Source organism: Equus quagga, unplaced genomic scaffold, assembly GCF_021613505.1.
Source record: "Equus quagga isolate Etosha38 unplaced genomic scaffold, UCLA_HA_Equagga_1.0 220_RagTag, whole genome shotgun sequence".
Lineage (NCBI taxonomy): Eukaryota > Metazoa > Chordata > Mammalia > Perissodactyla > Equidae > Equus > Equus quagga.
The window spans coordinates 1,138,280-1,262,791 of NW_025799647.1; the positions used below are offsets into that span (position 1 = coordinate 1,138,280).

Consider the following 124,512-nt stretch of genomic DNA (forward strand, 5'->3'; position numbering starts at 1 on the left):
TTAAAAAAGGAATTAAAAATCAATTACAGAAGGAAATTTAGGAAATTCACAAATATGTGGAAATTAAACAATACACATTTAAATAACCAATTGGTCATGAAAGAAATCACAAGGGAAATTAGAAAAAAGCTTGAGATGAATGAAAACATACAACATACAAAAACGTATAGGAAGCACCTAAAACAGTGTTGAGAGAGAAATTAATAGCTGTAAACATCTATAACAAAAAGAAAGAAAGACCTCAAATCAGTAACCTAACCTTCCAGTTTAAGAAATTAGAAAAAATTCTTGGCAGGGAACATGATGTAGTCTATAAAGAAGGAGAAATATAATGATGTATACCTGAAATTTATATAACGTTATAAATCAGTTAACTTAGTTAAAAAAAAAAAAAAAGAAATTAGAAGAAGAGTAAACCCAAAGCAAACGGAAGGAAGTAATAAAGACTAGAGCAGAAATAAATGAAATAGAGAAGCAAAAAACAATAGAGAAAATAAACAAAACCAGAAGTTGGTTCTTTGAATATATCAACAATATCGACAAATCTTTAGCTAGACTGACCAAAAAAAGAGAAGACTCAAATTACTAAAATCAGGAATGAAAGAGGTGATATTACAGAAATACAAAGAATTATAAGGAAATACTATCAACAGGCTGATGAATTAGATAGCCTAGATGAATTCCTAGAAATACACAAACTACCAAAACTGAATCAAGAAGAAATAGAAAATCTGAATAGAATTATAACAAGAGATGGAATCAGTAATCAAAACCCTCCCACAAAGAAAAGTCCAGGCCAGATGACTTCTCTAGTGAATTCTACCAAATGTTTTAAAAAGAATTTACACTAATCCTTCACAAACTCTTCCAAAAAATACAGGATGGACTTCTCAACTCATTTTATGAGGCCAATGTTACCCTGATATCAAAATCAGACAAAGATATCACAAGAAAAGAAAACTAAAGACCAACATCTCTATGAATATAGTTACAGAAATCCTCAACAAAACACCAGCAAAGTGACTCCAGCAACATTTAAAAAGGATTAAACACCGTGACCAAGTAGGATTTATCTCAGGAATGTAAGATTGATTTAACATATGAAAATCAATCAACATAGTACAGCATTTTAATAGAATTAAGGACAAAAACTCTATTATCATTTCAATAGATAAAGAAAATCATCTGACAAAATCCAACACTCTTTCTAATAAAAACATTCTACAACCAGAAATCAAAAGGGACTTCTGCACCTGATAAGGGAATCACAAAAAACCCACAGCTAACATAATATTTAATGGCGACTAAAAGACTAAAAATTTTCCCTCTAATATCAGGAACAAGACAAGATGTTTGCTCCTACAAGTTCTATTTGACATTGTACTAGAGGTTCTAGCTAAGGCAATTAGGTAAGAAAAAGAAATAGAAAGCATCCAGATTGCAAAAGAAGAAGTAAAACTATTTCTATTAGGCTCTGAGAGGATCTTCTGTTAAAGATTGGCACCTGAGCTAACAACTGTTGCCAATCTTCTGTTTTTTTTCTGCTTTTTCTCCCCAAATCCCCCCATCACATAGTTGTATATTTTAGTTGTGGGTCCTTCTAGCTGTGGCACGTGGGGCACCGCCTCAACATGGCCTGATGAGCTGTGCCATGTCCATGCCCAGGATCTGAACCTGCAAAACCCTGGGCCAGCGAAGCGGAGCATGCGAACTTAACCAATCAGCCATGAGGCCGGCCTGAGAGGATCTTGTATATAGAAAACTTAAGAAACTCACAAAAAACTATTAGAGCTAATAAATAGATTAAGCAGGTTTGTAGGATTCAAGGCCAATATTAAAAAATCTGTTGTATTTCTATATGCTAGCAATTCAATGGAGGAAAGAAGGGTCTTTTAAAAAAATGGTGCTGGGAAAATCAATAAAAAAAATGGCGCAGGGATGACTGGATGTACATATGCAAAAGAATAAAAAGCTGCACCCCTACACCTCACACTATGTACAAAAATTAACTCAAAATGGATCACGGACCTAAATGTAAGAGCTAAAATATAAAACTCTTAGAAGAATTAAAGGAGTAAATCTTTGTAACCTTGTTTCTCTGATATGACACCAAAAGCACAAATAACAAAAGAAAAAAAATGATAATTGGACCTTAACAGAATTTAAAGCTTTTGTGCTTCAAAGGATACAACCAAGAAATGAAAAGACCCACAGAATGGGAAAAAATATTTGCAAATCATATATTTGATAAGGGACTTGTGTTAGAATATGTAAAGAATTCCTACAACTCAGCAATAAAAACACAAATAATTAAAAAATGGGCAAAGGATCTGAATACGCATTTCTCCAAAGAAGATATACAAATGGCCAATAAGCACATGAAAAGATGCTCAACATCAACAGCCATCAGGGAATTGCAAATCCAAACCATAATGAGAAACCACTTCACCCACTTGTATGGCTATAATAAAAAAGACAGACAATAACAGAGACTGGCAAGGAAACGGAAAAATTAGAACCCTCATACATTGCTGGTGGGAATGTAAAATGGTCAGCTGCTTTGGAAAACAATTTGGAAGTTCCTCACAAAGTACAACAGAGAGTTATCATATAATCTAACAATTCCACTACTAGGTGTATGTACAGTTCCCAAGAGAAATGAGAACATGTCCACACAAAAACTTGTACACAAATGTTAACAACAGCATTATAAATAATAGCCAAAAAATGGAAACAGCCCAAATGCCCATTAACTGATGAATAGATAAACAAAATGTTGTATATCCATACAAGGGAATATAATTTGGTCTAAAAAAAAGAATGGAGTTCTGATATAGGACACAACAAAGATGAACTTTGAAAACATTATGCTAAATGAAAGAAGACAGACACAAAGACCACATATTGTATGATTCCACTCATATGAAATATCCAGAATAGGCAAATCCATAGAGACAGTATATAGATTAGTGGTTGCCAGGGGCTAAGGGTAGCGAGGAATGGGGAGTGACTGCTAATGTGAATGGGGTTTCTCTTTGGGGTGATAAAATCTTCTGGAATTAGATAGCGATGATGGTTGTACCACTTTGAGAATATACTACAAGCCACTAAATTGTCAACTTTAAAAGCATGAATTTTATGGTATGTCAACTATGTCTGATAAAATTATTATTAAAAAAATGAAATGACGTGTCCTATAGATCTTGGCAGAAGAGTTTCTATTTAAATAGACGTTTCCTTTTTTTCCCCCAAAATTAAAATTGCCGTCATTTGAAATGGCCAATAAATAACTTATCCCTTAAAAGACATTACAGTTTAATTATACGTATATAATATGTATTATTTTTCTGAATTAATATCTCTTATCTATGAGTAACAGTTTATTTTAAAGTTGAAAATATTTTTAAGTGAAAGATTTCTGAGCATGTTAGTATTTGTATGTAGCTCTTAATATGCTAAAATTTAACGTAATTAGTAAATGTTTGAGAAGGGGCTTAGTAGTACCTTAGTTTTCTTTTTAAACAAACAATTCTAAATTTGAACATTTCGTTAGCATCTAGTCAGTTTTTAAAGAGTCCTTACTCTTTCTCCAACGATACTGGGGTCAAAGAGTAAATGAATTTCTGGGAACTCTACATTTGATCAGTATTCAACCCACAGTGGAGCAATTATGTAAGGGTACCCATAGTAGTTCAAGGGTTCCTAAATGAACGGTAATATACAGAAGTTTCTGGGCCTAGGAAAAAAAGGAATTTTTTTTACCCTTCTCCCTCTTCCTCTACACATTCTATGCAGAGGAAAGATTACTCAGGAGTCCAATTTTATTCACTATTTTTAAGCTAAGTACACTGGCCTTTTCACGATAAATACCTATTATTGGAAAGGCCATGGTCACTGAAGTTGATTAAAGATTTGTATTACATAGTTATGTACAATATTATTAGTTTGCAATAAAAGACACAAGGGACTATGTTAAATTCTTAACAAAAGCAAATAGATACCATAAAGCTTGATCTTCTGAAGTTGGGTTATACTACAGGTAGGGTCACCAGATTTAGCAAATAATAATACAGAATGCCCAATTCAATTTGAATTTCAGATAAACGAATAATTATTTTAGTATAAGTAAACCCAAAATATTACATGGGACATACTTATGCTAAAAAATTATTCATTGTTTATCTGATTCATATTGAACTGGGTGTCCTGCATTTTATCTGGCAACCCTAATGATGGAAATAAGAAGAGAGAGATTGTATCCACTGTCCTTACAAAGAGTAGCAGTAGGATATAAACAGTCTGAGTGGTCCTACATTTCTGTCCTGGCTGGTTACTGAACAGTTACAGAAGTTTCCAACAAAGTCCTAGAGTTGAGCTGGCTTGTGACCAGATCCTGGTCTATTTTTAGGTTGAGGTAAATGGGACAGTCATTCCAGGGATTGGGGAAAAGCCAGTCACATTTAAAGTTGTGGAGAAGAGGTATGTGCTTAAGACGGAGAAGAGGGTGTGTCTCTCCAGTCCCTAAATTCATTCAAGTATTCAACAAATGTTCCAGTGGCCACTAAGTGCCAGCATGTGCTGGCTCTGGACATATACCCATGAGCAGAAGAGACGTGGTCCTTCCTCTCAGAAAGCTTATAGCAGAGTGGGGGACTCTGATATAATCACAAAAATATGTTTAATTACACATTGTGATATTGCTATGAAGAAGAGATGTTGGGTGCTAAAAATCGTTAATCAAGCTGGTATACTACTACTGATCTTTACGGAGCTATTATAATGAATAAACACTATGAAGCATCCTGAGAATGAAACTTTTTAAAAGAAAGCACTACACATTTTCCTGTTTAGGGAAATATCCCATTGAAACCATAATTTCTGGAATTTGGGGGATTTCTGTTAAGTTCAGCAATATTTGCTATAATGTTGATTTTTAAATTAAACATTTACTTGCATATTTGTTATTAGTATGATTAATCTTGTCATTGTACAAAAAGTAGAAGTAGGTGATTGGGCTTGATGGATGTTCTCCACCTCCAGCCCACCTTTCATGGGGCTCTCCTCGACTGCCCACGTGCTATCTCTGATACAGAGGATGTAATTCCTGGTAAACTGAAAGGGCAAAAGTGACACCTGCCTATTGTAGCAGCTTATTACCATTTAATGACAGAGAATAGCTTCTAGGGAAAGCACTACAATACACTGACAAGGGGACTTTTTCCTGTATGTATCTGGTAGCATTCCAAAGCACTTAACATCCAGTCTCCTCGCTGGGGTCAACGCGGAGGCTCCCAGCCCACCGCAGGGCGGCTACTTCTGGCCTGGAACACAGCTGCTGGTTAACAGCTGTACGGCCTCAGAGCTCCACACTCAAGACCTTGAAGAGGAGCTCACCGCACCCGATTAAATCACACGTATTGCTATTTTCGCACAACGCTTCTTGTGTCTTGCAAATGTGCCTGGAACTAATGGACAGAACTCAAGTCGGTTTTGGCAATTTTCTTCTCACTTCTTAACAATTCCTTTCTCCCTTTTTCCCCACATACCACTCTACTATCCACCAAGCGGAACAATTTAGACGTTTTTACGGAATGGCTGGAGGAAGGGCGAATTAGCTGAATGTGGGGGGAAGGGGAGTGTCAACAATTTATTTTGTGGGGAAGGACGGGTGCGCTAACACAATCCCCAAGCGACCTTACCCCACGTGTCCAGTCCTAACTCCCGGTTCCCTTCTCTTGGACAGGGCTCGGCGGCCCCAGGGTGAGGCGGACAGAGGGAGACCGGAGCCTCGGCCTCAGTCCTCCTTCCACCTCTCTGCCACCTCGGGCTGCATTTTCCCGGCCGACAGAAAGAGCGCGGAGCCGCCTTCGTCCGGGCGCCGGGCCTCCAAGCGGCGATGGGCCGCGGTCGCTCGGACTGTTACGCGCCCTCAACTTCACAGAGGGCGGCGCTCAGGGCGGGCAGCGCGGCCTCCGCCGGCGCCACCCGGGGCCTCGCGCGGGGAGGAGCTGCGGTGGGCACGCCGAGCCGCCGCCCGCGGTCTCCAGGCCAGCCGCCCGCGTTCTTCCGGCCCGCGTCCGCGGGGGAGGGGCCGCCGGCGCCCGCGTTCTCCCGGCGCCCGCGGCCGGCGGAAGGGCCGCGCAGCGCGGAAGCGCGGCCGCAGCTGAGGATCAGCTGCTGGAGGCGGCGGCGAGGGCGAGGGAGGAGCCTTGGGGGAGGGGGGCCACCAGGAAGCCGCGGACGCCGCCGCGCGTCTGCACACCTCGCTCCGTCTGCCATGGCTGGTTAAAGAACCAGCCGGCTCGCAGCGCGGGGGGAGGGCCGGGGAGTGCGGCGGCCGCGCGGGAGGCCGAGGGAGGGGCGGCGGCGCGAGCGGCGGCGGCGGCGGTTCCAGCATGAAGAGGAGAGCTGGCCTGGGGGGCAGCATGAGGTCAGTGGTGGGCTTCTTGTCCCAGCGGGGCTTGCATGGGGACCCCCTGCTCACTCAGGACTTTCAGAGGAGACGCCTGCGGGGCTGCAGAAACCTCTACAAGAAGGACCTCCTCGGCCACTTCGGCTGTGTCAATGCCATTGAATTCTCCAACAATGGAGGCCAGTGGCTGGTCTCAGGTAAATCAACCCCCGTCCCCTCCCCGCGCCTCCCGGCCCCCTTCCCACCTCCCCTGTCGCCCTCCTCGCCCCCTCCTCCCGCCCTCAGTCCCCACCCCCTCCCTCCTCCACCCCCCCCTGCTGCGGGGGGAAGGTTTGGTGTCAAATTAAAACCATTGCAGGGGGAGGGAGGGGAGGGAGAGGATGTCTTCTATAAAAAAGACCTAAAATGGTTGACAGGTCCTTAATTCGCTTCATCCCAAGAGGAGAGTGACCTCTCCGGAGGACCGCCCTGGAAGTATGGGTTGGGGAGGGGGGCGAGGTTACCACTTGACAAAGTTTGATGGGAAACTCTTGCTCTGAGTACTTGAAAAGGTGCGGGGGGCATTTGGGGATTTTGAGAGGGAGGAGGCCGAGGCGCGCCGGGGGCAGGGGGGAGCCCGAGCCCCTGTCGCCGGCATCCTGGCGGAGGGGCCTGGGCGCCGGGCGGTGACAGGGCGGCCGCCGCAGGGCTCGGGGCTGCGACTCGGGGCCCGGCTGGGTCCGCCGAGGGGAGGTGACGGGCGGGCGGTCGAGGTTGGGCCTCCTGGGCGCGCTGGGGGCCCAGCTCCATCTCCTCCGTCCTGCGGGGGCCTCTTCCGCGTCTTGTTTTTCTCCTGGTTTCCAGAGTGCCCAGGGCCCGGGAGGCCAGGGGGCACCGGCCTGAACTTGAATGCGCAACTTGTGAGGCCGGGGGCGGCGGATGGGCGACCCCGGAGACTTGTTGGCCGGAGCCCCGCGCCCGCACGCCCTTTCCCCGCGGCTGCCGTTGCAGGTGGTCCCCGCTCCTCTTCCCCCCCGCCCAGCTGGGCTTGGTTGCCCCCGGCTCCCCCTCCGGTGTGGGGAAAGTGGCGAAATCGAGGCCGGGGCTCCGGCCGGGCGGTGTAGGCCTCGCTCTCCCGGGGCTCCTAGCGACAGGCAGCTGAATCGATAGCCTATTGCTCCCGGGGAGGCCCGGGCCCGGCGCGCCGCGGCGACAGCTGCCCGGGGGGGGGGGGGGGCGGCCGCGGGGGGCGCTCGCCGCCGCCGCCCTCCTCTCGGGGTCGCAGGCCCGAGGCAGGCGAGCGGGGATTGGGGTACGCTGGGGGCGGCTCCCCGAAACCCGGCCAAGGGGAGGAGGGCGACGACGGTGATCTGGCGTTCCCGCTCGCCTTCTGCCCTACCCGGTCCCTTTTCCTACATTGAGAGGAAGGGGGAGCCCAGCGCTGGACGTGGCGCCTCGCTTCACCCAGGCCGGTCCCCGAATGGGTTTCTAATTTACGTCAGTGGGCAGTTCTCCAGAAACTTCTGGGATCATGGCAAAGCATCCGTCTTCTTCGCGAGTAACAGTCGGAAGTGACACGGGGCGTGCAGTCCAATTTGGGGGTAGCAGAGATAAGACCTGTGTGATCATTCCGCGATAAACCTTCTGGGGTTTCTCCAGAACTGACTTGACTTTTCCACCCCAGATCGTTTTCTCTTTGACGAGGTAGATTTGGGCCCTAGATCATCCCCTGAAGAAACCTGATATTCCACTTCAAAGGCATACCCCAAACAAAAGCTTCCTTCCCCCACGATGCCCAAAATTCCTGAGGGCAAAAATGGGGGAAGATCTCTTTAAAGAACTCCCACCTTTTTCCCCTACTGCTGCTTCTGTTTTCGCAATACTTCTCCTTCCCAGAGTGATGTATTCCAACAGAGATGTTCCCAGACAAAAGTAAACCCACCCTACTGGGTGAGGGGATTTGGAGAGGACTCTTGTAGACTGAACTAATCATGTTAATTAAATCATAAGGGCAGTCATACATTGCTCAGTTTAACACACTTTTTTAAAATAACAGATTTATTAAGATATAATTCACATGCCATACAGTTCACCCATTTAAAGCTAGCACTTCTTTTAAAAGGTGCCTCCATTCTGTACCTATTATCCTTGTGCAGGGCCTTCCCCTGTGTCTTAAGTGAACCCTATTTTCTCTAGCCTTGGCCAGTTCGTTTCCCTTGGCTTAATTTTAGTCTCTAGAAGAGGGAGGCCTTTTCCACAGGGGAGGTTCTGGCAGGCTTCTGGTTCCCAGGCGTTCATTGCCTTCCTTTTCCAGGCCAGAGTCGCCCATCTCCATCAGTGCTTTCAGGGTTCCCACCTTAGTCCTTCTCCTTCTCCTCCTACTTCCTCTAGCTCAGTTCTTCCTGTTTCCCTTTTTATCTACTCTTGCCCTTGTTCCTCGTCCTTCCTGCAAGCTTTTCCACCCGCCTCTCCAGTTTAGCTCAGATAGACTTACCTTTGCTTATTTGTTCCCTAAACATCAAGTTTTGGTTAACAGCCTTTTTAGTTATTCACCTTCCACTGTGAGTACAATTTATGCTAACAGAAGTCCCCCCCCCCCCCCCCGCCCCCTTAGCCTCAGATACGGAAGCCCCTTCTGGGAGTCATAAATACATCTTAACTTGTTAAAGCTAATTAAATTTTGTTCTAGGAGGTCCTTCAATAATCTTCCCAAGTTTAAAACTATTTAAGGTGTCAGTGTTTACATTTTCGCTTATCTGTCGTTGTTCTTTAGCAGTTAACACCAGAGGGGAGAGGCACACAGTATTTTGAGGCTAATGTTATCTATCCCTCATGTTTCACAATAATGTGGTGGGAGGCCAGACTCTGGCTTGGTAATGAGATTACTTTTAAGGGTTTTGTTGTTCTTGTATCTTGTCTGGATTGGTTAAAGCCCTCAGAAAGTGGTGATTAAAATGATAGATTGTTCAGAGTTTGTTCACTGTTTTCATTTCCTAATTGTTTGGGCAGGCTCACATTTCTTGGACCTGACACATACTGTTTGAGAGAATTAACTTAGACCTAGGGCAAAATTATATTTGCATGATTCCTATGGCCTTTTAAATGCTATTTGTTAAGGATACATCATTGCTTTCTTTTTTTTTTTGGAGGAAGATTAGCCATGAGCTGACATCGGCAGCCAATCCTCCCTTTTTTGCTGAGGAAGATTGGCCCTGAGCTAACATCTGTGCCCATCTTCCTCTACTTTATATGTAGGATGCCTGTCACAGCATAGCTTGATGAGCCATGTCTTATGTCCCTGCCCAGGATCCAAACCTGTGAACCCCAGGCAGCCAGAGCAGAGTGCAGGAACTTAACCACTGTGCCACTGGACTGGCCCATATCATCATTGCTTTTTTGTTCTAACAGCTAGCCCCGAGGCCAGCCCGGTGGCGCAGCGGTTGAGTTTCCTCATTCCACTTAGGCAGCCCTGGGTTCGCGGGCCGGATCCTGGGCGCAGACCTACCCATTGCTTATCAAGCCATGCAGTGGCAGGCATCCCACATATAAAGTGGAGGAAGATGGGCACAGATGTTAGCTCAGGCACAGTCTTCCTCAGCAAAAAGAGGAGGATTGGCGGCAGATGTTAGCTCAGGACTAGTTTTCCTCAAAGAAGAAAAATAACAGCTAGCCCCTTTTCCAGGGCACAGTGAGGCCAGCAGGTATTGAGTAAACCAGAAAAAATCAGGAAGGAGAAAGGTGTTCTCTTGGTAACTGAGATCGTGACAGCAATGAGTGGGGGGGATGGTTTTTTGACATTTTAAAATATTAAGTATTTTAATCTAGAAAGTATTTTTCTTTGTTGTTGATCAGGGCATTACTGTGATATCATGTAAGGTGGTGTGATATAGCATACATTTTACCAAATCACTGCTGTGTGTGTGACCTTAGTCAAGTTGCTAAGCCTCTCTGAGTCTGTTTACTGATGTATTCACTGGGAGGACCAGCACCTATCTGAAGAGCTGTTGTGAGAACTACATTTGGCAAAGTTTAGGTTGGGAGCCAGAGTGCCAGGCCTCTCAAAGGAAGTACTGAGTTTGTTTTCTTTCCTCTTTGTACTTCTAACTCAACGTGTCATTATTAGCCGGTGTTTGTTCTTACAGTATAGGTAATAGACCTGTGCAAAGGGGACGGACAGGATAGTTTTGTGACATTTTGATGTGGTATGAGGAGGTATGAGGTGGTGTGGAAAGAGCCTGGGATAGGAGTTGGAGGCTCTACCAGTCACAAATTGTATAAATTTAGGTAAGTCTCTACATTCCTCATATGTAAAGTGGGGATAACAAATTGCCTTTACTAACTACCTAACAGGAGTGTAGTATTCAATAATAGGTTATGTGTGAAGGTACTTTGTAAACTGTGTGGGTTTGAATGAACATTACTTTTTCTATTTTATTCTATGTGAGGAAGATTGACCCTGTGCTAACATCTGTTGCCAATCTTCCTCTTTTTGCTTGAGGAGGATTGTTGCTGAGCTAACATCTGTGCCAGTCTTCCTCTATTTTGTGTGGGATGCCACCACAGTGTGGCTTGATGAGTGGCACTAGGTCCATGGCTGGGATCTGAACCTGTGAACCCCAGGCTACCGAAGCAGAGTGCACGAACTTAACTACCAGGCCACTGGACCAGCCCCAAACATTATATTTATAAAGAACTCCTTATGCTTGATGCTTGCAGTCTCTTAGAATCTTCCTGTGTGTTAGTTCTTAGAGGGGTTAGGAACAACACTGTATGTTGAAGTGCTACTTACAAGAGATCCTAACAACAGCAAGGAGGTTATGCTGGTACATGTATTTAGGGGATATCCTGGATTTACCTTTTAAATCTTTGGTGGCACCTAGTGTTTTAAATTGCCTCCATTGCCTCCTTTTGTGCTCCTTTCCCATGGAATGGAGTCCTTTATATGTTTGCTTGAAAGTCTTTTTCTTTTTGTCTTTGGGATGTTCATCTTCTGGGGCTCTGATTGGGAGACCATTCAGAATGTAGGTCTGTGTATATCTAACTTGGATTGTAACTCTGCCTTCTTATAGTTTGTAAACTGTTTGTGTAAACACAATCTTAGCAGTAAACAGAAATATCCAGATCTTGAGGGGTGAGAGTTGATAAAAATATTATTTCCCCTGAATTGATATTTAAGGCATTGGAACCTGTAGAACTAGCAGATTAATAGCCCATAAGTATGAAGGTTTGAGTTGCAGGGAGAGATTATGATCTCTTTTTAATGCTTATGACTAAATGTAGGAAAAGCACCTTCAGAAGCTTTTCAAATAGCATCAGCAACTATACTGTTTCAGAGCGTTAATAAAGTAGGAGTTGTGAATAGGGAGAGGCCTTAATTACTTGGTCATAATGTTTATAACTGGGATAACTATTTAGTCCTATTTCTATTTCACATGGATCTCTGACTTTACTGATCATTATAAGTATCCACAGTTACATAAGAGGGATTAAGAGCATGAACCCTGGAGTCAGGCTGCCTGGGGTGAATATCAACTCAACTACTTGCTAATTGGATTACCTTTGACAAGTCACTTACCTCTGTTTCCTTGTCCATATAATAAGGACAGTAATACCTCACAGGGTTGTGGTGAGGATTAAATGAAATAACACTTGAAAGTCCTTAGCACCAGGGCCTAGCCCATGCTGTTGCTCTGGTTGCTACTGCTGCTGCAACTGTTATTGTTTAACTTGAGCCTCAAAAAAGCTTTTAGGGGATTGACACCTTCAACATCTAATATTGTTGTACATGGCACAGTACAAAGTGAAAAATTGAGAAATCGCTCAGTGAGGTGAACTGTTAAAAATGCTTTGTGAATACACTTGACCCCAGTTTTGTCATCAAAGCATATTTTTAAGCATCAACCAAAAGGCTATGATAATAACCATATGCTTAATTTGAACCCATTAATTAATGATCATCTCCTGTTGTCCAGTCACTGGTTATCTCACATTTTATGGAATCAGGTTTTTTGTAAATAAATTCATCTGAGAGCATATTATCTGCATGTGAAGTGTTTGGCTTTAGCCAGTTAAATAAAGTCTGACTTTATTAAAGCTTCTCATGTGTTGAATTAGGGTGAACTTCTTGGTCCAGTGTATCAGGAGTGTATCAGGTGAAGTATGGCCAGTGGTGGGGCAGATTTCTGTCTTTAAAATCTTTCATAGTGCATACATTTTGACAAGGTGATTAGGGAATTAGATTTTCCTGTGAGCTTTTCTATTCACTGATAATCCATTGCTGTGATGATAGGAAATTTTATCCTTAGATCTATTTATTAGTTCAACAAATAGTTTTTGAATGCATAGTATTCATAAGACAGGAGCTATGAGAATAACAGAGGTGATGAATCAGGTATAAATCATACTCTTGAGAAGCTTGCATTTTAGGAGCATTTACTTCTCATTTGTAACAGTGCATGACCCTTAATTTTTCCCCTCTGCTTTATGATATTTTAATAGATATTTGATTTTTCTCTCGTTTGCAGTACTTAATATAGCAAAAATCGTCTTGCCTATGAGCTTTAGTGGGAAAAAAAGAAGGCTCATAGAGATGGCCTTGGAGTACATTGCTATGATAAATTATAGAGGTCAGGTCATGAGGATAAGGTAACGTGGATATTTATAGATGCATGTTATTTTTCCCACTTCTTGGTCAGTTAGCTAATTGATATCTATCAAAGACGGGCAAAATTAGAATTACGCCAGCGTTTGTCACTTCTTTAAAATAACCTAAGGAGGTTCAACTGATGACCACTAGTCTCATTAGATATTATTAGCACATCAGAAAGTTGTCTTTGTGTTCAGTGTTGTTCAAAGAATCATCACTGGCTTGACTTAGCCAATGTGTGTTTTTTTTCTCCCCAAATCCCCCCCGGTAGATAGTTGTATACTTTTAGTTGTGGATCCTTCTAGTTGTGGCATGTGGGACACCACCTCAACATGGCCTGATGAGTGGTGCCATGTCCGCGCCCAGGATCCGAACTGGCGACACCCTGGGCCACTGAAGCGGAGTGCGCGAACTTGACCACTTGGCCACAGGGCTGGCCCCCTAAGCCAATATGTTTTTGATTACTAAGAGTTCTTAGAAGAGCCGTAGCCCTCAGTTATGTATCTTGGCTACCACACTGTAAGGTGTCAGCCCAGGTCCAAGTGTGTGCTCATTAGCTGATTATTGATAGATTTGCCTGTAAAGTACAGTTGAAATCATTTAGATCAAGGAAACTCTACTGACGAGTAAAACTTGAAACACAAATGGATATGCTTTCTGAATCCCGAGTTAAGAAATGGATGTATTTATTTTCTCATGCATTGAGTGTGGAGAAGAGCACTTCCATTGCTAATATACGGCCCTTAATTTTAATCTTTTTTTCTTTTTCATGGTTTCAGGAAAAAAGTAATTGCTTTTCCTGTTTTAGTCTGAATTTAGATACTCAAGGGTGGTACTAAAGCCTTTTAAGTTTAAAGGAACTAAAATCCTAATTCAAATCAAGATTATATAGGCTAAGAAGGAAACAATTCTATTTTCAATTTTTGGTGCCCTACATTATATTAAAAATATTTTCTCTTGGGGCCGGCCCCGTGGCCGAGTAGTTAAATTCCCACCCTCCGCTTCAGCCAGGGTTTCGCTGGTTGGGATCCTGGGCGCAGACATGACACCACCCGTCAGGCCATGCTGAGGCAGCATCCCACATGCCACAGCTAGAAGGACCCACAACCAAAATATACAGCTATGTACTGGGGGGATTTGAGGAGAAAAAAAAAGATTGGCAACAGTTGTTAGCTCAGGTGCCAATCTTTAAATTAAAAAAATATTCTCTTACAGTTAAAGAACTGAATACTAATCTGTTAGGAGTAACCCTTAGATTATCGTGAGAATGTGAAATTACATTTCTTTTCTACTTAATTCTCTGTCCTTTAAAGTTTTTGATTTTTGGTGATGAGGGTTAGGTAACCATTTGCCAAAGTGTGGGTATGTAAGCTAATTTTAGGTGATCTTTGAATGAATTTTTAAATTTTAATGGTTTGTACATTTATTTTTTTACATGTTAGAAAAGTCAAGCAGCATATATAAAATATTGTTTTTAAGGGATTTATTGCTTAAGGTGCAATAAATTTTAAAGAGTCAGTTTAAAGAAAAATAATGGCGAATGTGTTATGTGGATACGGAAAAAATCAAGAGGTGATCAAGATTGACTGAAGTTTGGGCAATATTGCATTAGGTAACCTTGTTTATATCTTCCTTCTCCCTCATCGAGTCAGAGAGTTGGAAAGATCTTTATTTTATGGAAAAGGAAGTGGAGAAGTAAAAAGGTGACTTCCAGAGCTGCCCCGTTAGTCTTTGGCAGTCGGGACTCTAAGGAGGGCTCATTGCTCCCCGGCAGGTGCTGTTTCTATGTAGCCTTTTTATATTTTTCTTTCCCTTTTCTTCTTATAGGATAGGCCACCTTTTCTGGCTCTCTTCTAAAGAATTGAAAGGTGATGTTAGCAATTTCTGAGCAAATGTACAACTCTAATTGCTCCTTTTAGATGATAAATTGTTATTCTGTGTTTTGTTGTAAATAAAGTTAACTTCTTCCACACAGGTATCTTATGTTTGTTTATTCGTTAAAAATATGTAATGAGAACACAGTATGTGTGCCTCTTTAATCTTAATAATAACTATAAGAATTATTTTTTAAACATTTATTTAGCATGTAATGTGTGTCAAGCCCTCTGCTAAGCACTTAGTCTTATTTGTCAACTCGGAAAATAGCCAGTGTTACCTATAGTCTAGAAACACAAGGGGATTTAAAGGTTTTGTATTAATTGTCAAAACTGAGTGCTAAAGAATCAAGGAAGGACATTGATAAATGACTGCTGTGGGTTCTGTAATGCAGAGAACAGTTAGGGCATTAGTGGAAGAATAAATGTTAGAATTCATTGTTTCTGGTTAAAATCAAGTGAAATATAATTCTAAGGACGAAAAAAGATTTTTATTACCTTGGTCTTTGTAGAAAATTTCGTTCCAGTAGCTGCTTCCCAAGTTTTTGTTCTTTCAGCTTTAATATATATTTCTTACCACTGCCAACGTGTGTCCTAAAACTTAACTCTCATGATCTCACATCTCCTGCTGACCCTTCAGAAATCTACAGTGCTCCCCAGTGTCTACCAAATTAAGTAGGAATGCCTCACCTGACTTTCAACTGAGACACTGCTGTTTATAAAAACAAATATTTGACAGTAAAAATAGCTAATATTTGAGCATGTCATTCATTTATCAAATATTATTCGGGGGGGCATTTCATTGTGTGTCATATATGATCACATCTGATACTTAAAAGAATCGTTCCTAAGGTGTGGATGGTACTATTATCCTTATTTTATTTTTTTAAGATTTTATTTTTCCTTTTTCTCCCAAAGCCCCCCGATACATAGTTGTGTATTTTTAGTTGTGGGTCCTTCTAGTTGTGGCATGTGGGATGTCACCTCAGCATGGCCTCATGAGTGGTGCCATGTCTGCAACCAGGATCCGAACTGGTGAAACCCTGGGCTGCCGAAGCGGAGCGTGCGAACTTAACCACTTGGCCACAGGGCCGGCCCCTATTATCCTTATTTTAGATGTGAGGAAAGCGAGGCTTAGAGAAATTAAGTAACTTGTGAAAGCTCCCATAGTTTGTGGTGGAGCTGGATTTCCAGCCTGGGTCTGCATGAGACATGCTGCCAACTGCTCTGAAGTTTTTAGACTGTTACGTACGTTTTAAGAGGTTCTGACCTTTTTCCTACGTTCTCATTTCTTTTTTGTTTTTTTTTTAAAGATTTTATTTTTTTTCCTTTTTCTCCCCAAAGCCCCCCAGTACATAGTTGTATGTTCCTTGTTGTGGGTCCTTCTAGTTGTGGCATGTGGGATGCTGCCTCAGCGTGGTGTGATGAGCAGTGCCATGTCCGCGCCCAGGATTCGAACCAACGAAACACCGGGCCGCCTGCAGCAGAGCGCGCGAACTTAACCACTCGGCCACGGGGCCAGCCCCCCTACGTTCTCATTTCTTGATGCTATCACTCTGATAACTTTGCTAACTGCTTTTTTCCCCTTTGTGTATAAACAGAAGAAGTGGGGCTGAAGGGATGGGTCGTTGGGCTTGGAACCTCAAAGCACAGTTCTGGTCACAGCTATGGTACTCACCCCTCAAGCAGATTTAGCACCTTGGTGCTAGAAATCACTTCACTTGGGTTTTGGTCTTGGCAGTCATCTAAAGTCTTCTTCCCTACACTTTGGATGTGGATGTTCCTCGCTTGCTTACATAAACCGTGTGACTAACTTCACACTGGGCTAAACTCACCTACTTTAGTCTAATTAGGAGTAGGCATACTCTGGTTACAAAGTTGGTTCCGCTTCTCCATTAGCCCAAGTAAAAGTCAAGCAATATATACATATGTATTTACTGAGCCTGCAATTTGAGTTTGATATCTACCAAAAGCACGCTGATTGAGTACATTTGGCTGAATTTCAGACAACAGATATTCATAATAACACATGGGGAGAAAATATCTATGCCTGGAGCATAGACAAATAATGTGCTTCAGAATAAAGTGCTTTTTGGACAAAGGTTTAAACAATCTAAATGGGATTATTTGCCTGGAGAGCACTGGTAAGTCATTTGGAAGCACTTTTCCACAGATGCAGTATCATATAGGGAGGTATGCCTCCTAGGCCAGATGATAAGCCTGTTTAATCCTTAATGAATCTGAAGTATAGTGTTCTTGCAAATAAAATTTACATCTGTCACCAGCAGCTTCGCTCTGCTTCTGTGAAAAGGAAGGCATTTCATTTCCAAGGTTATTCACTGATTGGGTGAACAAGGAGGGCTGCTCTGTAGGTTCTGGTCTTGGATTCCACTGGTACTTCACATCAATTTTCCTAAGGGATTTGGGGAAAGACTTGACAACCATCATTTGTCACTTTAGTTGTCTGCTCTTCCCGTGCCTTCATGTTCACACTTTCTGGCCACCTTACTCACTCCTTGCACTTTGCAGTGTTGAATACCCGAAACTGTATCATGTACCTCTCAGGATATAGAGTTGATATGCATTTGAGATCAAGTCCATGTGCTCTGAGTACTATTTTCTTATTAGGGCCAATTTTAAAATGGAAGTTATATTCCAGAGAGCTGGGACATGTAGGAATCAAAGAGAAAGTGACATCTGAGGAAATTGACAGGTTTATAACAGATCCACATAGCGGAGAAGATGTTGGCAGAAAGGCTGATTCCCATCTTCCCTTTTGCCCCTCTTGGGGCTTTTGCCGGTTGATAAGGTAAGATAAGATTACCTTATATGGTTGATAAGGTAACTCTGTAGGTCCCTTGCCTGCCTTGCTTTCTGCTGGGGTCCTTTGTAACCAAGGTGAGTATATATCCTGGGTTTACTTAGGATTGTCTCAGTTTCCACATTGTCCCAGTACAATTATTAGCGATCCTTTCTTTCTTATAAAGGCCCTAGTTTGGATGATAAGTTATATGGCCATCTAGTCATAATCATCTGAGCTGTCTGGTTCTCAGGTAAAACCAAAGCCCCAGTCTCTTAACTCCTCCCCTTCGCCACTGAATGCCTTTGGTGGAAAAGCCTCCAAGCCCCATTCTCTCCATGTTGGGTCTCAGCTGCTGCTTTTAGGGTACTGGATTGAGCATGAGGGGCAGGGTGGTTGCTTAGTCATTTGTCCCCTCATCTTATTAGAAAGCAAAAAACAGGCCAAAACCATTAAGAAAGTGCTAGGGCCAGAGGTTAGTAAGTTACTCTTTCCTTTCTGTATACCTCTTCTTATAATTCTTGTTCTACTATTCACTTGTACATTCTTTTTTGTTTTTTTTTTTTTAAAGTCTTCTTACAGGTGGTTGTTTTTTGCCAAGTTGATTTTGGGGAGAGGCATTTTGGGGAGTGATTCTCCACTGAGTTGGGATCGTTTTCCTGAGGTATTTTAAACTAAAAGTGGATATGATATTGGTATTAAAACCATGCTATAGGCTTCGTTTTGTGGGATATCTGTCCAGCACCAGAGGACATCTGGAGTAAAAGTTGATCCCCTCAAGTGTGTAAATTGGCTCTGAGAAGGGTTTTCAGGAATTGTAGTTTTTCTGGTCGATAGCCAGTTGGCTCTAGATTGTCTTTCATGTTGTGGCATGTCATGAATAAAGAAGTTTAAGAGATCTGGGTTAGAGTCCTGATTTCATCCTTCTTACCTGTGATCTTATGCTACTGATGTTCTGTCTCTATAGAATCATAGAATTTTACTGCTGGAAAGGACTAATGATCATCTAATTGAAGCCTTTAATTTTATATATAAGGACACAAAGGAGCGAAGAGGTAAAGTGATTTGCCCAGTGGCTCACAAGTAGTAAGTGGTACAATCAGGATTAAAATCTGAGTCTTCTGACCTGGTCCCTCAGTAGGGAAAGTCAGGAAGTTCTGCATTTATAAAGGACTTACTCAAAGTGTTAAACTCTTTTAAGTGACTTACTCTGCCAGTACATTGTGACAGTTTCTTTGTCCCTGAACATGATTGTTCTGATTAAGTTGGTGGTCCCCTATTATTTTACAGATAAGTAAATAGAGATTTTCCAGGTTGGAGGCAGTGTCACTTGGGCTGTCTCCAGTTTTAATTCTTAGCCTACCTATCCTTCCTTACTTTGGAAAGTGTGTTTCCTTCTAAGAACATTACTCAGGAGGAGAAATTTTTTGCAATCCAGATGCCTGTTAAAATCTTGTTACACAACTTCCCTCATTCAGAATTTCCGTTCAAGTCTTGTATCTAAATTCCAGTTGTATCTCGTGTGTTACAGCTTAAGGCCAAGTAACTAATTGGAGCCTCTGAGGGTTGTTATGTTTCTTTTCTTAATAGATGTCTTAACTGTGTTTGATGGCCTGGTGCAGATGTCTTATCTTATCACTTGCTGCCATAGATGGCTGAAGCATGTGTTTTGCCTGAGACATACTGGCAAGAAGCAAGTGAAATTTGCATGGTTGGCACCCAGCTTCAAGCAGCCCTTGATTTAGCCTCAGAGTTGATATCTCTGTTTGTATCTGCTCATGGGTGGGTGTTGTATGCCTTCCTAGAAGAACTGAAAAAGCGTTGGGGCCTGCATTGGTTTAATCTTTTTAGAATTGCCCAAGAAGAGAAAAGAAAGCTTAATTATATTGTTAATGTTGCTTATGCAGGGAATTTTGCGAAAAAACTAAAAAAATAAGAAACTGCTCAGAGTGACTGAAGATCATCTGTAATATAAGCAGGAGAGCATGTTGTCCAGGTTAGTTCTCTATGGTAGAAGAAGTAGGACTGGGGCCGGCCTGCTGGCTGAGTGGTTAACTTTGTGTGTTCCGCTTTGGCAGCCCAGGGTTTCACTGGTTTGGATCCTGGGTGCAGACGTGGCACTGCTGATCAGGCCATGCTGAGGTGGCATCCCACACAGCATAACCAGAGGCACTCACAACTAAAATATACAACTGTGTACTGGGGGCTTTGAGGGGGTGGAGGGGGAAAGAAGATTGGCAAGATTGGCAACAGATGTTAGCTCAGGTGTCAATCTTAAAAGAAAAAGAAGAAGAAGTGGGACTGGACATGAAGACAATGTGTGGTCTAGGAGTACCTCACGATGCATCATCTACTATCTTAATAACTTCCCTGTAAATCCTTACTGTTGTTGATGCCCCGAGAATCTGTTTTTAGTGTTCCCCTAGTTCTGTTTTAGGAGCTTTTGTTCTTTCACGTTTCACTCATTCCACACTTTACTGTTGAGAATTTCCTATTGAATCATATAAGTCATCAGAATATGGCACTAAGACAGGCTTCCTACTTATTCATAAGTTTAAAAAATATCATGTGTTAATTATAGGAAATTTGGCAAGAAAGAAGTATCCTACCTACTCAGGATAACCATTTTTGACACATGGTGTCATAGTTTAGCCTTTTTTGTATGCATATGTACATTTTTAAAAATAAAATTGGAATTAGGCCATCTCTGCTGTTTTGTAACCTTTTTTCTTTATGTTAACATTTTTTCATATGTCATTGAATATTCTTCAAAGCAGGGTTTCTCAACCTCAACAGTTATTGACATTTTGGGATGGATATTTCTGTTATGGGCGCCTGTCCTATGCACTGAGCAGCATCCCTGGCCTCTAACCAGTTTATGTCAGTAGCATCTCCCCAATTGTGACAACCGAAAATATCTCCAGACATTGCCAGATGCTCCCTGGGGGGCAAAATCACCCTGGTTGAGAACCACTGTTCTGATGCAAAAATTCTCAAACTCTTCGGTCTCAAGACCTCTTTACATTCTTAAATATCATTGAAAATCTTACAGACCTTCAGTTTATGTGGGTCATATTCATTGATTATTTTTTGTATTAGAATTTAAAACAGAGAGAGTTTAAAAATTCATTTATTTAAGAATAGCAATAATAAACTTTATATTAACATAATATTTTAATGAAAAATAACCATATTTTCCAAAATAAAAAAAATAGAAGAGTAGCATTGTTAAAAATTTTTCCAAATCTCTTTAATGTCATAATAGATATTATGAACATATTTACATTTAATCTGTTGTGGAATATTGCTTTAGCTGACATATATGAAGAAAATTCAGAATTACACAGATATGTAATTAGAAAAGGAAAAGAGTATTTTAATGCCTTATCAGATAATTGTGTATATTCTTCTTTGATACTATATCAAAACTTGACAAGTGGAAGTTTCTTAAAGATTAGTTGCAATGTAGAATCCGAAAAAATATCAGAATTTTTCATAGTCTGTTACATTAAAATCCATTAGTCTCTGTTTAAAGCCTCCCCCGCCACGTTGCTGGTTTCTCTTGAAAAACTGGAATCAGGCAACTTGAGCCTGCATTCCCCAATGGCAGTAACTGGCTGGAGCTGAGTATACAATGGCTTGTCCTTTCAAAAGGGTTGTATATTCTCCAGTCTGCCATTTAATCTGGCAGGTTTTACTCTTTTGCTTTGCTGCCTGGCCCCGGTTGTATTTGAGGAGCTAGATTGTATTGTGGTAAGGAGCATAGTTTCTGGAGACAGATTACCTGGGTTCAGATCCCAACTCCTACTCTTGGTCACTGTGTACCTTCAGGTTACTTAGCTTTTCTGTAGTTTCATCTGGATAATAAGGATAGCAACAATATCTACTTCGTAGGATTATTAAAAGGATTAGAAGAGCCCCAAGCATTGTCTCATAACATCATACATTGATCATTTGGAAGATATTTGTTCACTGAGTTAGACATATTTTCTAAGTCTTGACACATTTCATTATGTAATATATTTCAAGAAATCATTTTTGTTAGTACCACCTCCAATCTCATCAGTAAAGTCTTTATTGGGAAGTGGTGGAGTTCACTGTGGTGAATGGTACAAGTTTTACAAAATTCTTGTTTTCTCTTGAGAGCTTAAATTTTATCATTGAGTACAAATAATGCCAGTTGTTTTCCTTGAAGTGACAGGCTCATCTTGTTCATTTTGGAGAAAATATCTGCCAAATACCCAACTCTGAATAACCATAGTTTGTCAATCATTTCAAGTAAAAATAAAATTCCATAAAAAAAGCAGCCACTTCAGCTCACAAAACAAACCATCGCACATGTGCTTTTCCAGAAAATAACCATTGTTCTTTGGTGTGCAGTGAAAGTGTTCTTCCCATTTCATCATACAGAAGATTACAGTGTGTTCTCTGGTTGAAATTTGATAGAATTATTTTTACTGCTTCATCAAGGACATTCCTAAGTGAAACTGACATTTGTTTTTTATTGTTAGTGGGTGACAGTTAAGGATATACTGATGACCTAGTAATAGTGTGGTATACTGCCTTGGTGAGTGCTGAGACACCAGTAGTCTTACAAACCACCATTGCTTTTACACCATCACTACAATGCCAACACAGTGAAAAAGCAAATAACACTGTAGTGTTGTTGTGAAAATAATTTTGACTTTGCAGACCTCCTGGGGTTCAGGGAACACACTTTGAGAACAACTTTTTTTTTTTTTTTGAGGAAGATTAGTCCCGAGCTAACATCTGCTGGCAATCCTCCTCTTTTTGCTGAGGAAGACTGGCCCTGAGCTAACATCCATGCCCATCATCCTCTACTTTATATGTGAGACGCCTACCACAGCATGGCTTGTCAAACAGTGCCGTATCTGTACTCAGGATGGAACCAGCAAACCCTGGGCCGCCAAAGCGGAACATGCAAACTTAACTGCTGCCCCACTGGGCCAGCCCCGAGAACAACTGTTCTAAAGCACGATATTATGGCAGTATTGTATCCTGTCAAGCACCTATGTCAGAAATTTTTTTTTTTTTTTAATATTGGCAACTGAGCTAACATCTGTTGCCAATCTTCTTTTTTCTTCTTCTTCTTCTTCCCAAAGCCCCCCAGTACATAGTTGTATATTCTGGTTGTAGGTCCTTCTGGTTGTGCTATGTGGGATGCTGCCTCAGCATGGCCTGATGAGTGGTGCCATGTCTGTGCCCATGATCTGAACCAGCGAAAACCTGGGCCACCGCAGGTGCGCAAACCCACTCGGCCATAGGGCTGGCCCTGTATATCAGAATTTAAACCAGTTCCCTCCTTCTGTTTATTTTCTTCTTTTATGACAATTCTTGTAGCTAAACCTTTGTGAAAATTTATTTTTTTCCCCTAGAATGAAATCTTAGAAATGGGGCTCTGGGTCAAAGGGTATGAATTTTTTTTATATTTACAAAATACATTTGATATATATTTGCCCTCCAGCATGGGGCGGTTGAAGTGATTTATGCTTGTGCCAGTTCATTATGAGACTGCATCTTAGCTACTGTTCTCTATCCTGTCGTCTTTGCCAGTCAGTGTGTGAAAAATGGTATCATTTAAAAAACTTATTACTTCAATTCTCACATAATTGACTTTGATTATTAGGGAGGTTGAATATTTTATCTTAAGTTTTGGCCATTTTGTAGTCTTCCTTTAGGCCACTTACAATGCAACTGATTAGTTTGCAGCTTTCTTTGTTAAAATAGTCACATTCTCCTAATACCTTTCAAGATTAATCCCTAGGTGCTCTGCATTTGAGTATCAAACCTCAGTGTCAAATTTAGAGGTCCTCTGTTAAGGAGGCAGGTAGTAAAAGTGCTTGGTAAACTACTCTACATTTCAGAAGTTTGAGCCCCACCTTTTTGACTTTTGTCATATTGAAGGTTATCATCTGTGCTATTACTTAATATTTTTTCCTAAATTGACTCCTCGTAAAACAATACTTGAAAGGAAACTATATTACTGTCATGTCTGTCATGGGTTTTATGTCCTAGTTTTTTTTCCTAATACACATTAAAATACGTCATTGTTAAAATTATTACTCTTTGAAGTCACCCAGTGACCTCTGCTTACCACACTGTAGGAAGAGCCGTCTTGGATTTGAGTGCCGCTCTGCCACTAGCTGGTAGTGTCGGTGCTCTGGGATAGGTGAGTTTACCTCTCTGTGCCTCAGGTTCTTCACTGGCAAAGTAGGGGTGTTGGAGTGTCTTCCAGCTCTGTTCTGTGATTCTGGTATAAGATGTTTGTGGATTCCTGTCTCTATTTCTGCTCAGGAATTAGAGACATTGCCTAGGGATTGGTGTACTGGTTTAGGATTTAAAAACGCTGGCTCTGTTCAGCTGCACTGCTGCTAGTCATCTGATTTTAGAGGAACCATTTTATTTCCTGGGGTTCTAGCTGTCTGGTTCAGGGGTTGCTGCTACTTTACTTCCTCCTTCAAGTTAGGAGTCAAGGCTTCTATCATTGAGGCTAGCAACTGCCTCACTTTTCACATCTTCAAAATGGGGATAATGTTTCTGCCCTACCTACATAATTGGAGATGTGGAAAAATGAGTTAATAGGCAGATAAGTGGACTTAACTTTCAGAACAAGAGTGTGGGGTAAGGGCAGGGTATTAGCAGGAGTTAATGCCTGTCGATGTTATCCCTCCTGTGGCTACTTCTGTAGTGAAGAGTAAAATTCATAGGACACCACTTCTCCTTCTCTCTCCATACCTGCTTGCACTTGCCGTTTGATTTTTTTCTCTCTGATTTAGAAAGTGCCATTGGACTCCAGTTTTGTGACCTTGGGCAAATCATCCAACCTTAACTTATCCATGGGCCAAATGCAGCCTCCACCGAGGCCTGCATTCAGCATGCAAAAATCAAGTTGCTGACTTCTCTTGAAAAATTGGAAGGTCTAGCAACCTTGAGCCTGCATTCCTCTATGGCAGTAACTGGCTGGAGCTGAGTAGTGGCTTGTCTTTTAAAAAGGGTTGTATATTCTCCAGTCTGCCATATAATCTGGCAGGTTTCACTCATTTGCTTTGCTGCCTGGCCCCTGCTGTAATTGAGAGGCTGGACTGTATTGTGGTAAGGAACACAGTTTCTAGAGCCAGATTACCTGGATTCAGATCCCAACTCCCACTCTTGGTCACTGTGTACCTTCAGGTTATTTAGCTTTTCTGTAGTTTCTTCTGGATAATAAAGATAACAATACCTACTTCATAGGATTATTAAGAGGATTAGAAGAGCCACTACACATAAAACCCTTAGGCTGGTCCCTGGCCCAGAATAAATTTAGCTGATGTTAGCTATTGTTGTTGGAGTTCAAATACCATAATAATTAGCTAACGTTTATCTGGCTCGTGCTATGCATCAGGCATTGGGCCAAGTCCTTCACACAGATCTGTCTCATTAATCCAAACATAACACTATTAAATAGGTAGAATTATTTTCTCAATTTTGCAGATGAGGATACAATTTGAGAGATTAAGTAACCTGCCTAAGGCACACAGCTAGTAAGTGGTAGCGACGTGGAGAGTTGAACCCTGTGCACCTGTATCCTAAGCCTGTGGTTTTAATGCTGTGCTGTGCTGCCTTATGTTACATCCACCTCTGAAATAAGTGTCATTGCAGAAGTGGCAGGCTTAAGTAAATAGAGATTAGTGCTCTTAATTATTTTTGTAAGTGATTTGAAGAAAGAATACATATAAATATCCCAAATTTATATAGGACATTAGTTCCTTCAGGTAATGAAATGCCAAACCCATGGGGATAAACTGCAAGCAACTCTTTTTGTGTGGGTGAAGTGAGCAGAAAAGTGGTAACTGAATTTCATAGTAGGTAAGCATAAAATAATACATAAAGAAAAATCATACACTATTTGTAGAGTCATGTGCTTCAAGATATTCAATAAGGACTTGAGAGTCATTTTGGACTATTATTTGAAAGTTAAAAAGGCTGGCAAACATTTCACACCTACTAGGATAACTTTTTTTTTTTGGTGAGGAAGATTGGCCCTGAGCGAACATCTGTTGCCAGTCTTCCTCTTTTTCCTTGAGGAAGATTGTCGCTGAGCTAACATCTGTGCCAGTCTTCCTCTGTGTTGCATGTGGGATGCTGCGACAGCATGGCTTGATGAGTGGTGTGCAAGTCCGTGCCCAGGATCTGAACCCATGACCCCTGGGCCGCTGAAGTGGAGTGCACAAACCCAACCACTATGCCACCAGGCCAGCCCCTAGGATAGCTTTTATTAAAAAAACCCAAACAAACAGAAAATAACAAGTGTTGGTAAGAATGTAGAGATATTGGAACCCTTGTGCCTTGTTGGTGAGAAATGTAGAATGGTACAGCCCCTGTGGAAAACAGTATGGCAGTTCCTCAGAAAATTAAACATAGAATTACCATAAGGTCCAGGAATTTTATTTCTGGGTGTATACCCAAAAGAATTGAAAGCAGAGATTCGAACAGATATTTGTATACCATATTCATAACAGCATTATTCACAATAGCCAAAAAAGTGAGAGAAACCGAAGTGTCCATCAACAGATGAATGGATAAACAAAGTGTGATACACACATGCAATAGAATATTATTCAGTCTTAAAAATGGAGATTCTGACGCATGCTACAACATGGATGAGCCTTGAAGACATTATGCTAAATGAAATAAATCAGTCCTAAAAGGACAAATATTGTATGAGTCTGTTTACATGAGGTACGTAGAGTAGTCAAATACGTAGCGACAGAAGTGTTGTGAACGATGGTTGCCAGGGGTGGAGAGGAGGCAAGAATGGAAAGGAGTTATTTAATGGGTACAGAATTTCATTTGGGGAAGATGAAAAGTTCTGGAGATGGATGGTGGTAATGGTTGCACAGCAGTGTGAAAATGTGAATGTACTTAATGCCACAAAACTCCTCACTTAAAAATGATTTTAAAAAAAGAAACAGCAAAATGCTAGGCATCTCTAGGGAAGAAAAGCTGGAGACAAATTGGAAAATGCTTTTCTGTCCTGTGGTATAATCCTTACCTCACAAGTAAAGATGTACGTAAATGAACTTCTATACAAATGTTGATTATTTTCAACTTTGAAAAAATAACAAAACAGACTTATTTTCCATTCACTGATGTAGCTCAGCTGTGTGGCCCACAGGCTCTGCCTCTGTCTCTCGGTGCTGCCTCTTAGAGCTCAGCAGAGGTGTGGTTGACACGAAAGGAGGTTTGGCTTCAGAGTGGCGATTATACACACTGAAAAGAAGGAATAAATAGGCTGAGAATGATTTTCCTTTAGTCTTTGCAAGTTAAAAAAACCAACAACAAAACTCCAGCAATATGAGTGTTAAATAAAATTACTATCCCCAAGAGGTAACCTCCATTAACCATTTTGCATCTGCTCTTCCATGTACAAATTTGTATATATTTTTGTTTTATTAAAATGTATCATGCTATTCATATTCCAAAACAAGAGTTTGAAAGATTAGGACAAATTCATGGAGGATACTTAGGAGAAACTAGGACACTTTGAGTGGTGTGTATACCTAACACATGATGCACCGGACTAAGTAATTTTATATATATTATCTCAGGACACAGAAATAGTGGTGTTTTCTTCATTTTACAGTCATAAAATTGAGGCTAGAGAAGTAGAACAGCTTCTCCAAGGACACATGGATGGTGAAACCGGGATTTGAATCCAGACCCTTTTATTCCAGCGCTGGCACTTCCTGTCCCTTCTGTAGCACCACCTTCACTGCCTATCAAAGAGGAAACCCGAAGCTCAGGATCTAATCCCATTGAGCCATTTTTTAAAAGAAAATAATCTTTTGAATAGTTAATACTGTCACTGACACTTCAGACACTTTCTGTCTTAGTGATTAGTGCATGTCAGTACATGTAGAGCTGCCTCATGCCCTTTTTTTTGGCTGCATAATACATGGTACATATATGAACAATAAACTTGTTTTGCATTTTTTCTTTGTGGTAAAATATACATAACACAGAATATACCTTTTTTTAATTGTTTTTAAGATTGGCACCTGAGCTAACAACTGTTGCCAATCTTTTTTTTCCTGCTTTTTCTCCCCAAAGCCCCCCAGGACATAGTTGTATATTTTAGTTGTGGGTCTTTCTGGTTGTGATATGTGGGATGCCGCTTCAGCATGGCCTGACGAGCAGTGCCATGTTCGCGCCCAGGATCCGAACCAGCGAAACCCTGGGCTGCCGAAGCAAAGTATGCGAACTTAACCACTCGGCCACGGGCCTGGCCCCAGAATTTACCATTTTAACCATTTTTAAGTGTATTGTTCAATAGCATTCACATTGTTGTGCAACCATTGCCACCACCCATCTCCAGAACTTTTTCATCTTGCAAAAATGAAACTCTGTCCCCATTAAACAACAACTCCTTGTGGCCTCCCCTCAGCCCCTGGCAGCCCCCATTCAACTTTCTGTCTCTATGAACCGGACCACTCCAGGTACCTCACATGAGTGGAATCATACAGTATTTGCCCTTTTGTGTTTGGTTTATTTCACTGAACAATAATTTTAACGACCTCTATTGATAGACATTTGAATGATTTAGTCTCTTTCTCTTCAAATAGTGTTGTGCTGCAGGAGCATTTGATCCTGAGTGCCAGAGTGTTGTCTCAGTCCTGTCCTGTGCTTGGCTGACTTTCTGAGGAAGCCTAAAACAAGTTCTTTCCTTCTGTGCCTCAGCTATTCCGGGCTATAAAATAAGAAGAATGTTAAATAATTACCTTTGTTATAGTATGGTGTGAAGTCCTACATAGTTTCTGCCTATAGCTCAGGACCCATTGGGAAAGAGTACTCTTTAAATATAACTTTTACAGAGCCACTGCCACAATGTAATTATAGTGCATTTTAGGATGAGTGAGTTTAGTGCAGAATTAAATCAACCGAAAATGACCAGCATCAGAGTAGCTATGTTCTTTTGGGGTTCTCACATGAATTGAAGCTAAGCAATTGTTTGTGAAGAAACCAACTTGGAAGGCCTGGCCTCTGCTTGTCCCTTGCCTGGCAGTGGTGCAGAGCAGAGAGGCCTCCCCTTTGTACGAGGTCCCTGAGGTGCCCCAGAGAGGCTGGGGCCAACATCCAATTGCCAGGCTCACAGAGCTGGATTACTTGCAGGTTGGACTGTCTTTCTGTGTGGAACTGTACAATAAATCTCTGCTTTTTTGAATTGACTAGAGAGCTTTTTTCACATTCTAAGTTGATTCATCCTGCTTCACCCACCCTCCTTTGCTTTTAGGGGTCAGAGATTTGGGCACAGCTGTTCTGCTCCCTCTACTGGCTTAAAAGCAGCCCAACAATTTCAGATTGTGCCTCAGTTTGCATTGTGTTTTTGCCAACACATGGTTGAAAAGTGTTGTCTTCGCACAAGGCTCTTAATACTTTGCTTAAGGAAATGTGTGTGGGGGTGCACCTTACATCTTCTGACACTAACCTTGAGGGCAAAGGAGAAGAAGCAAGTCATGCCATAGCGATAATTTGCCTCAGTGATTCCAGTCTCCCGTGTACTTGGGCTATCATCGTTATGTTAGGTACTAAGAACATGTCGTTTTAAGTGACCCCAAGGCACTCTACAAATAATCATGCGTTTCAAATTACTAAGTATTTATTTGGCAAAATTAAATCATCCCATAAATGCCTAGAATGAACATTAAAGATAATGTCATCTAGGTGGTGGGGGAAGACCCTTGGCTGAGAATGGTTATGACTTTGAATGCGTAGATATAGATATACTGTCTTTGTTTTTATTGAAACTTTTTTTTTAAGCTGCCCCTATTCAAGAGATATTGTGCTGCCTGGCGTAGGTCTTAGTGAATAAATATAGAGGTGCCCTCACTTGTTCTATTTCTTGGCTATGAGTATCCCAGCCCATCCTGGAGGGTCTGTTTTCTTTTTTCTTTTTCTATTGTGAACATTTAGAAAAATCCAAAATATTTTATTTTATGGAATTGTTCAAGCATACGCAAAAGTATGGTGTACACATCTACCACAGTTCTCAACATTTTATCAATCACCTATCGCCCCTACCTTTTCTTTTCCTGGAATAAGTTATTTTATTTCTTTATTTTTTATTGAGGTAAGTTGGGTTTATAACATTATATAAATTTCAAGTGTACATCGTTATATTTCGACTTCTGTATAGACTGTATTACGTTTACCACCAAAAGTCTAGTTGCTGTCTGTCAGCATACACATGTGCCCCTTTACCCCTTTCGCCCTCTCCCCCCTGGCCTTTCCCTCTGGTAACACCAATCTATTCTCTGTATCTGTGTTTGTTTTGTTTATTATCTTCCACATATGAGTGAAGTCATATGGTTTTTGTCTGTCTCCATCTGACTTATTTCGCTTAGCATAATACCCTCAAGTTCCATCCATGTTGTCGCAAATGGCAAGATTTAATCTTTTTATGGCTGAGTAGTATTCCATTATATATATCTGTGTGTGTGTGTGTATGTATATACATACACCACATCTTCTTTATCCATTCATCTGTTGATGGGCGCTTAGGTTGCTTCCACATCTTGGCTTTTGTGAATAATGCTGCACTGAACATGAGGGGTGCATATATCATTTCGAATTAGTGTTTTCATGTTCTTTGGGTAAATACCCAGATGTGGAATAGCTGGACCATATGGTAGTTCTATTTTCAATTTTTTGAGGAATCTCCATACTGTTTTCCACAGTGGCTATACCAATTTACTTTCCTACCAACAGTGTATGAGGGTTCCCTTTTCTCCACATACTCTTCCTGGAATATTTTAAAGGAAATTCGAGACATATACCATTTCACCTACTTCAGTATGCATCCCTAACTGATAAGGACTTTTTTCTTTTTTAACATGACCATAATGCCGTTAATATACCTAACAGATGTAACAATACTCCCTCAGTATCATGAAATATTTAAACATGAAGAAAAGTAGAGAAACATCACTTGGATTTGACAAAATGTTGACAGTTTGTTAAATTTGTTTCCCATCTATTTTTTAAAAAGAAACAAAATTTTACAGATACAATTGAAGTCTCCTTTTACTATATGTGCATTTATCCATAAATAATATATGGTATTGTTTTGTATATTTAAAAATGCATATTTAATGATATCCTTTACCTATCCTTCTGAAACTTGCTTTTATTACTTACTATTAGGTTTTCAAGATTTAGTTATGTTGGTACATGTATCTGTAGTTCATTTTAACTGCTGTATGATGTTCCATTGGGTTTAGATTTCATTTGTATTTGTATTCCAAGGGAATTTATCAATTTATACATTGATGGATATTTATATTGCCTACATTTTTTTCCTATTATGAACAGTGATGCGGTGAACATCTTGTACATTCCCTTGTGCCACTTTGTAAGAACATATCTAAATTATAATTTACATTTTCCTTGTTACTACCAAGGCTGAGATGATCTGTAATATCTGTTGGTTGTTTTGGTTTCCTCTTCTGTAAGTTGTCGTATTTGCCTCTTTTCCTAGTGGTTTAAAAAATTCATTTGTAACAACTCTTTATATAGTCTAGAAATTAAACCATTATCAGTTTTGTGCACTGCTAGAATCTTTATAATTTCAGGCGATCCTTTCCTGGTTCCTGCCCCTGATCCCTCAGTTTACTCCAGTTAAGTCAGCTTCTCTTTTCATTCCTGTGCTCTCTTGTTTTATTCTTTTTTTTTTACAGATTTTATTTTTTTCCTTTTTCTCCCCAAAGCCCCCTGATACGTAGTTGTATATTCTTCGTTGTGGGTCCTTCTAGTTGTGGCATGTGGGACGCTGCCTCAGCGTGGTTTGATGAGCAGTGCCATGTCCGTGCCCAGGATTTGAACCAACGAAACACTGGGCCGCTTGCAGCGGAGCACGCGAACTTAACTGCTTGGCCACAGGGCCAGCCCCTCTTGTTTTATTCTTACCTGCACATTTTTTGAGTTAGGTTACCAAGGCGGAGAATCCCTTTAATAGTCCACTAGATGAATTTGCTTTGTCAGTTATGGTTCATTTTTTGTTCTTTAAGGCTAGCAATCTAGAGTAGTGGTTAAGAGTAGGGGCTATGGAATCTTAACTGCTTGCTTTTGAATCTTAGCTTAACCACTTTACTTACTGTGTGACCTTGGAAAGTTACTTAACTCTCTTATACTTGCCTTTATAATCTATAAAACCCGTGAGAGTAGAGCTATTATGATCCCCATTTTATGTTTGATGAATCTCAGGCACAGGGAGCTTAGATTAGAAGCATGAGTAAGTAGAAGAAAGATGTGGGCCTCTGTATCTTTTCTTTGTCTTTTTTCTTGGAAGATTTGCCCTGAGTTAACATCTGTTCCCAGTCTTCCTTTGCTTTTTTTTTTTCCTCACCAAAGCCCCAGTACATAGTTGTATATCCTAGTTCTTCTATGTGGGATGCCACCACAGCATGGCTTAATGAGCGATGTGTAGGTCTGCACCCAGGATCCGAACCTGTGAACCCTGGGCCGCCGAAACAGAGCATGGGAACTTACCTACTTGGCCACAGGGCTGGCCCCAGGGCCTCTCTATCTTTTAATTTTCCACTTTTGATAGAGACTTGGGTACAGAGAAATATTTCTCTAATATAAGAGACAAAGTAGCAAAAGCAGTGACAGGTCTCTGACCTGTGGCCTCAGTGCTGGGGAAAACAATAAGAGTAGAGACTATGGAGAACTAAAGTGCCCACAACCTGTCTAAATCTATTTTAGATGAAAAATCCCTTTGTGTCATTTTCATTAAAATCAACAAAAACACAAACCCTTGTTTTCATTGACCTTAACTTGATGTTTAACAAAGTGGTAAATTTGAAAGATATATAGAATTTAGATAACCATCCCAGGCCAGGGAACTCATAGTTGAAATAAGCAAATCATAAACACAGAACACTGAGGGACACACTTAAGGGATCAATCCAGTGGACAATGAAATACTTCAGAGGAGGACACAGAACCTGATTTTGACCAACAATGGAAGAAAGAACGAACTCAGGAAACAAAGGAACTCAAGGAGCAAAGGCAACTTCTTTCTAGGGGAGGGAGAATAAGTATGTTTGGCTACTATATCTTCTATTAATTTTTTTTTTAATAAACAGATATATGTTTATGGCAAAAAAGTCAAGTAATACAGAAAGATACAAAGTAAAAATTGCAATGTAAAAGTTTCCCAACAAAAGAATTGAAAGCAGGAACTTGAACAGATACTTGTACAATTGTTCTTAGCAACATTATTCACAATAGCCAAAAGGTGGACACAACCCAAATGTCCATCATTGATGGGTGAATGGATAAACAAAATGTGGTGTGTGTGAGTGAGAATATGGTACACACACACACACAGAGTGAAATATTATTTAGCCTTAAAAAGGAATGAAATTCTAATACATGCTATAATATGGATGAACCTTGAAGACATTATTTTAAGTGAATAAGCCAGATACAAAGGGGCAAATATTATATGTTTCCACTTATATGAGGTACCTAGAGTAGTCAAATTCATAGAGGCAGAAAGGAGAATGGTGGTTACTAGGGGCTAGGGGAAGTTCTTGTTTGTTGGGTACAGAGTTTCAGTTTGGGATGATGGAAAAGTTCTGGAGATGGATAATGCTGATGGTTGCACAACAATGTGAATATACTTAATGCCACTGAATCGTACACTCAAAAATGGTTAAAATGGGGATCTGGCCCTGTGGCCTAGTGGTTGAGTTCTGCACGCTCCACTTTGGCAGCCTGGGTTTGGTTGCTGGGCACAGATCTACACCATTCATTGGCAGACATGCTGTGCTGGTGACCCACATACAAAATAGAGGAAGAGTGGCACAGGTGTTAGCTTGGGGCAAATCTTCCTCAGCAAAAAAAAAAAGAAAAAAAGTTTAAAATGGTAAATTTCATTTTATATATATTTTACCACACACACAGAAAAAATCTCCCAACAACCTTAGCCTAGAGATGGTGTCCACTATAAACAACTTATTTTATAGCCCCTGGATATTCAAATGCAAGTAAACATAGGTAAGTATAAACATATTCATTCAATGTCCATACTTTGGGTCTGGGAGCTCCACAGTGAACAAAATTGACAAGATTCCTGTTGTCATGGAGCTTTTAAAAAATTTGTTTTACACAAATGGTTGTTGGTACACATCTGTTTCACACCTTATTTTTCCCCTTAATAAAGACCTTTGGTCATCTTTCCGAGTTAGTTCTTATAGATTTATTAATTTTTTTTTTTCGTGAGAAAGATTCACTCTGAGCTAACATCTGTTGTCAATCTTCCTCTTTTTTTTTTGCTTGAGGAAGATTAGCCCTCAGCTAACATCTGTGCCTGTCTTCCTCTATTTTGTATGTGGGTTGCTGCCACAGCATGGCTTGACAAGTGGTCTAGCTCTGCACTCAGGGTCTGGGCTCACCAACCCCGGGCTGCCAAAGCAGAGTATGCCGGACTTAACTGCTACACCATGGGGCCAGCCCCATAGATTTATTGATTTAATGGCTGCATAGGATTCCCTAATATGGATGTACTATAATTTTTGGCTATTGTATTGAATGGAGGAGGGTTGGTAGAGATAGAGAGCTTGCTATGGTTTGCTGCCCATGTTTGCTGCTGTTCTAACTTAAATTTTTATTAGGAAAGGAATGTATTTTAGGCTATTACAAAGCCAAAGAGTGCCAAATATATAAAGTAAAAGTAAAAACCCTCCAATTTATCCTTTACCTCTCTTTGAATCCGATTCCCTGGATGTAGTAACCACTATTAACAGTCTCTTTTCCATCCTTCCAGACATTTTTAAGGCATCTGCAAATATAAAGAATATGTAGAACAGATATGTTGTCATGCCCCAGGAGCTGGCTTATGCAGTGTAATATTACTCATTTAATTCAGACTATTGAGAATTATGCATAAGAAAGAGCTAGACTGAGCTTCATGAGAGCTGGGTTCTATCTAGATTCTGCTACTGTGACAGACAGTTCCTTAGATGTCATTTGTACAGTGTTCCATAGTTAATGAGATCACATCAAGGACAGTGCTTTGAAAACTAGTATGCTAGAAATATTCCTTTAGAGTTTTTTGGTTGCAAGCACTCGAAACCAACTCAAGTTCTGTTAGACAAAGTAGGGGGACATTAGTGGAAAGATTTTAGATAGCAAATGAAGAAATATTTAAACTGGGTCTCTGGAAAGACAGAACAAGGTGGCTTTGGGGGTGTCAGTGTTAGTGCTTATCCCTTTCCATTTCTGTATGTTTGTTCAAGATTTAATTCCTTGGCATAAGTGAATGGCTCAGAGGCCGTGTGTCTACTGATGGTTAAGGCAGTAGAATTCTGGGTTTATGTGCTCCACCAGAATCTCACAGAGTTGAGGAGATGCAGTTTGGGAAAGGATGGGATTCAATGCTGGCGAAACCAAGTGTCAGCCTTGAAATGTCAGCTGTTTTAACCCTAGATTCTTATGCCCCTCTCAAGGAGGAGATGATCGCCGGGTTCTGCTATGGCACATGGAACAAGCTATCCACTCCAGAGTCAAGCCCATACAGCTGAAAGGAGAGCATCATTCCAACATTTTTTGCCTGGCTTTCAACAGTGGGAACACCAAAGTATTCTCTGGAGGTGAGAAGAAGGGAGATTTCCACTTTGTGAAATTCACTGTGGCTGGGATTTTGGAGAAAGGAGTGCTAAATAACTCCTTATTTTTCTTAATTTCATTGAACTGTGGAATTACTGGTTTCCCATAGCTTGTCTTCTCTGCATTATTGTGGTTTAGACACATGTATTAGACTGATTTCTTTTTACCTTCCTTCCTCCTTTCCTTCCTTCCTCTCTCTCTTCCCTCCCTCCCTTCCTCCCTTTCTTTGTTTCTTTCCCTCTCTCTTTCTTTCTCACACTTTTCCTCTCTCTTTTGGTAGAAAACTTTTCACATTGCAATGTGGTACACAGAAACACACATACATATCTGAAATAGTGCTGAACCTTACTATATGTGGTACACTCTGATTTTTTTGTTTATTCTATTCGATTTCATTTTTAAAGATTCTGGTTGTGACTCAAATTGATCTTATGACCCATGGATGGCTCCTGTTTGAAAGCATTGTGTTAGGGTGCAATTGGAATGGCTTGTGCTCAAACCAACCTCTTAGTGATGGCTTTCATCAACTACACTCCTTTCTGACCACCAAATTTCTAGCCCTGATCTCTTCTGTGTTGTAGATTTCCCCACTGAATATCTACCTGTGTGTTCCTAAAGCAATTTAAATGCAGTAGGTCTAAAACCAATATTATTAGTCCTTCTCTTCTGCACAAAAATTTCCTCTTGTTCCCTGGATTCCCTGTCTCAGTCATTATCACCATTCATCCAATTATTTAAGTTATTAGGTTTAACTTTAAGAAACTACTGACACTGAAGCATTTTCAACTTACGAAAATGACAAGTTTTACTTGGTTCAGCCTAATAGAAATCTTGGTCATCCTCAAACCTGCCTTTCTTTCATTTACACATCTTGTTAGTCACCAACTAGACTTGAAAGCCTCTCATACTCATCCTTTAGTTTCTGTTCTCTTTCTACACCCACTGCCCTGATTCAGGTCCACATCTTTGGCCTGGCTACTGCAGTGCCCTTCTGTGATTTCTGCTACCAGTCTCTAACCCTCCTTATAATTCATTGCTTATACAAGTTTTCTTTTAAAAATAAAGGTCCAACCATGTGAACCTTTGGCCCTGCAGTGTCCGCAGCATAAAGTCTAACCCTCAGTGTGTCAGTCTGGCCTCACCTCCCTCTCCTTACGTCTTGTGCCCTAGCCCTCTAATCCTCTTGCCATCTTAAGTGCCCTCGTGCCTTTTGTGCACGCTCTTCCTCGTGGGTCATGACTAATTGTCCAGTCCCCACCAGTTCCCCTAAGTCTTCCCTTGGTAAAAGTTTTGAGTTTCTGTTCAAATGTCTCCTTCCCCGTAAAAACGTTCTCTCCTTCTGCCATGTCCTTTCACCCTGTTCATGAAGGAAATAATTGCCCCTTTATCTATGTTCCCATTGTAGAGCAGATCGCTACAAGATAACCTGTCTTGTCGTGATTAGTTGTTTGTGCGGTTGGATTGTGAGTTCCTCAGGGACCAAGCAGAACCTTTTTCTTCTCACATCCCCAGCACCCTGCACTGTGCCTGTTATCAAGAAGGCGTTAGTATGGGTTTGAGTTACTTGGTAGGCACCCACAATACAGTTACAGCCAGGGCTTTAAGATGACCTGGGCCACATCTTTACTGCTGTTGCTTTCTATTTAAGTGACTATTGGTTGCGCTTTTAGCATAGAGTGGGAAATTTTTTACTTTCTGTCTTTTCATAGTCAGCTTTTTAATTTTTGGCCATATAAACCATTTGAAGGCAGGACTACACATATCATAGACGTAATATTTTTAGATTCCTTGATGGAATAAAGAGAAATTCAAGAGAAAAAAGTTGTGGATAAAAACTTTCCTATCATTTAGAATTGCACAATCATCAAATTTTAACACTATAAGAGATCATAAGGCTAGGGATAGGGGCTGGCCCAGTGGTGTAGCAGTTAACTTGGCACACTCTGCTTCAGCGGCCCAGGGTTTGCCAGTTCCTATCCCGGGCGTGGACCTATGCACTGCTTGTCAAGCCATGCTGTGGCAGGTGTCTCACACAGAAAATAGAGGAAGATGTGCACAGATGTTAGCTCAGGGCCAATCTTCCTCAGCAAAAAGAGGAGGATTGGCACTGGATGCTCAGGGCTAATATTCCTAAAAAAAAAAAGGATGTGGTTAGTAGCAAACCTTTACTGAGAGCTTGTTAAGTGCTCAGCCCTATTCTGAATGCTTTTACAAATGTGTTGTTAGCTTCACAGTAACTCTATGCAGGAGGCACAATTATTATCCCTATTTTACAGATAAGGATATCTGTAAAACTGAGACACAGAAAAGTTACAGATTTTATTTCAGGTCTCACAGTTAATGAATCTTTTGCTTTAAAAAAAAAAAAAAACCAAGTACTAGCTTGGCTGAATGAATTGATTTCCCATGATCATTTACTCTTTTCCTTAACAGCCACAGTTTTTTTTTACATCATCCACTGGATAATACATTTTAGAAATTGTACTGTGTTATACCTAGTTACTATTATGCTTTTTAAATTTCTCTATAAGACTGACCTATCCTTCTTAAATTACTTTTATAAACTTTTTCGTATTAACACTCTTGATTTATATTAACATTGACTTTGTTCATATTTTCCCCGGAAACTTTAAAATACTAAATTTTATTGTGGACAGGGACCACTTTGCAGGAATTATCAAATATCTGCTTTTTCCTCTTACAGGAAATGATGAGCAAGTTATCCTCCATGATGTTGAAAGGTAAATAGATTGTTGGCATGTGAAAGTGACTGAGTCTGTTTTTCATATGAAGAGAAGCAAATATCTCTTTAGACCAAAATAGTTTTTTTTTTGAAGAAAATAAGATGAAACCAGCTGTTCCTTTTGAAAAAGATTCCTATAATATTTTTGAAATAAAATTTTGACTAAAAAAATGATTTGCAAAGTTGGTCTGAAGGTAAAGTTTTTTGTGAAAATTTAAAAGGAGAGGTTGGAAGAAAAGGAAATGTAATACTTAATGATAGCAATGAAAATAAATAGCTAATATTGTTGAGTTCTCACTATGTGCTAGGTACTGTTCCAAGTGCTTTGTGTGTATTAATTCATGTAACCTTCACAATAATTTTATGAGGAGATACTCTTATCTCAATGACAGATGAGGAAATGGAGGCACAGAGATTTTAGGTAACTTAAGGTCAGGAGGTGCTACGATCTGAACTTAGGCAGCCTGCCCCCGGAACCATGCTCTTATTCACCATGCCAGACTGCCAGGAAATCCCTCTTCTACTACTGGCATCAGACCTGGCTGCTTTAAAGCTTTCCCTTGCTTTTTGGAAATCAAGCACCACCCCCCAATCTGTACACAAGCGGATGCGTTCGGTAGTAGGTGAAAACACAAAAACTCATCTGTTGAGTCACTTTTAAATAGTGCAAAAAGCAAACTTACCATGAAATCTATAAAAAGTCTCTTTAATAGTCCTTTGTTTTTTTTACCTAAAAGTTGAATATCTACATTTTTAGGAAATATAATATCCTTTGGGTTTAGCTAGTTGACATTCTCCTGGAAATGAAAGAGAACCCCACTCTAGGAAGCAGAGGGCTAGGACTCTGCCCTCCGTTTGCATGTATGTGTGTGCCTGTGTGCCTCTCTCTGCTCTCTGTCTCTCAGCAGCGAGACCTTGGATGTGTTTGCTCACGAAGATGCAGTATATGGCTTGTCGGTGAGCCCAGTGAATGACAATATTTTTGCCAGCTCCTCAGATGATGGCCGAGTTCTCATCTGGGACATCCGGGAGTCTCCGCATGGAGGTAGGGTCCCTGTACAAAAGGCTGTGGGATTGTGTTGAAGAGTTTGATGTCATGTTCTTGCTGATCCAATATATGACCTGAGTAAGCTGGGTGGGAGGGATGTAAAGGGAGAAGAAACTCTCACATGGGGACATAGATATGTGTCTCTGGATGTCCTGTCCTACCCCAAAGTAGTCAGAAGTGAAGCACCTTTGCCAGTCCTTCTCTAGACCCCTGTGAATCTCCACAAACCCTTGTACCTGTAGTAAACACCACAGTATCTTGGTGTTTAGTGGCCCCAAGGAATGGAAGATGTGCTGCCTCACTGTGGAGGGTAGCCACTGTGGGCCAGCTCTGTGTGTAGTGCTGACATGCACATATTCTTGGTTATTTACAGAGAATGGAGGTGTGTGTTAGGCACTTTCTTGCATCCTAGTTTCAGGCTTGTTTTCTGAAAGAACCACAGAACCTCATCTTAACTGTGTATAGAAACTTAAAATGATGGCAAATACACTTTGTTTAAGGGATGTTACTGGGTGAGGTCCCCCTCCAGATATGCTCTTTAAGTCTCTGAAGTGTAAAATGAAGAACTTGTTTTGTTGAATTTCTCTGAAGTTCTTCAGGAAATGCATCTTTTCAGCTCATTTCCTGCAAAGAGATTTCTCTCCGTCACTCTGCCTGTCTTCAAAGGCTCTTTCCTCCAGCATACCCTCAGTGCTACCCCCACCCCAACACTTGGTACAGCTTTGTCATGGTCATACCTGTGTTCATAGAGTTACTATCCTGCCTGGCTTGTCTGGTAGGATCTGGGTCTTTTTATTATTCTATATTCCAAGCATTTAATATGTGGGCTATGCTCATTACTGTGGTTCAAGCTGTAAGAGAAGCTTGTTCTTAAGGTCAGGCAGATAAGGTAGCTGCAAGCAGTGGCAGTGGGTGAGTCACCAGGTGCTTGGCAGGTGAAATTCTCCTTTGTCTGAACTGCCTGCTGGCTTAGACGACTAAGCGCCCCCTCTGCCCAGAGGCCTGTGAAGTGTCTGGGGAGCGCTTTCTGTCTGTTGCTTCTAAACAGCTTCCACAGGAGTTGGTCCTCCCAGGTAGCAAAGTGATTCCTTCCTCACCTGGAGCCAGCTAATATATGCAAAGGGCTGGAGGGTTTCTGGGTGAGGTTGATTAGGAGCTGGCTAGATGCAAGAGAAATTCAAGTATTAGATGGTTTTTGTTTGTTTGTTTTTTAGTATTCTAATACTGGAAGTGAAATCATAAAATTCTAGACTGAGGCCATTTTCTTTTCAGTTAGGGAGAATATGATCAGAAGGGAAAACTGCACTATTGTCTTGCCTTGTCTTCATTTTTTCCATTGTTTTGCTGTGTCTTTGTTAAGTCTTTATGTAGTTTTAAAACTTTTAATTTCTAAAACTAATACATTTGGATTAAGGTATAATAATCCTACCAGTAACTGGTTGTGAATTTTTTCACTTCATGTGAAATTCAGTTTTTCTTACTGTAAAACGACTTATCTTCCCATTTACAGTGACAATTTCTGTTTCCTCATGGGATCTGAATAGGTGCTATATAAATTTCTGAGTATTATTATAGCTTAAAGTTTGTTTAAATGTGTTCCAGTTGCTGTTTTCAGACTTTCTATGAGCAAAAAGTGTGTGCTAGGACTTGTGGGGACCTCGGGAGTAAGGGTGACTGCTGGGATGACATACTACCTTGGGGTTCCAGCCCATTGGGGTGGTTATTAAAAGGGGGCACTTCTACTTGCGTTTATACTTCTGCATGTCTCCCTGCCACTGGCCCAAAGGTTCCCAAGATGAACTGATCATAATTTCTCTCTTCACAGAGCCCTTCTGCCTGGCAAACTATCCATCAGCCTTTCACAGTGTCATGTTTAACCCTGTGGAGCCCCGGTTATTGGCCACAGCTAATTCAAAGGAAGGAGTGGGACTCTGGGATATTCGAAAACCTCAGAGGTGAGCCCCCCTTATTCATAAGGAGTTAAAACTTTTCTTTGCCTCAACTGTCAGGTAATATGATGAGCCAGCAAGGATTGTAAGAACCTGGTTAGCAGTTGATCTCAGTTGGACATCTCCTGGCATCTTCAGGTGCCTCTGAAGCCAGGGGGAGCCCTGTTCCCAAGGAACAGGCAGTGTGAGAAATCCATACTCCTTGTTGAGGAGGAGTCATAAATTGTAATCTGGACTCTAGATAGGGTCAGTTCTAGGAAACATGAAGCAGTGAGAGCCTCCCTCCAGTACCGCCTTGTGTCTTTAGGCCCAGCGTTCCCCAGATGCACGGGAGCTCCTGTGGGGGGATGGAGGGGGTGGGGGAGATTTGACAAACTCATGGCCTCTGAACCAGGGATTTTAACCCCAGGGGGGAAGGGGTCTCTAGATAGGCTTCAGGATAACTGTGAACCCCAAATTTGTATGGAAATTATATTGTGTATTCATCTAACTGCATTTTTCTGAGAACAGAGTTTGTTTGCTTTCTTTGGTTTCTCAGAAGGACCAGTGACTAAACAATAAAGATTAAGAGCCACTGAGTACACTAAGGACAGTCCTGAACCGATGGTATGAATCACTGGTGGGGCCATTGTAGGCATCATTAAGGGAAATGTGTGGATGGGGGCAGCTAGGGGACTCTTTCATGTCCCTTAAATCCTATGGGGGAGGGATGACCTTTTGTGGCACCTGTACATAAAGCTAGCGTTGCTTTATGAAAGACTTACATACATTGACAACTCCTCTGCAGATTCTACATGGAGGTAACTTCCCACTTTGTATGGCAATATTGCAGAAGAACATCATGAAGAGTAAGCGAGGTTATGATTTATTTCATGGGCCTCAGATGAAAGGGCAATAAAGTAGAGAGGATTATCTTCCTTGGTGGTTTCTAGTCCTAGCTGATTCTCTCCATGGGGCAGTCAGAGGGGTTGGAACCGTTGCAGCAGATCTGCACAGCCCAGAGGAGTGTCCCTGGTGTTGAGCAGGGCTCCTTCTGTAGGGCCGCGGAGATTTCTCCTACCCTCTCTATTGTTTCTGTACCTGGCTCTTGCTTTTCCATGCTGCTGAAACGCGTGTAGTGGCAGGACCCCTGTGGTGCCTTTGCACTGTGTGCTTAAGAAGGCTTGTTTGCTGCCAGGAAGACAGTCTGCTGTGTTCAGCTTTAGCATTCTCTGCCACTTCGGGCTCTTTAAGAACAACTGTTCTGCCTCATCCATATCACAAAAGGCAGGATTTGGACTAACTACGCCAGCTTTCTCCCAAACTTCTATCTCCCATACTTACAATTGTAATGAATAGCTGGCAACTGGAGTGGGGCTCTGAGCTATTCATCCCCAGAGGAAAGCTTGAGTAGTTCATGGTGTCAGCAGTGTCTTGAAAGAAGAGGGGGTTGAGTGTTTTAATTCTCTCACCGATTTCCCCTCAACCTCCTCCACCAGTTTCCTACTGTGCGTTGTGGACCCTCCTCCCCTTTTCACTTGTTTTATCACTAAACATGACTTCTTTCTTTTTAGAAAATTCAAAGTGAGATTATTGTTTTGTTTTTATAGTAACATTTGTTAGATTTAAGGTTACTATTCAGAGAAATATAATGAAAACAAAACAAAAAACCCATCGCTAGATTATCTGTCTACTTGTGATTTTTTGGTGTGGAAGAGTGGCCCTGAGCTAACATCTGTTGCCAATCCTCCTCTTTTTGCTTGAGGAAGATTGGCCCTGAGCTAACATTTGTGCCAATCTTCCTCTATTTTGTATGTGGGACGCCGCCACAGTATGACTTGATGAGCGGTGTGTAGGTCCACGCCTGGGATCCAAACCTGCAAACCCTGGGCCACTGAAGTGGAGTGCAAGAACTTAACCACTATGCCACCAGGCTGGCCCCTACTTGTATGTTTTTAAAATATTTGTACATCAGTATAGATCTTCTCCTTCTCGTCTCTAGTCACTCTCTCTAAAGGTAACTACAGTGAACAGTTTCTCATATGTCTTTCCAGAAGATAATTTAGTGCATATACCAGCATGTATATGTATGCTTTATGAATTTTAGATTAAAGGAACAATAATACCCACTGTTCTTCACTTCTTTTTTCAATTAATAATATGTCTTGGAGCTTTTTTCATGTCAGCACTTACAGATCTAGCACAATCTTTTAATGGCTACAGGATATTCCATTTATTTGGTTTACTCAACAACCAGGACTTCTTATTTCCAGCATGGGCCATTGTAAACAATGCTGTGTTAAACGTGGTTACATGTCTGTCTTGGCTTACCTTTGCAGAAATATCTGTAGGGAGTTGCTGCATCAAAGGGTTTATGTTTTTACATTTTTGATAAAAATTGTCAGAATATCCTGCCACAACCAAAGCCTGTACTGATTTACAAACCTGCCAGCTAAACAGGAGACTCTGTGTTCCTCCAGACCCTCAGCAACACTTAGACTGTTACTAGTCTCTTGGGGGAAAATATTATGTTCTGTTTTGATTACTTCTTCAGTTGTGGGTGAGGTTATCTGGTTTCTTTGGTAACCTACAGTTTTCAAAAGCCCATATGGGAGAAAGTCATCTAATAAGGCTAATGGGCAATCTTGACTGATTTCCTTTCTTGGAATAAAAGGAGGAGCACAGTGCCCTGGGGACTAGGATGTTTTTACCTGTTTTTTCCAACTCTTCTAAGGCTCTGTGTGGTTTTATGGGTGTGAGGTAGAAAAGGGGCATGAAGTATTTTTGGGGTCTTGCTTTTCACGTCCACTGATGTTTTGGGATTAAATTACAGATCTTTTCTGTTTGGATTCTCTTGTGACAAGTTGGTGTGGGGGAGTATGACGGGGCCCTTTGTCTTTCCTATGCAGGGTTAATTATGCTGAGTTGCAATAGATGATTTGTCTCCTGAACACAGCTGCCTAGAAACTCTAGCCCAGATCTTGGGGCAGTTCTGAATCCTGAGACAACAAGCCTGGCACAGGATAGATCTATTTCAGGAATACTTAAAGTCTAGGGAAAGATTTTAGGGAATTTGTGAATCCCTTGTGATTGCAGGTAAAATTGTGGGTGTTTGCATGTCTAAGTGAGCACATGTGGTGATTTTTTTCTAGGGATGGGTGGAGAGCTTTTACTAGGTTCTCATAGAGACCCTTAACCCCCAAGAGGGTAAGACTCACATGGTGTTCTAAAGATTCTAGATTTAGAGCTTATTTTGGTTCCTTAGCAGGCTTATAAGTGACTTCCAGCTTATTATAGCTTAAGCATGTGAGTGAATTCTGGGCCTAGTGGGGAGACTTACTGGCCTCCTAGAAACAAATATAACTCCATGGAATAATAAGGGGGCCTCACAGTGAACCCATTCCTGGCTTAACCTATGGATTATTCCATGTGGGAATGGTTTCTCTGACCTATCCCAAGCCTAGGCTGTACTTCTCTACTTTAGCCTGGTAGCCCATAGGAGTGTGAGCAAAGTTGTTTGTCCCACTGCTGCCCTGAAAGAAGCTCATTAGGCTGGTAGAATAAAATGTCAGCTCTAGAAGGTACTTTAGGTATTGTCTGATCTGACTTCATCATTGTAGATTAAGAAACTATCCCAGCAAGGTAAGGGGAGGCAGAAGGACTTGATGATTTAGAGTGTAGGATCTGAAGCCATACATCCTGGGTACAAATCTAGACAGTACACTTTACTAGCCATATGATCTTGAGCAAATTACTTAACCTGTTAGTGCCTTATAATAATAAATAATAGCTAACATTTAATAAGCATTACTTGCCAGGCATAATGACGATTATATGAATAATTCGTTATTTAATCCTTATGACAGTCCTATGAAGTAGATTCTTATTTTGTTTGTAGGTGTGAGAACCAGGTTTCTTTCTTTCTTTTTTTTATATTTTATTTTTTTTGTTGTGGCAACATTGGTTTGTAACATTATATAAATTTCAGGTGTACATCATTATATTTTGATTCCTGTGTAGATTACATCATGTTTGCCACCCAAAGACTAATTACAGTCTATCACCCCATACGCATGTGCCTAATCACCCCTTTGGCCCTCCTCCCTCCCTCTTTCAAGACCCTCTGGTAACCACCAATCCAATCTCTGTCTCCATGTGGTTGTTTGCTGTTTTAATCTTCTATTTATGAATGAGATCACACGGTATTTGACTTTCTCCCTCTGACTTATTTCGCTTAGCATAATACCCTCAGGGTCCATCCATGTTATCACAAATGGCCAGCTCTCATCCTTTCTTATGACTGAGTAGTATTCCGTTGTATATATATACACATCATCTTTATCCATTCATCCCTTGATGGGCACCTAGGTTGCTTCCAAGTCTTGGCCATTGTGAATAATGCTGCAATGAACATAGGGGTGCATATGTCTTTAAGCATTTGTGTTTTCATGTTCTTTGGATAAATACCCAGCAGTGGAATACCTGGATCATATGGTAGTTCTAGTCTTTATTTTTTGAGGAATCTCCATACTGTTTTCTATAGTGGCTGCACTAGTTTGCACTCCCACCAGCAGTGTATGAAAGTTGCCTTTTTTCCATATCCTCTCTAACACTTATTATTTCCTGTCTTGTTAATTATAGCCCTTCTGACGGGCATGAGGTGATACTTCATTGTAGTTTTGATTTGCATTTCCCTGATAATTAGTGATGTTGAATATCTTTTCATGTGCCTGTTGGCTATCTGTACATCTTCTTTGGAGAAATGTCTGTTCAGATCTTTTGCCCATTTTTTAATTGGATAGTTAGTTTTTTTGTTGTTGAGATGTATGAGTTCTTTATACATTTTGGATATTAACTCCTTATCAGATGTATGGTTTGCAAATATCTTCTCCCGATTGTTAGGTTATCGTTTTGTTTGGTTGATGGTTTCCTTTGCTGTGCAGAAGCTTTTCTGTTTGATGGAGGCCCATTTGCTTATTTTTTCTGTTGTTTCCCTTGCCCCATCAGACATGGTACTTGAAAATATGCTGCTAAGATTTGATGTTGAAGAGCATACTGCCTCTGTTTTCTTCTAGAAGTTTCATGGTTTTGGGTCTTACATGCAAGTCATTAATCCATTTTGAGTTAATTTTTGTGTCTGGTGAACATAATGGTCTACTTTCTTTCTTTCGCATGTGGCTGTCCAGTTTTCCCAATGCCATTTATTGAAGAGTCTTTCCTTTCTCCATTGTATGTTCTTGGCTCCCTTGTCGAAAATTACCCTGTCCGTAGATGTGTGGGTTTATTTCTGGGCTCTCAGTTCTGTTCCATTGATCTGTGTGTCTGTTTTTGTGCCGGTACCATGCTGTTTTGATTACTAGGGCTTTGTTTATTTTGAAGTCAGGGAGTGTGATTCCTCCAGGTTTTTTCTTTTTTCTCAGGATTCCTTTGGCTATTTGGGGTCATTTGTTGTTCCCTATAAATTTTAGGATTCTTTGTTCTATTTCTGTGAAAAATGTCGTTTGAACTTTGATAGGGCTTGCATTGAATCTGTAGATTGCTTTAGGAAGTATGGACTTTTTAACTATGTTAATTTTTCCAATCCAAGAGCACAGAGTATCATCCATTTCTTTGTGTCTTCTAAAACACTGAAAACAATGTTTTGTAGTTTTCCGTGTACAGGTCTTTTACCTCTTTGGTTAAGTTTATTACTAGTTATTTTATTCTTTTTGTTGCAGTTGTAAATGGGACTGTATTCTTAATTTCTCATTCTGCAACTTCATTGTTAGTGTATAGAAATGCAACTGATTTTTGTATGTTGATTTTGTATCCTGCAGATTTACTGTATTCATTTATTATTTCTAAAAGTTTTTTCGTGGATTCTTTAGGGTTTTCTGTATATAAAATCATGTCATCTACAAATAGTGACAGTTTCCTTTCCAATCTGGATCCCTTTTATTTCTTTTTCTTGCCTGATTGCTCTGGCTAGGGCTTCCAATACCGTGTTAAACAAGAATGGTGAAAGTGGGCATCCTTGTCTGGTTTCTGTTCTTAGAGGGATAGTTTTCAGTATTCTCCACTGAGAATGATATTAGCTGTGGGTTTGTCATATATGGCCTTTATATGTTGAGGTACTTTCCTTCTATAGCCATTTTATTTGGGGTTTTTATCATAAATGGATGCTGTATCTTGTCATATGCTTTCTCTGTATCTTTTGAGACGATCATGTGATTTTTATTCTTCATTTTGTTAATGTGGTGTATCATGTTGATTGATTTGCACATGTAGAACCATCCCTACATCCCTGGAGTAAATCCTACTTGATCATGGTGTATGATCTTTTAAATGTATTATTATATTTGATTTGCTAGTATTTTGTTGAGGATTTTTGCATTGATGTTCATCAGTGATATTGGCCTGTAATTTCTTTTTCTGTGTGTTGTCCTTGTCTGATTTTGGTATCAGGGTAATGTTGGTTTTGTAGAATGAGTTAAAAAGCTTCTCCACCTCTTAAATTTTTTAAAATAGTTTGAGAAGGATAGATATTAAGTCTTCTTTGAATGTTTGGTAGAATTCACCAGGGAAGCTGTCTGGTCCTGGACTTTTATTTTTGGGGAGGTTTTTGATTACCGTTTTGCTCTCCTTACTGGTGATTGGTCTATTCAAATTGTCTATTTCTTCTTGATTCTGTTTGGAAGATTATATAATTCTAAGAATTTATCCATTTCTTCTAGGTTATCAAATTTGTTGGCATATAGCTGTTCATAGTATTCTCTTATAATCTTTTGTGTTTCTGAGGTGTCATAATTTCTCCTCATTTATTTCTGATTTTATTCATTTCAGTCTTCTCTCTCTTTTTCTTGGTGAGTCTAGCCAAAGGCTTGTCAGTTTTGTTTATCTTTTCAACAAACCAGCTCTTAGTTTCGTTGATTTTTTCTCTATTGTTTTTTTAGTCTCTATTTCATTTATTTCTGCTCTCATTTTTATTATTTCCTTCCTTCTACTGATTTTGGGCTTTATTTGTTGTTTTTCCAGTTGCTTTAGGTACACTGTTAGATTGTTTACTTGAGATTTTTCTTATTTGTTGAGGTAGGCATGTATTGCTATAAACTTCCCTTTTAAAACCACTTTTACTGTATCCCATAAATTTTGGCATGATGTATTTTCATTTGCATTTGTCTCCAGATATTTTTTGACTTGTCGTTTGATTCTTCATTGACCCAATTGTTCAGCAGCATGTTGTCTAATCTCCACATATTTGTGGCTTTTCCGATTTTCTTCCTGTAGTTGATTTCTAGTTTCATACCATTGTGGTCAGAAAAGATGCTTGGTATTATTTCAGTCTTCTTAAATTTATTGAGACTTGTTTTGTGGCCTAATATGTGATCTATCTTGGATAATGTTCCATGTACATTTGAAAATAATGTGTGGGGGCTGGCCCCATGGCCGAGTGGTTAAGTTCTCATGCTCCGCTTCGCCAGCCCAGGGTTTCGCTGGTTCAGATCCTGGGTGCGGACATGGCACCGCTCATCAGGCCATGCTGAGGTGGCGTCCCACATGCCACAACTAGAAGGACCCATAACTAAAATATAAACTATGTACTGGAGGGATTCGGGGAGAAAAAAAAGAAAAGAATGTATGTATTCTGCAGTTTTTAGCTGGAATATTCTGTATATATCTCCTAAGTCCAACTGGTCTAATGTGCCATTTAAGGCCAATGTTTCCTTATTGACCTTCTGTTTGGGTGATCTAGCCATTGGTGTAAGTGGAGTGTTAAAGTTCCCTACTATTATTGTGTTGCTGTCTATTTCTCCTTTTATGTCTGTTTATAATTGCTTTGTATATTTAAGTGCTCCTATGTTGGGTGCATAGATATTTACAAGTGTTATGTCCTCTTGTTGGATTGTTCCCTTTATCATTATGTAGTGCCCTTCTTTGTCTCTTGTTACAGTTTTTGTTTTAAAGTCTATTTTGTCTGATATGAGTATTGCTACCCCAGCTTTCTTTTCATTGCCATTTGCATGGCGTATCTTTTTCCATCCCTTCATTTTCAGTTTGTGAGTGTCTTTAGGTCTAAAGTGTGTCTCTTGTATGCAGCATATATATAGGTCTTGATTTTTTATTCCATTGGCCACTCTATGCCTTTTGATTGGAGCATTTAGTCCATTGATATTTAAAGTAGCTATTGATAAGAATGTACTTAATTGCCATTTTGTTACTTTTTTTCTGGGTGTTTTAGTACTTCTTCTCTGCTCCTTCTTCTCTTGCACTCTTCCCTTATAGTTTGATGACTTTCTTTAGTATTATGTCTGGGTTCCTTTCTCTTAATTTTTTGTGTGTTTATTATAGGTTTCTGGCTTGTGATTACCATGAGGTTCTTATATAATACCTTATGTATATAGCAATCTATATTAAGTTGATGGACTCTTTAGTTTGACCTCTTGCTAAAAACTCTACCCTTTTAATCTCTTCCTCCCAACATTTTATGTTTTTTATATCATATTGAACCTCTTTTTTCATGCATGTATATCTGTTACCTTCTTATCATAGTAATAGATAATTTTAGTACTTTTGTCTTTTGACCTTCATATTAGCTTCATAGGTGGTTGATCAGCTACCTTTATTGTATATTTGCCTTTGCCAGTGATTTTATTGCTTTTTTTTCCCAATGATTTTCTTATTCCTATTTATGGTCTTCTCTTTTCCACTTAAATAAGTCCATTTAGCATTTCTTGTAAAGCTGATTTCTTGGTGATAAACTCCTTTAGTTTTTGCTTGTCTTGGAAACTCCTTGTCTTTCCGTCCATTCTGAATGATAACCTTGCTAGGTAGAGTATTCTTGGCTGTAGGTGTTTTCCTTTCAGGCCTTTAAATGTATTGTTCCACTCCCTTCTAACCTGTAAGGATTCCCCTGAGAAGTCAGCTGATAGCCTTATGGAGTTTCCTTTGTATGTAATCTGTTGCTCTTTTCATGTGGCTTTTAGAATTTCTCTTTATATTTAATTCTTGACATTTTATTTATAATGTGTCTTAATGTGGGCCCCTTTGGGTTTATCTTGTTTGGTGCTCTCTGTGCTTGCTGTACCTGCATGTCTATTTCCTTCCTTAGGTTAGGAAAGTTTTCAGCTGTTATTTCTTCAGATAGACTCTCTGTCCCTTGTTGTCAAGGTTCTTTTTATCCAGTTTTCAGTTTTCTTTTAGGGGTTATTGTTCCAAGAGTAGTTGTAAATTCATTGTGTCCACAGGAGGAGGTGAGTTCAGAGTCTTCCTATGCCACCATCTTGACACTGCAAAGCAGGTTCTATTATTCCTATTTTAATGATGAGAAAATCAAGGTACAGAGAAGTGAAATAACTTGTGTGTATGTGTGTATCATATTCCCCCACTCTGTTTTCTTAATCACTTAGGGTCCCTGTACATTCTAGTTTTCTTTCATCTATGCTTCCTTTATTTTATTGAGCTATTTGCTTAGAATTAGTGCACTTTACTGTATTATGTTACATCTTAAAGTACATTTCAAAAAAAATCCAAGGTCACTATTGTCTTCAAATGAGTACTTACCTTCTTTCCAGTGATTCCAATGATTATAACAATATCAACCAGCTCTTTAGGGAGCAGCTTGAAGGGGCAAAAGAGGGAGAAAGGAGAGTCAGGAGGACTCAGCAGTTTAGAAGGCTTTATAGAAAACTGCAAGAGAAAAACTGGGGATCGTTGGAATTTAGTTGTCAGAATGAATAGCTCTAATCGGGACATGCCATCTGGTTCGCCACTCCTTTCTCTCTCTCTTCTCCCATTCACTTGTCCTTACCATACATATACAATACCCAGGTGAGTGTTCCATCCACTAAAACCTGTAATAAAAGTTTTTTCTCCCTGAAACTGTATTCCTTTCTTAACTTGTTTTTATTAATGTCACCATCACCCTTATAATCAACCTCACTGATATCCTAGAGTCCCATTTGACTCTTCTGTCTTTCCATCCCTCTGCCATAACCAGCCTTGTTCTATGTTAGTGCCTGGCCTCTATTTTCAGTCTTACAGTCCCTGCCCCATTTCAGGCCTATACCACTCTTTCCATAAAGTATTGACAACCCTAGCTTCTTAACTAGCCTCTTGCTTCTGGCATATAGCACATATCCTTAAACATCGCTTTTGCCATTGTCCTACCCAGGAGCTTTATAGTGACTTCTCATTATCTTTGTTCATGGGCCCAGAACCTATGATGTGGGATGCTCCAAGAAAATGTTTTTTGGAATGAATGTATGACCTACTTTACTGGATAAAATAAAAATTCCGTAAGCAAGCAGTCTGCCTCTTCACTGGTGCCAGTGTCCCTTCTCCTCTTGTTTCCTCCTCCACATACAAACACACATAGAGGAAAATTTCTCCTTTTTTCTTTGTCTATTCCAGTCCTAGTTACCCTTCAAGGTCCAAGATCAAATTGTAGCTGATCAGGGAAAATGTCCCTGCTAGATCTCCCTGTTACATACTCTTATAGCTTCCTTTAGTTTGCTCAGTGTCCCCAGCGCCTAGCACAGTTTTGCACAGAGTATGTGTTGAACAGATGAAGTTGTCCCTTACTTCTGGAGTAAGGGATTGCTCTATTCGGAGCCTCTGTAAAGTCCTTATGGTCTGTGGCATTCATGTTGCCTGTCTCAGTCGCTGCTTTTGCCATATTTGCTTATCTTTTAATATGACTATGTCTTATCTTCAGCTAAACCAATATTATGTCTTTGATTTCCTTCCCAGTGCCCAGGAACTCCTTCTCAGAAAGGAGGCACTTGTCCTAATCTATACTATTACTTGTCGTGTTTTTCTGTGGATTTTTAGGGACAAAGCAATGTTTTATTTGTCTTTAATCTCTAGGGCCTAGCACAGTACTTAGAATAGTATGGAACCTCGGTAAATATTGAATGAATGCACAGTGTAATACTTATTCTAAAATAGTCTGTATTTTCAAAGCTAGCTTTCTATAATATTTTGTGGACCTCTTAATTCTCTGAGTGGAATGACATGGATCAAAATGCTGTCTCTGAGGAATAAACTTTTAGAAGAGGTTGTAAGGGTTCTTGCTGGGCTTTGAATGCTGGTCACAGTTATGTGGGGGAAGCAGGGATTCTGGTGAAGTTGTTTTCTAGCTTTTAGGCCACAAGGTGGAGCTCTAGAATCAGCCTTTTGTCCACTGGAAGATAGGGACCCTGGTATCCTAATCCAGTGATTCGCAAACTTCAGAGGGCGTCGCAATCACCTGGGGAGGTTGTTAAAGTCCTCCTTCCTGGAGCCCAGACCTGGAGATTGAATTGTGGATCTGGGGCGGGACCTGTGAATCTGCCATTTTTTAACAGGTATCTCAGGTGATTTAGCAACTTTGGTTATCCTGCAAGATGGAATCTGTGGTTATTCAGAGGTCCAAGTTGAATTTGATAGAGTGTTCATTCAGACCCAGGAACTTTGGGCATGGGCCAGAGCTTCCCTGGGTCCATTCCTTCTCACCAAGCAAAAATGCGCCTTTTATAACCAGAGACTCAGCTTCAGACCAGAGCATCTGGGGAATGTCTGGGAGTTCTGGAAACGTGTACCAGTTCGTAGCCTTCCTTTAATACTCCCAAGTCTTATTTTTCAGGAGGAGGTGATATCAAGTCCTTAAATCAAGTGGACTTTCTTTATTAAAATCAAATCTTGACTTTTTTCTTTTTAAAAGGCTTTTTATGGTAAAAAAAAATTTCACATATATATATATATGTGTGTGTGTGTGGGTATATATATATATATATATATATATATATAAGTAGAATAGTAAAATGAGCTTCATTATACCTGTCACACAGCTTCAATAATTAACCCATGGATAATCTTATTTTGTTGATTCCTTATCTGTGACTTCCCTTCCCAATTATTTTTAATCTTTTTTTTTCTTTTTTTTGAGGAAGATTAGCCCTGAGCTAACATCTGCTGCCAATCCTCCTCTTTTTTTTTGCTGAGGAAGACTGGCCCTGAGCTAACATCCGTGCTCATCTTCCTCTACTTTATATGTGGGACTCCTACCACAGCATGGCTTGACAAACAGTGCATATGTCCGCACCTGTGATTCGAACCGGTGAACCCCCAGCTGCCCAAGAGGAACGTGCAAACCTAACCACTGTGCCACTGGGCAGGACCCAAAATTAAACATGTCTTTCTTTCTTTTTTTCTTTTTAGAAAGATTAGCCCTGAGCTAAAATCTGCTGCCAATCCTCCTCTTTTTGCTGAGGAAGACTGGCCCTAAGCTAACATCCATGCCCATCTTCTTCTACTTTATATGTGGGACGCCTGCCACAGCATGGGTTGCCAAGCGGTGCCATGTCCGCACCCATGATCTGAGCCAGCAAACCTCAGGCCGCTGAATCGGAACATGAAAACTTAACGACTGTGTGCCCAGGCAGGCCCCTTATTTTTAATCAATTTTAATATAAAATTTTATCATTTCCTCTGTAAATACTTTAATATGTATCTCTGAAAGATAATTCTTTTTTTATAATTGAGGTAAAATTCACGTCACATAAAATTAACCATTTTAGGGAGCCTGGTCTGGTGGCATAGCAGTTAAGTTCACCTGCTCACCTGCTCCTCTTTGGCAGCCTGGGGTTCCCTGGTTTGGATCCCGGTGTGGACCCACACGCTGTTTATTAAGCCATGCTGTGGCAGGCATCCCACATATAAAGTAGAGGAAGATGGGCATGGATGTTAGCTCAGGGCCAATCTTTCTCAGCAAAAGGAGGAAGATTGGTGGCGCGTGTTAGCTCAGGGCTAATCTTCCTCAAAAAAAAAATTTAACCTTTTTAAAGTGAAAGGTTCAGTGACATTTGGTACATTCCCAATGTTGTGCGATTACCACCCCTATCTAGTTCTAAAATATTTTCATCATCCCAATATAAAACCCATACACATTAAGCAGCTACTCCCCAAAATACTTCTCCCCTCCCCTAGCTCCTGGCTACCACCCATCTGCTTTCTGTCTCTATGGATTTACCTGTTCTGGATATTTCATGCTTCGTGTGACTTTTTGTCTGACTTTAGCATAATGTTTTCAAGATTCATCCACATTGTAGCATGTATCAGGACTTCCTTTCTTTCTATGGCTGAATAATATTCTATTGTATGCATAAACCACATTTTGTTTACTCAGCCATTGATGGACATTTGATTTGTTTCCACCCTTTAGCTATTATGAATAGTGCTTCTATTCACATTTTCGTGAATAAGTATTTGTTTGAGTACCTGTTTTCTGTTCTGTTCTTTCTTATACCTAGGAATGGAATTGCTGGGTCTTATGGTAATCATACGTTAAACTTTTTGAGGAACTGCCAAATTACTTTCCATGAAAAGATAATTCTTTTAAAAAATATAACTACAATATTATTATCACACCTAAAAAGTTAACAATAATTTTTAGTATCATTGTGCATTTAAATATTGTTTACATTTCCTTCATTGCCTCATGAATGGTACAGTTGGTTTTTATGAATCAGGATTTAAATAAAGTCCACAGAGAGTAATTGGTTGATATGGCTTCTAAGTTTCTTTTAATCTGTACTTGTGCCTCTCACTTTTTTTCCTTGCAATTTATTTGTTAAAGTAATTGGATTATTTATCTTATGGAATTTCTCACATTTTAGATTATACTGACTGCATTCTTATACTGTCATTTAGCATCTTCCCTCTGATCCCAGTTTTCCTCATAAATTAGTATTACATCTAGCTGCTTTTAACAGATTGAGGTTTGTTTATTTTTTGGTTACCAAAATATTTCATAGATGGTGTTATGTACATCCATAAGCTAAAATGTCAAGTTTTGTCTCTCCTTTTGTTTTAAAATGCATTGACCAACTTCTTAGTTTAGCTTTTTTTTTTTTTGAGGAAGATTAGCCCTGAGCTAACTGCTGCCAATCCTCCTCTTTTTGCTGAGGAAGACTGGCCCTGAGCTAACATCCGTGGCCATCTTCCTCTACTTTATATGTGGGACACCTGCCACAGCATGGCTTGCCAAGTGGGGCCGTGTCCACACCCGGGATCCGAACCGGCAAATCCCGGGCTGCCGAGGCAGAATGTGCGCACTTAAACACTGTGCCACCAGGCCAGCCCCAGTTTAGCTTTTTAAAGTACAAGTAATGCTGGCGAAGATGTGGAGAGACTGGATCACTCATACATTGCTGGGGAATATACAATAGTATAGCCACTCTGGAAAATAGTTTGATAGTTCCTTTATAAATTAAAAATAAACTTACCATATGACCCAGCAATTGCACTCTTAGGCATTGATCCAAGAGAGATGAAAACTATTTTCGCACAGAAACTTGTACTTGAATGTTCATAGCAGCTTTATTGATGGTAGCCAACAGCTGGAAACTCCTGATATGTCTTTCAATGGGTGAATAGTTTTTAAAAAACTCTACATTTATACCATAGAATATTACTCAGTGATAAAAAGCAGTGAACTATTGATATGTGCAACAATTTGGACGAAGCTTAAGGGAATTATGCTCCTTGAAAAAGCCAATCTCAAAAGGATACATACTGCATGGTTCCTTTTACGTAACATTCACGAAATAATATAATTATAGAGATGGAAAACAGGTTAGTTGTTGCCAGATAGAGTAGAGGGAGCGGTTGTTGCTATAAAGGGTAGCATAAAGGAGTCTTGTGGTGATGGTAGAGATAAGTACCTTAATTGTTGTGGCCATTATACACATGATACAGTTGCATAGAACTACATACATACACACACACACAAATGAGTGCACATATAACTGACAAAATCTGAATAAGCTCTGTAGATTGTACCAATGTAAATTTCCTGGTTTTGATATTATACTATAGTTATACAAGATAGTAACATTGGGAGAGGCTGGGTAAGCGTGCAAAGGACTTTCCTGTGCATTTCTTTGCAACTTCTCTAAATCTATAATTATTTCAAAATAAAAAGTTGAAAAATACAAATAATTCCTGATAATGTTCTCCTTTTAAAATTCTCAATAAGGCTGAAGTCCCTTCTGACTACCTCTTCGAGTCCTGGTCTCCTGCCCCCTCCCCTGGGAGTAATGAGTGTTAGGAGTTTGTAGTATATGCTTCCAGAACCTTTTCTTTGCTTTTATATACTAATACATGTACCCATAGAAAATATATGGTGGTGTTTCTATATTCACGTGTGTTTTTCACACAAATGATGTACTACAACTTGACTTTTTCACTCATCAGTATGTGTTGAGAATTTATCCACATATTAACACATCCAGATTTATCTCATTTCTTTGCCAGTTACCACCCCCAGGTTACAGCAGGAGAAGCAGGCCAAGGAGCTCTCTCTTTCTGTGAAGGAGGCCCATTAACTGATCATTATGACTGTGGCCTGAGGGGCAGGCTTCTGATTAGTCACTCATCTTGGGCCTGACTGTTATCCTTTCCAGACATCTTGGAGGGTGGGTGCTCGTCTTCGTGCTCACTCTCTGCTGTGCTCCAGAGCATCAGTGTCTCCTGGCGAGGAGCTTTACATGTGCCTGGTGCCCTGGCTTCTGTGAGTAGAGCCCCAGTTTTTGCAGCTGCTGCCTAAGGGATCCCCTTGATTGCCTAGCTCTGGCGGCCCAGGGAGCTTGCATTCCTGGGTCCCGTGGGATGGTGGCAATCAAAGAGATAGTTCTTAGCAGGCTACCATCCCCAGTGCACTGTATAGACTGGACTGTGGCACACTCACCAGTCTTTCTGTGAAGGAGGCCTCTTTGCTTATCCTGGAGCTTTGGCCTGAGGGGCAAGCTTCAGATTTAGCAACCATTTAATGGCCTACGGAGCTTCTAGGATCATAGGCAGTGGATGCCATCTTGGCACTCCCCTGTGCCCTGTACTCCCCTGTGCCCTGCTCCAGCTCACCACTATCACCCAGAAAAGAGCTTAAACATTTGTCTGAAGCCCCAATTTCTGTGACTGCCACTCAGGAGACACCTCCAGATAGCCTGGCTCTGGTGGCCAACAGGGAATACACTTGCAGTCCCACAGGACTGTATATATTTGCATTCTTTTAAAAGCTGATGTCCAAGGGTCTCATTTCCAGACAGCCTGAATCTAGGTGCTGAGATCCTCCACTTTGGGATACTGACAGGTCTTGGCACATCCTCGACTACTGGGAGCTATTTAAAATATAATAGGCTGCTTAGATAAGCACAAAGCTTTGACAGATAACCGGGAGCTGAGGCAGGGTTGAACGACAAGGTTCATTTCTTAAATGAGGCCACTCCTTCAAGACTGGGAGAGGTGGTTGTTTCATCTACTGTATGGAAGCCAACACAGAGAGTCAAGCAAAATGAAAAAACAGAAATATGTTCCAAATAAAGGAGGAAGAAGAACCTCAGGAAAAAACCTTAATGAAACAGAGATAGGTAATCTACCTGATAAAGAATTCAAAGTAATGGTCATAAAGATGCTCGCTGAACTGGGGAGAAAAATGTATGAACACAGTAAGAACTTCAATAAAGACATGAAAAATATAAGAAAGTAACAAATAGAAGTCACAGAGCTGAAGAATATAATAACTAAACTGAAAAATACACTAGAGGAGTTCAACAGCAAACTAGATGAAGCAGAAGAAACAGTCAACTCAAAGACAAGGCAGTGGAACTCAGCCAATCAGAGAAGCAAAGAGAAAAGAATCAAACAAAATGAAGATAACCTAAAGGACTTATGGGACAACATCAAATGGACTAACATTCACATCATAGGGTTCCCAGAAAGGTAAGAGAAAAAGAAATCTTATTGGAAGAAATAATGGCTGTAAACTTCCCTAATCTGAGGAAGGAAACAGACATTCAGATCCAGGAAGCCCAAAGAGTTCCAAATAAGAGGAACCCAAAGAGACCCACATTAAGATACATTATAATTAAAATGTCAAAAGTTAGACTAGGAAGGAAACCATGAACAAAACGAAAAGACAACCCACCAACTTGGAGAAAATATTTGCAAATCCTATATCCGACAAGTGGTTAATTTCCAAAATGTATAAAGAACTCATACAACTCAACAAGAAAAAGACAAACAACCCAATCAGAAAATGGGCAAAAGATATGAACTGACAGTTTTCCAAAGAAGATATACAAAAGGCCAACAGGCATGTGAAAAGATGTTCAATGTCCCTAATTATTAGGGAACTGCAAATCAAAACTACAGTGAGATATTACCTCATACCTGTCAGAATGGCTATAATTAACAAGATGAGAAATAGTAAGTATTGGAGAGAATGTGGAGAAAAAGGAACCCTCATACACTGCTGGTGGGGTTGCAAACTGGTGTAGCCATAATGGAAAACAGTATGGAGATTTCTCAAAAGATTAAAAATAGAAATACCATATGATCCAGCTATTCCACTACTGGGTGTTTATCCAAAGAACATGAAATCAACAATATGAAGAGATGTATGCACCATTATGTTCACTGCAGCATTATTCACAATAGCCAAGATGTGGAAGCAACCCAAGTGCCCATCAACCGATGAATGGATAAAGAAAATGTGATATATATCTATGTGTGTATACACAGACACACACAATGGAATACTATTCAGTCATAAAAAAAGACAAAATTGTCCCATTTGCAACAAGATGGATGGACCTTGAGGGTATTATGTTAAGCGAAATAAGACAGAGAAAGACAACACTATATGATTTCACTCATATGTGGAAGATAAACAAACACATGAATAAGGAGAACAGCTTAGTGGTTACCAGAGGGGAAGGGGAAGGCAGGGTGGGCGAAAGGGGTAAGGGGGTGCATATGTATGGTGACAGATAAAAACTAGACTCTTGATGGTGAGCACTCTACAGTCTGCACAGAAACTGATATGTAGTAATGTACACCGGAAATCACATGATGTTATAAGCCAATATGACATGAATAAAATATAAAAAATTTTTCTTAAAACTTAAAGCTAAGGAGATGGGGCCGGCCCCATGGCCAAGTGGTTAAGTTCACATGCTCCGCTTCAGTGGCCCAGGGTTTTGCCAGTTCGGATCCTGGGTGGGGACATGGCGCCACTCATCAAGCCATGCTGAGGCGGCATCCCACATGCCACAATTAGAAGGACGCACAACTAAAAATATACAACTATGTAAAGGGGGGCTTTGGGGAGAAAAATGAAAAATAAAATCTTTTAAAAAACAAAATAAGGAAAGAATATTAAAAGCAGCAAGAGAAAAACAAGTTGTTATGTACAAAGGAACCGTCAAAAGACTAGGAGCAGATTTTTCAGCAGAAACTTTGCCAGCCAGAAGGAGTGGCATGATATATTTAAAGTGCTGAAAGAAGAAGGCTTCCAACCAAGAATACTTTACCTGGCAAAGTTATCACTCAGAAGATAAAGAGAGATAAAGAGTTTTCCAGATAAGCAAAAGCTAAAGGAGTTCATCACTACTAAACCAGCCTTACAAGAAATGTTAAAGGGACTTCTTTAAGCTGAAAAGAAAGAGGTTCTGATTAGTACAAGAACACATAGGAAAGTGTAAATCTCATTGGAAAGATAAATATATAGTAAAGGTAGTGGATTAATCTCTTATAAAGCTAGTATGAAGGTTAAAAGACAGAAGTAGGGAGCCAGCCTCATGGCCAAGTGGTTAAGTTGGCACACTCCGCTTCAGCGGCCCAGGGTTTTGCTGGTTCGTATCCTGGGCACCCAAATGGCACCGCTCATCAAGCCATGCTGAGGCAGCATCCCACATACCACAACTAGAAGGACCCACAACTGAAAATACACAACTATGTTCCAGGGGGCTTTGGGGAGAAAAAGGGAAAATAAAATCTTAAAAAAAAAAGTAGTAAAAATAACTGATTGCAGCAATTAGTTAAGGGATACACAAGATAAAAAGATGTAGAATGTTACATCAAAAACGTATGACATGGGGAGAGAGTAATGTTGAGCTTTACAATGGGATCAAACTTAAGTTGTTATCAACTTAAAATAGACTATTATAGATATAAGTTATTAATGGATAGACCTCATGGTAATCTCAAAGCAAAAATTTATAGTAAATACAGGAAAGATAAAGAAAAGGGAATATAAGCTTACCACTAAAGAAAGTCGTTAAGCCACAAAGGAAGAGAGCAAGAGAAGAAGGAAGGAACAGAGAGGAACTACAGAAACATCCAGAAAACAATTAACAAAATGGCAATAAGTGCATACTTATCAATAATTAACTTAAATGTAAATGGACTAAATTCTCCAGTCAAAAGACATAGAGTGGCTGAATGGATGAAAAAACAAGACCTGTCTGTATGCTGCCTAGAAGAGACTTCAGATGTAAGAACATGTACAGACTGAGAGTTAAGGAATAGAAAAATATAGTCCATGAAAATGGAAACCAAATGAAAACTGCACTAGCTATACTTGTATCAAACAAAATAGGACATCTGAGAGATCCACACAGCCACACATTTGAAGGAGGGGGTACTGGATCCCTTGGGAAGCAGTGGAAGGAGGTGAGCAGATCTCCTTCCCATCCCCAGCAGCAGTGATCTAGGGCATGGAACCTCACACAATGGCTGATGTGCAACTCTGAGAGGAGACGTAGGAATAGGCAGCCCTCTGTGGGAGTGCTCTTGCTCTCAGAGTTGCTTACCAGCCTGCAAGAACACTCCACACCAAGGTGCTCAGACACTGCGTAGGTGCCCCCACCAAGCTGAGTAGCCCAGGCAAGCCACCAGTGAGGGTAGAGTAAAAGCATGCACGGGAAAGAAAGCACCCCTCCCCCCGCCACCTAGCACACCAACTCAGGCAGTTGGCTGGGGCAGGGGATCTGCACCAGATCACCTGCGGTTGCATGTGTGAAGCAGTGGCAGCCAGCGGGCAAACACAGAGAGCCATACTGGGACAACTTCCAACAGATGGGCAGAACTGCCAGTGGACACAGTGGGCTTTGAAAACACAGCTCCTGTCCCACTCAGTGGAGGCAGGTGGAAACTGCAACCAGATGCTACCACTGTGCACTGCCAAAGGTCCACTCCATCAAATACCATGAAGAAATATATTAATACTCCAGACCAGAAGAAAAATGCCAACTGTCCAGAAACCAGTCCTGAAGTCACAGAAATTTGCAATCTAAATGACAGAGAATTCAGAATAGTTATTATAAAGAAACTCAATGAGTTACAAGAAAACTCAAAAAGACAGTTCAATGAACTCAAGAATAAAATTAATGAGCAGAGAGAATTCTTCACAAAAGAGATTGTAACTCAAATATTGGATTATAGATATTTCAGAGGGAGAAGGGGGGAAGAAATGAGTAGAGAACTTATTTAAACAAATAATAGCTGAGAACATCCCAAACCTGGGGAAGGAACTGGAATTACATGTAAATGAAGCCGATAGAACTCCTAATTACATCAGTGTAAAAAGACCTTCTCCAAGGCATATATTAGTAAAACTGGCAAGAGTAAATTATAAAGAAAAAATATTAAGGGCAGCAAGGCAGAAGAAAATAACCTACAAAGGAACCCCTGTTAGTCTGTCAGTGGACTTCTCAGCAGGAACCTTATAGGCTAGGAGAGAGTGGAATGATATTTTCATAAGACTGAAAGACAAAAACTTTCACCCAAGAATGCTCAATCCAGCAAAACTATCCTTCAGATTTGGTGGAGAAATAAAAACTCCAAAACCAAAGCTGAGGGAATTCATCACCACAAGACCTCCTACACAAGAAATGATCAAGAAGGACCTCATACCTGAAAAGAAAAGGTTGCGGCCAACCCCATGGCTTAGTGATTAAGGTCGGTGCACTCTGCTTCCGTGGCCTGGGTTCGATTCCCAGGCACAGACCTACACTACTTGTAGGTGGGCATGCTGTTGTGGTGACCCACATACAAAACAGAGGAAGGTTGGCACAGATGTTAGCTCAGGGCAAATCTTCCTCAAGCAAAAAAAGGAAGATTTGCAACAGATGTTAGCTCAGGGTGAAGCTTCCTCAGAAAGAAAAAGAAAAAGAAAAGGCTTATAAAGCCTTGAGCAAGGAGATAAATAAGCAGAGAAAATCAGGAAATTACTGCTCTCTATAAGAACAGGTTAGCAAACAATTATAATATTTAAGACAAGGGGAAGGAAAGCATCAAAAATAACCATAATCACTTCATTTTAATCACAAACTCACAACACAAAACAGAATAAATTGTGACAATAATAACTTAGATGGGGAAGAGGAAAGGGACGGAAACTGCTTAGGCTAAAGAGAAAAGAAGCTATCAGAAGATGGACTATCTCATCTATGAGATCTTTTATACAAACCTCACAGTAACCACTAAATAAGTCAGAACAGAGACATAAATGATAAAGAGAAAACCGTCATAGAAAATCACCAAACTGAAATGGCAGTCAGAAATACAAGGGACAGGAAACAAGGGAAATATAGAACAACTGGAAAACAAGAGATAAAATGTCAGTATTAAGCCCTCATATATCAGTAACCACTCTAAATGCAAATGGATTGAATTCTCCAATCAAAAGACACAGAGTGGTGTGATGGATTAAAAAACAAGACCCAACAATATGCTGCCTCCAGGAAACACATCTCATCTCTAAAGACAAAAACAGGCTCAGAGTGAAGGGGTAGAAAATAATACTCCAAGCTAATGGCAAACAGAAGAAAGCAGATGTTGCCATACTTGTATCAGACAAAGTGGACTTCAAGATAAAACAGGTAAAGAGAGACAAAGAGGAGCAGTATGTAGTGATAAAAGGGACATTCCACCAAGAGGACATAACACTTAGGAATATATATGTACCTAACCCAGGAGCGCCAAAGTATATAAAGCAATTGCTAACAGACATCAAGAGAGAAATTGACAGCAACACAGAGGGGACCTCAATACCATACTTACATCAATGGATAGATCGTCCAGACAGAAAGTCAACAAGGAAACAGTGGCCTTAAATGAAATGCCAGACCAGATGGACCTTATAGATGTATCTATAAGATTCCATTCAAAAACAGCAGAATACACATTCTTCTCAAGTGAACATGGAACATTCTCAAAGACAGACCATATGTTGGGAAACAAAGCAAGCCTCAATGAATTGAAGAAGATTGAAATCATATCAACCATCTTTTCAAACCACAAATGCTATGAAACTAGAAATCAACTATAAGAAAAAAGCTGGGAAAGTCACAAATATGTGGAGACTAAACCAACATGCTACTAAACAATGTATCAATGAAGAAATCAAAGGAGAATTAAAAAAATATCTGGAGACAAATGAAAATAAAAATATATCATACCCACTCTTATGGGATGCAGCAAAAGCAGTTAGTTGTAAGAGGGAAATTCATAGCAATACAGGCCCACCTTAACAAATAGGAAAAATTTCAAATAAGTGATCTTAAACTACTCCTAACAGAACTAGAAAAAGAAGAACAAGTGAGACCCAAAGTTAGAAGAAGGAAGGAAATAATAAAAATTAGAGCAGAAATAAATGAAATTGACACCAAAAAGCAGTAGAAAGGATCAATGAAACTAAGAGCTGTTTTTTTTAATAAGATAAAGTTGACAAACCCTTAGCAAGGCTAACTAAGAAAAAGAGAAGACTCAAATAAATGAAATTGGAAATGAAAGGCGAGAAATTACAACGGATACCACAGAAATACGAAGCATTATAAGAGAATACTATGACAAACTATATGCCAACAGATCAGACAACCTGGAAGAAATGGATAAATTCTTCGACTCATACGACCTCCCAAAAGTGAATCAAGAAGAAACAGCAAATATGAATAGACCAATCACAAGTAAAGAGATTGAAACAGTAATCAAAATCTTCCCACAAATCAAAGGTCTGGCACCAGATGTCTGCTCAGGAGAATTCTACCAAACATTCAAAGAAGATTTAATACCCATCCTTCTCAAACTATTTGAAAAAATTGAAGATTGACCACTTCTTAATTCATTCTATGAGGCGACTATCACCCTGATCCCAAAGCCAGACAAGGACAGCACAAGGAAGGAAAATTACAGGCCAAGATCACTGATGAACATAGGTGCAAAAATCCTCAACAAAAGACTAGCAAAGCAGATACAGCAAGACCTTTAAAGTATCATGCATCATCAAGCGAGATTTATATCACAGACGCAGGCATGGTTCAACATCCATAAATCAATCAATGTGATATACCACATTAACAAAATGAGGAATAAAAATCACATGAACATCTCAAATAGATGCAGAGAAAGCATTTGACAGGATCCAACATCCATTTATGATAAAAACTCTCAATAAAATGGATATAGAAGGAAAGTAGCTCAATATAATAAAGGCCGTATATGACAGACCCACAAGCCAACATCACATATAATGGTGAAAAACTGAAAGCCATCCTTTTGAGAACAGGAACAAGACAAGGGTGCCCACTCTTGCCACTATTATTCAACATATTACTGGAGCTATTGGCCAGAGCAATTAGGCAATGAAAAGAAATAAAATGTATCCAAATTGGTAAGGAAGAAGTGAAATTCTCCCTGTTTGTGGACAACATGATCTTATATATAGAAAACCCTAGGGGGCGGCCCTGAGACCGAGTGGTTAAGTTTGTGCCTTCCACTTCGGTGGCCCAGGGTTTTGCCAGTTCAGATCCTGGGTGTGGACATGGCACCACTCATCAAGCCATGCTGAGGTGGCGTCCCACGTGCCGCAACTAGGAGGACCCACAGCTAAAAATATAGAACTATGTACTGGGGGGCTTTGGGGAGAAAAAGAAAAAGTAAAATCTTTAAAAAGAAAACCCTAAAGAATCCATCAGAAGACTATTAGAAATAATCAACAACTACAGCAGAGTTACAGGGTACGAAATCAACTTACAAAAATCAGTTGCATTTCTGTACACTAATAACAAACTAACAGAAAGACAACTCAGGAATACAATCCCATTTACAATCACAACAAAAAGAATAAAGTATCCAGAAATAAATTTAACCAAGGAGGTGAAAGACCTATACAATGACTACTGTAACACAATATTGAAAGAAATCGATGATGACATAAAGAAATGGAAAGATATTCCATGTACATGGATTGGAAGAGTAAACATATTTAAAATGTCCATATTACCTAAAGCAATCAACAGATTGAATGCAGTCCCACTCGGAATCCCAATGATATTCTTTATGAAAATAGAACCAAGAATCCTAAAATTTATGTGGAACAACAAAAGACCCTGAATGGCTAAAGCAGTCCTGAGAAAAAAGAACAAAGCTGGAGACATCACAATCCCTGACTTCAAAATATACTGCAAAACTATAGTAATCAAAACAGCATGGTACTGGCACAAAAACAGATACATAGATCAATGCAACAGAATTGGAAGCCCAGAAATAAAACTACATATCTATGGACAGCTAATCTTTGACAAAGGAGACAAGAGCATACAACGGAGAAAGGAAAGTCTCTTCAATAAATGGTGTTGGGAAAACTGGACAGCCACATGCAAAAGAATGAAAGGGGACCATTATGTTATACCATACACAAAAATTAATTCAAAATAGATTAAAGACTTGAAGGTAAGACTTGAAACCATGAATCTCTTAGAAGAAAATATGAACAGAACACTCTTTGACATTGGTCTTAGCAGCATCTTTTCAAATACTATGTCTACTCAGGCAAGGAAAACAAAAGAAAAAATAAACAAATGGGACTATATCACGCTAAAGAGCTTCTGCAAGACAAAGGAAACCAGGAAGAAAACAAAAAGACAACCCACCAACTGGGAGAAAATATTTGCAAATCATATATCCGACAAGGGGTTAATCTCCAAAATATATAAAGAACTCACACAACTCAACAACAACAACAACAACAAAACAACCTGATCAAAAAATGGACAGAGGATATGAACAGACATGTTTCCAAAGTAGATATACAGATGGCCAAGAGGCACATGAAAAGATGTTCAACATCACTAATCATTAGGGAAATGCAAATCAAAACTACAATGAGATATCACCTTACACCCATTGGAATGGCTATAATCATCAAGACAAAAAGTAATAAATGTTGGAGAAGATGTGGAGAAAATGGAACCCTCATACATTGCTGGTGGGAATACAAACTGGTGCAGCCACTATGGAAAACAGCATGGAGATTTCTCAAATAATTAAAAGTAGAAATACCATACAACCCAGCTATCTCACTACTGGGTATTTATCCAAAGAACTTGAAATCAACAATGCAAAGAGACTTATGCACCCCTATGTTCATTGTAGCATTAGTCACAATAGCCAGACAGGAAGCAACCCAAGTGCCCATGAACTGATGATTGGGTAAAGATGTGGTATATATACAATGGAATAGTGCTCAGCCTTCAAAAAAGACAAAATTTTCCCATTTGCAGCAACATGAATGGACCTTGAGGGTATTATGTTAAGTGAAATAAGCCAGACAGAGAAAGGCAAACACCCCATGATTTCACTCACATGAGGAGGATAAACATGTGGACAAAAAGAACAGATTAGTGGTTACCAGAGGGGAAGAGATTTAGGGGCTGGGCAAAAGAGGTAAATGGTCACATATGTATGGTGACTCATAAATAATGTAGACCTGAAATTTCACAATGTTATAAACCATTATGACCTCAATAAAGTAAAATAAATTCCAATGGCATTTTTCACAGAAATAGAACAAATAATCTTAAAATTTTATGGAACCTTAAAAGACCCTGGATAGCCAAAGAAATCTTGAGAAAGAAGAACGAAGCTGGAGTCATCATGCTCCCAGATTTCAAATTACATTACAACGCTATGTTAATTAAAACAGTGTGGTATTAGCATAAAAACAGATACGTAGTTCAATGGAACAGAATGGAGAGCCTAAAATTAAACCCACACATATATGGTCAGTTAATTTACCACAGAGGAGCCAAGAATATACAATGGGCTAAGCACAGTCTTTTCTACACATGGTGTTGGGAAATTGGTTAGCCACATGCAAAGCAATGGAACTGGACCACTATCTTACACCATACACAAAAAATAACTCAGAATGGATTAGAGACTTGAACGTAAGATCTGAAATCATAAAACTCCTAGAAGAAAGCAAAGATAATAAGCTTCTTGACATAGGTCTTGGCAATGATTTTTTTAATCTGACACCAAAAGCATCAAAAGCAAAATCAACAAGTGGGAGTATATCAAACTGAAAAGCTTCTGTACAGCAGCACAATGAAAAGGCAACCTTCTGAATGGGAGAAAATATTCGCAAGTCATATATCCGATAAGGGGGTAATATCCAAAACATATGAAGAACTCGTAAGACTCAGTAGCAAAAAAAAATCCAATTAGAAAATGAGCAGAAGATCTGAATAGACATTTTTCTAAAGAAGACTCAGAGATGGCCAATAGGTACATGAATAGGTGCTCTACCTCATTAATGATCGGGAAATGCAAATCCAAACCACAATAAGATATCACCTCACACCTGTTAGAATGGCTATTATCAAAAAGACTAGAAATAAGTTTTGGCGAGAATGTGGAGAAAAGGGAACCTTTATGCACTGTTGATGGGAATGTAAATTGGTGCAGCCACAATGGAAAACAGTATGGAGTTTCCTCTAAAAACTGAACTACCATATGATCCAGTTATTCCGCTTCTGGGTATTTAGATAAAGAAAACAAAAACACTAATTTGAAAAGATATATACCCCCATGTTCGTTACAGCATTATATGCAATAGCTAAGATATGGAAACAATGTTAAGTGTCCGTCAGTGGATGAATACATGAAGAATTATAGACAATGGAGTATTAATCAAATTCAAAAAATTCAAAGAAGAATGAAATTTTGCCATTTATGACAACGTGAATGGACCTCAAGGGCATTATGCTAAGTGAAATAAGTCAGACAGGGGCCGGCCCAGTGGCACAGCGGTTAAGTTCGCATGTTCCGCTTTGGTGGTCCAGCGTTCACCGGTTCGGATCCCGGGTGCGGATGTGGCACTGCTTGGCAAGCCATGCTGTGGTAGGTGTCCCACATATAAAGTAGAGGAAGATGGGCACAGATGTTAGCTCAGGGCTAATCTTTCTCTGCAAAAGAAGAGGATTGGCAGCAGATGTTCGCTAAGGGCTAATCTTCCTCTAAAAAACAAAAATGTCAGAGAAAAACAAATACCATGTGATCTCTCTTATATGTTGCATCTAAAAACAAGCAAAATCCACAAAAACTAAGCTCATAGATACAGAGAACAGATTGGTGATTGTCAGAAGCTGTGGGACAGCCTGGGGGATGGGGTGAGGGGAGGTAGGAGAAATGGCTAAGCTGTACTTGTTTTTTGTTTTAGTTTAAATAAATTGAATTTTTTTAAAAAAGAAAATTTCCAAGACTTTTGCCCTTTTTAGTTCTCCCTAAAGCAAGATTCTTGAAAATGTCACTCAAAAAAAAAATTTGAGTCAACTCTGACTCCCTCTGTTAAGAATCAGCTTAGATTTTTCTTCTAGGAAGTCTTTTGTGACCACACCCACTCTTGTCTCCCCAGTGGAGTGTAGATATTATTCCTGTGTCTCTGACAGCTTATGTTCCCCTTACTACAACACCTGTCCCTCTTTAATCCTTGAGGGTGTCTTCATCTTATTTCATCTTTGAATTCATGTGACTAACACAGTGCCTAGGATAGTTAGCAGATACACAATAAATGTTTATTCAATAAATGCATGCATGAACAAATGAGTTACTGAACTACAGGGAAGGGTGTGAAGTGAATGACTTAGACAAGTCCTTTTAGCCCTAATGCATTGTCATCTGATACTGTTGTTTTTTGCTGAGTGGAATAATCCATCTCTATCCACAGTGTATTCTGTGAAATCTTGTTGAACTAAGAAGCAGAAAAAAACTTGCTGCTCCTATTTCTGCTGCTTATCTATTGTGCCCTCAGGGCCTTGGTCTCCTCCAGTATAAAATAAGAACAATATACCCCCACTGTCTACCTTACAGGATTATTATAAGGATTAGATGATACAACATACACGCAAACATTTTAGAAATTAAATTTAGTGAAGAACTTGTCAATTCTTCAGGGGCATCTATTGTGATATAATTCCTTCAGTGAATTCTTCATGGTTTGAACTTTTTGTTTTGTGATCACAGCTTTGACTTCTTTATTTGTTGTGAGTCACATATTTTAGATAGTGACTTCTTAGTACACTCTCAGTAATCTTGGCTTCATTTACCTTTGAATTTACCAATGTATGGAAGACTTTCTAAGAACATTGCTATTGTGTCTGGATTCTACATAAAATACTTTGTGTTTTGAATCTGTTTTTTATTCCAGTAATACAACTTTGCCATTTATTTATGGATGCTTTGGAAGTGGGACAGTGGATCTACAGAAAGAAATGAAATTGAGTGTAGTTTCAGACCTAACTTGGTGACTGTCCAATGCTAACCAAGGGTGGCCTGTTCAGTACTTAGAAACTTACCAAAGGAAGGACATTATTTGCCCTCTCAAGAAGGATGGTGAGAGACACTGAAATTTTCAGAGTTCTTTGAAAATTTTTGTCTGATTCTCATTATATGAATTTAAAGTAATGATTTAATTTCAGATTTAGCGTCTGCGCCAGAATCCTGTGGGGCCAGCGTATTATTTGAAATTTCCATTACAAAGCTCTTTAAATTCTTTATTCTCATACTTTTCTCAAAGCTATCTTCTGTGATCTCCTAGTTAAAGAGGGAGTATGTGTGAGATGGCATTTTACAATAATGTATTTTCTTCTGATTACAGGAGAAGTTCATGTTCATTGTAGAAAAACTTGGAAAATGAAAGAAAGGTATAAAAAAATAAGAATTACCTAAATTCTGTAGTCTAATATATCTTCTTGTTTGTCTCAGTACATCCATCAGTCCAAGTGTTTATCACTCTCTGTTTTTAAATATAATTGGGTAGGGCATGTATTCAAAACCTGTGGAATTCACTGGTCACTTTCTGAAACCTGATAGGTGAGTTTTCTTTTTTTAACTTACAATTGACTTTTAAAATTTAATTATTAATTTTCCTTTTGAACTTTTATTCTACAAATATCAGAAACTTGCCTTAAAGTATAAGATATAATTAAGAACCTGTTTATCTGATAAACTCTTCCTTCTTGTTGGCTGCTTATTATCAGGTAGATGAATTTAATGCACCTGAAGGATGTGTGGTGGTGTCACATGAAGAGGGGGAGATCTGTGTGGTCATTGGCCAATCATTTTACTTTCTGGGCCATGATTCTTTGTCTGTGAAAGAGAACTTTGACTCAGATGATCTCCAAGCCCCCTGCTATTTCTAATTTTATGCTGCTCTGGCGCTTTCCACTCAAGATTAGGTTTTGTGGGCATACAACTGTCAGGAGTCATGTGAACCTTGGTGGAGCCTGTTTTTTTTATGGTCTAAGTCAGGGTTTTTCAAACTGCTGCTCATGATTCATTAGATCATTCATTCATTCAACAGCTTTTTATTGAATGCCTATTATGTGTCTGGCAGTATTTAAACACTTGGGATACACAAGGTAAAGATATAAAAGCTAATAGTGTAGAGGGAAGGAACAAATAAGAAACAAAATAAATATGTGAAAATATATGGTCTGTAAGATGGTGATTCATTTACTAGTGAAAAATAAAGCAGACAAAGCAGACAGGGAGAATTGGGGAAGTTGCGTTTTTGCATAGGGTGTCAGGAAAGGCCTAACTGAGGAGGATATCTGAATGAAGAGGTAAGTGCGTGAACCATGTTCATATCTGGGCAGGAGCATTCTGGGTGCAGGACTGCAAATGCAAAGGCCTGAAGCGGAAGTGTAACTGGTGTGTTGTAGGAACAGTAAGAGGGCACCATGTGGTTGAACTAGTAGGGTAAGAAGAGTGCTAGGAGGGGAGTCAGGATCATAAGGGATGAGAGGAGCGAGGGGTTGTCTAGGGCATTGTTGGCATTGTAAGGAATTTGGGTTTTACTCTGGTTAAAGTGGGGAGCCACTGGAGGATTTTCAGCAAAGGAGTGATGTGAGCATCCCTCCAGCTGTTTTGTTCAGGATGAACTGAAGCATGGGCCAAGAGTGGAAGAAGGAGACAAGGTAGGAAGCTCTTTCAGTAATCCAGTGGGTTGTGAAATCAATTGAGCTGGTTACAAGTACTTATTAAATAAAAAATATAGAACAGACGAGCCAGCCTGGTGGCATAGTGGTTAAGTTGGCACACTCCGCTTCGGTGGCCTGTGGTTTGCAGGTTCAGGTCCTGGATGTGGACCTGTCCCTCATCAATCCATGCTGTGGCGATGTCCCACATACAAAACAGAGGAAGACTGGCAAGGTATTAGCTCAGTGACAATATTCCTCCATCAAAAAGAGGAAGATTAGGGGCTGTTCCGGTGGCACAGCAGTTAATAACACACATTCCACTTTGACGGCCCATAGTTCACTGGTTCAGATCCTGGGTGCGGACATGGCACCACTTGGCAAGCCATGCTGTGGTAGGTGTCCCGCATATAAAAAAGTAGAGGAAGATGGGTACGGATGTTAGCTCAGGGCCAGTCTTCCTGAGCAAAAAGAGGATTCCAGCACTTAGCTCAGGGCTAATCTTCCTCAAAAAAAGAAAAAAAAGAGGAAGATTGGCAACAGATGTTAGCTCAGGGCCAATCTTCCTTATGACGAGAAAAAAGAAAAACATATAGAATAGAAAACCCTGTGTTGCATATAGTAGGCGGTAAGTATTGTTTAATGAATTTATGCTAAATAAATGTGGGTGTACTGGGATGCAGTATAAAATTACTTATTACTATTAAAAAGTTTGAAGGCCATTATTCTAAGATATTTATATTACTGGAACTAGAGGTGACTTTGGGTTTTGGACACATTCTCAGGGAGTGGCTCCGGCATGAAACAGGCTGTCTTCCTATAACCGTGTTTCATCAGTCAGCAGTTTGGCCTTCTTTCCCTTTCCTTTATGTTCCTCTCTTCTCTTATTTCCAACTGTTTGCGAAGAGTTCTTAACAGGAGGTACTAAATTGTGATTTTTGTTTTCAGACCCTCTTCTGCTTAGGTTTTTTTTCCTAAAGATCCTTTGTCTTTTTCCTCTTTAACATTCCTCTGGCTTTGTGGCCTTGTGCCCTGTCAGTCAGTGCGCCCACCCCGGGTTCTTCTCCTGCCATCAGGGACTGCCCGTTTACCTGCATATATTCCCACCTACTCCTGCACTGTTACTGTTGCTGTAGCAACTGTCATCTCGATCTCCCTCCTTCCTCTTGCTTTTTTCTTCCTCCTGCCAACCACTATTCATTAAACTCTCCCTTCTCAGTTTTACACACTGTGAGGTCAAGGCTGATCCTTGTAATCACAACTGTCAGAAGGTAGGACCAGGAATAGTGTTAAGATGAAGATTAAATGGCTGCTTACGAAACCCTTCTCTATTTTCCGCAGCTTGGGGTGACGGGGGATTTGAATAAGCCAGGCCGTTTGATGAACTGACATGACTAAATGTTGAGTCCCTAATTCTGTGGAAGAGTCATGAGTATCCTAGAACAAATCTGTTATGGCATTGCCGCCTCATTCATTTTGAGACCTGGGTTGGTTCTCTGTGACTCTGGGAATGGCTGGGCCAAAGGCAGAAACGTGGGCTCTGGATCATTTCAGCTCTGGGCCTGTCCCTGTTCTGGAAAGTGATGATTAGAAGCACTTTAAAGCCTACCATCCATGTTTGCCATTTGATTGTCTAGAGATCTCTTTATCCTAAATTTAGTCAAGCCCTTCTGCCGACTTCAGTCAATCTTAAATTTCTGGATATTCAAAAAGGGAAGGAAATTTTACTACATACACTGAACCTGCATCTATATTTCAAGCCAGAGAGGCTTGGTGGTGAATAATGTTCTGAGGCAAATAAGTTTGTTTAGTCACAGAGCACAGTGTGTCTTTCTCAAGCTGTTGTCCAACAGTTTTGGTTTACTCTAGAGAAGTCTCAATCTTGGAACTGAGGATTGTAGTAGAAAAAAACAAAAGAGAAAGCCCAGGTTCTTCCCCTTCCAACTCACATAAACGAAATGGTTAAGGGATTATTGGGACCCTGAACACACTTGAATGGAACTGGTATGGGCTATTACTCCCTGAACTTGTTCACTTTTTAACTAATTCTAGTGTCCTCTAGGATTTGTCATATTCTGTGGATTGAGTTATAGGAAGTACAAAATGTCCCATATTTCTTATGGATCATCCTGTGCTAAAGCAGAAACTGGAGGGGAAAGATTTTCCCCTACCTAAAGGACTTTGGTTTGCCTCTCTGGTTGTACGATACCAGCTCTGATGTCTGTGATTTGGAATAGCAGTGCCTTGACTCCAGGCATTTCACAGGTTTTAGGAAACTTTCACGTAGAAACTATGAGTAAATTCATGCCAGTGGGCTTTGGAAAACCTTGTTGGTACCATCAGAGGAATTACTTAATCATGGATTTGTGGAAATCTAGGTTCATAGAGCCTGATCTTGGAATCTTTATCAATGCTGTGTCTCATGCTAGACGTGATACTGCTACTTTCCCTGGAAACAGCCTCAGCTTATTTCTCTTCTGTTTCGAGGCCTTAGCCTTGGCCAAATACTTGTAAAAATATTCTGTTTACCTCACCAGAGCAATGAAGAAGTCCAGTTGCGTATTTTTCAAGGGGCCCAAAAAAAACCAAAAAACCAGGAGACCACACTAGTGAGCAATATTTTCCTAATGTTCTGAGGTTCTCTTGCTTTTCTTCCTGGATCTTTTACATGCTGACCCTTGGATCACCTCCTGCCCCATTCTTGTTGCATTTTATGACAGATTCTTGGTTGAAGATAGGTTGGGAATAGATTTATTGTTTTTTTTTAAATAGGAATATTTTGATTTGAAGTCATTTTAACTTGTTGCTAGTCATTTCAAGATATTGCTCAGGTCATTTGGGTGTGTAATGGTAGTCTCTTTTCTCTAGAGGAGTGGAGATAGTGGCATCTCTGTTATCAAGATCAGAGTCCAGAAAGTAAGTCAAGATTGGGGCATTCTTGTGTACGGGTACCCTCAGTTCTCCAAAAGGAAACGAGAAACTTCTCCTTCAGGGAATGTGTTGAAAACAGGAAAAAACACTTCAGGCATTGTTGGTGGAGTGGAACTCTGACCTCAAAAGGAATTGGAGTCCTTTCTGCTAATAGAAATGGGGCTGTCAAAAGTGCCATATTGCGTGGTTGACTTTTCATTGAATCTCTGGCAATTTACTTTCTCTCTACCTTGTTTCTACCCCCTACCTACCATCCATCTCTTCTCCCAAAATTCCAAAATGAAACTATGATTCTCAAAGTGTAGTTTGAAATTCAGATTCCTGGGCCCTCTTCCGAAGTTGAATTAGAATAGCTAGGGGTAGATCCTGAGAATCTACATTTTTTAAAAGTCCCAGATAATTTCTCATGCACATTACACCAGGAATCATAAACTACAGGATCTTTGTCATTATCTTTATAAATTGACTGTGAGCGCAAACTGCTTCTAAGCCTTTTCTTCCTGATGAACCAGTTATCTTTACCATTCTCATCAGGAGGAGCCTGCTGCAGAACCCCTGCTGAGAAATTACTGTTAACATAGCTCACTTTCTGGATTTCAGGTGTCTTTCCATCCCCCTGTTAGGAATTGAATGTTGCACCCAAACATGAAGTATTCAGTTTTAGTAGCTGCTGCTCTTTAGATGGCACCCCTAAACACTCTAGGAGCCGAATTCCTATGTATCTACCCTCTCTGTGTGAGAGATAGGAGTTCCCAGCGTGGAAGCATAGGTGAGAGAGAAGTTAGAAACAGACTCCTGTAGAGGGGCCAGATTGCAAACATAGATCAAGGAGCTTGGGGTGGGAATGGGATGGGCCTGGATGCCTGTCCTGGGCAGTCTTCTACAGGCCTGACTAGAATGGGCAGAGGAGGTTCCTGTTAACAGATAGAAAGGGTATTTGCCAGAGGCCCCAGCTTTCCTGTCAGGGATGCCTGAGCTGATGCAAACCCCTGCTGCTATGGCTGGTGGGGCTGGCCAAGTTTCTTTTTGCTGAGTCTTGTTTGCACCCCCAACTCCTCTTCAGTCCTACAGATGCTGGTTTATTTGCTCACTCCATGCTGGTCTTGGATTGAAAGCCTCTCATTGTTTTTGAGCTCAGTGTTTAGATAACACCACATGCCTGTGGCAGCTAGGGCACCCTGTAAAGGAAATGCCTGGGCTCTAACAGCCCCGGCATTCATTCTCTGTATGTGAGTGGATGTGGCCTGTGTTTAGGACCATTATAAGAACATTTCTCTGCAGGGATTATTACTTGGGGGCCTTCAGGTGTCCCAGGCTTCTCCTTGATGTTTAGAGTTCTAGGGACCGTTTTCTAGGTCTCTTCTTCCTTCCATTCCAATCATAAGAAGATTAAAGTCTGTTTTGCCCAAGCCTTATTTCCACACACAGCTGCTGTACCAGAGCATTCTTCCCTGTGGTGAGAAGACTGCTTTGCAGGGCACAGGACCGACTGGCTAGTGGTGGTGCAGACTGTTTTTATGACCAGGCCAGATTGGCAGCTGCCTTTGCACTGTGGTTTCAGGGGTTCCTTTTCCTATAGGGTATCTCCTTTCTTGTCTCCTTAATCTTGCCCATCACTCTCTTGCTAAAAAAAAAAAAGGAAGAAAATATTATCTTCATTCAATATTAAATCTCTTCTGATAGCATATAGTTCTTTAAGTTTTCACTTAGTAAAATACCATTAAAACTTCTTTCTTAAAAGTTATTCGGGGGCTGGCCCGGTGGCCAAGTGGTTAAGTCTGCACACTCTGCTTCAGCAGCCCAGGGTTCGGATCCTGGGCGCGGACATGGTACCACTCATTAGGGCATGTTGAGGTGGCGTCCCACATGCCACAACTAGAAAGACCCACAACTAAGATATACAACTATGTACTGGGGGGGTTGGGGGAGAAAAAAAGCAGGAAAAAAAAAAAAGAAGATTGGCAACAGTTGTTAGCTCAGGTGCCAATCTAAAAAAAAAAAAAAGTTATTCAAATAAATCTGCTAGGCTGTAATTTAGGTATCTCAAGCCCCTTTCCAGTTCTGCAATTCCCTATAATTTATAAACTTTTTTATAGTTTGTAGTAAACAGAAGCAATGTCTGTGTGAAGCAGAGCAAGTGGTACTCATTTCTGCAGCATCCCTGATGCATATACCTAACCTTACTTTCCTACCAGTAATTCAGTGCTCCAAGAATTGAAGAAAGAAAAGTTGGTTGTGACACGGACAGTCAGCATTCATTCCTCCATAATAAACTAGTGTCCGGGTAATCATGGGTACTGACTACTAGAAAGATAAAGCACACACAGATACACACAGACACACCCCCACACACGCCGTTTCTTGCTTAGTACTATATAATTGGTTAATGTTCATGGCCATCCTAGTTCACTGTAAAATGGACATATCTTCTGAGTCATCAAAAGAAATTATTTAGAACCATACTATGTGACTTTTTATTAAATGTTATGAACATTATGAAACTACGGAAGAGTATTAGGCAACCAGAGTATACCACTCCCTAGTAAAGCTGGATAAATGGAATCACATATATTAACCAAAGTATTTTCAAAACTAAATATAAACTTGTTGGGAATTGTAAAGGGAAACAAGTCATCTTGCCTTTCCAATTGTTGTAACTACTTGCTCTGCATTTAATTTATTTTTTTATTTATTTATATTTTTTTAAAGATTGGCACCTGAGCTAACAACTGTTGCCAATCTTTTTTTTTTTTTTTGGTTTTTCTCCCCCAAACCACCCCCAGTACATAGTTGTACGTTTTAGTTGTAGGTCCTTCTAGTTGTGGCATGTGGGATGCTGCCTCAGCGTGGCCCGATGAGCAGTGCCATGTCCGTGCCCAGGATCCGAATGAGCGAAACCCTGGGCCGCCAAAGCAGAGTGTGCAAACTTAACCACTCGGCCACAAGGCCGGCCCCTGCATTTAATTTAAAATTTTTCTTTAATATTTACTCTCAAGTCATGCTGTAGGGAATATAAAACTTCTGTAAACAGATTAAAAATTCAAAAATAAATGCCTAAATAATTAAGTGATTATTATTGAAAAAATATCCAGAATAAACAATAACGTATCTGTTTTTCTTGCTAATGGTTCTTGTAATTCTAAAATAAAGGATAAATACACCCCTTAAATGCCATCCAGGATTAGCCAGTGGCAGTGGACACAACTCACTTCCTACAATCTTGACAAGTATCTATTTGATTATGCAGTTAGCTGGGGTAAATGAAATAAGCAATCGTTTTAATATGTCTCTTCTTTCAATATGCTTGTGTTATCTTTTTCCCATAAATTTACTGGTAATTCACCTTTTGTGGATTGAAAAGGGGAATCGACAGGTTAAATAACTTGCTTTAATATAATCAAGGAGCTGTCCTGTCCTCATTATTACCTTCTAGCCCACTGCATAGAAATACCTGTATGCCGAAATTCAGGTGTACAAGCATCACAGGATGCTCTGGGCACATGTTGGGGAGAAATAAATGTGGTGTATTTTGTAGACTCTTGTCCAACCTCCCTCATGCCTGATTCCTGTGCTTTCTGCCTTCCAGTTCTCTCCTGCGCTATGGTGGCAACCTATCCCTTCAAAGTGCTATGAGTGTGCGATTCAACAGCAATGGGACCCAGCTCCTGGCCCTGAGGCGTCGCCTGCCCCCTGTGCTCTATGACATCCACTCCCGCCTGCCTGTGTTTCAGTTTGACAATCAGGGTTACTTCAACTCTTGCACCATGAAAAGCTGCTGTTTTGCAGGAGATCGTGACCAGGTAAGTGCCTTCTGCCTCCTGCATCCCACACTCATGCTCCTCTTGGATTGCTGTTTCTGTACTGGTCTTTATTTCGCTTTAGCATCAAGTCAGGTGGAAACAATTGAGAGGAACAATGAGTGTGTGGGGACGTTCTGGCTTAATAGTGAGTTTCCTCATCAGAACTGCCATTGGGTAATATGAGGCACTCACCGTAAACCAAGGCTGGGCAGAATATGGTTCTGAGCAACCTAGCTCTGCCAAGTTTGTGAACAGATTTTAAGATTCTGAGAATGTATCACTTCAAAAGAAAGGAGGAGGTCCATGGAAAATTAGCCTGCCAAAAAAAGATAGACCTTTTTTTGTATCAGTAAAACACAATGATGAATGAAACAAACTAAGTACCCTCCAAGAGACATAGATCCTGAATAGCCCCTTAGGATGGCATTTTTTTCTTGGATGAAATGGGCTGAGCAGCTTTGTTTGAGAGGAAGCCAGATGCTGACTCTTTTCCTTTTTATTGCCAGCATCACAACTGAGCAGGAGAGCCCAAGCTGTGAGTTTCCAGCCTTTTCATACTCTCTCTGGGAATCGAGATACTGATGTTGACTTAGAGCTGGCAATTTTAAAACATGCTTAGCATTCTTGCACCTGTCTGTCTTGGCCATAGAATTTCTGAAGAGGATGTCAGTGAGTGGATCACTTGGACTGGTCTGAGGCTGGTCTGAGTAATGAAGCTGACTAAAGACAAATATAAAGAAAGATTGATCAAAGAAACAGGTTTTTTTCCTTTTCAAACACAACAAATCTTATTGCTCCTTCACGTCTAGATTGGAAAAAACAGAAACCTTAGTCTCTGGTTAATGCTTAGTGTTCTCTTTAGGTCCATCAACTATGTCAAATTTTGACGTATATTCACACATGCTGTACTCCACCTCTTTAGAGTTATTTGTGGGCAAGTTTCATAAAAGAAATAGCTCTTTGAGAACCTGTGAAGACCCTGCTTTTCAAGGCAATAGCTAGGATTTTTCTCCTTTAACTGCTAGAGGTTGCTAGAGGTTCTTCGACATCATGGCTTTAGGATTAGTATACAGGCGTACCTTGTTTTATTGCATTTCACAGATATTGTGCTCTTTAAAAATTGAAGGTTTGTGGCAACTCTGCATTAAACAAGTCTATCAGCGCCATTTTTCCATCAGCATTTGCTCACTTCATGTTTCTGTGTCACATTTTGTAATTTTCACAATATTTCAACCTTTTTCATTATTATTATATTTGTTATGGGGATCTGTGATCAGTGCTCTTTCATGTCAGTATTGTAATTGTTTTGGGGTATCTTGAACTGTGCCTATGTAAGATGGCAAACATAATAAATGTTGTGTGTGCTCCACCAACCAGCCATTGCTCTGTCTCTCTCCCTCTCCTCAGGCCTCCCTATTCCCCAAGACACAAAAATATTGAAATTAGGCCAACTAATAACCCTACAATGACCTGTAAGTGTTCAGGTGAAGGGAAGAGTGGCACATCTCTCACTTAAATCAAAAGTTAGAACGATTAAGCTCAGTGAGGAAGGCAGGTCAAAAGATAGGCTGAAAGCTAGGCCTCTTGTGCCAGTTAGTCAAGTTGTGAATGCAAAGGAAAAGTTCTTAAAAGAAGTTAAAAGTACTCCAGTGAACACATGAATGATAAGAAAGTGAAACAGCCTTCTTGCTGTTGTGGAGGAAGTTTTAATGGTCTGAATAGAAGATCAAACCAGCCACAACATTCCCTTAAGCTAAAGCCTAATCCACAGCAAGGCCCTCACTCTCTTCAATTCTCTGAAGGCTGAGAGGGGTGAGGATGCTGCAGAAGAAAAGTTTGAAACCAGCAGAGGTTGGCTCATGAGGTTTAAGGAAAGAAGCTGTATCCATGACATAAAAGTGCAGGTGAAGCAGCAGATGCTGGTGTGGAAGCTGCAGCAAGTTCTCCAGAAGATTGAGCTAAGATCATTAAGGAAGGTGGCTACACTAACCAACAGATTTTCAGTGTAGACGAAACAATCTTATATTGGAAGACGTTGCCGTCTAGGAATTTCATAGCTAGAGAAGTAAAGTCACTGCCTGGCTTTAAAGCTTCAAAGGACAGGCTAACTCTCTTGTTAGTGGCTAATGCAGCTGGTAACCTTAGGTTGAAGCCAATGCTCATTTACCATTCTGAATAGCTTAGGGTCTTTAAGAATTATGCTAAATGTATTCTGCCTGTGCTCTATAAATGGAACAATAAAGCTTTGCTGACAGCATAGGTTTACAGCATGGTTTACTGAATATTTTAAGTCCACTGTTGAGACTTATCTCAGAAAAAAAGATTCCTTTCAAAATATTACTGTTCATTGACAATGTACTGGTCACCCAAGAGCTTTCATGGAGACTTTCAATGAGATTAGTGTTGTTTTCATGCTTGCTAACACAATATCAATTCTGCAACCAGTGGATCAAGGAGTAATTTCGACATTTAAGTTATAGTATTTAAGAAATATGTTTTATAAGGCTACAGCTGCCATAGATAGTGATTCCTCTGATAGATCCGGCAAAGTAAATTGAAAACCTTCTGTGGGCTGGCCCCGTGGCCAAGTGGTTAAGTTTGCGCACTCCACTGCAGGCGGCCCAGTATTTCGTTGGTTCCAATCCTGGGTGCGGACATGGCACTGCTCATCAGACCACCTGAGGCAGCGTCCCACGTGCCACAACTAGAAGGACCCACAACAAAGAATATACAACTATGTACCAGGGGGCTTAGGGGAGAAAAAAGGAAAAAAATAAAATCTTTAAAAAAAAAAAGAAAACCTTCTGGAAAGGATTCACCCTGCTAGATACCATTAAGAACATTTGTGATTTCATGAGAAGAGGTCAAAATATCAGTGTTAAGAGGAGTTTGGAAGAAGTTGCTTCCAATCCTCATGGATTTTGAGGGGTTCAAGACCTCAGTAGAGGAAGTAACTGCAGATGTGGTAGAAATAGCAAGAGAACTGAAGATGTGACTGAATTGCTGCAATCTCGTGATAAAACTTTAACAGATAAGGAGTTGCTTCTTATGTGTGAGCAAAGAAACTGGTTTCTTGAGACAGAATCTACTCCTGGTGAAGATGCTGTGAAAATTGTTGAAATGACAACAAAGGATTTAGAATACTGCATAAACTTAGTTAATAAAGCAGTGGCAGGGTCTGAGAGGATTGACTCCAATTTTCTTTTTTTCCTTTGGAAGATTCACCCTGAGCTAACATCTGTGCCAATCTTCCTCTATTTTGTATGTGGGTCACTGCCACAGCATGGCCGCCAACAAGTGGTGTAGGTCCCTACCCAGGAACCAAACATGGACCACTGAAGCAGAGCATGCCAAACTTCACCACTAGGCCTTGGGGCCAGCCTCAATTGATTCCAATTTTGAAAGAAGGTCTCCTGTAGATAAAATGTTATCCAACAGTATCACATGCTAGAGAAATCATTTGTGAAATGAAGAGTCAATGGATGCCGGAAACTTCATTGTTGTCTTATTTTAAGAAACTCCCATAGTCACCCCAACCTTCAGCAACCCCCACCCTCATCAATCAGCGGCCATCACATTCAGGCAAGACCCTCCACCAGCAAAAATGTTATGGCTCACTGAAGGCTCAGATGATGGTTAGCATTTTTTAGCAATGATGTATTTTTTGATTAAGGTATGTACATTGGTTTTTTAAACATAATGCTGTTGCACACTTAACAGACTACAGTATGGTCTAAACATAAATTTTATATGCACTGGGAAACAAAAGAATTCATGTAATTCACTTTATTACAATATTCACTTTATTGTGGTGGTCTGGAACCAAATCTGCAACATCTCTGAGGTATGCCTGCATGTAGTAAGACAATAATAAATGCTTGTTGAATTGAGTTGAACGTTAAAGAAATTGAGAATATCTTTTAAGTTGTCCAGGCTAGGGATTTCTCCTTTTATTAATAGAGAATATTTATCCAAATTGAGAAGGTATATTCAATTTGGAGTCCTAGGGCCTACTTAGCTGCCATCCATGCTTTGAATCACCAGGTGGCCTCAGTTATATAAGCGATGTCTCCTTGGAGAGGCCAAAATGCCTGAATGACTTAGATTTTACAGGCAATTTATTGCGTGGGTGAGAACAAATGATTTTTAGAGATGATTGGAGTCACAATAGAGCAGATAATTGTGTACTCTGCAGAATGGTTGATTTAGTTTCATTTAGCTGTGGAAATGACACTCGAGCCCCTCCCACCCTCACTTTTTTCCTTTTTTCCTTTCTTCTTTGCTTTTGTTGATTTTCTGTTTTCTGTCACCCTCTATGCATGTGATCCTTATTTCATTGAACAATAAAGAGTAGGCACTAAATGTAATGGTTTATTAGGCTATATTACCAGAGACACAGGGGCTGAAGGAGAGATAAAAGAGGTAAAAGAAAATGAATGTTGTTTTCTTTCTGTTCCTGTATTAGCAGCCAGAATCTGTCTGCATGGAGTCCTTAAAAGACTCAGAACAAAGACCTCTAGCCAATATGTAGAGCACCTGGACCATGGTTTCTCAACCTCGGCACTATCAGTATTTTGGTCAAATAACTCTTTGTTGTGTGGGGCTGTCCTGTGTGTTACAGGATGGTTAGTAGCACCCCTGGTCTCTCCCTGCTAGAGGCCAGAAATATCTCCCCTAGCCGTCCGTCCCCCAGACAACCAAAAATGTCTCCAGATATTGCCACATGTCCCCTAGGGGGTACATTGCCCCTGGCTGAGAACCTCTGACCTAGATTATAATTACCCATTTTGCCCAGATACATTGAGACAGGTGTTGCCACAGGCAGAGCCACACAAGGTGTTTTGTGATGGTCCTCGTTATGTTCAATGACAGGATGTAGTTGTTTTGCCTTTCTAGTTATATATAATGATAAAAACATTGAGTGGTTTTTGATTTTCTCACTCCAGATTTGACTGATTTATTATTTGTGGCTTTTGGCCTAAGGGAAGAGCTTATGGGGTACTACATGCGCTCTGACAAACTAGACTGCTTTTTGGTTGGGGTAAATGGTTGTGCATGGCTGAAGGAGGATGTGAAGTCGTTGACTCTAACTTTGAATCTGTTTCAGAGTTAAAGTCTTTAAAGTTTATTGATATTCACCCTATAGATTATCAGAAGTGTTTAACCTAGGCAATAGGAAATAGAGATTTATGTTTGGCTGTTTTTTTCACTCCTTGGGGAATAAGAAATGTAGCTAATTCATCTTTGTCTTGTTTCCAATGCCTGACACACAGAACACAATAAATATTTATTGAAGTGAATCTTGAGTACTTTGGTCAATATGTGGTGTTTAGCTTTCTGGGCCTAAGGCTTCTCTAACTGTAAATCAGGATTGATAAGTACCATTTTCCCTGCTCAACTTCCAGGGGCTTTAGGAGGATGAATTAAATAATAGATTTTCAGTGAAACTAATCTGCTGAGCTTATACTTTTTAAGTGGCACAGGAGGCCAAACTTACTGTCTCATTCCTGGAATATGTCTCTCAAAGGTGATTTATAGGCTCTGACTTTCCACACTCAGGGCGAAGGCAGCAGCTGCCACGGTTACAGTATGATCTGCAGGACTGACATGTATATTCTTTGACTAGTCCAGACAGGATCTTTTTTGCTGCTTTCAAATTCCAAAGCCTACCCTTTCCTTATATTGGTCTTTATAGTTGATCTTGCTCTTGTATACTTTGAGAACACCCACAGCCCGAGGCTCTGTGCTCTGGAACTCTTCATTTAGTCATGGGCTGGATAACCATCCCAGAGAATAATCTGAGAATTTCCATAATAGGAATGAGTGTGGTCAAGAAAGGCAGTAAGTTACTTATCTATCTGAAACAGTCTTCTGGCTTTTAATTGCAATGAGATCACTCAGTCCACACAAATGGACCCAGATATTATGTCAGAGAGCTTGTACTTCTTATTAGACTGTCCTAGATTCACTAATTCTTTAGCCTCAAAATGAAATTAATATTTCAAGAAACTAAGCTCAAGGAATAAAGTGTGAAATAGGCTGAACCTACTTTGTGTCTCCCCCCATGCTCATTCTCATTGCCACCATTGTAGATGAATTTTAATTATAGAGCTGTTAGAGATCATTTTGTACAAACCCTCCTTTTACAGATGAGAAAACAGGCTCAGAGAGGTTAGATACACAAGACATATACAAATTTGTAGCTGAGCTAGGATTAGAGCCCAGATTTTTGAGCTCTTAGTAGAGACTCCTTTTCACCATACAAAAAGGTCACAACTTAATGCCAACAGAAGCAAGGCAAGCAGCAAATAAGTGAATTGGGCTAGAAGTAAACCATGTGGAGTGGCGGAGATTGTGGCCAACTAGAGAGCCCACCTCAACCAAGTCTAAATGAATCCCATCTAAATGAAGCTTTGACTCAGCTTCAGCCGTTGTTGCCCTGAGGGTGTCTGGTTTTTTTCCAGGGAATCCAGAAATAAAGATTTTTATGTAGAGTCTCCTGATTTTTATGTATTGCAACAATTTCATACTTCGTTGTATGGATAGAACAAATCTGTGCACCATACCTATTCTGCTCTAGAGCCCCCAATTTGAAACCTCTGTGCTTCAGCAGGATGTTTTTCTCTCGTCTTTAGTTTTGTGGTCTGTCACTAATTCACAGGTGGGTGGAGACAAGTTCTTTTTGCCGTCTCCTACTGAGCCCTTCCTAACTTCATGCTTTTTTCCCCTCCATCTTTTAAAATAAGAAAGCAGGTATTTACTGAGCATCTACTGTGTGCCAGATGCTATGGTAGACCATTCACATGCCTGCTAGATAGCACCCTCTTTGAGATTCTCATTCAAAACCCTGTATACAATCTGTCTTCCCCACTTTGGGCTAAAAATACATGGTTTGTTTATTTCTAGTATAATCTTTTAATTATTCAAGTTTAATAACTTCTGTCATCAGATAAAGTGACATAAGATTGGCTGGGCATCAGCAGAAACAATTAGCCCCAAATAAAGCCTTGAACTTTTTTTTTTTAAACCAGCCCACCTTCTAGTCTTGTAGTGTAGTGAGGAATCTTGCAGTAAAACAGCATTCTTTCCCGTGGAGGTTACCTGAACCCAAGGGTTCTCCTCCTTCCTTTCGTATCATACTTGGATTTTTTCTAGTTGTTTTTCATTTTCTCCCTGAAGCCTGACTGGGTACATTCTGTCTCCCAAGCTTCACACTCCCCTCTGTATACTCAGTGAGCCAGTCTCTTAACAGGGTTAAAAAAGAAGGCCAATTGTCCACCTGCTAGTTTTTCTGGCACTCACTATAAGACAGCACTCGGTTTTGTTCCCTTTCTTGTGCAATGCCTTAAACGGCTCTTGCCCTAGATTGTGAGAGTCCAGCAGAGCAGCTCAGCCTTCTGGGAAGTCTTTCAGGCTACCAGGTATGTGTGACCTGGAAATGGACAGTATAATCTTCTCTTGCTTTAGTCTCTTCTAACACCTGACCTAATAGTCCCTACATCTTGCTGAAAGTGGGATGGGCAAGGAAGGAGAAAGTGTAATAAAATTTCCTTGAAAGGCTGAGCGCTGGAGTGGCTGAGTCCTGGGATCACTTACACAGGTCTTTCTTTTGAACTTGATAGATGGCAAGGCCCCCAAAACTATGTTAATTAAATCATCCTATCTCATTCCCTGGAGAAAAGTGCTGACTTGTACCCCGTGAATCTAACAAAACGGCCTTGAATGCCTGGCCTCAGACATTACATCACCACTCAACCTTTCTGTGTTGACAATATATGGGTATAGCAGAGGTGCAGGAATTCACTACTAACTGCGCTCCTGGCCAGTGAAGCACCCCATAAAGTTATAACTTGGGTTTTTTTAATAACTCAGTGCATTCCTGATTAAGCTCACTTGGGGACCTGGCATGCCATATGTTCTCCTTCATCTGAAATAATGGCACACTTTAACAGGGGGAGATTCAACTCTAGTGTTCCATCCGTGCTTTGTGACTTTGGGCTAATTTTTTCTTCTTCTCCTTGCCTTTATTTTATATCATATATTTTTAGCCCTTTATCTGCTAAAGCACTTTCATTTCGTATTAATCCTCCCAGTAACCTTTGGGTGTAGTTGGACAGGTTTCATTCCCACATGAAACTGAGGCCTAGAGCAGTTTGAAACGGTAGATCTAATCCATAGCAGAACCAGGCCTAGACTCAGTCTCTTGCCTGTGATTGTACCTTCTTCTTTGTAGGCATGCTGCCAATGGTGTTATACAGATCGAGTGGTGATAGCATTTTCCATGGGCTGACGAGGAAGAGCTGATACAGAAGGTTGTGGCAGAGGAATTCCTTGTTGTATATATTATGTAGGTGAATATTTTAGGAGACTTTTTATTTTGTAAAGAGAAGATAGTGTGAAAATATCTTGTTTGTTAAATCAGCCATTTGTAACTCTTTTTGAGTCCTAAACCTCTTTGTAAGTCTAAATGCTATGAACACTCATTTCAGAAAAATGTACATATGCATATAGTTTTGCATATAAAATTAAGGAATTTATGGAATTCCTGACCCTAGAGGTTCAGGTGTTAGCAATCCTGGATTAAGATTTTACCCACAGATTAGATCATCTTTTAGTCCATTTACTGATGCAGTTTTAGAACTTGGAAAGCTTAAAAGATTTTGGAGTATATGCAGGCTTGCTAGATATGATCTTGTTTGTCATTCTTCAGCTGAAAAAGAACACCAGGTGACCTGCTTTCTTCTTAGGAACAAATGGAATTGATATGATCTGGTGATACAACATGACAATTCTCCTTTAATGTATAGCTCATGGCTAGGAGTCTGGGCTCCACTGGGAAATCCCTGGTAGATGTTAACGAAGGGAACAGAGTATAACCTTTCCTGCTCCCCCTGCCCCGTCCTCCTTAGAGATTTTATTTTCAGTAGCTTTGCTTGTTTTTCGGGTGTCTTCAAAAAAGGAAAAAGGAAAGTAATATTCCTTCCTCTCAGTGGTTGGAGACCTTTGCTTGAATGAAGATACAAACACTCATATGCAGACTGGAATGAGTGATGCATCTCCCCACTTCCCAGTCCCCACACAGAAAAACTGAGGCCCACTGAGGAGAGATTCATTGCTGAAGGCCATTTGGTTGATAGCCCCTCCTCTTGCTCAGGTTTCCAAAAGAATTTTGCCAAATAAAGATTCATCTTTAAGTAATGCAGGCTACTTTGTTTTACAAGCAGCTGTTGGAGATTTAGAGCATTTTTTTATTTCTTCCCTACTGATTATTTGACTATTATTGGCTGCCTTTATGGAACATTTCTTTATTAATAGAATTTTTCCTATTCAGAACTTATAAAGGTTAGTTATTTTAGTAAACCAAAGAATTCCAGGAGCCTAATAGAGCTGAAATGGCAGATGGTCCAAAGAAGCAAGGATCATGTAACTTCACATGCAAAAAATAGTGTTGATCTTATGGGTATGCCTATTTGTGTGCTTTTATTGGGAGCCAATGGAATTCTATTTTCTCCAACCACAGATAAGTTAAAATAAATCTATGGCTTTGACCACTTCCAAAGAAAAATTTCCCTGATTTCTTTGAGTGATATTTGTGGCAGGCACTGGGTATAAATGATATGATCAAAGGTATATTATATACCAACTGGAAAATCTTGTTGTGGAAATAGTTTTCTAGAGAGCACATCACAGAATTGTTCAATCACATTTTTTTTCTTTCCTGACAAAAAGACAGGGAGAAATAGAGCTGTGTTTGATTTAAATGTTACATAGCAGTCTCTCTGCTGTTACTGATCGAGGCTAGAGAGCCATCTGGTTTTTCTGTCCTAGTCAATACAGTTAATTAGACAGTCATGCCATTTACTGGAGAATAATTAATCAATTACTGTGGAAGGAGCCTTGGAGAGAGCTGTGTAAGTTGATCAGTACTCAGTGAATAGTAACTGATTGATATGTTTCCTTCTCCATCAACAGATGGGGAATATCAAATGCTATGCAAACATGCACACACGCACACACACACACTTAATGCATACACATCCACACACACATATACATAATACATATACATATACTTAGAGAGAAAAATTGAGCAGAAAGACATTTCTCTGTTAGCAAAAGGCCTATTAAGACATATTCTGGTTTATTTTTTGGAATATATCAGATGGATGGCCTGTCCCTCCTCCTTTCTAGAACTTTTTCCTTTTAATGTGGATTTTGAGTGGAGGGGCATTTTTTGTTGATATCTGTATTTATAAACCCAATGAGGTCTTAGAATATAGTTAGTAGAGAGTTGTCTGTATTCTAAATTTGTCCCTTTTTTGGTTTGTTTAACCATTGAGGTTTAAATAAAGGTGTTAGGGAGGGGAGAATAGTTGCTTTGCTTGAAGATGGCTAATAAGTTGGGGTTATTTTTTTTCCAGTAAGCTTCTATTTAGTAAGCAGTTTTGCTCTGGCAGGGCACGTTTACATCCTTCTTTGAGACTTCAATTTATTAAGAATTTCTTGTGAGTTGGATGACTCTACAGAGATGGTCTGTATATTTAGAGGCATGGGCTTCTCTGGGTATTTAGCTAGCAAATTGCCTTTGCAAATGGAAAAAGGTCTTTCTTGAGAGCATGTGTAATTTGAGAATGCTAAGAGATGAAGAAAGGGTCAGGAGTTCTTGGAGGGGGCGCTGGGCCTTACAGCAGTCTAGCAGAGAGAGTAGGGAGTAATATGGGAGTGACTATTTTCTATAAAGGTTAATGGATTGACCAAGAGGACATGTGGGCAAATGAGACAGTGACAGAATGCTAATGTTATCTTTTTTTGAGTTTGTTATTGGTGATGGTTCTTTCTTGAAATCTGTTGAGAGGAGCCGTTGTCACTCTGTCCCTGTGCTTGAACAAATTAATATCTCCACAGTGACAATGGATTAGATAAAAGGATTAGATAAAATGCACTGGCCTCAGGTTAACTCTACTTAAAATGACTGGGCTGCATCAAGATCAGTAAATAGGCCGCCCTCTTGGACTACAGAATGAATGAACTGTGAGATGGGTCAGAGTGTAGCCAAGCTTTTAACTTTTATGGCCAACTGGGAAGGATTATGCCTGATGTGGATGCACACAACAACTTATGCTCATTTTTGCACTGGTATCACCCATCTTACAAAGCCAAATTAAAATTAGGTATGACTTTCATTCTCGATCTAAAGTAGCCTGTGGGTTTCCCACCTCCCTCTTCCAACCCAGAGCATTTTGAGAAATGGGACTTCTATTGCCTAGATAATGGACTACCTAAAACATCTCTTCTCTTTCTTTGGAGTCCTGCCCTATTCATTTCAGTTAGGATACAAGGTACAAGACTCATATGAAGTGAGTTTTTAATTTGTCATTTACCCCTCACTGTTTAGAATGAGGTCAAAGAAAAGACCTACAAGAAGGTTGTGAATTCTTCATATTCGTGGCCCCACTTGGCCACAAACTTAATATTGAACTGAACCTCTTAATATTAAGTTTGTGTGCTTGATGTGTCATCTCTGAGACATCAGTGCTTAGAGATGGAAAAAGGTTTATTTGAATTGACCAAAATGAGAAGGCCAGAGGATAGGTTCTCTCAAATCTGCCTTCACAAGAGAAGAAAGCAGGGGTTTTTATAGAGCTAAGGGGCTTGGTAGGAGGAGTTTCGGAGAAAACAAGGGGGAAATCCATCTCTCTTTCACTCCAGATAAGTCCCTGGGCAATCTGACTTCTGGGAGTCAGCAGCTGGGGGCTGGTTATCTGGTGATTGTAACTGCCTTGAAGGCATTCTTTTTCTTCTTCAAAACAAGCTCTTAAATCCTTGTGACCCTTGGGTCACCCCTCAGGTTAAACAAGAAAACAGCAAAGTAACAAGATTAACTTCTTTTCATCTGTGTTTATGTTGGGAACAAGGTTGAAAGGTAATCATGTTTTTATTGAATATTTACAGTAACCCTCAGGTACCTGGCTTCAATATCATCTTATTTAGTTTTTGGTTTTCTAAAACTGAACAGTAATCTTTAGGTTTTTTCATGGTGATGTTTTAATGTGAATGTTGGTTATGAAGTCCAACATCACAAAAGGGCTCAGTAATGTTAAACATACAAATCTTTGGCAACCATTTTTTCTATTATGTTTCTATGGTTTACATGTTTATAAAGTGTTATCTGCTCCTGAATCTGTCTCTTATCTGGGCCAGAAGCCCTTTACTCCAGGTGAGCTTCACATTCAACACCAGATTGCCTGGGTAAGAATGTGCAGATATTATTTGAAATTAGAAATCAAGATGAAAAGGAAAAGAAAGAGAGAAAAAGCTACACCTCCAATTTCTCCACTTGAGGTGAAATTCAATTTTCTGGTTAACTCAAATAATTATTATGTTTTGTAAATTTGCATATAATTATGCACTTTAGGTTTCCTTTGGTAGTAATTAGTGTTGGCACTATTTGGTCTTTGTTTTCTTGCTCTGCACAGCAAATATTTAAATATTTGTGAGACGACTGATCAAGACTTGCACTGCCCTGTTTGTCCTCCTGAGCACTAACCATTAGCAGGGCCTCACTCGGAGGCTCCAACCCAGGTCTGGGAGGAAATAAACCCTTCCAGGACAGCTTTAGAAGAGAGGAATCTTTCCAACTGCACTGATGTTGTTAAATGTATCTGCACTCTGCCCACTTGAAATAATCTCTATTTCCGAAAGCATTAAAAAAAAGAAAGACAGACCAAAGAGCTCTTTTAGCTACCTTATATTTTAAAATAACCCACAATTCTGTCCCCTCTCCTGGAATAGTCTTCTCCCAGATATCCTTATAACTTGCTTCCTCATTTCCTTCAGGGCTCTGCTCAAAATGCCATGTTATCAGAGAGGCCTTCTGTGACCACCTTATATAAAACGGAAACTAACCACCCCCAGCACTCCCTGTGTGCCCTAACTTGCTATTTAACTTTTCTCTATAACACCACCACTGGACACATTACATAACTTTTTATCTTTTTTTTCCTTTGCCCACTCTCACATTATATATGCATACAATTCTTTTCCTCCTCCCACCCAATAAATTATAAGCTTCATGAAGATAGGGACAGGGTCTTTTTTGATCAGTTCCGTATTCCTTTCCCTGGAACAGTGCCCAACACATAGTAGACATTCAATAAATATTTGTTTAATGAATAAAGGGATGAACTCATTTTTTATTTCAGTCTCCCACAGTCAGCAGTATCCTAGGCAGCCAACTTTTAATGCTGGAAGGGGCCCAGCAGACAACTATGAAATACTATAAATGAATTCCTCAGGGCAGTTGTGTGATTCCACTGTGTGTGAACACTCAAACAGTCTGACTAGACGGCAGTGGGTCACGACCCCTCCTTGGAAATCCTCCTGAGCGGTTCCCTTGTGGTGGTTCCAAGAGGAAGAGAGGGTCAGGAGTTGCCCTTATCCCTGAGAGGAAGCCGGTACATTGTGCGCATTCTCTGCTTGTTTTAGGAGCTGTCATATTAAATCCAAGAGGCCTTAACTCTGTGGGAGTTTTCTTCCTTCTCAGGCAGCCTCTGACTCAGCATTCTGTCCGGGAGTCCCCTTTTACCTTTTCATGGCTTTCCCTGATGAATAGTTGAGCAAATAGAAAAGCACTGATCCTTCACAATGAAATAGTAAAACTTATAAGCCCAGCCTTGGCTGACTCTTTTTTAATATTTATTTCATGTTTGTTTAGTTTGGGGAAGGTGTGGGGGCACAGGGTAGCAGGTATTCTATATGAAGCTTTGTAGCCTCTTTTAAACGTAGAGCATGAAATGATGAGACGTTGAGTAATAAACATGTTATATATCATATATATATAAAATTATTAATGGACAGTTCTTTTATGTTCTGTCCCCCTCATCCCATGTGTCTTAATTTGGGTTCAAGTTTCAGGTTTAAGCAGTTTATTTGGAAATGCAGGAAATAGTAGAAGAGTGGAGAAGTGAGATAGGGAAAGGAAGGGTGATTTCGTGAGCCAACTACAACAGCAGGTGATGGAAGTTTGACCCTGAGGGGAAAGGGTATAGAACACACACTTCAGAGTTATTCCACTGGGGACAAGGCAGCTGGGATGTTGATATAGCAGCTCACTTCAGTCTTTGGTTGGGCCTGCTTCCGAGGGGTGTTCGTTCCTTAAAGCAGCCTGCAGCCTCCTAGGCTTTGCAGAAGCTGCCCAGCGAAGAGATATGGATACTGGCCATTGGAGATCAGGTCAAACATGCAAATAGGAGCAGGGAATCAAGGAGTGAGCTACGCCTTGCTTCCCGTTTCTGTTAAAACAGTAGACTACATGAGCTCCATAGCTGCATCTTTGCCCGTTCCTTTCACCTTTTTCACCACATCTTTACCCGGGACTAGCACAGTCTCAAATCTGTCTTGCCTTGCCTCTTTTGTGAATCACCAGGCACCTTATTTCTCATAGTGGTGCCTAGTGATTTCTACTTCATGGCATGGTAGTTGTGTACCTACTCGTATATTTTCCACTAGATTTAAGCTCCTTGGGAGCCCAGATATTACCTTACATATCTTTGTAAGCACCAGAGTGCTCGGTTGGTCTATAATGGATTAATCTTTCCCCCTAACTAGTAGGTGGTTTTCCCAAACAAGCTGTGAGAAGAAAGCCCAACTTCCTAACTTCAACCAGGATAGCGGTTACTGTGGGACCATAAACTACGGGAGTTATGGCATGGACCCTAAAGTCAGGGCAATGAGGATTTGTCTTTCCCTTTTTAAGTGTACAATTTCATGGTATTAAGTACATTCACATTGTTGGGTAACCATCCCCACCCATCTCCAGAAGTTTTTCAGCTTGCAAAACTGAAACTCTGTCCCCATTAAACACTAACTTGCCTCCTTCCCCTACCCCTACCCCTTGGCAGCCACCATTCTACTTTCTGTCTCTATAAATTTGATTACTCTAGGAACCTCATAAGTGGAATCATACAGTATTTGTCTTTTTGTGATTGGCTTATTTAACTTAGCATAATGTTCAAGGTTCATCCATGTTGTAGTGTGTGTTAGAATTTTCTTTCTTTTTAAGGCTGAATAATATTCTATTTTCTGCCTATACCACATTTTGTTTATATGTTTATCTGTTGATGGACACTTGGGTTGCTTCCACCTTTTGGCTATTGTGAAAAATGCTTCTATGAACATAGGTGTACAAATATGTCTTAGAGATCCTGTATTCAGTTCTTTCAAATATATACCCGGAAGTGGAATTGATGGATTATACGGTAATTTTTTTTTTAAGATTTTATTTTTCCTTTTTCTCCCCAAAGCCCCCCAGGTACATAGTTATATATTTTTAGTTGTGGGTCCTTCTAGTTGTGGCATGTGGGATGCCACCTCAACATGGCCTGATGAGCGGTGCCATGTCTGCACCCAGGGTCCGAACTGGCGAAACCCTGGGCTGCCAAAGTGGAGTGCGTGAACTTAACCACTTGGCCACAGGGCCAGCCCCAATGGTAATTTTATTTTTAATTTTTTGAGGAACGGTTTTCTGATTTTTTGATTGTAGCCATCCTGATGATGAGTGTGAGGTGGTATCTCATTGTGGTTTTGATATGCATTTCTCTAATGATTAGTAATGTCGAGCATCTTTTCATGTGCTTACTGGCCATTTGTATATGGCCATTGTATATTTCTTCTTTGGAGAAATGTCTATTCAAGTCCTTTGCCTATTTATTTAATTGAGTTGTTTGGGTTTTTTACTGTTGTTAAGGAAACTTTTTAATTGAAGTGTAACAGGATTAGTCTTTGAGTTTCCTTGCCTTGAGCATATTTGTGTGGTGACTTGTCAAGTAACCATGGGCCAGCAGTTTAGGGACTTTCAGCTCTGATCTGCCTTCCACCATTCCTTCACATAGTAATCATAGAATCTTAGAATTAAATGAGCCTCAGAAATTGTCTTAATCCGTCCTGGCTGCTATAACAAAATACCACAGACTGGGTGGCTTATGAACAACAATAATTTCTTTCTTCCAGTTCTGGAGGCTGGAAGTTTAAGATCATGGTGACAGCCTGGATGGGTTCTGGTGAAGCCCTCTTCTGGGTTGCGGACTGCCAATTTCTCACTGTTTTCCTCACATGGTGGAAAGGGGCTGGTGAGCTTTATTGGGGTCTGTTTTATAAGAGTGCTAATCCCATTCATGAGGGCTGCACTTTTATGACCTAATCACCTCCCATAGGCCCCACCTTCTGATACCATCACATTGGGCATTAGGATTTCAATGTGTGAATTTGGGGGAGACAAAACATTTGCAGAGAGCAACCAGATGAGGAAACTGAACCCACTTCTTTTTCCATTATGCCCTGGGCCAAATCACCTAGCCCCTGTGGATAGCATTTTCTTTATCTTTAAATACGCCTTTCTTTGCCTCCTTTCTCAAGTTTCTACAAGTCTTTTAAAGACTAGTAAATTGAGTTTTAATGATGCAGAGTATTTAGAAAGTATTTGTCAGGCAAGAGGTTGTGTATATGTTGGACGTACACTTTTTGGAGTTGTTCACAGTGTCATTTTTAAGTGAGAAGTTTTCTTTAGAAAATTGTAGGCCTTTCTTTTTCTGTGGAAATAAGCAGATGGGGCCAAAAGGCAGGAAGTAATGCTGACCTCAACTTAAAGTAAAACACTTTTGTTAATCTTTGAAAGTAAAGGAGCTCTAAGAATTGGTCACTGCTTGCTGTTAGATAATGTTAGACAATGCTTTTATGAGTCCTAATTAGAACAGATCCGGCTTAGTGTCCTATCTTTTTGAGATCAAATAGTATGAAGCTGCCACGTAAAAGGGGATTGTTTATGCCCCTGGCACTAACTTGGGGGTGGGTTGGCAATGGCTTCCTGCTCAAAGATGTCAGCTGATGGCAGGAAAGTTCAGGATTCTTGGCCTTGCATAAAAGATTTCTGGGGAGCTTCTACAATTTTTTTCAGCATTAAATTTTTTTTTGAAAAATTGTGGTAAAATATACGTAACATAAAACTTGCCATTATTACCAGTTTTTTTAAGTGTACAGTTCTTTGGCATTAAGTACATTCGCATTGTTGTGTAATCATCACTACCATCCATCTTCAGACTTTTTCATCTTCCCAAATTAAAAGTCCATACCCATTAGACAGGAGCTCCCCATTCTTCTCTCCACTCAGTTCTTGGCAACTACCATTTTACTTTCTGTCTCTCTGAATTTGACTACTGTAGTACCTCATATTAGTAGAATCATACAACATTTGTCTTTTTTTGTGTGACTGGCTTATTTCACTTAGCATACTGTCTTCAACATTCACCCATTTTGTAGCATGTGTCAGAATTTCCTTAATATTCCATTTTATGTGTACACCACATTTTGTTTATTTATCCATTGATGGACATTTGGGTTGTTTCCACCTTTTGGCTATTGTGAGCATTCTTTTATGAACATTGGTGTACAGATATCTTGAGTCCCTGCTTCCAATTCTTTGATATATACCTAGGAATGGAATTGCTGGGTCATATGGTAGTTCTTTTAACTTTTTGAGGAACCTGCATTTTATGTTCACAGTGGCTGCACGATTTTATGTTCCCACTAGAAATACACGAGGGTTCCGATTTTCCCACATCCTTGCCAACACTTGTTTTCTGTTTTTTTTGGGTAATATCCATCCTAATGGGTGTGAAGTGGTATCTCATTGTGGTTTTGATTTTTATTTCCCTAATGATTAGTGATGTTGAGCATCTTTTCGTGTGTTTATTGGCCATTTGTATATTTTCTTTGGAGAAATGTCTGTTCAAGTCCTTTGCCCATTTTTGAATTGTGTTGTTTGTTGCTGAGTTTTAGCCAACAAGCCTTTTGCTTTGCAGATACTTTTAAGGAGCTGTTTGCTGTGTGGTCCCTTATGAATATGCATCAATTTCTCTTGTTTATTTAAAAAAAAATCTTTCTCGTATGGATAGATAGGGAGATAAATATATTATCAAGTAATGAATATATAAGTAATAAATATATATTTTTTGTCCCAACAGTATATCCTTTCAGGCTCTGATGACTTCAACCTGTACATGTGGAGAATTCCTGCAGATCCAGAAGCAGGTGAGAATATCCCTGGTATGAACCTGCTGTTCCTGTTGGCTATATGACTTTGGCATGCCGTGCCCTGAAAGGACAGATCTGTAGCAATAGAGGAAGATATTTCTCTTTTAACATCATAAGAAGTTTATCAAAAAAAATGACCAGAGCAAATTTTAAAATAAAAATTAGAAGCCAGGGGCCGGCCCCATGGCCGAGTGGTTAAGTTCGCGCACACTGCTTCAGTGGCCCAGTGTTTTGCCTGTTCAGATCCTGGGCGCGGACATGGCACTGCTCATCAGGCCATGCTGGGGAGGCGTTCCCACATGCCACAACTAGAAGGACCCACAGCTAAAAATGCACAACTATGTACCGAGGGGCTTTCGGGAGAAAAAGGAAAAATAAAATCTTTTAACAACGACAGCAACAAAAAAAATTAGAAGCCAGATTTAACTGTAACCTTCATCCGTAGCCTTATCTGACATAACGATGCTCAGATTTTTTCCTCCTAAGTACTTTCTTTAGACTTTATAGATCTGCTTTATGTCCATTTTCTTCTCTCCTATTTCATACCTGGAATATTTTTATCTTGCTTTTACATGCTTTTCCCTTATTATCCATCTGCACATTCCTGCTTATTACTCTACAAATAGTTGTTAGGGCCTCTTCCTTTCCTTTGGCCTTCCTGGTGTTGTTAACTAAAGGGAAACTTTCTTTGTTGACAGGTACACTCCCTGGGGTTTGGCTGACCCCAGACGTCCATAAGTTAGGAAGAAATGTTCCTGCGTTTGCTCTAGATGTGTTTGGAAAAAAGCCTGCAGCTTTCCATAAATTTGGATCTAAGCCATCTGAGCTTTCAAACAGCATGGCTCATCCTTCGTTCTTGATAATAGTGTCCTCACATGCTCAGTTGAGTGTTAAACTGGTTACTTCCTGCTGGTAGAAAAATGTCTATTTTTTATTCTCAGGACAGCTCAATATAGCCATCTGCTCTGGGTGAACATGGCATCAAAATGGAAAATGGCGTTAGAAAAGTGACAGAGGACTATGCCAAGTGTATTACACAAATTGTGTCTAGTGCTTGGAGTTAGGGAAGTTGTTGGCTTGCCTGTTCCTAAGTTAACAATACTGTTACCAAACATGTGCCTTTCAAAACTTGTTGAGGCCCACTTTTGGCGTAATTATCCTATTGCTGTGGTCTGGTTACTGAACAAGTTGCAAAAGGCCTTTCTCCCCTTCTGGAATTTGGAAAGCGTGAGTGAAGCAGCTTACCCTTGAAGCACAACCAGCTGGGACAGCAGCAGTCTCCCTGAACCAACAGCGATGTGCCGGCACTAGAGGGAGTTCTCTGTTAAGTCTCCCACCCGCGTGAGTCCTAGATTGATAGCTAAAAAATGATCTTTGGACTTAATTGTATCTTTTGCCTGATCTTGAAAAGTTTTTAATTGTTAAGTCAATGTGACTTTTAAAATAGAAAGTGGATAATCCCCCTTCCCCCAGGACTCTTCTCTGGAATCTTTTTCATGTTTGTGTAGAGAGAGAAGGGGGAGGAATTAGCAGTAGTAGTGTACATTTTTTCCTCTCCCTGCTGATTTCTGTATTCACTTAGGGTATGGGCCACTGTTAGGCTGACTGTACGAGTAGATGCTTATATAATGGGCTGGGAGCAACCTGATAACTGATGGAGGGTTCCACTATTAAAACTGGGAAATGGATAGCCAGACTTTCCAAGAATTGTATAGGTACAGCTGGTTTAAAGGAATCCATTTCTAGATTCTCAAATTCCATGAGTGTTCTTTCATAAAATCGGTATTCCTAAGAAGGTTCCCATTCTCCTTTCCCACCTCCCCTTTTCCCTTTATCCTTCTTCCACTTTACAAAAAAAATCAGAAAACCAAAAATACTCTATAAGTTTCTGACCGTTTGAACCTTAGCATGGTGCATTGCCCTGAGGAGTAAAATCCTTCAGGGTGCCAAAAAAGTCTGAAGCTCCTGTAATCATATGGTATAACCTGACCCCCCCCCCATCTTGTTATGCACTTACAATAAATAGCTTCTTTTTATATTTAAGAGGTTGTTATAAAACATTAGAAGTATATTTTTTTCTGGGCTGTTTCCTCCATTACAGCCAGACCATTCCCTGGACAATTGGTCCAGCCTTGCCTATCAGTGCCCCTCAGTTGTGTTCCAGTAATGCTTGTAATGGTAACTCCAATCAAACACAAAAATTTTTAACACTTAGAGCCTTATGGTCACAGTAAATAAGGAAAATTTTAAATTTGTATTTATATTTTTGTTGGTGAAACTATGATAGAATTTTCATAAAAATATATTAGGTTGAAATTTTGGGGAGATAGGTGAAATGGAAATATTATTTCAAGGGGAAAAAGGAATGATGTAAAATTTCTATTACAAAAGAAACTTGTTAGACTTCAGATTCCAAATAAGATGCACTAGGTAGCTCCCACTGCAATAACAACAAAAATCAAAAATACAAAAGCTGTATTTTTAAAGATGTCAGAGAGCTGTGGCAACAAAGTGTGCTAGAACTAAAGTTCTGGAGAAGGAAGAGCCCTTCCTAGCTGAGCAAAAGACACTGGCCACTTTCTTTCCTAGGGCCATGTGTGCACAGGCTGCAGATCAGGCAGCTGTGGACAGACTCTGCTAGGGTCAAAATAAATCAGTTTTCAATGGCCACGTGTGTTAGTATGACAGATTGGATCTAGACATACCCCAAACCATGGCCAGTCTTCCTATAGGACATTTGCTGAGTGCTGGGGTTGCACTGGGAAAGGCAGAATGAAATTCTCACAGTAATACAGTGCTTAGGAGATAAGGTCCCTTTCGTGGAATGCTCCGCAGGGCATTTGCCAGATTTTGAACCTGCATGGGAAAGGAAGATAAAGAGCTAAGCTCAAAACCTCCAAAGGACAGAACTTTCAGAGCAGAGAACAGAGACTTGCCAGACTCTCCATCAAAAGCCCAAGAGGGCCACACTCGAGGATGGGCTGAACCCCAGAAAGGCTGAGTGAAATATCCTGCGATTTCCTGGTACTTAGGACACAAACTCCTATTAGAGGAAGACACCTGCAACAAGCACATTACAGGTCTTGCCTTTGAGACATTTGAAACCAGCAGACTTATTCCAACTAAAGCAGCAACACAGCCCTGATCTAGTTCCTCCTGATTGGATTGTGAGTGATCAGCCCCTTACCTCATTTTCTCAAGAGTGGAATTGGAAATGCCAGATGGAGGAAATCTGCTTTAGTCTCTGTATTAGTCTGCTAGGGCTGCCATAACAAAATCCCACAGACTGGGTGATTTAAACAGCAGAAATACATTTTCTCACCTTTCTGGAGGCAAGAAGTCCAAGATCAAGGTGCTGGCAAGTTTGATTGCTCCTGCGGCCTCTTTCCTTGCCTTGCAGATGACTGCCTTCTCATTACATTCTCATATGGCCTTTTCTCTCTGCACATGCATCCCTGCTGTCCCTTCCTCTTCTTATGAGGACACCAGTCTTATTGGATTAGAGTCCTACCCTTATGACTTCATTTAACCTTAATTATCTCCTTAAAGGCCCTGTCTCCAAATACAGTCACATTGGAGGTTACGGCCTCAGCATATGAATTTGGGTGAAACACATTTCAGTACATAACAGTCTCTGTGTTATGTTTGTTTTATATTCAATGTCCAGCATACAATAAAAAATTATGAGGTATGAAAATGTAGCCAGTAATTGGGAGGGAAAAAAACAATAGAAGCCAACCCACAATATTATCCAGATATTGAAGTTAACACACAGGGACTTTAAACATTATAAATATGATAAAGAAAATAGAAGAGAAGATGGACAAAATGGATAAAAAGATGGGGAATTTCAACAGGGAATTGGAATCTATTTAGAAAAAAATAATGTGACATTCTAAAATTGAAAAATATATCTAAAACTAAGAATTTATTGTATGGGTTTAACCTACAGAGGACAGGCTTGGTGAATAGAAGACAGGTCAATAAAAGATATCCAAACCGAAGGAGAATGAGAAATGAGAATGGAAGGAGAGAGGAGAGAGGGTAAGAGACAAGTGGAACACAGATAATCTAACATATGTGAAGGATCAGAGAGAGAAAATGAGGCAGAGGCATTAGGTGAAGAGAGAACAGTTGAAAGAATTTTCCAAAACAAATGAAATATACCAACTCTCAGATTCAAGAAACTCAGTAACCACAAGCAGGATAAATACAACATACCTAGGTACATCACAAGTCAAACAATTGAAAACAAAAGATAATGAGAAAAAGCCCAAAGGCAGCCTCAGAAAATGGACAAATTACCTATTAATAAGCAACAATAAGATTGATGGCCAAATTATGGAATCTAGAATATAATAGAATGGTATGTGTGCAGTGCTTAAAGAATTAAAACCTGCCAACCTAGAATTCTATATCCAGGGAAAATATCCTTCGAAAATGTAGGTAAGGGGCCGGCCCTATGGCCGAGTGGCTAAGTTTGCGTGCTCTGCTTTGGCTGCCCAGGGTTTCACCAGTTCGGATCCTGGGTGCGGACATGGCACTGCTCATCAGGCCACGTTGAGGTGGCGTCCCACATGCCACAACTAGAAGGACCCACAACTGAAAAAATATACAGCTTTGTAGTAGGGGGATTTGGGGAGAAAAAGCAGAAAAAAAAAAAGATTGGCAACAGTTGTTAGCTCAGGTGCCAATCTTAAAAAAAAAAAAAAGTAGGTAAAATAAAGACATTTTTTAAAAAGAAATTGTGGAATTTTAATATAACCACTTAGTTCTCAGTGAATGCATCTAAATATTGTGCAACAGCTGCTAACGTCACAAAAAAAAAAGGCAATTAGACATTATGTGCTTCCTGATGGAAAAATAACACTACCTGTAGTCTTGCAAAACAAAACAACCCTGTTTTTGTAGGCCACAGAACCCATGATCTCCTCATACTTAGAGTTGGCTAGAAGCCACACGGTTTCCACATGGGCTGTGGTTGGTCCTGGATCCCCATCCTTTACTGGTGCTTGGGTTTCTTTGTACACAAGGACAGGACCTTATGATTATCTCTCTCGTTGGATTCACTAACTGGTAGTTGAAGGGTTTGTTTTGTCTGTGTTACCCTTCAACATTACATCAGCAACCTGTCACAGTAAGTCTGTCCCTTCAATCATCATCTGGCTCTGCATGTGACTAAAGCACCTTTTTGGATTATGTTTAGCAAACCTTGGCTCATTTGGGATTCAGCCTTCCTGCCACTATTCTGACGATCCATCCACATTCTTTTCATTTTTCTTGTTCATATGTCTTTCCTTTTTCTTTCTATTCCTCCTTCATATTCTTTTTTCATTCCTTTTACTATTTTTATAATTCAGTACTTCTTATGAAATAATACAGGTACATAATTTTAAATCAAACAATATTACAAAGATTTTTTTTTTAAATGCAACAGTTCCTTTCTCTTCATATAACATACACAATATCTTTGAATTTTCAATTTTGGACATTCTCTGTTGACTTTATACTGTTGAAAGGAGCCAGTTTCTCAGAATAGGAATCTTTGATCTCCTATTGGGGGGTATTTGCCTGGGAGTTGAACTATGGTTCTAAGAGCCAAATGGGGGAATAGTGCTGTGGATCTAATATCTATACACAGGTTTTTGTTTAATCCCACCCCCAGCTGTGTCTGGTGTCCCCAGTCCAAAACTTCTTTAGGTCAACTCCGGCTGGCAACCCTCAGGCCTCTGCTTGTGTGGGGAAGGGGCAGTTTCCTGGTCGTGTGTGCTCAGGGGAGGTGTATGATGGCGTAACTGCTCCTTATACAGGCTTTCAGCTAATTCTGATTTCGACTTTACCCTTCAACCTGTCCTCAGGGATACTTAGCCCTTCTCATTTTTATATGGAACCTTCATATTTTTAAATGTTGGCAATTAATTCATAGTTTAAAAATAATATTCAGGGGCTGGCCCCGTGGCCGAGCGGTTAAGTTCGCGCGCTCCGCTGCAGGCGGCCCAGTGTTTCGTTGGTTCGAATCCTGGGCGCGGACATGACACTGCTCATCAAACCACGCTGAGGCAGCGTCCCACATGCCACAACTAGAAGGACCCACAACAAAGAATATACAACTATGTACTGGGGGGCTTTGGGGAGAAAAAGGAAAAAATAAAATTAAAAAAAAAAAATAATAATAATAATATTCAGCAAGGTTCAGCAAGCCAAACGTAACATATGAGGGGCTAGATGCGGCCCGTGGGTTCCAGCTTTGAATGCTTAGATGACAGAAAGCCCGTCAGGAAATTCCTAATCTAATCTACTGCCTCTTTGACTTAAACAATATGGAAGGAGGCTGAGCTCGCTCTCTCTGCAAGCCAGTTAACCTAAGATACTAAGGCAGGCTAATTCAGGGAAGCTGGCCTGCTGTTATGTGCCTTAATGGCATAATCAGATGACAAGCAGTCAGCATTTATCGAATGCCTGCTGTGTGCTTCACAGTACGTGCTAAATGCTGAGAGAACTAGATGGAGAGCAGTCCTTAGTGTGAGCCAAAAGCAAGGACATCTTTTTTTCCCCAGTCTCCTATTCAGAAAGACTGATAGTCACTGGGGAAATTTTTTTGCTACACAAACTCCAAAGGGATGAAATTTATTTATTATATAAACAGTACTAACTTCACAAATTGGCTAAGTAATTTGCATAGGGCTTCCTAGTGAGCTGAGGAAATCATTTCAAGATGTAAGATGTAATTCCACCGTAAAACTTGCTACCTGGCAAGATTAGGCTCCATTTTTCAGTTAATGTTAAATAGTAACTCATTTCTAAAAATCTCTTTAAAAATTAGAGGAAGGAATAGAACTGGGAATTGTGCTGTAGCAAAGAAAAAGCTCATCAGAATATGTTTTACACCTTGGAAGTACATAGGAAGAGCATCTGTTTTTATATGATAATTCTGAAGATAAAATAAACAGACTGGCAGTTATGTATAGAGCTGATGTGGTGTGTTGGAAGGAGCATTAGGTTTAAAATCATACCTAGATTCAAGTTCAGTGCAGCCACTAACTATAGCTGACTGAGTGATTCTGGGCGGGTTATGTAACAGCAATTGTCTGAGCCTCCGTTTCTGCTGTAAGATGGCCCCCTCCCCACCGCCTCGAATCATGAGATGATTCAACAGTCTTGGTAACTTTCTGAAAACTCTGTGCTTTCAAATGTAAGACATTTTTATTGCTGTTTATAATAAGATCAGTGCCCATAGATCCATATTTCCAAAGCATTTGTTCCCTAGTACCTTAGGTGTGGAAGTAATGGATTTGGTAACGTGTGGCAGAGGTGGGTGTCTCTGGAAAATATTCATATTGCCTTCTCCTTCCCTTTCCCCTAATTCTTGTTGGAAAGGGCTTTAGGGTTTTCATAGATAGAGTTGCTTCTCCTGAGAGATGCTTCTACACTGAGACCTTACTATTTATGGAAAGAAGCGTAATGTAATAGAGTTGGAAGGCCTGGGTTTAAATTCCTGATCCATTCATCTTCTAGTTGGAGGCTTTGGAAGAATTGTTTTGCCAAACTTCTGTTTCTTTATCTGTAAAATAAGAATATTAACAATGCATACAATAATAACAATAGGTAATAATAACTACCTTGAGAGAGATTGTATGAGGGTGCTCAGTAGTTATTCAGTGATTGTTACTTCTCATTAAAGCTTTCTCTCTCTGTCTCTTTTTTTTTTTCTCTTGATGAGGAAGATTCACCCTGAGCTAACATCCATGCCAATCTTCCTCTATCTTTTTTTAGTATGTGGGCCGCCAGTACAGCATGGCTGCTAACAGAGTGGTGTCAGTCCATGCCCAGGAACCAAACTGGGCCACTGAAGTGGAGTGTGCCAAACTTAACCACCAGGCCACTGGTGCTGGCCCACATCAGCAGTTTAAGAGCAGGGAAGTTATATGACAAATTTTTCCCTGAATGGAGGGGAAAAACATGCAATTTCACTGCCAAGTCACTGCAGCCACCCCCACTGCCAGTAGGACAAGGAAATAGGCTGGAAACAGCTATAAATGCATTTTCATGGGTCTGCATATATGTGCATGCTCTGTCTCTCCTTCTTTTTCTAGGCATGCATTCACTCTCAGGGAGTTAGCCCTGAACATGTGCTTTTTTCTCCCATATCATTGGAAGAACAACTGTTTTTAATTGGTCACAAGTAGTTGGTTGCAAACACATGTGAAGTACAGATGATGAAAGAACTTAGTATAACTGATTTTTTTGTGCAGTTAAGCATTACTGTCTGTGGAGCTCTTTGAGCTTTACTGACAGCACTGGCTGTCCCATCTGGCTTTTCTTAACTCTTAAGTGGTTCTCTGATCCCCAGGAGGTAGCCAGTGCTCTCTGTATTGTCAGTACCCTGATTGTACTTCTCTTTATGGTTTGAAACTTGGAAACCCTGGGAATGTTCACTCGGGCCTTTTGGAATTGCTAAGACATTGTTTAGACAACTCTTTTAGATATAGCAAGGAAAAGAAGTAACCCCTTGCCCCACATAGCAGTAAACTCCTTGTTCTACCGGTAGAGTCAAGAATGAAATAGATTCATTGCCTCAACAGGTCCAAACCTCATTTTGGGAGATAATAGCTTTAAACTTCTCCTTCAAGCCTTGTTCCAGAGAAAATGATGAGGGGATTTACTTCAGTTTATTTACTTATTGAGTATCCTTAGATAAGACATTGTGCAAAACCATATGGGTGATTGAAAGATAAACACTTTCTTGCTCTCAGAGAACTTCCAGTCTAAGAGGGATGAGGGTATGTGTGTGCGTGCACGCTAAATTTAAAAGTGGGTTCCAACGCCCGTAAAACATAACTAAGGAGGGCTTGAAGAGATTTGGGGGATCAGCTAAGTTTTCATGGAATTAGCATTTCGGAGAACAATGAGGGTTAAGTAGAGTTTTAGCCCCTTTATTTCTCTGCTTTTACTATAGTAAAAACTTTATAAAAGAAATATCCAAATTTGACAGCAGGAAGATGGAGAAAGAGAAACAGTTGGATAATCCACATGTTGGATGATGGAGCCTACTAATGGAGATTGGCTTTTTTCCTGCATGGTTATATTCCACAGTCTGATCCACTCACATCTTTTCATTCATTCATCAAATATTTATTGAAAACCTACTATGTGGTGGGCACTAGAGGCTTGTGATACATCAGAGAAACAAAAGAACCCTGCCATCATGGAGCTTTCTTCCTAGCAGGGGAAACAGGCAGTGCACAATGGACACAATAAATTATGTAGTATGTTTAAGAAGTTAGAGCTGCTATGGGAAAAGAAAAGGTAGAGCAGAATAAGGGGGATAGGGAGTGGGATTGGGGGGTTTAGGGGAGTGCAATTTTGGATAGGATGTGCATTATAGGCCTCATTGAGAAGGTCACATTTGAGCAAAACTTCAAAGTGGTGAGGGAGTTAGCCATGCAGAAATCTAGGAGAAGAGCATTTTAGGTAGAACCAGAATGAAGGTTCTCAAGTGAGAATGTGCCTGGTGTGTTTGAGAAACAGCAAGGAAATCACTATGTTGAAGGAGAGTGAGACAGGGGGAGAATAGTACGGGTTGAAGTGGGGTACGGGCCTGTCCAGTCTTATAGGCTCTTACAGTGAGGGAAATGAGGAGCCAGCAGAGAATTCTGAGCAGAGGAGTAACATGATCTGACTTGTTTTAACAGCATCAGTCTGGCTGCTAAGTTGAGGATAGATGGTGTGAGTGGGGCTGCCAAGGACAGAAATGAGGAGAACTAGTAGGAATCTCACATAGTACAGGTGAGTGGTGATCGTGGCTTGAAGCAAGATAATAGGGCTTGGGTCTACATATATTTTGAATGTAAAACCATCAGGATTTCCTAATATATTAGATTGGGAAAGAGGGGGAGCAGGTAGAGTTTGCGATGTCTCTTAAACCTCCAGGTAGAGATGTTGAATAACAGTTTGGATTTGGAGGTATGGAGGTCTGGAGTTAAAGAGAAAGGTCTGAAACAGATAAAAATGTGCGTTTTGGTAGCGTATAGGTAGTATTTAAAGCCACAAGACTGGATGATATCACCAAGTAAGTGAGTATAGCTAGTCAAGAGAAGGGGACCAGGGACTGAGCCGTAAGACCTTCCAGTGTTAAGAAGTCAGGGAGAGGAACCAAAAAAGAAATTAAGGAGTGATCAGCGAGGTAACAGGATCACCAAGAGAGGGTGATCCTAGGAAGGCAGTGAAGAAAGTGTGTCAAAGGGGAGGGAACAATGTTGAATTTTCCTGATAAGTCAAATAAGATGAGTAGGATGAAGATTGAATTAACCATTGAATTCTTTGGTGAATGTCATCAAGCCCAGATATTTTTGTTTAGGCAAGGAGTAGGTAATTACAGATATTTGATGTCCATTGTATTATTTGAATAACCACTGTTACCTGATTTTGCAACTTCTCCCCCTACAAAGAAGTACCACCCCTTTATGTATTTACTCACCATTCTTGCCGTATTAGTACATTCTGCAGGATTTTGTTTGATACCCTAATCTAGAGCTACTGGATAAAGTTCTCCCATGAAATGCTGAAAGTATTTCCTATACCATAATCTGTCTTTTTTACCCAGTATTGAGGGTTTTTATACCACTCTTAACAGTGTTCTCCACTAATTTCAATTTTTTTTAATTTTTTTTTTTTTGAGGAAGATTAGCCCTGAGCTAACTACTGCCCATCCTTCTCTTTTTGCTGAGGAAGACTGGCCCTGAGCTAACATCCATGCCCTTCTTCCTCTTAATTTCAGTTTTAACAATCACTTGTTAAGTCCTCCTTATATGCCCAACTCTGTTCTCGCTATCTTGGATATCTCGACATCTAAATCTTGGAAGATCAAGGATATTTACCCTCTTCATGAGGGCCAGTACTCTGTTGCTTGGAAATGCAAATTTATCTCCTGCTGTCTTAATTTCTTAAATTGTCTTCCATCAGCCCTTTCCAGTCATCTAGTCCCTATTCCTACTTCCTTCTCCCTAATCTCAGTGTTATCCACTGGTTCTCCTACCCATTCTCACAAGAGTGTTTGTCCTACCCATGGGTTAATGGGTTACTAGGAAGGGGAGAAAAATCCAAAGACTCTAACAAGAAAATATTGGTATTTTATCCAGGTTTATTTGTGATTTATTTTAGTACAAAAATACTCAAATGTCCTGTTCTATAGCCCCAAGTTGAGGACCACTTCCCAGCATAATTCATAAGTTACTACTGTTAGACCAAGGCATCAAGAAATCTTGACCAGGTTGCTTTTAGCTTTTGAGTTGAAAGCATAGTCATTCTTGGAGGACTTTGTGGAAGCAAATGAAATTGACAAGAAACAGAAGTATCTGAAGTTGACGAGAAATGGGAGTGGTGTCCTGACCTTTGAGAGGCCAGAGGGGACAAATCTCTGGCTGAATGTTGTATAAAGAGGAGCATAGGTAGGAAGGGGAGGGAAATGAGGACGTATACACTTAGCCGCTTGTCTTCTCTGCAGGAACATTTGGCCTGGGCATTTTGGAAAGGTCTTTATCAGAGTTCTGAGCAGGGTGTTTTCTCTGAGCCCCATGTGTTTCCTGGGATCCTAGAATCCCCCTAAGATAGTGAGTGAGTCACTGATGCTGGAGTCTTATGAGATGGCCCACTCGTTTTCTTTTCTGAGGTTTTTCAGTAGAATAGATAAGGTGATTTATAGCCTTCCCCACCTCCCTAACATCCCTTCTGAATCAGAGAAAAATGGGATATGGGAACTTTGGCCTTGACTTATAAAAGAAATCTACAAAGTGGTAGCAACATGTTTGGCTGAGCCAGCCAGAGCAGATGGCCCAAAGAAATGACCGTTAGTCTGTACAGAACTATATAAACAAATGACAGCTCAAGGATGAGTAAAGTGCTTTTTCCTGGGTATGTGCTATTTTATTCATTGGTACCCAGTATTAGTGATTAGGTTGTGAGTCAGGTCAATAACCTGGGGTGAGGTTGGTCCTCAACATGCCCTCACCCACCGTCCTAGAGATGACCCTGAAGGGAGTTTATGCAGTTCTTGGAAAACATATTCCCTGCCTAACTTCTTCCAACTTGATCCAGCTTTTGATGGGCAGGGTCTGGCTAGGTAATGGAGGAGAGGAGACCCCAAGTTCTTACTGATATTAGCATCTTGACTTTAGCCCTTTCAGACTAAATAAATCCATATCTGATTTATACAGATCTCCAGGACTGATAATTTATTCTCTAACAATCATTGTATCTAAACTGTATAGTAGCTGCTGTACTGAATCATTTGGAAGCTGGAAACCAGGAAAGGGACTAAAAAGAACCTCTCTGAAGCCCATTCATTGCTATGATTCTGTGTACACAGCCTTGGTTACCTCAAACAAATGGCAGCAAATAATTCTTCCTGTACCTCTTTTCACCATCCATCTCTTGGCTCTGTTGACTTCCTCTTCTTTTTCAGATGTCCTAGGTACCTGTTTGGGTGGGAAGAACACCTTGTATTAAAATTGCTGCCAAGAAGAGAAACCAGATGAGGTCACAGTGCATGAAAGAGCAATAAAAACAGTTTTTCCATGGTCTGAATTTTCAAGCATTGATACCCTTCAGTTATTCTTTAGGTCTCAAAGTTATGGTAGTTGTATTCCAAGTAGCCTTCAACAGAAAGATTAGTTTAGTTGATAAACTTTAGTTCTATGGTAGATGATTCTTTAAGACATGAGACCCTCTATCTTTCCTCCTTCGGTGGTACTTATTCTAGAATTGCCCTCTTCTGAAACACTGTCCGTTCAACAAGTGCTTACTGAGCACCTACTTGAGTTCAGACCTTGCCCCCCAGGTTCTAGGTATGCAGGAGATCCAGTTCTACTCTCATGCACTATTCACTGTTGGCAATGTGATGAGATGTTCTGTGGTCATACTATAGAACTTGCACTCAGGATACCATTGGGTAGAGTCTCCTCTTTCTCCCTTTTTTCAATTTAAGACTTAAAAAGGAAATCAACCTATATAATAACTGTGAGAAAGATTTAGAAATCAGTTACGAGCTTCTGGCTCCATCCCTATTCAAACCGTTTCGTCTCTTAAAGGCCACTGATATGGTGGAAAGGATATTAGGCATTACAGCCAAACAGACTCTGGTTCAAATCCTGGCTCAGCCAGTTACTAGCTCTATGACTTGGAAGAAGTCACTTAAATTCTCTGAGTCACTTATGTTCATTTTCTTGGAGGCAGTAGAATTAAACAAGAGACTGGCACTAGGTGTAACCTGAAGTTTCTTTGCTAGTGACCAGTCCACTGGGGATATAGGTAGAAGTAGGGTGTTGGAAGTGTGGAATTCAGAAGAGACCCATAAGCAGGAATGCTGCTTGTTGAATCAACCTTATATAGAAAAGAAGTAGACCCAAAGGAACTCCTTGGGGGTGGTGAGATCCCTATTTTGAGACAACTGTTTTAGATTCCCATGTATCTCTTTTCCTTAATTCTCTCAAATTTATTTTTATTTTGACCAGTCTCAGGTTACCTTTCCCTCCTCCCCCTCCCCCCTAGGAACTCACTGCACTCAGGGTGCCTAGGGTTCCCAAGTGGCATCCTACCTTGGTGCCTAACCTTTCCTGATCCTTTTTCTCCATAAAAACACACTAGTTCTATATCCTAATCACTCTCTTTTCCTTTATGGTTTATTAGCAAACTTGATGATACTGGGCTGAGATATGAATAGCTTTAAATGTATTATCCATCCTGGATAATTCAAATATTAATAATGTCAAATATGGGAAAAAATTTAGGCAAAGGATGTTTTTGTCACCCACCAAGTAGAGTAAGCACCTAGTGCTAGCCAAGTTGGCACCACCAAGGAGCAGATCGGTAGTCTGAAATCTCTTGCTGTCATAGAAAAGATATATACATGGCAATAAAGAGGGATCTCTTCCGTGAGGCAAAAGAGGAGTTGTGTCAGGAGGCCAAAAGCAGAAGACACCTTCTCCAGAACCAGATTATTTCTGGAGAAGGGATGTTGTTCTAGTCATTTTCTCTCCAGACACTGAGATGAGAAATGTTTGGAATGAATGTTTGGACAAGGTGGAATTAGGAGTGGGGTGGAGGCATGTGGAGCTGAAACTGTGCCTGATTATACTTTGTGCCCTAGGGGTGCAGTGCTCCTGGTAGAGACTAAGAAGGTATTCATTGCTTAAGTAGATGAGCGTTCATTTGTTTGTGTCTGAATGCATCGCATTTTGCCAGTTGGCCAGGAACACTGGTTGGCCTATGTGTACCGAGCTGTTGATGGTTGCTCAGAAGCAACCTTGTTCAGGCCTTGGGTACATGTGTTCTGTGTGGGTGTGATACCCTTGTCAGTGAAGCTAAACCTTTGAGATTATCCCAAGTTTATAAATGATATCTTCATCTATGTTATAAGTTCCGGGCCTCTGGGATTTTTCTCAGTCATTGAAGAAGAAAGCCTAAAGGAGGTCTTTAAAATACAGCTTTCTGTCAGTGGCCTCTAGATTTTAATCCATACACGGTATCTCTAAGGCCTGCTCTCTAATTCAGATTCTCACTACTTGGGCTCTGCTTATTCTGAAAGTGACCCAAATCTCCTTCCTTTATCCTTAGTTCTTCCTGCTATCAGGGTGAAAAAAGGATTTCTCCATTATTTTCCCAGTGGTTTTTGTATGTTTGTTTTGTTTGCTGTCTTCATCAGAAATTAAGGGCAAATGGATCAGACATGTTTTTTGTGCATTTAAGTAATTATGTGCTTCTGGTTCTGCATGTCCCTGGCTCAGCTGCCTGACTGGCCTCTTCTAAGGTAACACTTGGATTCTATCTTGGATATCAAAAACAAGAAATGTTTTAAGTGGCTGTGGCTTCATTGACAATGGATTTGCAGTGGGTGGGCGTGGGCAATGCTTAAAGGCTAAATAAAGGCTCTTGGTAAGAGCACATATGCTGAGAGATATTTCATCTTCCCTCTTTCCATAGCAACTTTATCAGTAAGATTAAGCATTAGGCTGGTGGTATAGTTAAAAAATCTCGGCTCCAGTTCAGAGCTGTTTGTCTGCCATTACTGGAACCTATTTGCATCCATCCGTTTCATCATTTGATTTTTGTTTCCTTCTGTCTTCCCAGGTGGCATTGGTAGGGTGGTCAACGGAGCCTTCATGGTGCTGAAAGGGCATCGGTCTATTGTTAACCAGGTCCGATTTAACCCCCACACCTACATGATCTGCTCTTCTGGTGTAGAAAAGATTATCAAGGTGAGGCACCTTCCCCTTCTGTCCTTTCAGAGAAATTACTGCAATTCATAATTGGAAGAAACTAGAACAATGTATGTAGGACCTCATATCTAAACATACTAAAAGTCTATCAGAATTCTCAGTTATTTTGATATATTACAGATTGTTGAAAAATTGAAATTAAAAAGAGTGGTTTAAACCCTCCTTTCAGGACCTTTTTAAAAAATAGTCACTAGGCTTTGAAACTAGACACTACTTGTATGCCACTACATTTCCACTGGCCTTTGATCTTGAGACTGATGAATTCTGCTTTCTAAACCTCATCTGGAGATTGGGAAGCCACCATCACCTCAGTGACTCAGTATGCACTTTGCATTAATTGCTGTCCTCGTATGGCACAGATAACTAAGTGACTGTCAGAACCATAGCTCAGTCATCTCAGGGCATATCAAAACCACTACCTGTGGTTGTGGTTGAGGCCAAACACTTGCATCAACTGCACTTTGACTGAAGGAACTTAACCCTACCAAGGAATACTTTTAGAGCCTGCAACTGAGAGACCCAGCCTGGCCTGTATCCATGAAAGGATGGCCCACTGCCCATCACTCACATTCGGTTGCTAGTAACGCTTCTCCATATCTGAGAAAATGAAGGTTTTGGAGCAAATGATATAGTCTTAAGGACCCTGTGATGACTGTTAAGTAAGGATAGATGATATGCCTCCCCAAAAGTTAGAACTCCTCTTTTTTTTCCTAAAGGAGGTTTCAGGAAAAAAAAGTAAAAATTGGTTTGTGATGATTTGGTAGTGTTCATTTTCTTTTGTTCTTTTTAAAAAAAAAAAAAACTGTCCAGAGTTAAACCAAGTTGTATGTGAGGCAGGGGAAGCTATCAGAAATAGAATGTTGGAGTATGGATCAATATTTTTATTTGTCCTTATTCCAGCTTCCTTTATTTGGGTTTTGTTGGTCTTGTGGATTAGGGCTGACTCACAGTTGCACGCATTTCCCCATAGGCCTAGAACAGGACTTCTAGACCATTTTTACTTTTTCTTTTTACAGATGATGAGATTTAAATTATAAATTAACTGTCTGGGGTTAATTATACAGCTAATGAGCAGTAAAGCTAAGATGGAGCCCTGTTCTTGTTCTTTCGGCGTGCTGCCACACTCAGCATGCTAGTGGGAAAGCACAGGCAGCTGATGCCCTGCTGGATTTGATCATCTTAGTAGTCCTTCGCTGTCTCTCGCATTGCTTTCCCTTCTCCTTTGGCCTATGACTAATGGGTTGGCACAGGACCATGTACTCTCTAGGCCTGTTGATGTCATTCTCTTTCTCAGAGAGCTCTGCTTGGGCATCTCCTTTAGAAGAGAGATTCCTGCTTGGCCATGCACCCTGGGATGCTTCTGTGCTGAGTCTCCCCAATTACTGTTGAGTCAATTGGCATTCTTACCCTAAAGGTCATAGGTTGGAAACTAGCCAAGTTCTCAGAGGAGAAAAAGAAGGAAATGCTTTCTCAGTGAGATTATTCAGACTGAACTATGGAGCTCACTGCTTCCAGCTGCCAATGGGGTCTGAATCTTGCCCCACCAGGAGGTATATTTAGCCATGTGAAACCTTAAGTCAGTACAGTTAGTACCCTTGAGTAACTCTTTGAGTCTGTCTCCCACCTGTCAAGTGAGGGTACTAACAGTGACTTGCCACTCTTGTAAATTACCTTGTGAATTACCTGTGCCTGACGATTTCTGACTACTTTAATAAATGTCCCTTTCCCAGGCCAGCCCTATGGCATAGTGGTTGAGTTCACACACTCCGCTTTGGCAGCCCAGGTTCACATGTTTGGATCCTGGGAATAGACCTACACCACTCATCAGCCATGCTGTGGCAGCCACCCACATACAAAATAGAGAAAGACTAGCATGGAAGTTAGCTCCAGATGAATCTTCCTCAACAGCACAACAACAAAAGTCACTTTCCTGCTTGCTATTTCTGAGAGATCAATGGCTCAAAGAACGTCATCCCACCATGTTCTAGTCCAGCCTGAGACCTGCTTTTCTCTCTCTTTCTCCACTTCACTTCACCTTCTCCCTGTCTTGTCCTTTACTACTGCCTTTCTAGCCCAGAGGAGAAGAGCCCGTTGTCAAGCCCAGCCTCTTCTCGCTCATAACAGGTCTTCTATCCCCCTGAATACCCACACATAGCAAGAGGGGGTTCATTTTGAAGTTAAATGTAAGGCAGGGCAAGATGGAGCAAATGGCTAACATTTTTGTCAAAGACCAATATTCATGTATTCACCCCATGTTTGTGATATACGTATTGTGTGCCATTTGTGCTAGGTCCTATGAGGAGCACAAAGGTAAAAAAAGGTGAGGCAGGTCCCCCTAGGAATTGATGACCCCTTAGGAGAGACAAGAAATAAAGATAATGAAAAGTGTAATAGGTACACAAGAGATATAAACAGAGTGCTATGGGAGGAGGGAGAGATTTTTTCCCATCTGGGGTAATCTCAGTCTAGGTAGTATTTGAACTAGACTTTGAAGAATGAAGACTGCAAGAGGAAGGTGAGGGGTAAGATAGGAAGAACATTCTAAGTAGAGGGAATGGAATTTATTTCATTGAATCAACAAATATTTATTGATCACCTACTGTGTTCCAGGCATTATGCTTATGAATGAATGCTCAGAAGCAGTAGAGTGTCGGACCCATTCCAAAAAACGGTGGACAAAGTGAAGAACACAAGAAGGGAGGACTGAGTTATAAGGCTGGGAAGATAGTCTGGAGGTGGGCTCACTGGGTCTTGGAACAAATGAGTGTGGAGAGCTCTTGAATTGCAATTTAGGTCCCTATCTGTGTAGTTTTCCTCGGAGACAGACAAATTGCTAGATTTAGTATAATAGCACAAAGAGAGGAGAGGGCTTGGAGCTGCCGCATCAAGCATGCCATGGTCACTGAGTAGATCAGAACACTTGTTACTTCATTGCTTTCCGTTTTGATGATGTTGGGATGAGACTTGAACTGCATCTTTTTCCTCGGCAGCCTCTTGAGCTAAACTTTTCACTGGGCTTGGAGAGAGCTGCTCCTCCCTCCTCCTCTTCTCACGAACCTTGGCCATGAGGAGGCAGTCTCACCACATTCACATGTGACAGGAAGCTGTGTTTTCACTGCTTCACTTCTGAGGTTTGACTTGCAGTGTAAAGAAATAAACAATTTCACAAATGTTTGAAATTGATATTTTAAGCATGAGGACCAAGATAATATGGAAGGTCACTTGTGGTGTTGAAGAGTCCCTTTGAGGATGGCTCCAAAACTTCCTGGTTGAGGTATTCAGTTGCCAAATGAAAGAGAAAGCACTACATTTTTTGGTGCTTTGGTATAGGTTATAGCGTTTCATCCTTCTCATTTCTACAGATGAGAAAAGAAGCTTTTAAGGGTGAAGTCATTTGCCCAGGGCCATGTGAAGTAGTGGAGCTGGGCTTTCTTACCTGTTCTGCCTGCTCCCACAGTTCTGTGCTACGAGTCCCTTGAGGACTGAGGACCAGCTGTCTGGGATGGGGATTTTGTTCTGCTCCAAATCTTAAGATTCACTGTTTAGATGAGGGAGCTGAGCTTCACCCACAGTCACCAGCCAACTAGGAGCTTAGTGGGAACCCACACTCAAGTCTCCTGCCTCCTGATCCAGCATTTTGTTCCATTACTCCAAGCTTCAGGAATGAAAGTCTACCTCAGCTTAACACATTCCAGAGCCCAAATAACAGCTGACTTTCAGTGTTATGATTTTCATTCCTGAAGTGAAGACATAGGGGACTGGGCAGTAGAGTAGAACCTGGAAACTGGCTTGTTGGATAGTTGGACTAGCATCTCACCATTAATATTTTGTACTTCTGTTAACGAATTCTCAGTTTCTGTGAAGTACATATGGATTTATCTTCATATTAGACAACATGGTTAGTAACCTTTTACCATATTTAAATTAAGGAAATGAGAGATTTGGCCCAGAATATAGAATAAGACTCAGAAAGATCCTAAGGGCTTTGCCTTTTAGATCCCTCAGTTTCCTTTCTAAGCCACTGAACTTTTATTCCCTCAGACATCTAATTGCAGAGAGAGTCGGTTATAGCTGGAGCCCATTGCTGAAGGCCATATCTAAATGTTTCTCAAACATTGAGTGTCAAAAAGAATTTGAGACTCTCTTCAGGCAAATCTTTTCTTTTCTGCTGACTATACTCCAGTGTTTTTTAAAAGTTGATCCCCCCACTTACTCACCCCTGCAGGGCATGTTGAAAGTGCAGAGCCCTGGGACCTACCCATGACTTATTGAATCAGAATCTCTAAGGGTGGGGCTCAGGAGTCAACGTTGTAATTATTCTTCAGGTGATTCTTAGGCACTCCACAGTGTGAGAATCATGGCCTTAAAACTCCCCTGGGTGAGATTATGAAGCTGGAGAGGGGAGAACAGCTGAGGAGTTGTGGGCAGGGAACAAAGTCAAAGGAGGACTAAATCTGAGTTGGGAATTGGTGAAGAGAGCTAACCCAGAAGGTTTTTTTCAGCCCCTCTTGAACTGGGGATCCTCCAAAGAGATGCTGCCTCCCAGGAGTTCCAAGTAAAACACGGAGGGAATAGGCCTCAGGAAAGTGCTCACAAGCAGGCAAGTTTGTCCTTGGATAGCTTTGGGGAAACAAAGCCATTGTCTTGATAGAGGGTAGGGAATGAGGACCCACTGTTTTCTGGGTTGGATGCCATCTAAAGATAGACATTAGCCTGTCAGGCAAGAAGATTGCCTGGAATTTCATCTGAGTTGCCATGACTACCGGCTGATGTAACCCAGCTTCTCTGCGGACCAGTCTGGCAGTCAGGTGAAGCTAATTGTTCTCATTTGCAGTGACAGCTTAACTACCTTGAACTTGATTTTTGCATAACTTATTCAACTTGTAAAGCTGGGCCTTTGTGTTCAGACAGACCTGAGTTTGAATCCTAGTTCTGCCACCCTTTAGCTATGAGCCCATGTCTCTGACCATGAAGCAGAGGGGTGTTAAGGGATGGGGTCACAGTCTTGTGGGGTGTGTCCTACCTATTCCTGCAACTAACAGAAGAGTTGAGGGGCAAGCCAGCATTTCCCTGGTTAAGAGAACCGAGTTTCCTGGGAAACTGATGCCAGAGGGAACTGCAGTGTAGGCAGTCGGCTATTCTTATCCAGCTCCAGTAAGCAATTCCCATTAGTTAAAAACAGAAATGTTGCAGTTGGGGAGAAGTGGAGTTATAAGCTGAAATATCGACTGTTGCAGAGTACTGACTGCTGGGTCTGTTTTCGCTTTGGATAAGTGGTACCTCTCTGCACAGGTTTAGTCTTCTGAGAGTTTTGAACACATTGGCCAATCTTCAAGTCATCCCCTATCCTCTGAGATTATGAAGGGAGTTATTGTAATTTCCAAGCTACTAATAGAGGAAGCTGAAGGGGAGAGGGGTTGTGGGGGAGATTGTGTGTGATTATCCTGGGCCTAGAAACAGGACTTAGGTCTCCTGACATGAGGCTAATCCTGTGTCCTAGACCAAGCTTTTTCCCACATCTGACTCCAGAACCCTTGATTTTTGTATGTGGCCCACAAAATCCAGTCTAGTAAAGACTTGTATTTATTTACAGTTGGTTAGCAAGTCCTGGCTAAATGACAGGGAGGGTCTGGGAAAGCTCTGCCTGGGTGTTCTGTATCGCCACCAGCTTTAGAATACTTTCCAGTCAGCCCTTCTTGGGTTTGTTTCTCCTCTGCAGATCTGGAGCCCGTACAAGCAGCCAGGTTGTACCGGAGACCTGGACGGTCGGATTGAGGATGATTCCCGCTGCCTCTATACGCACGAAGAGTACATCAGCCTTGTGCTGAACAGTGGGAGTGGCCTGTCGCATGACTATGCCAACCAGTCTGTGCAGGAAGACCCCCGGATGATGGCCTTCTTTGACTCTCTGGTGCGCCGTGAGATCGAGGGCTGGAGCTCTGACTCAGACAGCGACCTCAGCGAGAGCACCATCCTCCAGCTGCATGCAGGGGTCAGCGAGCGCTCAGGATACACCGACTCAGAGTCCTCGGCCTCGCTGCCCCGCTCTCCTCCACCCACAGTGGACGAGTCTGCCGACAGCGCCTTCCACCTGGGGCCTCTGCGGGTCACCAACACAAATGCAGTGGCGTCAACCCCGCCACCGCCTACATGTGAAGATGCAGCCTCTCGTCAGCAGCGCCTGTCTGCTCTGCGCCGCTACCAGGACAAACGCCTCCTGGCCCTTTCCAACGAGTCCGATTCTGAAGAGAATGCCTGTGAGGTTGAACTGGACACAGATCTCTTCCCCCGGCCACGGTCTCCCAGCCCTGAGGATGAGTCCAGCAGCTCCAGCAGCTCCAGTAGCTCCGAGGACGAGGAGGAGCTGAATGAACGTAGAGCATCCACCCGGCAGCGGAATGCCATGCGGCGCCGACAGAAGATGCCCCGAGAAGAGAGGCCCAGTGCCCCGACCAAGACTGCCAACACCTACATTGGAGAAGACAATTATGATTACCCCCAGATCAAAGTGGATGACCTCTCCTCCTCCCCCAACTCCTCCCCGGAGCGGAGCACTTCCACTCTGGAGATTCAGCCAAGCCGGGCATCACCAACTTCTGATATAGAGTCTGTTGAGCGAAAGATTTATAAGGCTTACAAGTGGCTTCGCTACTCCTATATCTCCTACTCCAATAACAAAGACGGAGAGAGCTCCCTCATGTCTGGGGAGGCAGATGAAGGGAGAGCGGGAACCAGCCACAAGGACAACCCAGCCCCTTCTTCTAGTAAGGAAGCCTGTCTGAACATGGCCATGGCCCAGAGGAACCAGGACCTGCCCCCTGAGGGCCGCAGCAAGGACACTTTTAAAGAAGGGACTTCTGCCAGAAATCCCAGCAATGGCCCAGGCCATGAGCACAGCAGCCACCCTTGGGCAGAGGCACCAGAGGACACCTCTCAGGACACCAACAATGGTAGCTCTGTAGAACACTCTTTTGAAACGAAGAAGCTTAATGGAAAGGCCCTGAGCAAGGCCCTGAGCAGCCGGGCTGAGGAGCCACCCTCTCCTCCTGTCCCCAAGGCGTCTGGCTCCACTCTCAGCAGCGGGTCTGGCAACTGTCCCAGGACCCAGTCTGATGATGGTGAGGAGAGGAGCCTCGAAACCATCTGTGCCAACCACAACAATGGACGCTTACACCCCCGCCCCCCTCACCTCCACAACAATGGGCAGAACTTTGGGGAGCTGGAGGCAGTGGCCTGCTCTTCCCCGGGACATTCGGACACTGACCGTGATAACTTGTCCCTGGCAGGGACACTACTACACAAAGATTGTTGTGGGTCTGAAATGGCCTGTGAAACCCCCAGTGCTGGAACGAGAGAGGACCCCACTGACCCCCCAGACACAGACAGCAGCAGGGCTGTTCATGGCCATAGTGGCCTCAAAAGGCACCGAGTTGAATTGGAAGATACAGATTCAGAGAATTCCTCCTCAGAGAAGAAATTAAAAACATGATAAATACAAAGGGAAAGCAAAAAGCTACAAAAAGTAGCTTTACAAAAAAAAATTTTAAATCTTGTTTAGTGAACACAAAGGAAAGGAAAAAAGTATTAAAGACACATAAAACCAGGTCCTGAAATTTTGTGTCTGATGCTGCTCCCTTCTATTCAACAATGGGTCTGATGTTTAGCTGGCCATTGGCTTGTGCTGTGTTAAGAAAGGGAAAAAAATCCAAGTGACTCCTTTCTAGTAAGACTTGAGCATAGTGTATCTGTGCAGATTCTGTTAAAGTAAATCCTTATCGAGACGTTTGACTTATTCTTGTGTGTTTGCACTGGCACGTGTGAGCTCATTGTCTCAGACTTTTCTTTCAGTTCTCCATCAGAAAGGATCTATGGATCTCTATTTTTTGCCATCTCACCTTGTTTACATGGCATAGGTGTTCTGGTCTTAACACGGAGTGCCTGCTAAGTCAGGTTGTGCTGCCAGTGAGTAATGGATTTATGCTGAAAGAGTGGAGAAGAGAATGGAAGCAGGCCTTCAGCCCATTGGCTGTGCTGGAAAGGAAAGCATGGTTCCTTTCTTAAAGAAATCTTCCATGTTTTCTCTCAGTAGCACTTCTTCATTGAGCATTTAATGTATACATACTGAAGTGGAGCATTTTAATGCTGTTGAGAGGTTAGCACTTAAGATCAGATTCAAGAGAGCATAGATCCCTGATAAATTTCACTGATTGCAAATTGAGCGATGCTGCAACATGGTATGGAGGCCATAAAATATAACTAGTTGTGGGTAACACTTTAACCAGTTAGGTTCTAGTTCCTAAGAGGCACTCAGAAGGCCGGCAGACACTTCCTTGGCCCCATGTGATGGTGTCTAGGCATATTGAAAGAGGGTGCAAAGACAGCTCTCAAGAGCTTTGTGCTCAAACTACTAAAGTGGATGTTCTAGGTGTGTTAATGAAGAAGTGTAGTAAAGAGCAGAGTGTGGTACTATATTCATTTAATTCAACCCAAAATGACTAGTCAGGATTGATGGGACTGGCATCTTCCCTCAGGCTTGCAATTGACAGAGGCTGTGGTATTCTGACTAGATCTTGCGGAACTGTAGGCATCTCGAAGTAACAGATTCTTACTGAGTAGGTCTGTTAGGAGGCAGAGAGTGTGGAGAGAAGAGTCGCTGGTTTAAGACTCCTGGCTCCTAGAAGAGACTGATTGAGATAGATAAAGATTGAGAGGGGAAAAGACCAAGAGATTTTCAGCATTGCAGTGGTGCTTATAGTCACTTGGTTATCAATGAAGGATTGTACAAGACAGGGAGACCTAGGAATGACCAGATATCCTGTTGGCATAGATGTCATGAAAAGGCAGGAGAATACTGGCAAGAAATGAGGCAGAGAGAGAGAGAGAAGAACACTATAACTTCCTTGGGCACAAAGGTGCTAGACCTAGGAGCCCAACCAGCACTGGCATAGAGAGGATCTAATGTGTGACTGGTGTGGCCTCACTGATCCAGCGTTCCTTTTAGAAGAGGACCTGTCCTACTGGGACTGGGACCAAGGGGAGACAACCTGTGGAGGATGAAGACTGGATGAATGTAGGCACTAGGGGAAGGGGGGTTATTTATAAAAGGAAGGTTGTTGATCTAAGCCAAAAGGAGATATCATCTTGCTAAGCTTTGTGAAAGGGAAATGTACCTGGTATGTGTGATGTGACTTGGGTGTGAAAACACTGTCTTAGGAGACGGAGATAAGGAGTGTGAGTAGCAGTGGGGATGCTTACAATTTAACAACTGTAATCTCACTGGGGGAGTGGGAAAGTGATTCTGTAACCATTAGAATTACTTTGGATTTGTAATCAAAATGGTTCTATGATTTGTCTTTGACTATTCACATATAATTGTAAATTCTGGTTTTATAAGCCCGAGTCATTTTACATTTGCTTTTCCAAAATTTATTAAATTGGAATTTTTTAATCCTTTATATACAAAAAAAAGATACAATCACTCAGTGTGTGTTTCTCTTCCCCTTCCTAGTCAGCATACCCAATCTTTTTTGCTTTGATGTATTTAATCTAATCAGTGGGTAGCCTCTTCTGTCTTCTCTAAGGGCAATCCATATATCTTCCTTGAAAAAAAGTAGTTACAGTTTCCTTGGGAATGAGCCACTTGGTAGTTACTGTTCCCAAATGCAGAACTTGGTCTTTGATGTTAAAAGCCTTAATCTCATTTGGGTACTCAAAAGAGAAGTCACAGTTCTTCTGGTTCAGCTTTAGGATGCAAGAAAGATCATTTTTAGCAAGGATGTCTTCCATCCTTGGGGGAGACTCTTCTCAGCACCCCAGGTTCCACTTGCCAGGAGATAGGCCCCACAGGATACTCACAGGAGCTGAGAAATGCTTGTCTCTGTAGCCACTCCACTGTCATTTCCAGAAATCTGTGGTGATGGTGCTGGAAAACCTGGCAGGAACCACTTCCAGGGTCCCTTTGCTTAAACCCTTGTAGAATTGAGCCTCCAACTGTGGAGGCACATTTAACCCCCAGATTCTTCCCTGGTAGGTAATTTTACTAGCAGGACAGATGGCGCTGATTAGGTTAAGAACTATTCGAAAGTGCCTCTTATGTTTTTTTCTGCATCCTGTACATAAAATTTTAAGTGGCTGGTCCAGATATATGAAACTGTTTTTCTCCACTTCATTTTCCACCTGGTTTTGTAAGTGATTCCTCTGTCTCTAAGACAGCAGGTAAATGAGTTAAATGAGTAGTTGGCTTGGGGCAAATGAAGGTTGCAACTGTGCTTGATTTACTAAGCCGGGAGTCCCTTGTTTGTCAAGGTGCCTTCCTCTGCTGAAGCCTTACCTCCTCACAAGCCCCCCCGCCCCACCCCCAGCAACGCTAGCTCTTCTCTCGTGTATATGCAAATAAATCTGTTATTCACTTCTCATGGCTTGCTATTCTCTTCCAGGGAAGACTGGGCTGCCTAGACCCTTCTCCTCCTTCATTTCTGTCCTGTTTTAATACCTGCCTAGTTGGAAACTTGGTTCAAAGCCACACTGAAGACTAGAAGAAAAACTGGTACTCCACGTCCATGCCAATGGTCATTGTCACTTGTAGGTATTGGGACAAAGGTCACACCTGGACAACAAAATGTAGGGTAGGAGGAGCTATCTACTTGGTCTCCTTTATCAGTCTTGGATGGACTCAGGATAGCAAGATCCTGGAACTGACCCTTCTGTTAGTGGGAACTGAGGAAGTGATGCAGTGAAGTGACATTACAAACAGCCCCAAAAGAAATTATATTTTCTGATGTTTCCAGCTGTCAAATTACTTTTCCTGTCCTGTCGCAGGCATGCATTGCAAACATTTTTTCTTAAAAGAAAAACAACCAACTTATATATCCTGCCTGTAAAGCTGCCTCCTTCAGTTAACTGAAAAATTCTTGCCAACAAGACTCTTGTGAGGAAAATAGATGCTTCCAAAGGAAGGCTGTCCTTCCCGTATGCTGTGAGCAAGGCAGTGGGCCAGGGTGGAAGCACTAAGGTGAAGGAAGACTCGGTGAGTCTGGACTTGCCCACAGCAGCGGGCTGATGGCTTTGAACAAGTTGCGTGGTTCTCAGGTGGGATATTTTGGTCTAAGTGCTCCTTTGTCCTTGAGCACTCATACTGGAATGAAATAACATGTGGCTTGGAAGTAATTTTGAATTTCTTAAAAGAACAGTGCTTCCTACATGCAACAGAAGAAAAGTGTATATGAAAATCAAATCTGAGCCATCTGCACCCTAATTGCATTTCACTGTTAGTACATTGGTGGTCAGATGCTTCTCAGAATGGAGGCTTAGAGGCAAAGGTACACTTCACTGGGGCCAGCACTAACATGGCCAGGGACATGCGGGAGGAGTTGCTCAAGTCCATTCACTCAACAAGGTTTACTTGAGCTTGCAGAAGGGTCCTGCAGCGCTTATCTGCAAGACAGTCACATTGCAAGGAAATGGGCTATCTGGTATTTCAAATTACTGAAGTTGGAAACTGACTCCTTTCTGGAGCCTAAGGCTATGAGCTAATGGAATATTCCAACTGAAGTACAGAATGCTAGCTTACAATTCTCCCTCTGTCTGGCTTTGTTAGTATCCCCACCAAGGCCAGAGAAAGGCGGTAGAACACTAAGATATCCGGGTGCTGACCTAAGATCCTTAGACAAGAGAGACATTCTTGTGTTTTAGGAGAGCTGGGAGGGAAGACATTGGAGGGAAGGGAATCAGGAAGACTGCAGTTGAAGGAATGAAATCCTAGGTGGGTTCACCAGCTTTCCACATCCGCAGAGCTAGCGTTTAACGTGCCATGCACTGGCCTCTAAAATGCTTGGTCATCAAGATTCTCCAAAATCCTCAAGTAAAATCCTTAATTTATAAAGGAAGTCAATAAAAATGCAGGATTGGTTTGGGAGAAATTCTCTTTGCTGGAAGGCATGAATTCCATGAAATAATGATCACATAGTGACCTGAACACCAGCACACTTCAACATATACCTAGACAGGTGAGTGTGTGGTGGTTGGTGATTGGCATAGGCTTTCATAGGGTAACAAACATCTGCCTTGTTGACTCTTCCTGGGCTGGTTAGTGATGCTATTTGGTCCTACCCCTACCACTTTTTTCACTTTGTTATTTTCTCCTCATGTCTCAGAGTCAATGTTTTCTAACATTTCTAGTCTCTCCAAGACCCCACCTTACATTGTTAAGGCTAACTTCTGTTCTTTTCTCTTCTTCCTAAGAGAAACCTGTGAGTGGGATGGAAATGGCATTGAACTAGCATCAGAAATGGATTCTAGGGGCCGGCCCAGTGGCGCAGCGGTTAAGTTTGCACGTTCTGCTTCGGCGGCCCAGGGTTCACCGGTTCAGCTCCCGGGTGTGGACATGGCACCCACTTGGCAAGCCATGCTATGGTAGGCATTGCACATATAAAGCAGAGGAACATGGGCATGGATGTGAGCTCAGGGCTGGTCTTCCTCAGCAAAAAGGAGGATTGGCAACAGATGTTAGCTCAGGGCTGATCTTCCTCAAAAACAAAAAAAAAGAAAGAAATGGATTCTATGCTGGTTCTTCACAGAGTAGCTGCGTGAGCCTTGGGCAAATCACTCAAACTCTTGGGAACTGTGAAATGGAGGTCCCTCTCAACTCTGAAATCTGGTTCATTCCATGGGCTGTTCAGATCCCACTCTAACTCATTAGAGTTCTCATTCCTGAGACATCCCTGTAGTGCCCACCAGAACCAGTCAGTGAGCCAAGATCTTTGGCAAGTGCACAAATGCTCACAGCCTCAAGCTCCTCATCTGTAAAATGGGGAAAGAATGCCTGTTTTGGTACATTTTTGGAGGATTAGATGTGTGTATACATCTAACTTAGAACAGTGCCTGATAAGTGGAAAGCACTGAAGTGTTTGCTGTCATTAGCAGATGCTCTCTTTTCTGCTGTCATTGCTCGTTGATAGCAACATGCACACCACAGAGAAGACTTTTGGCTGGGGTCTGCCAAGGAATGTAGAAAGTAAGTTCTCCTACAAAGAAAGGATTTACTATTTATTAGCAAACCTTAATCTGGGAGCCGGCCCTGTGGCCGAGTGGTTAAATTCTCGCGCTCTGCTTCCGCGGCCCAGGGTTTCGCCAGTTCGGATCCTGGGCACAGAGATGGCACCGCTCATCAGGCCATGCTGAGGCAGCATTCCACATGCCACAGCTAGAAGGACCCACAACTAAAAATACACAACTATGTACCAGGGGGCTTTGGGAGAAAAAGGA

The 124,512-nt window shown here is 40.8% G+C and overlaps 1 protein-coding gene across 3 annotated transcripts; it reads left to right on the top strand.

Moving 5' to 3' along the window:
• The first annotated feature begins 6,225 nt into the window (after window positions 1–6,225).
• LOC124233752 (DDB1- and CUL4-associated factor 5) lies at window positions 6,226–121,603 on the top strand. 3 transcript variants are annotated; one of them, XM_046650926.1, is made up of 9 exons: window positions 6,226–6,609; window positions 35,222–35,365; window positions 38,086–38,122; window positions 39,033–39,169; window positions 40,998–41,127; window positions 77,677–77,890; window positions 95,908–95,974; window positions 111,101–111,228; window positions 116,969–121,603. In XM_046650926.1, exons 1-9 carry the CDS (start codon window positions 6,396–6,398, stop codon window positions 118,736–118,738), a joined length of 2,841 nt encoding a protein of 946 aa, XP_046506882.1. In that variant the 5' UTR covers window positions 6,226–6,395; the 3' UTR covers window positions 118,739–121,603. The 3 variants fall into 3 exon arrangements, with proteins under 3 accessions (XP_046506882.1, XP_046506881.1, XP_046506883.1); XM_046650925.1 differs by having other exon boundaries at window positions 6,228–6,609; window positions 39,030–39,169; XM_046650927.1 differs by having other exon boundaries at window positions 6,228–6,430; window positions 39,030–39,169.
• Window positions 121,604–124,512: the final 2,909 nt, after the last annotated feature.

What these genes read in the sequence shown, in the direction of transcription:
- LOC124233752 (XM_046650925.1), top strand. Translation starts at nt 6,396, where the DNA reads ATGAAGAGGAGAGCTGGCCTGGGGGGCAGCATGAGGTCAGTGGTGGGC. An exon ending in ATCCTCCATGATGTTGAAAG is followed by an intron (nt 38,123 to 39,029) that starts GTAAATAGATTG and finishes TCTGTCTCTCAG; the next exon opens with CAGCGAGACCTTGGATGTGT. An exon ending in CCGGGAGTCTCCGCATGGAG is followed by an intron (nt 39,170 to 40,997) that starts GTAGGGTCCCTG and finishes CTCTCTTCACAG; the next exon opens with AGCCCTTCTGCCTGGCAAAC.